This window comes from Macaca nemestrina, chromosome 2, assembly GCF_043159975.1.
Source record: "Macaca nemestrina isolate mMacNem1 chromosome 2, mMacNem.hap1, whole genome shotgun sequence".
Taxonomy (NCBI): Eukaryota; Metazoa; Chordata; class Mammalia; order Primates; family Cercopithecidae; genus Macaca; species Macaca nemestrina.
The window spans coordinates 104,234,602-104,378,780 of NC_092126.1; positions in this window are offsets into that span (position 1 = coordinate 104,234,602).

Below are 144,179 nucleotides of genomic sequence, written 5' to 3' on the forward strand. Positions count from 1 at the left end.
TGGCTATGGGTGACAGCTCTTCTCTGGGCCTTACTCTCCACAAGCTTTCTCATCCTCCAGCCAGCTGGACTGGGTTTCTTCACACAGTGTTCTCAGGGTCTCAAGAGAGCAAGAGCAGAAGCTGCCAGGCCGCTTGAGGTCCAGACTTGGCACTCTAACACCATCACTTCTACTGCAATTCATTGTTCAAAGCAGGACATTAAGCACCCCTATTCAAGGGGGTAGAGAAATAGACTCTACCACTTAATGGGGGAAGCAAAGGCACATGAAAAGAGAAGTGGGAGAAATCTGTGACCATTTTTTGCAGTCTTTCACAAGGAGAAAATAATCTTACCTGGACAAAGAAGAGGCTTCACCCCAGTGGTCTTTCAACTTTAACATGTATATGAATCACCTTAGGAACTTGTAACAATGCAGGTTCTGATTCATTCAGTCTGGTGTGGGACTGAAGGTATTTCTAACAACCTCTCAGGTGATGCTGATGCAACTGGTTCACAGACTACAGTTGAACCAAGGTTCTAATCACCGACATGGGGTAAGTCCATTCCATTTTCTCTACTTAGTGGGGCGAGTGCTGGCCTGCCCAATAATGTATTGGTTCTTCCAAGGGTAGAGAGCCCCCCAACCTATGCTATAATTTAAGATATGCAGCCAGTGAACTCAGTTAATGGAGTATGTATATTACAGGTCTACTTTAAGAACCACAGTGGCCTGACACGGATCACATACCTGCTGGAATTACTTGATTCTCTGTTAGCTCTGTGTCTGTCTTTTCCGGTGTGGTTTTGTGACCACACTAGGAAAGATCCACAAATGTCAATATTAAAATGTTCACTTTGACTTTAAAAAATGCCATCATTGCCTTCTATAGGATTTTAAAATTAGATTTTAAATAGTTTCACATTTCAAGCATTATTATAACAGATTGCTTAGGCCAGATGGATGGTTCTCTGAGTTCTTTACCAGGCCTGGTAAAGCTTGTCTAATTACATTCAATCACAACTTTCTCACATTTTAATTCCTCTTTCATCAGAGGCTGTGCATACTATCATGTCAGGAAGGGGCCCCAAGCTTGGGGACAGATACCCAGATAACAGAAACATGGGTTAAAGTCGTTAAAGCCTGGGGCTCTGGTCACCAGGAGCCCAGAGTATCTTTCTTTTTCTGATATGAACTGATGATGCAGTTTGTAATACAGCTAAGGTGAATGTCCTGAGTGTGTATCTGTTTCTGGCTGATGTGGGAGTGATAAGGCATTTATACACAAGAGTGGCCAATAATTATATTTGTTCACTTGTTTTATTTTTTGATGTCACCAAGCCATTTTATTTTTGTCCTCCCAAATGCTGATCACCTGGGGGAAACTGAGGCAATGCTTGTAGTTCTTCTTCTGATAGTATGGTGCTGCAAATTTGAAAAAAAAATTATAAGAAACACAGACATAGATGACGGGCCACAAACATAGTTATCTTTCTCTCTGAATGAAAACAAATAAAAATCAGGGATCGGGTCAACACCAAGAGACAGTTGTTTGTTTTTAACGGTTGCCCAGTTTCCTTTCAAAATGGAGGGCTGAAGTATGATACAGTTAGATAAGGAGGAAAAAAAGGTCTAGTTATAAATTGATAGAATGATAGCATTCCAAAGAACCACAGAAATCAATGAATACAAGCCTCTCACTTTACAAATAGGAAAACTGGGGCCCAGACTGGTGACATGACTTCCATGAAGCCATGGAGCTTCCCCCTGGTCGTCCACATTCACTCTACAGACTCCAGCAAATCATGAAGGAGATTTTACACTCTGAAGTTGATGTCGTGCTATTGGTCCTTCTTCTACGATTTCTTGCACCTTTACTAGAAACTTCTGGTCTTGTATTTGAGATTTTCCAAATTATTTGTTCAAAATCATGAGTGTGATAAAAACCCTGTTTTCCCCTTATGGCCTGTTCCATTCTTCCCTGGAAGTTTCTCGTTTCACACCATCACATTTTTATTAAAGTCACACTGACAAATGGGGAAATAAAATCCTTCTGAGGGTTGCTTTCCACCAAACTTTCTTTCTCTTCTGTGCTTTATTAAAGATAGAAAAGACAAGAAAAATCTCATATTATACTACTCCGCAGGCTTTCTGGAATTACACATTAAATAGGCTGCTTCGGTGAGGGTCCATCAGGGTTCGTGGGGGAGGAAGGGGAAGAAATTTTGTGTACAATGCTGGACACTTTTTATATACAAGACCATTTAATCCTCATAACAACTTTCCTCTATTTTACTGGGAAAAAGAACTGAAGCTCAGAGTAGTTAAACAGCTTGCCCAAGATTACACTATTAGTAAGGAGAAGAAGTTGGTTTGGAACCTAGATCTCCAAACTCTTTGGTCTTTGTTCTATACCAATGGTTCTCAAATGTTTGTCCAGGTTGTATTAGAATCACTGTGGAAATTTTCAAACAATAAATTCTCAGGATTTACTCTCTGGCATGATCTTACAAATCTGAGTTGGGATCCAAAAATTCTGTTATACATCTTTGTTTCTATTTTATTTTCTACTTCCATATCTGCATGTATCTCTATCAATTAGTACTTGATACATAATCAGTTGTCCTCAAAAGTTTAATATACACCTTTTTTAGCTCACAATTCTGTGACTAGGGAGTTGGAGCTATCCTCAGCTGGTTGGCTCTTGTGCTGGTCTTGCCAGGCTCATGCATCCATGGTTGGCTGCCAGGTTGACTGGGGACCAGCTGGTTTATGAGGGCCTCAGTTGAAACATTGACATTTGCTCCATTTGGTCTCTCACCTTCTAGCAGTTTAGCCCAGGTTTTTTACATGGTAGCGGTAATTAGGGGTCCCAGCAGCAAAGAGGGCAAGTTCCAATACATAAGCAATTTTCAAGTATCTACATGTATCACATTTGCTATTGTCCCACTGACCATAGCAAGTCAAGTGACCGAGCCTGGAGACAACGTAAGGGTACCACACAAGGGCAGGTATACAGGGAAGACAATTATTATGACCATTTTTGTAACCAATATACATCTCTAAGTAAATATAGATACTTGCTTAACATGCATGGAGATAAAAGCTCGAACAGTATTTAAGGGTATGGAAATACGTGTGCACTTCATCTAGCCCCCTTCCTCATAATCCTACTCTCCAAAGGATCCTGCTTTTACCTATGTTTTTAGCTAGTGGTGTATAACTTTTTTACTGTTATTTAATAATTTGAAAAAATATTACAGTTATATGAGTAAACTTACAGAGTCAAATTCTTCAATAAAGTTTGTTACAAACAACAGAAGCTTCCTTCTCATTTTGTTCCCCTCAGAGGCAAACACTTTCAATTCTTCTGGCTGATTCTTTTGGTAGTTACCTCCATATTACTAAGAATTCTTTTTTCTGTTTTCACTTCTTAACTTTTCAGTATCTATTGTTTTTCTTCAGAAAATGAGACCCCAGACCTCTTTTACCTCATGTCTGCCCTCATTAAACCACACACCCTTTGCACCCCATTCCTGTCAGTGAAGCTGTCTTAGAACTTTCTCTACTACCAGCCTGGGATTCAGCTGTCCCAGGTTAGTTGAGAGTTAGTCCCAATCCATTTGCTTCCCAGCTTCCAACATTTTTCTGATGGTACATTTTACTCTTTCCTTTTGTTCCTATGGGTTTTTTTTCTTTTTTTGGCTTGTAAAAAGCCCCTTTACTGTTGTTTTGTTGGGATTTCAAGACAGAGTAAAAATATATCCATGTGCTCAATCTATCATCTTGATCTGGAAGTCCTACAGTATTTTTTCTTGTTTTGTCAATGTCAAGAAATATTGGTACTCTACTTTGGAAAGCAAGCATTTTAGGTTATTTATACTACCCCTTTCATCCTCTTTTATTCCTTTTGATTTGGATTAGTTATATTTTTATTTTTATTTTATTTATTTGTGTCAGATCCTAGGCAGTAGGAACACAGCAACTAAAAAAAGTAGTCCCTGCACTCTCAGAGCTTACATTCTAGTAGGGCAAACAGAGTCTAAATTATATATGTACATGTATACATGTTGTTATTACAAACATAAAAGTATAATGTATAAAATTATAAAAATAAAAAAATATATATATATAATTTCTGGACCTTCTATATCTGAAGTCTTGTGTCTTTCTCTAGCTCTGGAAAATGTCTTCTATTGTTTTTAAAATATTTTCTCCCCTATACTTTCTGTTTTCTCTTTGTAGACTTTTACTTGATGGATGTTCCCCCTCCTGGTTAGACCTTTCTGCCATTTCCAGCCCTGCCAACAATTGCTTTCTCATCCGCCTTCTCTCTCCTCTGCTCCATCCCTCTCTTGCTTTACATCCTAGGACATTTTAAATTACAGCCCCTGCATTCAATGTTTAATGTAGTGATCATATTTTTAATTTTCATAATTGTATTTATGAACTTTTGTACACTATTTCTTATTCTCTTATTGCTCCTTTATATAGCTGTGTGCCCTTGTGTAAATGGATGCAGTAGCCACTCAACTTTTTCTGGGAGGTAATGAGATTTCTTTGAGGTTTTCTTCTCCAAAAGTTAATTCTGCTTTCCTGGGGTCACTTGTTCTATTTGATCATATTGGCCCATCTCCTTCGTTTCACTTGTTTGTTTCAACAGGTGGTGAATCTTGGTAGTCCTGTCATATTTATGAAGGAATAACTATAGCAATTACCATGGGTAAGTGGCTGGAGTTTTCTCTACTATTTTATTTTATTTTGTTTTATTTTATTTTATGAGACAGGGTCTCACTCTGTAGCCCAGGCTGTGGTGCAGTGGCTTGATCACAGCTCATTGTAGCCTCAACCTCCCAGCCTCAAGCAATCCTCTTGCATCAGCCTCCCAGGCAGCTGGGAACTACAGGCACATGCTACCATGCCTATCTAATTTTTGTATTTTTTTGTAGATATGGGGTCTCTCCATGTAGTCCAGGATGGTCTTGAACTCCTGGGCTCAAGTGATCCACCTGCCTCAGCCTCCCAAACTGCTGGGATTATAGGCATGAGCCACCACACCTGGCCTTTCTGTACCTTTTTAAATGTTCATTTTTATCACAGGCTGCCTATGAGTGGACCAGATGGATAAACCGGAGACCTTCACCTTAAGGGGCCCAGCAGATCAGATGAGCACTTAATGTCCCCTGAAATGTCAAGACGAAAAAGAGTCCAGCCCAAAGGTTCAGCCTCTCCATCAGATGTACAGGTAGGCATGTTGTTCATTGATTTTGAATCCTTCTCCTAGGACTGAATTTCGACATAACATATGCTCAGAGCAAGGGTCATCTGAGGGAGGGATCCCTTATAGCTGGCTTGACTATGGAAGCCATGGAGAAGGTAGTGTTTAAGCCAAGAATTCCTAGGCCAGGGTGTATCAATTAGGAATCTTAGGTTACATACAACAGAAAATATCACACAAAAATTTATTGACTCAAGTAACAGAAGCCCTGAGTTAAGACGGCCTTCGGGGTTGGTAGATTCAGTGACTTAGCTGTCTCATTGAGGAATTTCCTCTCTTCTATTCTCACTCCCTTGCACAGTGCTGACTTTGTTCTAAGGCTGGTTGGTTGATGGTTGACAGAAGCAGGTGGTGCCTTTGTTTCCCCTTTTGTGTCCAGTGGGTGAGAGGCAATGCTTTCGCCCCAGTGTTCCAAGCAAGAGACCTTAATTCCCAATGGGATGATGGCTTACATCACATGTCCACTCCTGGACCAATGACTGGGGTCAAAGGGTATAACATTCCGATTGTTCTGAGTCAACCAGGGTCTGCCCCTGGTGCTGAATGGAGTGGAATCAGCTTCCTAGAGTGGGAGGGTGGATAACTAAACAAGACTGTGGACACTGATAGGGTGGAGAGTGGGTGCAGGAGAGGCAACCAGCAATATTTACTGCAGCAGAAAATCGCAGATTAGACAAGGCATCAGTAGAAAGAGATGGCTGAGACTGAGCAGTGTAGTCTGAGTTTGGGGGCTGCTGAATATCCCAATGTGACTACATAAAAAGTAGAGTAGCATCTTTGTGCCTATCTTTACCTGGAGTATGGCTTTCCTCTCTAGGTCTTTAATTTGCTTCCCACAACTCTTCAGATTAGAGATCTTCGTGTTTGAGTCAGTATCCCAATAACTCCACTGGACAGACTCAGGAGATCTGCCAATCTCATGCAATTACATACAAAGCTGGATGTATTTGTACATTTTTCTGGGACATGACAGAAAGCTGGCACCCTATCGCCTTCTTGCTGATCAGCCTACCCTGATCCCTGTGATTCCTGCCCACCTGTATCCTGGACACAAACACATACCTCTTTCTTTCTGCTTCTACCAGTTTCCATGGACTTGACCTAGTATGTACTTGATCCTTTCACGTTCGTTGACTTTTAAACCAATGAGCAAAGGCCAGATGGTTGATAAATGGAGTTGGGATATCTAGCTAAATATTTAGAAAAGATAAGCCTTGCAATTTCTACACAAAAATAGATTCCATATGGTGTAAGATAATAAATGTAAAAAGTTTTACCAAGAACATACTAGAAAACGTTATACTTGAATAACAATATAATTTTTAAAGTATGAAAGGAATTTCTTAACATAAGCTCAAGGGCAGTTATCTTAAAAGAAAATTATGTAGGGATTAAAAACCTCTGAACATCAAAAAGAAACATAAAAGATTAGAAAGCAAATAAACTAAAAAATATATGAAACATGTGTGGCCAAGGATTAATATAATTAATCTATAAAAACATCCTTATAAATCAATAACAAAAGATGAATTCTCCAAAAGAAACATGGGCTACAGACATGAACAGTTAGTTTACAAAAGATGAGTTACAAAGTACTAATAAAAACTAATAAAAATATAAAAACCTTCCAACTTACTTACAACAGAAGAAAATGAAAACAATGAGATTTTTCTTTAAAATTACAACAGTCAATAAAAGAAAGCTGTAAGGAAATGAACCAGGGTATAGTCTACTGATGGAGTTTAAATTAGCACCATATTTTTTAGACTGCCATGGTAGTTTTTAGCTTATAAAACTATAAAGTATCAAAAACCTTAAAAATGTGTGTTTTTTGATTTAGCAGTTCCATGTTTGGAAATTTAGTATAATAAAATAGTCACACAGACAAAAATGTAGGTTCAAGGATATTTATTATAATGCACTTTGTTTAGTGAAAAATGGGAACATTCCACTGTTTACTAAAAGCATGTTGATTGAAGAAATTATGGCCCACTTTTACAATGAAATGCTGTGGCTATTACAAAATAATTTTAAAGAAATATGTCCAAAGGCATGGAAATATGTTGAAATACATTACTAAGTGAAGAATGGGGGTCATGAAATAGAAGTACCATGATCCTTCCCTTACAATATGTATTTATGTGCAGAGATACACAGAAAATTACCTTCTGAGCAACACTGTCCAACAGAAATATAATGCAAACCACCAATATAGTTTTGTTTTCTAGTGGCCACATTAAAAAAGGTAAAAATAAACTAATATAACAAATAATATGTTTTATTTAACCTAATATATTAACAATATTTTACTTTCAACATGTAATGAATCCTAAAATTATTAATGAGATATTTCACACCATTTTTCCATATTAAGTCTTCTGATGTGTATTTTCCTCTTACAACACATCTCAATTCAGACTAGCCACATTTCAAGTGCTTAATAGCCATGTGGGACTAGTGGTAATTAATTTGGAGAGTGCAGATCTAGAATTATATTCACCAAGCTGTTAAAATCAGTTGGAATAATTAGTGTCCTTTTTTGTTTTTTTCTGTTATTTTGTATTTTCTGGAATAATCGTGAACTACATTTTTAACAGGAAAAAATGAGCAAAGGAACTTTTCTATTTGCTGAAAAGAGGGAGTAAAAATAACAATTTCAATATCAGACCAAGCAGAAGCAGAAAAGAGAACCCACTGCATTGATTGCATACTCCCAAAAAGTGGAACAGAGCTCCTGAGATCTCCACAGGTAAACTCCCAGTATAGTACACCCCATGAGGGTGCTTAGTTATTTCAGGGAAACTGGAATTTTGTTCAAGTAAAATTGCTGATTTTAAAAATGGCTATCACCTAAACTTTGGAAATCAAAGTAATTCTACAGACGTGTGATGAGAAAAATATTTGAAACCTTTCTACGTATGGATGGTAATCTTAAATGAAGAATTATAAGAATCCTGAAATATACTTGTCCAGTAAGCCAGATCCGTGGGTGGAATTATTCCAGAAGAGATAACATAAAAATGGAATCATTATTCAATTACAAATCAATTATTCAAATCTCTTCACATCATGTATACTTTAATTGAAGAGCTAGGAACAGCTTATTCTGGTCGTTAGGTAACACAGGTGGTGATTCCCCTCCAGCTGTAAGCCTGTGAAATCCAGCAAGGGTCCCACATGAAGCAAAGTAGGTAAGCTGAGGAACTAACAGCATTCTTGCAAGTAAGCTTGTTTTGCCAATTTTGGGCCTGCCAATTAATTTTCTTTAACTATCCCAAGGGTTAAAGATAAATAAGCTGTAAATTCCGTATTTTATTTGCTGGTGCCTCCACAAGGTCTAGCAGAGGACCTAGTATATGATAAAAGTTGGTTACTAATTTACTTAATAGCACTATTTAGTGACTATCTATTGCATGTCATCATGCTTAGAATGCTTGGAATACATCAGGAAACAAACAAGACAAAAATCCCTCATGGAGCTTCCATTTTTGTGAGGTGAAATAGATACTAAACAATATACGTGATAAATAAAGTAAATTATATAATGTTATAAAGTGATAAATGCCATGAAAAAAATAGAGGTGAGTACACACTCATGTTCATTGTAACATTATTCACAATAACTAAGAGATGAAAGCAACCTAAGTGTTCACTGATGGATAAATGGATAAACAAAATGTGAGTAGATAGATAGATAGACACATATATATATGTACAATGTGTCTTAGTCTGTTCCTGCTGCTATAACAAAATACCTTAGACTGGGTTATTTATAAACAACAAATTTATTGCTCTTAGGTCTGGAGGCTGAGAATTCCAAGATCAAGGTGCCAACACATTCAGTGCCTAGTGAAGGTTTGCTCTCTGCTTCAAAGATGGTGCCTTTCAGCTATGTCCTCACATGGCAGAAGGGGCAAACACTGTGTTCTCATATGGTGGAAGGGCAGACAGCTCCCTGCAATCTCTTTTATAAGGGTATTAATCTTATCTATGAGGGCAGGGCCCTCATGAGAATCATTTTCCAAAAGCCTCCACTTCTTAATACTATCATATTGGATATTACATTTCAACATATAAATTTTGGGGGAAATACCAACAAGCAGATCAAAGCATTCCAGCTCCCTGAGTTTAGTCCTTTTCACATGCAAAATACATTTATTCCATTCCAATAACCCCAAAAGTCTTTGTTTCAACATCAGTGCAAAAGTCTAAAGTACAGTCTCATCCAAATATCACCTAAATCACATTTGAGTAAGACTCAAAGGTGTGATTTATCCTGAAGCAAATTCCACTCCAACTATCAGTCCATGAAATCTAACAAGTTCTGTGCTTCCAAACTACAATGGTGGGATAGACATATGGCAGGCATTTGCATCCTAAAAAGGGGAAACAGGAAAGAATGGAGGGATAACAGGTCCCAACCAAATTTAAAACCCAACAGGGCAAACATTAAATCTCAATGTTCCATAATAATCTTATTTGACTCCATGTCCCACTTTCTGGACACATGGGTAGGGTTTGGTCTCCCAAGGCTCTGGGTGACCCTGCCACTATGGGTTCCTGAGTGTGGCAGCTCTCACAGATTGGAGTTTTGTACCTGCAGTTCTTCCAGGCTGGAGTTGCACAATACGGGCTCTATATTTCTGGGGTATTGGGAATAGCCCTGACTCCCATGGCTTCACCAGGCATTGCCTTAGTGGGGACTTTCTGAGGTGGTCCCACCCTCAGGGTTCCACTGGGTATTGCCCTAGTTGGAGCTCATTATAGTGGTTCCACCCTTGCCGTGGTTCTCTTCCTGGGCCTTGAGGCTCTTTGGGGCATCCTTCCAAATCGAGGTGAAGGTAGCCATCCCTTCACAGTTCATCCACCCCTGCACCCTGGTGGAGATGGCACCTCATAGATGCTGCCAAGATTTACCACCTGTGCTTTCTGGAAGGGGTGGACAAGCTGCACCTGCTTGAGTCACAAGTGGAGTGGCCAAGGAGTGCTGCACTGTAGTCAGGGGAGTGGAGCCGTGAACTCATTCTGCTCTCAAAGCCCTGACATTCTGGGCCTGTGATGGGTAGGGCACCCCTCAAAGATCTCCAAAACATTCATGCATTGTCGTAAAGAATAGCACTAGGCTTCTGCCTACCCACATTAATCTCTTTATCAAATGGTCACTTGGCCATGCCCTTGGCATTATCTCCCAAACATGCCTTTCAATTCTTTACAGTATGGCCAGGCTGAGAATTTTCCAAATCTTTAAGTTTTGCTTTTGATTATAAATTCCATCTTTACTTTTTTTTGTTTCTTCCTCCATTTTACTATAAGTAGTCAAGAGCAGCCATGCCACACCCCCAACACTTTACTTGGAGATTTCTTCCACCAACTATTCTATTTCAGCACTCAAGCTTTGCCTTCCACAAAACACTAGGACATGAATACAATTTAGCCAAGTGATCACTGATCCTTTATAACAAGGATCACTGTTCCTCCAGTTTTTAATAACATGTTTCAATTTCTGTCTGAGACTTCATGAGAACAGTTTTTATCATCCATATTTCTACCAATATTCTAATCATGACCTCTTAGGTAATCTCTAAGAAGATTGAGGCATTCCCTACAGTTCTTTTCTTTTTTTGAGCCCTCACACTAATCACCCTTAATGCTCTGTTCACAGCAATGTAAGCTTTTTTCAGCATGCACCCCCAGACTCTCAGTCTCTACCCATTACCCAGTTCCAAAGCCATTTCTACATTTTTACATTTTTAGCTGTCTGTTATAATAGCACCCCACTTCTCAGTACCAATTTCTGTCTTTCTTCAGGCTACTATAACAAAATACTTTAGATTGAGTAATTTACAAACAACGTGAACTTATTGCTCACAATTCTAGAGGCTGGAAATTCCACGATCAAGGTGCCAGAAGATTCAGTGTCCGGTAAGGCTTCACTCTGCTTAATGGATCTGGCCTTCTGACTGTGTCCTCTCATGGCCTAAGGGCAAGGCAGCTCCCTTCAACCTCTCTTATAAGGACACAAATCCCATTCGTGAGGGTGGAGCCTTCATGATTTAATCACTTCTCCAAAGGACCCATCTCTTAATACTCTCACACTGGATATTAGGTTTAAACATATGAATTTCAGGGGGACATCAACATTCAGACCATAGTACGATGGGATATTATTGAACCTTGAAAAGGAAGGAAATTCTGACACACACTACAACATGGATAAACTTTGAGAAAAATATACTAAGTGGAAGAAGCCAGACACAAAAGAATGGTACTATATGATTCCACTCATAAAATACCTGGAGTAGTCAAATTCATAGAAAGAGAAAGTAGAATGATAGTTGTCAGGGGCTGGAGGGGGAGGAAAAGGGAAGTTGTTGTTTAATAGGCACAGAGTTTCAGTTTTGCAAAATGAAAAAGTTCTGAATATTAGTAAAAACAATGTGAGCTACTTAACACTACTGAACTATACACTTAGAAATGGTTTAAGATGGTACATTTTATATTAAGCACTTTTTACCACAATTTAAAAATATTTGAAAAATAGAGAGTAGGACCGGTGTGCTGAGGGCAGGGGGCTCAGAGAGGTCTCAATTTTAATGGAGTGGTTAGGATAGGTCTCATTGTGAAAGTAACGTTTCAGTGAAGATTTGAAGGAAGGAGGGGATGGCCACATGGCTATCTGGAGGATATTTACATTCCAGGCAGAGAGAACAGACAATGCAAAGGAGAGGCCTTGGCTTCGTATGTGTGAAGAATGGTCAGGAAGCTGATACGATTGGAGAGGAGTGAGAGGAGGGCAGAGGGAGATGAGGGTAGTCAGGTGATGGGAGCCAGGTCATGAAGGGCCCTGTACACCATTGTAAGGACTCTGGCTTTTTGTCTGAGATGGGAGCCATTGGAGTCCTTAGCCGAGGGGTGACATCATCTGACTTAGGTTTACAGGGGATGGCTCTAAACAAGGGAAAGGGTGGAAGCTGGAAGACCATTTAGGAGACTGTTAGAATGGTAAAAATGTTGCTTTAATACAGAAACGAATGAAGAAACAGGTAAATAAATGGAAACCATAAAATTAGGGAATTTTGAAGCTGTTATATATTATTGTGTAGTGAAGAATTAACTTTACCCAAAGCAAGTTCTGTCCTTTGTCCTCAGCTGCTAGAAGCTGATCTCTAGGTCCCTTGAATGTCTTGTTTGGTAGAAGTATTCTTGTTTTCCAAGGGTTTTTAGCCACTGGACAGCCTAAAAATGCAATATGATGGGGACTTATGGCACATGCCATATCAGTTCTGATCTTTTCCCAGTTTCAGTTTAAGAACTGGAAACTAAAACTTTTAGCCCCAATCTCCAGGAGAGGCAGAGGAACTAAAGATCAGCTAACATGGGCAGTATGAGATCAAGCCCTGATAAAAACACTGGACAGTGGAACTCAGTTCAGCTTCCCTAGTTGGCAGTACTCTTGAGTATTATTACTAATTGTAGTTGGGAGGAGGTAACATGATCAAGGACTCCACAGGAGATGACTGACAGTTTTCTGTTTGGCACCCTACCAGATCTTGGCCCTATGTATCTCTTTCTTTGGCTTGTTCTGACTTGTATCCTTTTGCTATAATAAAACCATAATTAGAAACATAGCTCTTTCCTAAGTTCTGTGGGTAGTTCTAGCAAATGGTCATGCCTGAGAAAGTCTGTGGGTGGGGACCCTTGAATTTGTAGCCAGTTGGTCAGAAGTGAGGGTGGCCCTGAAGATCTCTAGACTTTCAGCTGGTATCTGAATTTTGAGCAGATGCGATAGTTGTGTTGGAAGACTGTGCCCTTAACTGTGAGTTTGGCAAACTCATTGCAGCTGTGTATTTCATTACAGTGGCTACTGAACTATATCATATGCATTCTATCACAAATTGTCACTTCCTGGATCAGAAGTTTGCAAATTACAGCCCATAGGCAAAATATGGCCCACTGTCTATTTTTACAAATAAAGTTTTATTAGAATGAGCTATGCTCATTCCTTTATGTATTGTCTGTGGCTGCTTTCATGCTACAACAGCAGAGCTGAGCAATTGTGGCAGAGGTGGTACTGTCTGCAAAGCCTAAAATATTTACTGTCTGGCTCTTTATAAAAAAAAATTTGCCAGTTCCTACTCCTGACCTGGACCTGACCTTGACCTGGGAATTGGGAGTATGAACTCAGAGGGTCACTAAATATGGGCATTGTCTTTCATGGGACAACATTATCAGGATGGTTCATACAGGACAAGGAGAATGAGGCACAGTAATGGATTCAGCAAAAGAAGGGCAAATTGCTAGTTAAGTGTGGCACTATTGCTCTATTAATGTAAAATGACAGCCCTTAAAACTAGCTTCCACCTTGACCTCTGTCATCAAAATATATTCTATAGGCCAGATTCTGTGGCTCATGCCTATGATCCCAGCAATTTGGAAGGCCGAGGCAGGTGGATTACTTGAGGTCAAGAGTTCGAGACCAGCCTGGCCAACATGGTGAAACCTTGTCTCTACCAAAAATACAAAAACTAGCCGGGCATGATTGTGCATGGCTGTAACCCCAGCTACTCAGGAGGCAGAGTCAGGAGGACTGCTTGAATCCAGGAGGTGAAGGTTGCAGTGAGCTGAGATTATGCCACTGCACTCCAGCCTGGGTAACAAGAGCGAGACTCCATCTCAAAATACATATATATATACATACTATATAAGGATTCTTTTTTTGGTCCCCATGACACACATCTCTAATTTTAGGCTTAGCAATGATGGTAATTTACATTCAATATTCTACAAACCTTGCCAACAACCAAGATAATAGGTGTTCAGTTCTTTTAAACAATGCCAACTGGAGTCATTGCGTCTGAAGATTGGCTCAAATTCCATTCTGAATCCTGTAGAAAGTGAAATGCCGCCCTGATATTCTACCAGGACTCTGGAAGTTATGTCCAGAGGGTCACTCACACCGAGCTCCTGTCTCTGCTGAACTAGTTATGTTCTGGGCTTCTCTTCCCACCCGTGTGTGTTGTGCCCAGCCTGCCTCCTTGAACCATCTCTGACACTCATCCACTCTTAGACTCACAGAAGGCTGTCTCAGGTTTATGAGAATATGCTGAAAGTTAGGAAAGACAGAAGAACTCGACACGGCAGCCAACATCGGCAACTTACAAGTAAACACTACAGTACCATGGTTCCCAAACTGTGTGCGGAGACACCTTGTGATGCTGTAGCCAACTTACGGAAATGCTACGAGGGAGCCGGGCGTGGTGGCTCACGCCTTTTTAAATCCCAGCACTTTGGATTTTTTTCGCCATGTTGCCCAGGCTGGTCTCGAACTCCTGAGCTCAAGCAATCTGCCGAGGAGCTTGAGATGAGCCTGGGCAACATGGCGAAGCCCCATCTCCAAAAGATACAAAAATTAGCTGGGTGCGGTAATATGCACCTGTAGCCCTAGCTACTCGGGAGCCTGAAGTAGGAGGATGGCTTGAGCCCAGGAGGTGGAAGTTACAGTGAACTGAGATCGCACCACTGCACTCTAGCCTGGGCAACAGAGCCAGACTTTGTCTCAAAAAAAAAAAAAAAAAAAAAAAAGAAAAAGAAAAAAGAAAAAAAATGCTATGAGGTATTTTACATTTTCAAGGTAAACAAAGCGATATTCAGTATCCGTGCAGCAGAAGTTATTGGCTCAAAGTAGTTCACTGTTTCAACAGTAGATTGCGCCACATCCTTTCAATGATATCTTTGTGAATCAGGATGTTCTGGGTTACTGAGACAAAAAGCAAGCACTGAGTGAAAATCAACATGGAACAGGAAATGAGGGTGGAGGTGTCCAACCTTAGGCCAAGGTTTGAGAGGTGTGCACATCCAAGGTACACACACCTGATTAATAAATCATTTTAGCTATTTAATAATAAAATAACACTCTTTTTATTTAAATTTACATTATTATTTCAAACTACAATTAAGTTGTTAGGACATATGAAGCTGGTTGGGTTTGCTACTTAATAAAGGAACTGTTCTTTCTTGTGGCCCAGGGGAGACTATGAAAAAATGCCGGAGGCATCAAGGGACCTGTGAACCAAGAAAGTTTGGGAACCGCTGTTACAGTAATTAATACTGTTGAAAAAAAGTCACTGGGTCATTTCTACCATCTTAGGTGTCAGCTCCTGGCTAAGGGGCTAGGCGTTTATTGTCTTTCTTGGCTGTGTTTCTATTTCCCAGCTGCTATTTGCTTCCCATGCAGAACCCTTTAGTCATCTTCTCGGTTTCTCTGCCTCCTTTCAGATCATGCCCTCAGGGCGCTGCTCCCTTCTACCCTCCAGTAATTTATCAAGGTATTCCCCTAAACAAAGAGAATCTCCTCTCTAAAAGAAATTCTTTTACCAGTATTAAATAAAGAATACACTTATTCTTCTAGTATAAATTGCTGCACTATGGGTCTTGAATCACCTGAGCACTGGCACTCAAGGACAGGGTGAAAGGAAGGCCAAATCAAAGGTAAAATTGTGGAATAAAGGTAGAGAACAGGCCTAAGAAAAAGTTGATTGCTTCACAATTTTACTGTGACCACAAGCTGTGTGCCCAAAACACATTTAAATTTGTCCAGAGTCCAAATACAGAGCATGTAACAGATAAAATCTTTTTCTTTAACTCTGTAAACTGAATATTTTGTAACCTCAAAAGGCAGGATTTTATATCATTGGGATGCTTTATTTCCTCCTGCAATGAAATATACTGGTATAAGCTGTGAAAGGAAAAGCTGGAAATTTAGTCCAGCAGATATGTGTATTTTCTCAAACATTTTAATGAAATTTTTCTTGATCATCATCTTTGGGCTTTGAGCATACACACCAACCACTCCTTGCCTTGCTTTATCCTTTATTCCATTCTTATTTCAGAAGAACATTATACAACTTTGCCAATCTGGGAGCGTGATGGAAAAACAACTGATTCTTTTATGAGAGCAGATTGGTCCTGGCATTTTATGAAGCCCTGACTGCACTGAGGCCCAATGAATGAAAATATCCGTGTTCTCTCCACCTCCGGCTAGCTGCAGCAATATCCTCTTCCACATCCATCACTGTCTCATGCCTGACAGAATGATAGACACACAAAATCATTCCTTATTGTAGTAGAAATCTCTCACCCAAACGGTTTTCTGCTAGTTACTCTGACTCAACTCTGGCCAACAGGCTCCTGTAAAATGGGTTCCACATTCTGCTCTGCATTGCAAGAACCACATGTTTCCAGGTTTCTTTGGATTTATTTGCATTAACTTCCATGGAAAGCAGGACCTCTGCACTGCTTACAAAACTCCAAGAGGCCATTTACATAAGCCTTTACGTTTACATGAGGCATAGATTTAATGGATGTGGATAAATGTGGCATTCTTGGTGCTTCTATTGGGAATGCTTGCTAGGAATTATTTCTGGTTCATCAGTCTGAAGGACCCAAGATCTCCTGAAATTTTGGGTGAAAATTCCATGTTTTATTTCCTATCCTAAAGTGTCTAGAGCTCTCAATCTGATCTCGACCATGCATTTTTTGTAAATGACTCCTATTTAGTCCTACTTAGTCCTTAGTCAGGCACCAGACTAAGTGCTTACAGTAACACTTCTCCAAACATGGCCACCGTCAATTCCTTCCCCTCCTGGATGCACATGGTTCCTCATTTGAAAAGATGACGCTTATTTCTCCTTCCCTTGAATCTAGGCTGGCCCTTTGAGTTTCTTTGACCAATAAATATTGGTGGAAATGGCACTGTGCTGGTTCTAGGTCTAACCTTTAGGAAGACTGGTAGTTTCTGCTTCCTCTCTCTTGGGAGCCAGCTGCCAAGTAGTGTGACCAAATACTCTGATACTACCATGCTGTATGAAAGCACAATTAAGGCTGGGTGTGGTGACTTGTGCCTGTAATCCCAGCACTTTGGGAGGCCAAGACAGGAGGATTGCTTGAGCCCAGGAATTCAAGACCAGCCCAGGCAACACAGTGAGACCCTATCTCCATAAAAAATAAAAATAAAAAAATCAGCCAGATGTGGTGTGCACTTGTAGTTCCAGCTACTTATGGGACTGAGGTGGGAGGATTGCTTGATCCCAGGAGCTTGAGGCTGCAGTGAGCCATGATCATACCACTGTACTCCAGCCTAGGTGACAGAGCAAAACTCTGTCTCAGTAAACATGAAGAAGAAAAAAAAGAAAGCCCAATTGCCAGATGGAGAGGTCACACACACACACACACACACACACACACACACACAGAGAGAGAGAGAGAGAGAGTGCACTATCTTAGATGTTTCAGCCCCAACAGCCACCGCACAGAGGAGAAGAACCACCCAGTTGAGCCCAGCCTAGATGGCAGAATTATGAGAAATCATAACTATTGTTTTAAGTCACTAAGTTTCAGAATGATTTGTTGTATAGTAGCAGATAACTGAAACAGTGCTTAATAAGTATTATTTAAATTAATAAATATAACAATCAACCCTGTTAGGTATGAGCTACTCCCCACATTTCAGAAATGAGGAAACTGAGGTTTTACGAATTACATGATCTGCCGGATGTCACACTGCTAATAAATGGCTGAGCTGACACATGATCCCAGGCTGCCTGATTTCAGTCTTCTCACTTAATCAAAATACTTCTCCACAGGGACTCAGGACTCCCATGTACATGGAATATAATAGTGGTGCCCTTTGTTCAAAGGAAATATGTTAGAATGCTTGGATTAATAGATGCTAATGGCTCCTGACTACCCCTTTCCTTCATGGTTCCCTATGTCAGACTTTTTACAAAGATAGATGGTGGCCGTGTGAACCATGTCTGGGAATGACAGCTGCTGACAGGAACAAGAGGACAAGAGGACAGCTGGGAAAAGAAGTGGCATTTGTTGAATAGCTGCCATGTGCTGCTATCTGTACATGACTGACTGATTAATCCTTAGGCAACCTAATAAGGGCAGCATAATTATCTCTGCTTAGTAGATGAAAAAAATGAGACACAGAGAAGTTAAGGAACTTGCCCAAAGTAACCTAGAAGTAAATAGCAAAAATGGGATTTGACTTCAAGTCTATCCCTCTCCAAAGTCTGCAGTCTTTCTGAGTTAACCAAACCAAAAGCCTGGGCTTATACCAGTTGTATAAGATTGAGATTTGAGATTTTTACTGTTGGAGATAAGGAAGTTTTCAGGTTTTAAGCTTTATTTCTCAATGCACTAATTTTGCCATAACAAAAAGCCAACCTGGGGGTAAAAACAGAGGAAAAACAGCAACAATGGGAATGAATTAAAATACAAACCTGTGTGGGAAAGCAAAGTAAAACAGAAAGAACTCTTGACTGCAGCCTTCCGAGAAAACCAAGCATTGGGAGGGTTGCTGCTCCGTGGAAGGTCTTGATATCAGATAGTGGGGCTAATCCTCACAACGGGGTCCTCATGCTCACACAGAATGATACCCAGTTCATTCCTCTGCATCAAATACCTGTAGCAGAGACTGCTAGTTGTTATAGTGAGTCTCTAAGGAATTTTAAAATGTCTTGAGAAGTTAAATCAATCTCTAAAAATTGCCCTGCGTGTTTTATGTCTCCAAGGTACATTAGCAAAGATTCTAGAGTCCACCAGAACTTCTGCAGCCTTGTAGTTTCTATCTACTTAGAGGAAGCCTAGCTCAGTAGCTGAATCCTGGGACAGTTTGTCTATCTTTGTGAAAACACACACACACACACACACACACATACACACACACACACACACACAAACACACCTGATAAGCCTCACAGTGTAGACCTTTATCAGCAAGCCAAGCACTGTTCTAGCTTCCTTTGGATTTCCTAGTTACTTAGGAGTGAGTCTGGATAGCTCTCTCTCTCTAGCTCACTCACTTGCTCTGTCTGTCTTCTCTATCAGAATAGAGGCCGCAGGACCAGCTGAGCATTGTCTGTGTTCCCTGTAGGCTGCACTAGAGGCACGTGCAGTCTGCCCAGTCTGTTCCTGCATTCTGTTTCCTTCTGCCTTCATCCCTAGCACACAAGGGATGCAGGCATCTTTGGAATGCTCCCCCTTACCCAGGCCCACAGCAGGTGCTGAGGCTCTGGAAGTCGGTGGCTACTGACTATCACTGTTCCCTCTGGGATTGCCTTGGGAGAGGAAGCGTGACCAGCCACCCACAGGCTGTGGGGGTCCCCTACTCCTCCTTGTAGCTAGATCCAACTAGAAGGCTGCAGCAGGGAGTCTGGAGGGGCCTTCCCACCTCTGACATTGTAAGACCAGACAGTCTTTCCCCATTAGCAGCTGCCATGCTCAGAAGGGCAAGCCTTTCCTTCCCACTCTCAAAGGCTCAGCCCTGCCATGCCCATGTGGGGAGCCCTTCTAGGGTCATTCTTGGAGGGGCAATGCATGGATGAATCTCTGCGCTTATGTGGGTTTTGCTCTCCACACATAGGACTATCTGCCTATTTACATAATAAGAGGGAAGCAGACACACATGTGGGGTTGCCTTAGTAATTAGACACATGGCTGTTTCCTTCTTTTGTTGCCAAGTAATTGCAGCATCTGGTTTACCCCAAGAACGACTCTCCTATTAAAAAGCAGAGGGGAGGAAAGAAAGACCTCATAAACCCACGCATATCTGCTGGTAGAGCTGCTGGAGAAGCAGGCAAATTAAGAGCCTCATTTTGTAATTTTGTTTAAAGCAAAGCAGCAATAAGCACCACTCCTGCCACCCCTCTCCCCATCTCATTCATAAATGCTTCCAAAAGCTTTAGACAACTGGAGCTTATGAGAAACTGACTAACAATATTTTTGGAGCTTGAAGTCATCTGTCACACCACCAGAAGGATTGGATCTGGGGCTCCGGGCTCCATGACCATATATAATATTAAATCTTGCTTGCTCCTCTGCACACTGAGCTATAAGATCATGTTTATTGTCCTCTCCACAGCTACATTAAAATGATCTGTGAATCTGTCTGAAGAGGTTCTTTGCTCATCACTGCAGAGCAAGGCTCAGGCTCATGGCTGAACAGGGAGGCACACACTCTCAGATAAAAATGGTAAAGTATGGAAGAGAAAAGTCTCAGATATGGGATTCTGGGTTGGAAAATGACTTTGGCAAGTCATGCAATCTTCCTGAGACTCAGTTTTCTCATCTAAAAAATGGGAATAAGAATAGCTATCTCACCAGGTACACAGCTAGATATTTGCCTTGCGTGTCTCACAGGGTTATTTGGGGGCTCAAATAAGGTAGCAAAAATAATGTGGGTTTTTAATCACTATAGAAATATGAGGTGCTATTATTTGGTCCAGCCATATTGCAAGGAGAATTCTCAGGGCAAACATGGAGAAGAGCCTGCCTTGATTGCATCAGCTCGGAGTTACTCTTTTAAGGACCCTTGTTGTTATGATCCTTCCCAAGGTATAGGTCGATTTCATTTTCTTCCTCTGTAAGAAGAGGAAATGCAGCCAGGTGTGGTGGCTCACGCCTGTAATCCCAGCACCTTGGGAGGCCAAGGCAGGCAGATCATTTGAGGTTAGGAGTTTGAAACCAGCCTGGCCAACATGGTGAAACCTCATCTCTACTGAAAATCCCAAAACTTAGCCAGGTATGGTGGTGGATGGCTGTAATCCCGCTGCTCGGGAGGCTGAGGCAAGAGAATCACTTGAACCTGAGAGGTGGAGGTTGCAGTGAACCAAGATCACACCACTGCACTCCAGCCTGGGTGACAGAGTGAGACTCCATCTCAAAAAAAAAAAAAAAAAAAAAAAAGAACAAGAAGAGGAAATGCAAATCTAGGAAAGCTTATAGAATTCCCAGTTGCAGGTCTATGAAAGGCAGAGCAGGGTAGGAGCATCTGGGAGCTTTAACCACTTTGGGGTGGTTCCCAGATGACAGTTTTGGTGGTTTCATCTCCATAAGGAGGGAGGCACTCATGTGCCAGTTTCTCAACTCATTCTCAAAGTCATTCTACCTTGACATCAATACAAAATAGATACATGTTGAATTGGTTTAATGAGATGCTAATTAAAGCAATATAAAGTAAAATGTCATTGGGGAAGGATTATCCTAGTTAAGTGACAAAGTTTGTAGACAAAGACCAAGTAGAGAATGATCAGCTCTGTCCACCTAAACTGAGGAGTTTCACAAGGTCTTCCTGCATCTTTGAAAGCAGAACTACCTCAGATCAAAGTGGATAGAAGTCAAGGCACTTTGGAGTTGGAAGCATGTTTCAGGATGCTTCCAACTCCAACGCTCATTTCACAAATAAGCAAAATGAGTCCCACCAAGAGAAAGGATTTGGCCAGAGTGACAAAGTAGATAAAAGGTAGGGCTAAGACGAAAACCCAGGTCCTCTATAACCTTTATATTTCTAATAAATGCAGGGCTATAACTTCAGTAAAAAGTAGTCAAAGTTCTAGGCCCACATTTTCAGTTCTCCATGCAGGGCACCAAGCTATGCACCAAGCTATGGCTAATTCCTTGATGCTTAATCATAGCCTCTTATATAGCCAGATACCACGGTCTGGCAGGGCAGACTATTGAGGCCTCTCAGGCACTGAAAATACATCACAAGGCTGCAAGTGACCCAGAAAGGTCTGGAAGGATGTAAGATGTCATCTGGACAGTAGGTAGAAGGACAGAGTGTCCTGGTAGAGGTGAATTAATAGCAAGATGTCTTGGCAGGAGGCAGAATGGGAGAGAGAGGGAAAGACAGGGAGTGTCAGGGAGGTGACACAGAATGGGTAAGAGCGAAAAAGTTCCTGTAGGAACTAAGGCAGGTGGAGAAAGAAAACCAAAACCAACCTTCCAGAAGTAGAGTGTAAAACAGCAGCTCGCTTCCAAAAAATGAAAATAAATCAAGCAAAAAACCCCAACGGGATGATGCCCCTGGTACAAAGCATGCAACACAAGACCAACACAAGTCTTGTGTGGGTAGAACAGAATGCCTGGCCTAGAACCCCATTAACTACCTTAGGATCCAGAAAGATTCGAAGAGACTAGTGAGAGTGTCTCCAGTCATAGAGGCTAGAGGACTGCAGCAGATGAGAAAGCAGATGGATCCTATTCTTCTATGCACTGCACCCAGAACCTATTTCATCTAGAGATAAAGGGAAGGAGACAAAAGGCAGCTGAGTTGATACATAAATATTTCTAAAACATTTGCTTCCATAACACAGTCTTTTTTTAAATTGAGAAATAGTGACAGAAAGATCTAAGGGGTAGAGCCCTTTTTTATTGAGGTGGCATTGCTCAGATAGTCCTACAGTAGATAACCAGGATGGGAGAGCAGAGCTCTCTAGACGTGGCCCTGGATGGCATCCGGAGGAAAGCCAAAGCCACTGGGTCTCCTCCCACTTCCGGTCCTCAGTATATTTTTGGAAATATATGGTGTAGGTAAATGTCCCATTCTCATAAAAATTTTAGCCTTGAAATCTTTGGCTTTATTCTCAGCTGGACGTAGGCCCAGGGTGACCATCACTTAAGTAATTCCATGCCTTGGGGAGCCTAAGTTAGGGCTTTCATGTTCAAAGGACACGGTCCATTGAAGACTTGGAATATGGACTTGCTCTGATCTTCATAGTCTTCAGTTCTCAGAGCCAAAGCAGGCTGACTTTAAAAAGGTGGCTTGTATTCTCTTCCTCTCTTCCCCACCCCCAATATTATCAACTGTTCAAGGGCAGAGGAAAATAATGGAATACAGGATTGGAGGAGCTGTGGCCACACCGGCAGAATTTAACTCTTGGACTTTTCAGAGCTTTTCTCCCCAATAGGCAAACCTTTCCTAAGACACCCTTTTGTTATGAAAAGCAAACCATGTCAGCCAGACTTTTCAACCAGACTTTGAGGGCTGGATCTAAAATAAAAGGAAAATGGTTTTGAAATCTGTATTCAGCCAGCATAGTTTGATATTCCAAATTTGCACAAATTCAGAGGAGGGTGCAAATTCTTTCCTTGGGAGAATAACGGGGGGTGGGGGTGGTATTAATGCTTGTTCCAGGTCAAGACATCAATTTGAGCTGGTTTAGTTCAGATCAAGAATAGGTTCTAACACTTGAGACAGTCACGCCAGGCAAGGAGGGACCTGCACCAATGATGAATGGCATAACACTGCAGGGTGGGTAGAAGGCACACACGTAGTGATAGTTAGAACATACGTTAAAGCGGCATTGCTTGCTAGTTCGTTAGAGGCCTTGTGTGTCAGATGGGGGATAAGAAAATAGAATTGGTGCTGGAGCAGTTCAGGAAGTTCTGCAGAGGCATAACTAGCACAGACACTTAAAGTTCACTCCAAGGGGAGAGAGCAGTGCTTCCTGTGGGAGAAAATGTGATGAGAGATATGAGAAGACTAAAGACTAATTGAACATCCCATGTGAAAAATTCTGTGCTAGGCACAGAATTACATGACAAATACAGTTTTTCACTTAGATATCCACCCACAAGCTAAAAAATGTTTCCTACTTTACAGAAGTGGAAACCGGCTAAAAGACCTGTTAGAACTGTATGTCCAGGCCCCAAAGGCCTGGGCTAATGATGGTGCAAAGACACCAATGGACATGAGCAGGAACCACTGTAGAGAACAGCAATGGAGGAGAGGATGGAAGGGGTTGGAAGGTGGTGGGAAACGGTGAAGGCACAGTGGGCCAAACCATAGACAATGTTAAGTGGCAGACAGATTTTCAACTGGAGAATTTTAGAAGAGGTGTGATGACACTAGTGTTTTGATCAGGCTAGGAGCTACAGAGGTTCTAGCCTCTTGAACAGAGGCTAGATGGAAGCAGGAGAAATTGGAAGTGGGAAATGATGAAGAAACTGACATGGCAATCCAATAATGTAGATCCAGACTAAGGTTTCTTAATAGGAGTGGAGAGGAATAGATGCAAATAAATATCCCAGGAATAACCCATAGAACTTGTTTTTTCACTGTGTGATAAGGAAAAAAGATTTCTCTTAGTAATAGATCGTATTTAACTGTTTCAAATCTTCAAGGAGAGACCACGCAATGTAAAGCCACCTCCACCTTTAGGCAAGGCTGCACACAAGTCATCCCAGCCATATGTTTTATTCTGAATGTTTTCCCCATCTCTCCGGAGAGAGCTTCAATGACCACTAGGATTTGGGGGTTGTTATACAATAACACTACAATTTTAAAAACCTGCCTAATAAGGTAACTGCTCCAAACTTTGGTTGTTTTCCATTTGCAGTACACACTTCTTGCAGCTCCTGGTTCCATGAGTTTCAAAGGAAATACCATACGTAAGATACTAAATATAGCATGCAGCATATATAATAAGTGCTTCAAAATAGTGGCCTTGTCATCATCATCAATGTTAATAGCACTACAAGATTCACGTATTGGGTCCTTTTCAATAACTGTGGTATACACACTCTGCAGTAGGTTCCAGATTAATCTATGGCCTAGTTTATAAAGCCAGATCTCACATGACACCTAAATCAGCTGGGCTCAGATCATACTTGCTCGCTGAGGTGACAACATTTAAACTTGAATTTCCTTTCATATACCAAGTGAATACTGTATGAATTACAGGTGCTAAAATTTATTACCAGATCACTTGATTTGAGATCTGTGGGCCAAGGGAATACACCATCACAATCTCTACACATCATTAAAGAGCTCGTTTTCTCAAGAACATCAGGTGAGGGAAGTAATTTAATGAGAGCAATAACAGACTTCCAAATAAAAATTCAGGTTCTGAGAATTAGGTCATCCTAAGTGGAACTCAGAAACCTGGGCCTAAAAATAGACTAATTCCATGCAGGGCAAGAGATGAAGCATTTGTACCTATATGAGGCAGAAAGTTAGAACTGGAATCTTTGTATAAATCCAGAATCGTCAAATGTCCCACAGTCTCTGACACAATGTGATGATTAATCTTGCCCATCAACTTGACTGGGCTATGGTGTCCAGATATTTGGTCAAACATTACTCTGTATGTTTCTGTGGAGAGTTTTTAAATGAGATTAATATTTAAACCAGTGGACTCTGAGTAAAGCAGATTACCCTCCATAAGGTGAATGGGCCTCATCTAATCAGTTGAAGGTCTTAATTAGGAAAAGACTGACCTGACAGGGAGAAGAGGAAATTTTGCCAGCAGACCACCTTTGGACTCCAGCTTCAACTCTTCCTTGAGTCTCAGCCTGCTGCCTATCCTGCTGACTTTGGACTTGCCAATCCTCCACTATCACATAAGCCAATTCCTTAAAATAAATCTCTCTCTTTCTCTCTCCCTTCCCACACACACAGACACATAAACACATACCCTATTGATTGTGTTTCCCTGGAGGATGCTGACTAACATACACAGGGAACTAGAGAAAGTCTACTTGCCCTCAAAAGAAGATGGCCAACAAGCTTGAATCTCTCTTAAACACTCTTTTTAATGAAAATGAGTCTACCCACAAAATCTGCAAATGTATCGCAAGAGACCCCAAACCTAGAAATTAATAAAAAGTGATTCTCAGCAAGCGACATCTCTGGAGCATCTGGAAGGAAGCAAAACTAAAACCGTTTGGGAAGAATGTAGGATGCTTCCTCCCTACGCTACACAGGAAGGACATTCACAAATAAAGCCTATGAAATATGAGCTCACAATTTCAAATTATGAAACATATCCTGGAATAAAATGCCATGAGCCATAGGAGAATCAATTAACAGCAAATTTAGACTTTTAAGAACTTCAGACAATAAGAGTATCAAATTCAGAATATAAAAATAAATCATAATATAGAATTTACTTCACTGTAAAATTTTGGGCAAGTTACTTAATCTCTATGCCTCAGTTTCCATATCTGTCAGTGGATCTCCGAAATCTGCATTTTCACAGGATCGCTAAGGGAATATGATACACACTCTATCTTGGAATCTACTGCCCTGGCCATACTACATCAGGAGGATTGTAGGACATTACATGTTCGCCTGCCTTCTGGATGGAGGTCATTCTTTGCATTGCCTGCTCACTTTCCTCTCACCCTGCACACAGGTAGGATCACTGCCCCCTGAGTGAAAGGGACATAGAGACTCTGTGTGGTGCTTTTACTATTTAATACATGCCTACTACTACCGAGAAAAATGCCATTAGGTTTGGTTGGGAACCTTGGTTGCCAACCATCTCTGCTGAAGATAAGCAAAGAAAGTGAGCCACAGGATCAAGAGCACAGGTGGCCTCAGAGCCAAAACATGGTAAGAGTACCAGTTAGCCACCACTATTGTTTGCCACAGCAAGGACCTGATTATATTATGTTGCTACCCTAAGATATCAGGGGCTTCAAGAAGGGGACCAACTGAGGAACAAAACTAAGGATAGCATAGGAGGAACAAAATGATCAATACTAAAGCTTCCCAGTGTAAGATTTGATTCTTCAACAAAATATGTAGGAGAGTGGAGGAGAGCACACTAAGGTTGTTCAGGTTAGAAACAACTGGTTATTTCTCCTAAGCAGGATAATAAGAAAATTGTCCTCATGTGTGCAAATGTCAAGTGTAGGTGGGGTCACTTGACAAGGGACAGGAAAGGGAGCTTTCTGGAAAGGTGGGTCTGATGGTGGATGCCCTTGGGTTGTGGCAAGAAAGTAGAGCCTTAATTGAGGAAAACACAGGCAGCCACAAGAGAGGGTGGTCCCGGCGGGCCAGGGAGGCAAACACATTTCCATAGCTTCAGTGAACACTTGCATGATGATGTTGGAGCCTAACTACACACACAGGGATGGCCCAGAGGTGGACAAGAGATAGAATCATTAGGAAATCACACCCTGGGAGAAAAAGCACAAAGGAGGTGAGCAATTCACCCAGGGGCCCTGCTAACACACACACTCAAGGAAGCCAGGAGTGAGAGTCACTCCCTTAGTGGTGGGTGGTGTGTCCACCCAATGAGAGGAAGTTGCTCCCCTGAGGACACAGGGATGCGCAAAGGATCGCTGGCAGGAGAAAGTGCAGCGGGAATGGACTATTCAACCTGGTTGTACATGCTGACAGCTGTTTTTCCTCCTTTTTTTTTTTTTTTTTTTTTTTTTTTCTGTCTCATTAGCCGGGCACTATCGACTTTGGGAGTGGAGGGCACTTACCACCCACCAGGGTGGTACGTACCTATGTCTCACCACTTGCTCGCAGAATTTAAAGAGTAAGCTCATCTTGCCCTCAAGGAAAGGGGAGCCAGTTTTCATGATTGCTAAATATGGGAGCTCTGGGTTTTAATGAGCCAAAGTTAATTGTGAAAGAGTAAAATAGAGCTTTTGTGTGTCAGAACCGGAAGGAAGACTGTGGGAATAGAAGCAAGCAAATAGGATCTGGGGTAGGGCCTGGAAGCTCGAGACATGCCATCTGAACACCTAGAGGGGAGGTTGGTGGGGGGCCCAAGACCCCTAGTATGTGATAGGATTAGTGATGCCTTCTTTACTTTGGTAACATTACAGAATTAGTGTGGAAATCCCCAGATACTACCTTTTACACCAGAAGAAGACAACTTATTAGCCCTTCTGGGGATATGAGTGGCATAACCAGGACAACAGGGGAGACAATCTGTTATTTCATAGCAAGTTGCTGACACCATCTGCTACTGACCTATCATGCACAGGCCTGTCTGGAGGGTGTATCCAGACAAACAATAGGCACTAAACCCACTTGTGGCTTTACCGCTTTAAAGGAGATAGCACAGCAAAAACATTCCATCCTGTAAAACAACAATAACTCAAGTAGAGCCCAGGGATACACAGGCCCACCTCAGGCCTCTTGCACTTGCTGTTCCCTCTGCTTAGGACTCTTTCTGCAGATATGTGTGTGGTCCCCTCCCTCACTTCATTCCATTGTCTTCTGAAATACTAATCCCTCAGAGAGGCCTTATATGGCCATCCCAACTGAAATAGCACCACCCGCAACCCTAACTCTGCCTGAATTTTCTTCAGAACACATGTTACTCTTCGTATCATTCTGCATATTTATTTACTTATTTTCTGTATCTCTAAGATATAAGCTTAAGAGGGCAGAGAATTTGTTTATTTTGTTCACTGCTGTATCCCGATTATCTAGAGCAATGTCTGGTATATGATAGGCATTCAGATAATATTAGTGAGTAAATGGACCATCAAAATAGAAAAATTAGCCCCTGCATAAATACTTTAGTTAAAACATAGGTATATTCATAGGGGTTTTATTTCAAGTCAGTGGGGTGTCATCTTAGCCCAATCTTTAGCCCCTACAAGCTAAAGAAAACCAGATTGTCTTACTAAACCACTCTGCTATTAAAAAAGAAAAAGTTGTCTAGAGCCTGAATTACCTGTTGGGCTGCTCCATCAATTGATTTCTCAGCCATTGATTTATCTTTGTGGAGTTGTCAGAGCTTGAGAACATCAATCAGCTAATGGCTGTCACTAATCCACAAGCAAGGAGATAGGGCCTGTCCAGTCACTTCTGTTCTTAGCTTCATTGTTTTCCTTCTTTAATGTACATGTAATTCAATTTTCTTCTTTAAATGTAAAGCAATACAAGGATGACGTAAAATAAATTCAACGCAAAACAGTAAATGATAAAAAGTAAATTTCCTTTTAACATCAGTGACCCTTGGATTCCCTCATCAGGAACAGCTATTGGTATCTCAATGTGGTGGTTACAATTTATACTGCCCTCATTACAAAGAAATTAATCAGCTTTTCATGTTTTGTTTTGGGTTTTTTTTTTGGCCATTTGTGTATCCTCTTCTCTAAGTGATTTGTTCTAAACCCCTTGCCTATTTTTTCACTGGGTTTTATGCCTTTTTCTTATGAATTTGTAGAACTTTACATTCCAGATACAGGTCCTCTGTCAATTTTGTGTTCCAAATATTTTTCTCCCAGTCAACGGCTTGCATTTTTATGCTCTTAAATGTTATTTTTGTGAACAGAAGTTACTGATTTTGAGCCTGATTTTGAGTAATCATTTCCTTATGATAGTCAGTGGTTTTATTTCTTATTTAATCCAAGATAATGAAGATGTTTTCCTACATTGTCTTCTAGACAATTTGTTGTTTTGCCTTTCACATTTATGTTTAAAATTCACCTGGAATTTAGTTTTGTGTAGTGTGAAGTAGGGATTCAGTTAAATTTTTTCATGTTGATACCCCATTGATATGCCATTGTTTCAGCACTATTTATTGGAAAGTCTTTTTTCTAATCCTCTCTAGTACTGCCTTGATTTAAATTAAGTTTCTATACCTGTGTAGGTTTGTTTCTTGGCTCTGTGTTCTCTATCACTGTGTATTTGTCTAGATTTTCACCTTAGTTATCTATACGTTTTTGTGTGTGTATGAGACAGAGCCTCACTCTATTGCCCAGGCTGGAGTGGAGTGGCACAATCTCAGCTAACTACAACTTCTACCTCCTGGGTTCAAGTGATTCTCGTGCCTCAGCCTCCCAAGTAGCTGGGACTATAGGACTGTGCCACCACTGTCTGCTAATTTTTGTGTTTTTAGTAGAGATGGGGGTCCCATCATGTTAGCCAGGCTGGTCTTGAACTCCTGGCCTCAGGTGATCCGCCCACCTTGGCCTCCCAAAGTGCTGAGAGCATGAGCCACTGTGCCCAGCCTAGACCTTAATTATTAGACCTTTATAATAGTTCTTGTTTGTTAGAGCAAATCATCCTGCTTTATGTTTCTTCTTCAACAATGTCTTCGTTATTCTGGGCCCTTTGCACTTCCATATAAATTCTAGAAAGAACTTACTAATTTTCAGAAAACAGAAAGCTATTCATATTTCATTTGAGATATCAATTTGATAAGAATCTTTTATGATATTGAGTTTTCTAATCTCTGAACGTGGTGTGCCTTTCACATACACATACACAGATGTGTAATTTTGATGGGAGAGGCTTTCTAGTTTACAAAGGATTTTATACTATTATCTAGACAATGTATTTTGTTTATAATTTATTTATTGCTAATACACATAGAAATGAAATGGATACAAATGTAAATTGATTTTGCATTCTACAATATTGCTATTAAGTCTGATTTATTTTTTAATACTCTTGAATGTTCTGTGTAATGATCATAGCATATCTCAATAAAGGCAATTTTATTTCTTCCGTTCTAATCACTGTGTATTTTATTTATTATTCTCGACTTACTGAACTTTTTAGGACCTCCAGGAAAATGTCACCTAGAAGACGTGACAACTGTACCAGTTATTTCTTGTTACTGGTCCCAAAGAAAAAGCCTTTAATATTTCATCACTAACTATAATGTTTCTGCAGGTTTTTAAAATTAGATACTCTTTAATTGAGTAAGGAATTCTCCTTCTCCTCCTAGCTCATTGTTATTTTTAAGATTATGAATGAATATTGAATTTTGCCAAATACGTCTGCATGTTTTGAAAAACATGATTTTTCCATTCTTATTTCTTAATGTGGCAAATCACATTAATGGGTTTACTAATGTTCCACTAACCTTGCATTTGCATGTCTGGACTAAATCTAAGTTGGTTATGATATATTTTTTATATACATATATATGGATATGTGTGTGTGTGTGTGTATGTGTATGACTGGATTGTGTTTGCTAACTTTTTAAAGGAATTTTTAATGTATGATTGTGAATAAAATTAACTTACTTTTGTCTCTAATTCTGGTCTTGGTGTCAAGTTATACTAGCATAACTTTATGTGTACACACGCAGGCTTGGTATCAAGTTATACTAGCATCATAAAATGAATTGAGGCATGTCTTTTTTTATTATTTTCCATTCTCCAAAAGAGTTTGTTTAAGATTGGCATTATTTCTCCCTTAAATTTTTATGGAATTTAACAATGATGGCTTTGGGGCCTATAGTTTTATACAGGGGAAGTATTTTTTTAATTATGGATTTAATTTATTCAATAATAATAGGATTATCCAGGTGTTTAAAATTCTCACTTCGTGTCTTTTTTGTAAATTGTATCTTTCTAGGATTTTGTCCATGCATTTAAATTTTCAAACTATTTGGCATAATGTTTAAAACATTCTTTCATTGTCATTTTAATGTCTGTATAATATTATTACACTGGTCACTTGTGGGCCTTTTTCTCCTTTCTTGGATCAATCTTACCAAAAGTTTATCCATTTCTTTCTTTTCTTTTCTTTTCTTTTCTTTTTGTTTTTTTTTTTAGACGGAGTCTTGCTCTGTCACCCATGCTGGAGTACAGGAGTACAGTGGTGCAATCTGCAACCTCTGCCTCCTGGGTTCAAGCAATTCCCCTGTCTCAGCCTCCTGAGTAACTGGGACTACAGACCCATGCAATCACGCCCGGCTAAGTTTTGTATTTTTAGTAGTGACAAGGTTTCACCATATCGGTCAGGCTGCTCTCGAACTCCTGACCTCAGGTGATCCCCCTGCCTTGGCCTCCCAAAGTGCTGGGATGACAGGCAGGAGCCACCTCACCTGGCCAGTTTATCAATTTCATTAAGCTTTCCAAATAATCAAATGTGTTGGTCCTGTTGATTTTTCTCTTTAATATATTTGCTTTCTATTTTATTAATATCTATGTTTTTCTGTATTATTTCTTTCCGTTTATTTACTTTCTTTTTGTAATTACCTGAGATGAATGAATCTTGGCTTGGTAATTACATATAGAATTACTAAGCTGAGATTCAGAGAGGAGGGATGAACCTGGAACTCGGAGCCACTTTTGCCCAGGAGACAATTTATATATACATGTATATATATTCAGTGTGTGTACACATAAATGAGGGGGTTTGGCTGTAAGCAACAAACACTCAGCTCTGCACAACTTAAGCACAAAATAACCACTCACAGAATGGAAGGAAGAGCTGAAGAACCAGGTTTCAAAGAGAATAGGTGCGAGGGCAGGCCAGGGATCTGAGGAGCAGAAACTAATATCATTTTTTTATTACTCTGTTCAAAAGTCAAATTCCAAGAAGCAGGCATCTGATCTGTGTCAAGCGCCCACCTCTTGGCGAGGAGCAGGTAGGGCAGACTGCATGCGGTGAGAAAGACTGGCTCCTCTGAAGCAAATTCAGAGGCTATTTATTAGATGATTTGGGAATGAATAATGGGCAGACAAAAATAACAAATGTTCACTGTAGATAGAAAAAAAAGAAATACAGCAGGAGAGACACAGGAGCAAGGAAGCAGAAGGGAAAGAAAGAAAAGTGGAAAGAAATTGGTAAAGTGAGGTGGGGTGGTTGGGATCTGTGTGAGCCATCCTAAATGAGAGAATGTGCCAACAATCAAGAAAAATAATTGAAGCTCTTCCTCTATCCAGGGACACATATGACTTTTGTCAGTCTTCATGGGCCCTTTCCTCCATTAAAAATATTAAAAATTATATTTTATGATGGTATTGGTATAAAGACAAATACAATTCAGACTGGATTTATTATTATGTATCGTGAGTATTATATTCATGTTTTTCTGCTGATCTTAAAAGGAATCAAAATTAAGACATTTTCATGAACCCCTAAAAGTATCGTGGGTCCTAGATGCTCTGCCTACTCCTTCTTCTCTTCTGTAAGATGCAGCTTGCACTGGCATTTACTACCATCTCCATGCGCCTCAGTCCATCTTCCAGCTGCCAGCACCCACAGCACTTCGCCTGAGAGCTCTCTCTGGCTGTTGGAGGCAGCTGAGATTTGCCATCTTTATCCCACAACTCTTAAACAATAGGTAATGGGAGATGGTATTTAAATACCCCAAATCCTTCCCCTCAGAGGCACATGTTCTTCATTGACTCCCAGAGGACCTAAGCAAGATTAACCTCTAGTCCCCCAATGTGGTAACTTGGTTGGTATGAACTTCTGTTGGCTAGTTTCCCTTTCCTGCTTCACTCCTTCACTCCCCCACTGCCAGTGTTTTCCGGGATCTCCTCCCAAAAAAAAAAAAAAACATTCACACTCAAATCCTTGTCTCAGTCTGCTGCTGGGAGAACTCAAACTGAGACACTCCAGAGATAGTTAAGATCTGAGTCCCTGTCCAAATCTCATGCTGAATTGTAATCCCCAGTATTGGAAGTAGGGCCTAGTGCAGGTGATTGTGTCACAGGGGTGGATTTCTCATGAATGGTTTAGCATCATCCCCTTGGTGTCATCACTACTCATGATACTGGGTGACTTCTCGCAAGATCTGGCTATTTAAAAGTGTGTGGCACCTCGCTCTCTCACTCTTGCTCCTGCTTTCACCATGTGACATGCTTGCTCTCCCTTAGCCTTCTGCCATGATTGTAAGCTTCCTGAAACTTCTCTAGAAGCCTAGCAGACATTGGCACCATGCTTCCTACAAAGCCCACAGAACCAATTAAACCTAAAGTTACCCAGTCTCCGATATTTCTTTATAGCAATGCAAGAACAGCCTAACACAACTACACTTCAGGTTAGCTTGCATTGGGGCATGAGGAAACAAAGCTCTCTAAAAGATGAGCCTTGCAACCAAATACAAAGGGCCGGTGCCTTCACTCTGCAGAGAGGGAAGAACAAAGAGTCTTCTACTAATTATTTTCTTACAGAGTTATGACCTTGTTGGGAGGGGTAATCTGGCCTTGAATATTTTCTTGGTTCACTGTTGTGAAAATATTATTCCAGAAGTTTTTCTGGTCATTGGACTCTCTTGGCCTGGCATTTGTTCTTGTTTCAATTTCATATGAAAACTTTAGTGTTGGCCAAAGAATGCTGGACTATTTAATTCTATCAAAGCCTGGTGAAATCTTTCTTCCTGGTGTTTTGGCTGGCGGAGTCACTTAATTTGTATAAACCAACAGCAACAGGGCAAAGCACTTTGACAACATAAAGGGTTATGGAAGGAATAATTCATATTAATCATCTGAGTTATGCTTTCATTTGCTTTAATGTGGTGGATTTGGCCATGGGGGCAGTAGGTCTTATGACCGCCCCTCAGAATAGAAGTTTAAAGGAATGTGTATTTCTGGAAAATCACTTTTCTGTAACACACCCAGAGTTCTTTTAAAGACACTTTAGTTTGCAAAACTTCAAATGAAGAGCCATTATTTACTTTATAATCCAAGGCAGAACACGTGGGAACCCTGGGAGAGAAGAAGCTGGAGGAATCATACATGTTTTCACGGTGGAACTTTGCAACAAATGTAATTTATTTTTTCTTTAAAACAGTTCTTATGGTTTTCCCCACATTGATACATGGGCAATTTTCACCTCTGGTGTTCCCAAGGAGTGAGATCACAAAACAGCATAATGCTTTACAACATGAGCTTCAAACTCAGAAAGATCGGGGTTTGAACCCTACTACCCATGTGTGACTTTGGGCTGGTTACCTAACCTCTCTATACCCCTGTAGATTGAAGATAATTATTTTACCCTCCTCATATACACACGAGGTTAGTGAGGGGGTAAAAAATAATGCACAACAGTACTTAGCATGCACTGAATGTATTATGTACTAAATATTACCATTTTTTGTTTCTTGATCTTAGCCAATGTTCCCTTAACCTGAATCCCTCTAATAACTTTTCTAGACACTCATAACATCCTCAGCAGCTACCAAGCAGCTTCCATTCAAGGCCAGCATGTCCTCTGCATGGCTGAACATGTGGTGTAAGATCTAGAGATACAAAATCCTGCCCACACCTGTGAGTCTCCTGGGAGCCTGATCCCAAGCTTCTGTCCCCTTGTCCACCATGTCAGACACTCTTTAGGATTAGGTGACTAGGGTGGGACTTGGCCAGGTCTGGTGTTATGATCTCTAAAGACCATTAAAAAGCTAACTGGCCACCTACAAGGGATTTGAGGGCTTGCCTCAACCTTCTCACCTTAGTGAAGGCAAGGTAATTAGGTGACAGAATGAGCAGAGGCCTGGAGCACTGAGAGGCAGGAAAAGTAAACTTCAGTAGGGGATATTGAGGGTACATCAGAACCCCAAGATGCCCAAGGCAACCAGGGCACACAGGGAAAAGACGAGGGTAGGCCGTGGTCAGGGCTGTCTGGATGAAGTCCAGAAGCGAGATGGCCACCAGAGGTGAGTATGAATTTCTACATCCTAAACAGTCAACCCAGATGACCCAGGAACTAAAAGTAACAACCACAAAAATAGTAACACATTCTGCTGGTCTTTTGCTTTATCTCTGATATGGTTTGGCTGTGTCCCCACTCAAATCTTATCTTGAACTGTAGCTCCCATAATTCCCACCTGCCATGGGAGGGACCTGGTGGGAGGTAATTGAGTCATGTGGCAGATCTTTCCTGTGCTGTTCTCATGATAATGAATAAGTCTCATGAGGTCTGATGGTTTTAAAAGGGCAGTGCCCCTGCACATGTTCTTGCCTGCCATCATGTAAGACATTGACTTTGCTCCTCATTTGCCTTCTACCATGACTGTGAGGCCTCCCCAGCCATGTGGAACTGTGAGTCAATCAAACTTCTTTTTTTTTGAGACGGAGTTTCGCTCTTGTTGCCCAGGCTGGAGTGCAATGGCAAGATCTAGGCTCACTGCAACCTCCGCCTTCCAGATTCAAATGATTCTCCTGCCTCAGTCTCCTGAGTATCTGGGATTACAGGCATGTGCCACCACGCCCAGCTAATTTTGTATTTTTAGTAGAGATGGGGTTTCTCCATGTTGGTCAGGCTCATCTCGAACTCCCGACTTCAGGTGATCTGTCTGCCTCAGCCTCCCAAAGTGCTGGGATTACAGGCATGAGCCACCGCAACTGGCCAAACTTCTTTCCTTTGTAAGTTACCCAGTCTCAGGTATGTCTTTATTGGCAGAGTGAGAGCAAACTAATATAATCTCCATATCTGGTAGAGTGCTAACCAGTGGCTGCTTCATGTAATAGTCACCAACATCCCTGTGTGTTTCTTGGGCAGAAGTGCCAAGGCAAAGCCCACAGTCAGCAGTGGGAGACCTGGGAAGAAGTCTCCACCTCAGCCCTTCCATTCACAAGCTGAGTGACAAGAGCAAACCACACAGCCTCCCGAATCTCAATAGATTCACTCTGCTGGGCAGTGGGGACAGCCAAATGAGGCAGGGCACGTGAGCTGCTTTGTAAACTTTACAGAGTTGTGTGAATAATATATGACCCAACTTACGGTGCTTAACCCAGGGCCTGGCACCTGTACTAAGGTGTTAATATTGAAGTTTCCACAGACACAATGAAACACAGTAGTGTGAAATTCCAAAGCCAGATCTCTCATGCAAAAATTATAAGGAAAATTGTGAGGAACTGGTTTCACAACTTCTAAGTCCCCTCTTACCTACTATGAGAATAAAAAACAGAAGAGACAGAGAGAATGAGAGAATTTTGAACGTGTGTGTGAGTATGTGTGGTGTATTCATTTTTCAGAGAAAGCTGTGGTCATGTCATAAGCTTCCCACTCCACCCATGGGAAGGAGGTAGGGAGTGCCGTCTTTGCCTCAGATCTAGCAAGGAGGCCTCCATGGGATCACTCAGAAAACTGTGAAACGCATTGCCTGCATTTGGAAGTGTGGAAGGAAAGATCAGTGTCTTACTGTGGCAACTGCTATAGATGAAATGGGCCATGGTTTCAAGGTTGAGGGGGTGGGGCGGGGTGGAGGTGGACCCTGCAGGAGAGAGGAACGGAGTGGGATTTGCTTGGGTTTATCTCGACAGGGGCCCCAGGAGCTGAGGGGAGATGCTGGCTTTCTAGGGACTGTGGAAGAGGCCTCAACTGACTCCAGGAAGAGAGAAGCATCTGTCAGGATGAAGGGAACACCCGTGAAGGGCCAGCAGGAGACCTTCAAGGAGCCCCCAGACGCTCCCTAAGAAAAATGATCAGCTCCAAACATCTGCCAGACCAAGAAAAGACAGATCTAGTTCTGTTGACAATCAAGCAGATTTTTCCTGCTCTTACGTCTCCATTCTTCCTCTGCAGCTACCCTGACAGTCAGCAACTGGCCACCATGTTGGGCTCTGTACAGTCTGATGGTTCTGTACTGTGAATATACTCTCCCCAGAGACACTTTTTTACTGCAGAAATCGGCCCCTGTGCCTTTAGAATTCACCAGCATCCTGGGGTGAAAGAGATCTCAGGGAGGTTTTACATTTCTCTCTGCCTCTTGGCAGGCAACCTGGAACAACACTTGATGCATGATCCCAAACCAGACTAGCTACATAAACTGTGGGGCCTAAGGTAAGATGAAAAGGTAGGGACCCTTGTTTAGAAATTATTAAGAATTTCAAGACAGCAACAGCAGAACATTAAACCAAGAGTAGGGCCCTTCTAAGTGTGCAGTCCTGTGTAATTGCACAGGTCAGAGGCCCACGAAGCTGGCCCTGACCCCAAATTATCTCTTCCATTAGTAAGCACTTATAGAGGAGGCTGGAATGTGGCTGCCTTTGAGGGAGATCTTCCTTAAACTGCACCCTTGGCAGTGAGTTAAACAAGCATCAGCCAGCAGTTCTCTTCTACCTCTTTCAAGCAGGAAACAAAGGCAATGGGAGCTGACTAGTGGCCATTGGAACAGGGGAACTCTATGAATGTAAGAAAGTCTCAGCCCAGCAATGTGGTCATGGGTCCTGGGTGGAGAAATTCCTTGGCAGGTAGTGACCATGTGAGAGCTCAGGATGGCTGGAACATTTATTTACCTGCAATCATGAGAACTGAAGAGTGACTCTCAGCTCACAATAGCATGGGCTGGTCCCGAGTTGTTCAGGATTTTGTGGGCTGGGTGGTATAAATCCCGGCCAGATTCTCCTGGGAGGCAGCCATATCCCCTGTGGGCAGGAAGGCCTCCTGACAGACTAAACAGGGCAAGCTTTTCAAAAAACAAAATAATTAGTAAAAGGAGGAGTGAGCACTTTCAAGGGGTCTCCTTCGGGGTCCTCATGCCTTTAACCGCCCCTCCCTTCTTGGCTCACTGGTGAGTGTCAGCCCAGCAGAGACACAAAGAGATCCCAGCTACATGTCAGCAGCTCCCAAAGCAGAAGAAAGGCCCTGGTGTCCAGGCTTACTCCTGTTCCTTCATCGTCTTAGAAACAGGGACTTGGAGGCAAACAGTCCCTGTTAAATGAGGAAGACTACTCTCAACATGATGCATGCAAATGAATGCATTTACCGGTTTGATGCCTGCCTTTTCTCCTGGATTGTAAGCTCTATGAGAGAATGGGCTGTGCCCACCTGATTTCTTGTGTGCCAGAGTGTGCAAAACATGTTTCAATGTGTTTGTTGAATAAATGAATGAATTTAAAAGGGATAAGTGAATGGAAATTTTGCAGAGATTTGTCAGGGCTCCTTAAAAGGTCTGGCTCTATCTCCACTTGTCTTAGGTTGCATTCCCTAGAAGCAGATCCTGAAAAGGTGATGAAGTGCACATGTCTGTTGAGAAAATGCTCTCAGGAGAAGAGGGGAAGGTAAGCCAGGTGCAGCAGAGGACAGAGCAAGGCTGGGGTCTCAGCTGGACACTTCTTGGACCTGTTCCCACGGGAGCTCCGGAGCTTGAACTGTACCACAGAATTGTCTCACTAGTGGTAAGGGGCCTGCCTTTTGTACCCTATGCCAGTCATGGATTGCATGCAGCCCCTGCTGGGAAGGTGGGAAACCTCCTGAGGGTGATTCTCTGAGGGCAGCTGTGATTTCCTTAGCAGACAACATTCTCAGCAGCTGGGAGATGGAGGTAGCAACCACTCTCCATGAGACCACCCATTCTCACCCCCTCCAACAACAAACATGCCTGAGCAGGTGGGTCCAAAGATCTAAATTCTCAGAAAAATTGGGAAACTAAGCTTTAGTCTGCTAGCCTAAGCCACATTCAGCCTGAAGGGTATCTTGTCCTTTCCCAGCGCTCACAAAAAGGATGCTTTATTTTCTGTTTGGCTGCTAGTTCTTTTGAACACAGAAAACTCTGTCCAGGACCCTGGAGGGGAGAAGCAAAGGGAGTTGGAGGGTTACCAAAACCTTTCTCTCTTTCCCCATTAGACACTGCCTGTGTAGAGAGAGGTGTGTGATACAGAGAAGAGTCGAAGTGACTCAAAGTCTCAGCTGAGAGGTGCTTCTAATGGACATCAGCTCCCATAAGCCGCTGCTGGAAACCCTGCCAGGCTTTGGACAGCACTTGGCTTAGATTCCAAGCTCTGTAACCCATTGCCAAAGCCTCACCTCATCTAATCACTGGCCACCTCGCTAACCTCATCTCCTCCCACTCTCCTGTTATCATGCTGCAGCAGCTCAGCATCTTTTCTGTTTGGGGCCTTGACTGTCTCAGGGCTTTGGTGCTTGCTGTTCCCTGTACCTGGAATAGTGTCCTCCCTGATCGCCTCCCTGGAGAAGCCAATGTTGGTCATTCAGTCCAAACAGGTCCATACCCCTAATCCATAACCACCTAAACTATCATTTCCTGCTGTTTCTCTTCTTCATTTACTGCTTGTTTATTGGATTCTCTCACCCCTCTCTAAAATGCAAGCTCCACAAGAACACAGATATTGGCTAAATTACTGGTAGCTGTAACATCAGTGACTACAAGTAGGAAAGTCAGGGAAGGGAGCTATTTGAGAGTGAAGGAGGAGGAAGAATCATATATTATATTTGGTAGAAGTTGCAACTGATGTTCCAGTGAAATATGTGGATGGAAATGCCCAGGAGACAGCTAGCGATGCCTGGCTAGACCCAAGAGAGAGTTTGAGCCTGGGATACATATTTCAGAGTCCTTCCCATAAAGCTAATAGCTAAAGTCTGGATATGGAAGAGAAGATAGTAAAGAGCAGAGCCTTAGGCAACACCCACATTCTGGAGATTTATTTTATCACGTTACCTAGAATGTTCCTCCACCTCCTATTAAGCACCCCTCTCTCAAAACTGAAGTTGCAGCTTAAGAATTACTTGCTTCTTTCCCCACGTTTATAATCCCTGCCCCCGGTTGCAGATGCAGAACAGCAACCCGAGTCCCTTCTGGAAGCAGCCCTCTCCCTCCTGGCAGCTGGCAGAAGGCTCTCTGGCCAGACCAGCCTTTTGGCTGCTCTGCATATGGAAGTTCAATTACTGTCAATGGGAGGCCCATCTGCAGGGTGAGGGCAGAATACACAATGGAGATCGGTGTACCAGATAGGCGCCTAGATCAAAGAAGAACCCAGAGTTTGTGAAGTCCTTTCATCCTCCCTGATGAAAGGTGATACATGAAGGCAAAATTATTATGATTATTTCATTGGGTTCCAATTGGAGATGGGCTATAGCTCACTAGTGCGGACAATAGCAAGCAGCCTGCATGGATGTCTCTATAATATATACAGACAGGTTGGACACAAATTCTAATTGTGTGTGTGTGCGTGTGTGTGTGTGTGTGTGTGTGTATTCATCAATAACAGCACCTAAGCACTCCTTATTGTCAGGGAAGCCCTAAAGAGAATCACAGATGTGAACTCCCTGAGTCCTATAGACACAGACATGCCATGAAATATATATACTTTATAAATGTGTACAGAAAAAGCCATAAAGTAAGGGGCAAAGAAAACAGTAAGGACATTTGAATTTGTCAGCGTCTCTCCAGAGAGAGCCCTGAGGATATACCATTCTTAGAATAAAGCTTTCATTTCACAGTGCATGAGGAGGAAAATTAACAAGCTCCCCTCATCCTGTTCCATAATTCATTCTCTTTGTTTTAGGTATTGAGCTGAGCTGGTGACTTAAAACCATGAGAAATAGCTTTTAAATACAGATCTGGCCCTGCTTGCCAATGACAGAAGACTAACTTGTCCCATCATTAGGGAGATGGACATAATGTCACTTTGTCATTCAAATTCCTTTTCAATTTAACTCCATGTCCTTCACTGGTGCCGGCTGCTGCGCTGCAGAGGTTGTGGGTTCCAGGCTGAACGTTTTCCTGCCATCCCAGGATCGCTACTGTGGCTGGATTGAGAGGTCCTTCACTTGGGGCGAGGATAAGATGTGTCTGTGGGAAGGGGGAAGGGAGGGCTTTCTCTGGCCCTGTGTTACCTGACCTTACACACAGCTTTTTCTTTCTCAGGGAGAAGCTTACTGCTGTTTTCATGGCTCTGCATGCCTGGGGAAAGAGGAAGGCCACAGGAAGGTGACAGCCGAGGCAGGGAGTAACAGCAGGTCCCCAGGGTGGGTCATTCACTGGGCTGACAATCCAGTTGATGTTTGCTTGGGTTGGGGCCCTGTGCTAATTTGGATGCTGACAGCCTGGTGACAGCAGCAGAGGGAAAGTAAGCTGAGAAGCAGAGAAGGGGAACCTTGAAATGATGCCCCTAAATGATGGTTGACTTGTTTGTGACATCACACCCCTAAGGCACAGCTCCTTCCCCTGGGAGGGATGCTGAGGTGTCATGTAGGCAGGCTGGGTACATTTCCTTTTGGGATGTGGTAGTGACGGTGTCCTTCAGAGTCAGACTGGTGGCTTTAACATCACAGGGCTTTGTCCAGCTGGGTCCAGATATCCGTTTGTCTACATTCCATTTTCTCTGCTTCTTTTTTTATTCCAGTAGATACAGCAGGCTTTCTCCCTGTAGTCGTGCAGAAGAGATACAACTCAGAGATGATTCCTCTCAAAGGACATGTCAGATTCTTGAAGAGAGTCTAACAGGTTTAAGTGGGTCAGATGCCATGACTCAACAGCTTCCCCTTGATCCTTTAATCTCACATCTGAAGCATAAGACCTATCCAGGTTACCTGGGGCAGCACCACCATGGTACCATTAAGGCTTCTCTTTCAGAAGGTTGAATAATCCATCTGCTGCACTGTTTTACACTCTAGTTCAATTCAAGACTCTGAATGTGATTTATAAGTGTGAGCTATTATTTTAAGATCAACCAGGGTTAAGCCAGGGAAATTCTGTCATCTGGTAGGGAGCCTCAATGACCAGACCACTGTAAAGCCCCATGAATGCCAAGAACTCTCAAGAAGAAACATTCACCTCTAAGTGAGTTGGAAGCAAAGACAAAAAACAAAAAACAAACAGTACATGCCTTAGACTAAAGAGTGTGGGAATGAGTTTCACCTCCATTTCCAGCAACTGCTACACATAGAGTCTCTTCCAAAAATGCCAGTGGCCTCAAAGAAGAGACAGCTGCCTCCCCAGCCCCACATTCATCACCTGCTTGCTGGCCTAGGACTGATAAGACAGATCCAGATCAAATTACCTGGCAGCTGGGAGAGCAAGGAGATAAGGAAAGGCAAGCTCAGGAGAAGTTCAGTAGAGTAGCAAAGATAAAATTGTGTTTTAAATTTTCCAGGAATTAAAACCTTGCTCCCTCTGCAAATCTAGGGGAGGCACCTCCAATCAGTCAGCACCAAACAGGGTTCCCAAGAGAAAAGCAATGCCTTCAGCTTCTACTAGGAATTAAGAAAACAGAGTACTGAGACCAATTTATTCTCACACAGTTGGATGATAGGAAAACGAAAACAAAGATCAGAATGGCCAGAGAAACTCCAGGCAACAGAAAGAACACTGGGCTGAGCAAAACACTTGTGTTCTTGTTCTAGCTCCATCTCTTACCCTTTGAAAATGTACTTGAACCCCTCTGGGCTTTATATTTATTTATTTATTTATTTATTTATTTATTTATTTATTTATTTGTAAAATGGTGGGGTGAGGATTTCTGCAAGCTAAGATCTCCCTGGCTTGAAGCTTTTAAAATGTATTACTGCAGCCTTCCTAAGACACTCCATCTCATGGCTTACTCTTTTGACTCTGCCATTTTACTCAGCTAAACCTCAAAATTCTTGACTATGGAAGCCTCTAGAGGTGTTGTCAAAGCTTTTACTCTTTCATTAAAAGCCATGTGACTTGCTTTATCCAATGGGAGGTTAGTAGATGTGACACAAACAAATACTCCAAAGAGTACTTGCGTGTTTCCATTTACATTTCTGTTCTTGCCTTCTGCCATCACCATGACAACATGCCCAGCCTGGCTCCTGGAGGATGGGACACACAACGTGGGAACAGGCGAGTCACCAGAGTCATCTCAGCCAAGATCGACCAATAGTCAGTTACCAGGAATGTGAGAGAATTCTGAGACCAGGACTGCTCAGCCACCTCTGCCCAAATTACCAACACACAGACCAGTAAAGTGAATGGATGTTTATTATTCTAAGCCACTATATTTTGAGATTGTACCTCATGCAGCACTATTGTGACCATAGGTGACTGATATAAAAAGTAAGGAATTATGAATCATAAGAAAAAGATAGATGAACCAAGGAAAGAATCAGCTTTGAAGAGGTGGTAAACTATGGGAGTTGGGTATGCTTTTCTGCAATGATCTTGTCTTATTTTCTTTTTTTTAAAGGAAGGCCTGCCTGAATAATGCTGTGCAGGAGGATAAAAGCAAGATTAGAGTGGGACCAATTCAGGGAGGTATCATCTTGTGATCAGTTCATGATTATACCCAGTAATGAGGGTCTCCCTATATATCTGAATTTTAATCCTTACATATATGGCCTCAGATGAATTAAAATAATTATAAGAAGTAGTGTCATTGTAGACTTCTATGAATAAACATATACCTACACGTATACATGTTTATGCACAAGAATCAGCCTGTATAGGCACATTTACCTAGGCGTGTTCATTGCATAGTGTTCTCACGGTTGTGACTTGGGTGGGTGTGGCAAAGTGACAGGCCAGGATCTCACTACATAGGAATAACTTTGGTCTGGCCAAGACAGGGCCAGATAGTGGCCTCCCTGCCATTAGCTCTGTCTGCCACTCGAGACAGAAGAAGCCAACAGTCCAAAGGGACATAGCAGCTTCATTTTGATTCTAGTTGGTGGTGCCATAGAAGAGGAACAGGCAGATAGGATCTCATCTAGGCCATGAAACAAGCAAGAGTTCCCAAGAAGGGTAGAATCTTAGAAACAGGAGGCCAGTGAGACATGGATCTAAGAGGCATATCCAGGTAGGAGCAGGTCTAGTCAGTGGCTCGAAGTATAATGTCCCAATAAAAGAGGCATTCTTAGAAAGCTGGGCAGCTTCTCAGGACCACACATGACTGGGGAAAAGGGGTTGGTGAGGGGCAGACCCAGCCAGTTAGGCCTGTAGGTGCTGGGACAGGATGGGGGATGCATTGTACCCGCAGAATAAAGCCATAAGGGTGAATAGCAAGAACCACATTGTGGATCACCCTGTAGCAGGTGTCAGAGTGAAGCCTGACATATGGAAGCTCTAGGAACACAATGGTAACCAGGGGAATAGAGGAAAAAAAGAGAGGTTTCAAGGCCTCAATAAAGCTGAGACTCAGGAACAGCAGGTGTGCACAAGTGCTAAGTGGTCTGGATTAATTCAGGAGCTGGGTGGCAACGCCTGACTCAGCTTCTATGGGCTTCTGAAGGATCCTAAAGAGGTGATAAAGTTCAGGTAAAGACAGTGGACTGGGACCAGGCAGAGCCTGGGATCCTGGGGTCATATCCAACCCATTACCAAATCCTGCCAATGAAACTTCCAAAATGTCTCTGAGATCTGCCTGGGGCTCTCAGCATCTTTTCCGCCACTGTCTCTTGTCTTGATTTAGGCAGTGGTCCTTACTTGTCTTCCTACGTGGCTGCCAGAGTGGACTTTTAAAGATGTAGTTTGGATAGCATCATTCTCCCTGTTTAAAACCCTCCAAGGCTTTCTGGATTCTTTCCCAATAGTTTCAAACACTACTCTGAGCGTCCTTGTCTCATTCATGCCATTCTCCCCCTTTCTTGCAGCCACAGACACAGTGACCAGGCCTTGGTTGTATGATGCCTGCAGCTCGTTTCTAAGTCAGGACCTTCACTTTTGCTCTTCCCTTTACCTGTAGGCTCTTTCTCCCACTCCTCATGGGGCCTCCTCTTTCTCTTCATTCAGGCCTCAGCCTCAGTGCTACTTCTTTAATGATGTTTTCCTGGGTTACCCAATCTGAATGAGTTTTTTACAGTTCCTGTTTTACACATTTATATAGAAATAGAAGTGGCTGGCCGGGCGCGGTGGCTCAAGCCTGTAATCCCAGCACTTTGGGAGGCCAAGACGGGCGGATCACGAGGTCAGGAGATCGAGACCATCCTGGCTAACACGGTGAAACCCCGTCTCTACTAAAAAATATAAAAAACTAGCCGGGTGAGGTGGCGGGCGCCTGTAGTCCCACTACTCGGGAGGCTGAGGCAGGATAATGGCGTAAACCCGGGAGGCGGAGCTTGCAGTGAGCCGAGATCGCGCCACTGCACTCCAGCCTGGGCGACAGAGCGAGACTCGGTCTCAAAAAAAAAAAAAAAAAAGAAATAGAAGTGGCTTAGAATCCCAGGCCTTCCTCCCTGCACTGATCCAACGTCCTAGGTCTCCATTACTCTTCAGGTTAGGTTTGAGAAAACTGGGAGACAACAAGACAATATGTGTGACCTAAACTTCATGGAATTAAATAAACGTCGAACATTTGCAAAGCCACAATTTGTGGTCAGAGAAAAATTGCTAGAACCAGAGGGCCATTCAATAGTGGAAGACCTAAAGTGACCACAGGGGTAAGGGCCTTGAGTGATCAGAATCCTGTTGGCAATTGGCAGCCTGGATGATATTCCTTGTCCTGCTTATCATCAAGGAGGCTCAAGCCCCTCCGCCCTGCCACCACCTCTGCAGGGCTGAACACAGGCACTTTGTATAGGAAACCTTCAAAGACATTTTTCAAAAAGCAAAACCAGAGTGCACTTATATTTCAGGAAAAATGAGCTCCTCCTGAATTTCCAACATTTCACAGATTTATGCAATCACACTTAGGTACCAAAATAACAGAGCAACAGAAATAGAATTGCTGAATTGTAATCAAGACAGAAAGACTCCATATTTTAAATACTGGACATCGAACAACTTCTGTATTTAGCAACCTAGCTCAGACACAAGAAAATGATCAATCCAATGTGAGTTTGTTTATACTGATTTGGGAAAAGCCCCTTCATGAACTGTTGAAGGAAGTAAGATAAAGATGGAATCAGGGCAATGTGAGAAGAGATTCCAGAGCAGACATTTATCGTCAACCTCTTCTGTCAAAAAGATGCAACCGTTCCTTAGGAAGGCAGGATGGGGAGTAATCACTGGACCATAAGGGTTAAGCCTACATATATTTTGTAATTTGCTTGCATGGTACTTATGCATCTTAATGTGGGCATAATTATGAATTTAATACATGCATTTAAATAGAACTTTCTGAAGACACTGCCTTTAGTGACTTTTAAATACTGGTTCCAACAGTAGGAAGTGCAAGCGCAATGGAAGGGCAGTAAAGGGAGACACTTTGGAAGTGGACAGTATCTTGCACTGTTATTGATACCATCTCAAGGAAGCAGCCTTCTAGACTGCTGCTGGATAGGGCCAGTTCTGCTCAGAATACTGTACACTATATTGCAAATGGGATTAGTCTGCTGAAAAGTTAACCCCATGTTCCAGGAAATTTGACTTTCCATCACAAACGATGCTAAGATCAGGGCCTATGCCAGAGGGAGAATGGCCTGAGTGCCAGGCATTCACCCGAAGGGCAAGGTCTCTGGAGGCTGCTGCACATTCCACAGGGTGGAGTCGGAGCCCTTGCTTGGAAAGGGGACTCCTGAGCCCTGGCCTTGGGTGTGCCCCACCCCATCCCCATTCAGCTTGCACCGTCCCGCCCCCATCTCTTAGTCCCAAGGCCAGGCATCTAGAAAAGCTCTCTCCTTGTTTTATCTGGCAGAACTTTGGGACAATAATTGGACTGAGTTCAACTGGCCAGGAAACCAAAGCCCAACAGAAAAATGCCTCATGAGTCCTGCCAACCTCCTGCTCCTTGCCAGGCCCAGTGCCGGACAAACAGCCCTGCTAGCGTTTGGGTTTGTGAGGGGAAGTACATTCCGTATGTGGAAGCTACATAATGGAAGTTATGTACTTTTCGGGAACTGTATAAGCAAGCACAACTGCTGCTCCCATTATGTGGCTCATGAAAGGGTTTTCACCTCCTGGGCTGGAAGGGAGTTGGTCTGTCTGCAACAAAGGCGTTTGCCTCTGTGGCTTTCTGAAAAAGAATGTGTGCACTTGTCAAAACAGAACTTTCCTGCGTACTTGGAAGAGTGGGCCTGTCTGCCTGCCAGAAAGGAGCAAGGCTCAGTTTGGTTAAAAAGGGAAAAAAAATTCCACTAAGCAGCCCCATTAGCCACTGCTCAGAGCAGCCTTCTTCTCTCACAAAGACATTTGTTCACTGTTGCAAAGCTGGCTTCCCTAGCAATTTCCCCCTACTGCAGTTTGACTCGGCTGGAAGGTGGAGAGCTGGCATTAGGGATGAGTGTTTTCCCATCATGGAAAGGTTAAACAAAACTTTTCTCTGCGGTGGTCCAGAGCCCCAGGGCTCAGAGAAATATGAATACAGTCTTGGTAAATGCTCTCACTATGCTTTTCCAATCATTTTTTTTTTCCTCCAAAGTAGGCTGCTGTTACTCCTCTAATGGTAGTAGAAAAACAGATGCAAAGATAACCTGAGCCGGAGCGAGGCTTTGAAAACCCACCTAAGTTTTAATCAGCTGATTGTGGCAATGTGGCCCTCCTTCAGAAGTTTGCTCTTGGTTGACCCCTGCCCATGCAAAACCCGTGGTTCATATCAAGTATGACTCTATGAGTAAAGTAAATCGCACCAATTTCTTCTACAAAGATGTTCTAACTTCAGTGTGCCTTGCAAACATTCGCTTCCAGGACCTGATAGCTCCACTTCCTTAGTGGCTCCAGGTTCCCAAGGGAATCTTCATGAAATTCAAAATTAGACCTAGAAGAGGCCGTCCCATCCTCCTCTGTGAATGGATCATGTTTTCTCAAGACGGGTCTCCACAATAGAACAATTGAGACTACATGTTTATTTTAAGTCCTTGATTGTGAGAACTGCATCCATTTAATTTGAGTAGTTGGGTTAACTTTCCTTAGCCAATGAAAATTACCTCCCTGGCTCCTGGGTAGAAAGGAAGAAAGGAGGCAAGCAGAACCTGGGACTAATCTCACAATTACCTGGTTCTTGGTAGTTGCTTTGAGATGCCACAGCCCTCAAGCAAATGCCTAAATTTCACCAATGAAATTCCCGGTAGCATGGAGGACATTTCAGATTGAATTCCTAGAACCATCATTGTGAGCTCCAGGACAATGATTAATATTATTGCAGCTGAGAATTATGGTTTAATCAATTTATGCAAACTTGCTTAGATGCACCTGGGAGTTTCTGTTAAATAATACCTGCAAACTTACAAATGGTTTGTCAGTATCAATAACTCAGACCTGTGAAAATGATTGCTTTGCTTTGTAAGAACATGCCTGACTCCTCGGAGCTCTGAGGACTAGCATGGAACACAGTACCTGGCCGATGCCATGGACTGTTTTATCCCAGGCATAACTTGATCTCCACTTGAGAGGTTAAAAAGCAACAACTGGGTATAATGATAATTAGGGACAATAAATGGAACTTCAGGAATAACCTCCTGTGTTGTACCTGCTGATCTCCAAGAGGGGTCAGCTGCTTGGAGTACCCTTTGGTTCATGACAGTTTTGGGATAAAACATAAAGTCAATAGTAAGAAGCTGCAAGTGTGGCCAGATTATAATTCAAGAAAAGTGTGTTAAATTTAAGAAAAACGATAGCATGCATTTAGTAAGTATGCATTTACCGTGAGCTAAGAAGATGTGAGTATTAGGTGTCTCCTCAAATTAGTAAGAACACAACATTCCCTAAGCAGTGTTCTTTCCAGAAATAATTAAGCCTGGATTTAATCATACATCTAGATCTAACTACCAGTTTACAGGAAATTCAAGAGATTGAGGAACATGCTAAAAATCATTATAAGGAAGAAAGAAGCCAGAACCAGACTATGAGGAATTCTATGGGACAGAGAACTTGACTCCTTCAATACAGGCATACCTCAGAGATGCTGTGGGGTCAGTCCCACACCCTTGCAATAAAGCCAGTCACACAAAATGTTTTGTTTCAAAGGGTATATAAAAATTATGTTTCCACTATATTACAGTCTATTAGGTATGCAAAAGCATTGTCTAAAAAGTACATATAGGCTGGGCGTGGTGGCTCATGCCTGTAATCCCCACACTTTGGGAGGTCAAGGCAGGTGGATCAACTGAGGTCAGCAGTTTGAGATAAGCCTGGCCAACATGGTGAAACCCTGTCTCTACTAAAAATACAAATATTAGCAGAGCATGGTGGTGCACACCTGTAGTCCCAGCTACTCTGGAGGCTGAGGCAGAAGAATCACTTGAACCCGGGAGGCGGAGGTTGCAGTGAGCCGAGATCGTGCCACTGTACTCCAGACTGGGTGACAGAGCAAGACTCCATCTCAAATAAATAAATAAATAAATAAAATAAAAATAAAAAGTACATACATTAATTTTAAAATGCTTTATTGCTTAAAAAAAAAAAAAGTGCTCATGATCATCTGGGCCTTCAGTGAGTCATCATCTTTTTGCTGGTGGAGGGTCTTGCCTCAGTGTTGATGGCTACTAACTGATCAGGGTGGTGGTTGCTGAAAGCTGGGGTAGCTATGGCTATTTCTTAAAATCAGACAGCAAGGGAGTTTGCTGCATCAGTTGACTCTTCCTTTCACAAAAGATTTATCTGTAGCATGTGATGCTGCTTGATAGCATTTTACCACAGTAGAACTTCTTTCAAAATTGGAATAAATCCTATCAACCCCTGCCAGTTCCTCATCAACTAAGTTTATGGAATATTCTCAATTCTAAACATTCAAAATCACTGTTGTCATTGCAACAATGTTCGCAGCATCGTCACCATAAGCAGATTCTTTTCTTTTTTTGAAATGGGGTCTCGCTCTGTTGCCCAGGCTGGAGTGTTGGCCAGGCCAGGTCTTGAACTCCTGACCTCGTGGTCCATCCACCTAGGCCTCCCAAAGTGCTGGGACTACTGGTGTGAGTCACTGTACCCAGCTACCATAAGCAGATTTTATCCCAAGAAACCACTTTCTTGGCTCATGCATAAGCAGCAACTCCTCATTCATTCAACTTTAATCATGAGATTGCAGCAATTCAGTCATATCTTCAGGCCTCACTTCTAGTTCTCTTGCTATTTCTTCTTCTTTTTCTTTTTCTTTTTTTTTTTTTTTTTAATAGAGACAGGGTCTCATTATATTGCCCAGGAACTCCTGGGCTTAAGCAATCCTCCCACCTCAGCCTCCCAAAGTACTAGGATTACAGTTGTGAGCCACCGTGCTCAGTCTAGTTCTTTTTTGCTATTTCGACCACCTCTGCAATTACTTCCTCCACTGAAGGTTTGAAATCCTCACAAGCCTGTAATCCCAGCACTTTGGGAGGCCGAGACGGGCGGATCACGAGGTCAGGAGATCGAGACCATCCTGGCTAACACGGTGAAACCCCGTCTCTATTAAGAAATACAAAAAAAAAACTAGCCGGGCGAGGTGGCGGGCGCCTGTAGTCCCAGCTACTCGGGAGGCTGAGGCCGGAGAATGGCATGAACCCGGGAGGCGGAGCTTGCAGTGAGCTGAGATCCGGCCACTGCACTCCAGCCTGGGCGACAGAGCGAGACTCCGTCTCAAAATAAAAAAAAAAAAAAAAAGAAAGAAATCCTCAAGTCATTCATAAAGGTTGGAATCGACTTCCTCCAAACTCCTGTTAATGTTCATATTTTGACCTCCTCCTATAAATTACAAATGGTCTTAATGCCATCTAGGATGGTGAATGCTTTCCAGAAGACTCAATTTACTTTGTCCAGATTCATCAGAGGAATCACTATCTATGGCAGCTATAACCTTATGAAATGTATTTCTTAAGTAATAAGACTTGAAAGTTAAAATTCTTGATCCATGGGCTGCAAAATGGATGCTGTGTTAGCAGGCATGAAAACAACTTTCATGTCCCTGTACATCTCCATCAGAGTTCTTGGGTGACCAGATGCATTGACAATGAGTGGTAATATTTTGGAAGAAATCTTTTTTTCTGATTCATAGGTCTCAACAGGGAGCTTCAAATATTCAGTAAACTGTGCAATAAATAGATGTGCTGTCATGCAGGTTTTGCTGTTCCATTTATAAAGCATAGGCAGAGTAGATTTAGCATAACTCTTAAGGGCCCTGGGATTTTCAGAATGGTAAATGAGTACTGGCTTCAACTTCATGTCACCAGCTGCATTAGCTCTTAACAAGAGCATCAGTCTGTCCTTTGAAACTTTAAAACCAGGCACTAACTTCTCCTCTCTAGCTATGAAAGCCCTAGATGACATCTTCTTCCAATAGAACATTGGTTTGTTTACTCTGAAAATCTGTTGTTCAGTGGAGCCACCTTCATCAACGATCTTAGCTAGATCGTGTGGATAACTTGCTGCAGCTTTGCATTAACCCTTGCTTTTTCCCTTTACACTTTATGATGTGGTGATGACTTATTTTCTTAAACCTCATGAACCAACCTCTGCTAGCATCAAGTTTTTCTTCCACAGCTTCCTCACCCGCTTCGTAGAATGGAAGAGAGTTAGGCTTGCTCTGGATTAGGTTTCGACTTATGGGAACGTTGTGGTTGTTTTGATCTTTCTTCCAGACCACTAAAACTTGCTTCATATCAGCAAAAACGCTGCTTCACTTTCTTATCATTCATGTTCACTGAAGTAGCACTTTTAATTTCCTTCAAGAACTTTTCCTTTATATTCACAACTTGGCTAACTGGCACCAGAAGCCTAGTTTTTGCCCTATTTTGGCTTTTGGCCTATCTTGATGCGCCTTCCTCACTAAGTTTAATTATTTCTAGGTTTTGATTTAAAGTGGAACACCTATGACTCTTCCTTTCAAATGAACGTTTAGTGGCTACTATAAGGTTATTAATTGGTCTAATTTCAATATTGTGTCTTAGGGAATAGAGATGCCCAAAGAAGGAAGAAGAGATGGAGGAACAGCTGGTCAGTGGAGCTGACAGAACACACACAAGAGTTACACATTGAGATTACCCTATTCTACGGGTGTGGTTCATGGCACCCCAAAATAGTATCAACAGTAACATCAAAGATCACTGATCACAGATCACCATGACAGATATAATAATGAAAAAGTTTGAAATATTATAAGAAGTACCAAAATATGACACAGAGACACCAAATATGCTGTTGAAAAATGACACAAATAGACTTGTTCATCTCAGGGTTACTACAAACCTTCAATTTGTAGCAAGTGCAATAATCTTGAAAATACAGTAAAGCAAAGAACAATAAAGTGAGGTATGCGTGTACATAAACGGCAATGAAAATGTGAGAAAAGACATGGGCTAAAAGAAACTTGAGATATATTTTAAAAAACAGTGCATGGAATTCATTTGGATCATGATTCAATCAAACCAACTATAAAAATTTTTTTGAGATAATCTGGGAAATTTGAACAAAGATAGTTTATTATATAATCTTAGTGATAATATATTATGGATATGTTAAACATGAAAGTTTATCTATCTATTTAATATACAGAAATGAAGTAGCTGAGATTTTCTTTTAAATATTTCAGTGACGAAAGTGGGATATAGATAAAACAATATTAGCAAAATGTTGATATTTGAGTAATGTGTACATGAGATTTAATTATACTATTCTGTCTACCTTTGTGCACGTTGGAAATTTCCAGAATACAGTTCCAAATTAATGGAAAGAAAGTGCCGTGAGAGTTGCAGCTTTCTGGCAAGGGAATCTTGAACACTTGCTGCTGCCTTGCTTTGGTAGGGGTGAGGTTGTGCAAGGCAGCAGGTGATCACAAAGCCTGGGGCTGATGGGGATGGCTGGCCTGTGGGAAACATGGAGCATGCTGGTTCTCAAGTCAGCCCACGAGGCTAGCCATTGCTTAAGGACTAGAATCACAGAGCTTGACGCCTCCCCCTGCCCTCTTGGCTTACTTCTCACCCTCTCTTCCATTCATCCTCAAACATACATCTAACGCCTAACACAATGTTTCCTGGGGAAACAGAAGGAGTAGGCCATGTGTCCCACTCTTAAGGGGAGGATACACAAATACTCAGAATGAGAGAGTTAGCTCAACAGTGCAAACTCTTAAGCATCTTTGACCACTTGGGCCAGCAGTGTCCCAGAATATATCAGAGGCCAATCATGGTGGTCACAGGAAGACTCGAGGGTCAGCAGCCCTCAGAGGGCCTGGCAACTTTGGCCACAGTCAGGTGCTTCAGAATGCTGGTCAGGCTTCCCCTCACAGTGGCCTTTATGATCCTTAAACCAAGATCAGAGCAACCAGACCCTTTCTCTGTTGCCTGGCATTCCAGCTTGGGTGGCTGATCCAAGCATAGGTTTGCATAAGCCATAGCTCCTTGGCTGAAGGCACTTCTGTAGCCACCCAGTGGCCTCATCTTGCCTGCTGCCTAGGCAAAGCCTATTTATCAAGACAGGGGAATTGCAATGGAGAAACAGTAATTCACACAGAGCCAGCTGTGCGGGAGACTGAAGTTTTATTACTCAAATCCGTCTCTCCAAGGCCAGGTCCTGTGGCTCACCCCTGTAATCCCAACAATTTGGGAGTCCGAGGCCGGCAGATCACTTGAGATCAGGAGTTCGAGACCAGCCTGGCCAACATGGTAAAATCCCGTCTCTACTAAAAATATAAAAATTAGACAGGCTTAGTAGCACACGCCTACAATCTCAGCCATTTGGGAGACTGAGGCAGGAGAATTGATTGAACCTGGGAGGTAGAGGTTGCAGTGAGCTGAGGATCATGCCACTGTACTCCAGCCTGGGCAATAGAGCAAGACTCCGTCTCTAAATAAATAAATAAATAAATAAATAAATAAATAAATATGTCTTCCCGAGCATTCAGTGATCAGAGTTTTTAAAGATAATTTGGTGGGTAGGGGCTTGGGAAGTGGGGGTGCTGATTGGTCAGGTTGGAGATGGAATCATAGGGAATAGAAGTGAGGTTTTCTTGCTGTCTTTTGTTCCTGGGTGGGCTGGCAGAACTGGTTGAGCCAGATTACTGATCTGGGTGGTGTCAGCTGATCCATCCAGTGCAGGGTCTGCAAAATATCTCAAGCACTGATTTTAGATTTTATGATGGTGATGTTATCCCCAGGAGCAATTTGAGGAGGTTCAGACTCTTGCAGCCAAAGGCTGCATGACCCCTAAATGATAATTTCTAATCTTGTAGCTAATTTGTTAGTCCTACAAAGGCAGACTTGTCCCCAGGCAAGAAGGGGGTCTTTTGGGGAAAGGGCTATTATCAATTTTGTTTCAGAATCAAATCACAAACTGAATTCCTTCTCAAGGTTAGATCGGCCTACGCCCAGGAATAAACAAGGACAACTTAAAAGTTAGAAGCAAGTTGGAATCGGTTAGGTCTGATCTCTTTCAATGTCAGAATTTCCTCAGTTATAATTTTTGCAAAGGCAGTTTTACTTCCTTGCTGATTCAATTGCCAGTCCTGAGACCATGTCATCTAGATCAACCTCCAGGAGGCACATGGCACAGGCCTGCTGGCAGCTGCCATTCCTGGTAACATTGCTCCATACCCCTGGCTGACTGAGCACATTTGAGAGTGTATCACATAAGCTCCTAAGAATAACCATTTCACACCTCCTAACTCTGTGTTCCCCTATTCCCTTCCCGCCTCCTTTCCTGACACAGACACAGCCCCAGGTAACCTCTGCCCTTCATTCCACTGCTCTTCTTCAAAAGTGTGTGATCACCTGCAGCCCAGTTAGTATGTTTTGCTCACTTCTCCTCCATACCTATTCTATTTGAAGAGCCCCAAACAACTGTTTGGGCTAATTGAAAGAACTATTTTAATGAGAACCAAGTTTGTGGTGAATGAACAGCCATGATTAGAGAATGTTTTGTTCAGAAGCAATCTTATTTCTACAAAGCATGCACAGTACCTCTACCTGCTTATCAAACAGCTACAAATAAAGCCCCTTCCTGTCACAATGGTGGCTTTTAAACTGGCCTCCCTGATATCACAGGTCCCTGTGGAGGTTCTTAAGGGGCTAACACTGGCAGTGCAAGAAGAATGAGATGGTTAGGAGAATCTAAGCCTGCCAGGTCCCACCTAACCACCTCAAAGAGTTCCTCTTTCTTTGGCTACAACTGTTAGAGTTGTGCATAAGATAGATAGAATGATAAAGAGAGAGAGAGAGCGAGAGCGCAAAAGAAAGATTCCTTATCTATAAAAACAAAGTTAAACACCAATCACTTCAATAAATATTCTAACTCACTGTGGATTTATGTAAGCCTTGTGAAAGGGCTTGAAAAATGACCCCTTAAGATATCGGAATATGCCATTTGCATTTTTGTTTAATCTATTTGTTTTGTTAGCAAACCTTTCCTTCATAGCTATCATGAAAGCAAATCAGCCCAGTCCTATGTGATCTTACACAAATTTGCAGAACTGGTGGATTCAAAGGTAATGACATTTTCTGTAGTCGATCTTTTCTCCAAGTGGAAGTTTATTGTCGCCAATAAGCCCACATTCCATTACGGCATGCCCTTGTGGCTCAGTGGGCCTGGTCAGATCCCATATCAGGGCTTAGGGAGCCACTGAGTGCAGCAGGGGTAGTGGGGGTGGAGCTGTGTGGTAATTGTGTGGAGGAAATCATCTCCCTTGATCATGAGACTGACCAGCTTCCTGCTGGCAATCCAGGTTGATAAATCCAAGTGACCTCAGACATGGTCCTCCTAGCCCCTCCTACTCCAATAATTCCTGCAGCAAAAGGCCAAGCAACACTTGACAGCGACAGGAAAAGTGGCCACACCATCAATCACAAAGGAAATCCCACAGCTCCAGAGCAGCATTGCGAGTTCCTCACTGCTTTCTTGTCACCATTTCCAATAACAATGATGGCAAGGTACCATCTTACAACTACAGAACTCCTTCATTTTGCAAAGCCGATAAACAAGTGTGGATGCCACTATCTCTTTCTGTGGATTCTCTAATACTTGAGGGGACTACATCAAATGGAGAAGCGGGCAGAGAGTGATATTCAGGCAATGGTTGTGTTCCCATTCAGGAATCAGACAACCATAGTCCCTGGCCAACAGCTGGGGACAGGGCATTCTATTTGTGTCAACAAATCTTTATGGAGCACACGTTCCAGGCAAAGTCCTGTGGTCTCACTACCGGAGCCACAGCGATGGAAGGAACGTGGTCCTTTCCCGGGAGCTTGCAGTCTAGTCAGAAAGTGAGGTTGTTGTCAGCTAGCTGTCACATTGAACGCAGAGGGTGTTAATGCCATGAGAGAAAGTGAGCAGACACTAAGGAGGTGCTGGGAATGGTACACAGCCCTGAAGGCGTGGACAGGAGGATGGGGGGTGTGAACCACTCCCCAGACCCTGAGTTTGACTTGGGCTATGCTGTTGAGATGCTCCCAGTAGTACTGCAGCCCTTTCCATGTAAACAGTGCTCATGAAGAACAGAGGATACCATGTTCCCAGGGACACGATGGGAACCCATAGAGACTCCCTAGATGATGGTTTTGGTGTCAGGAAGTGCCAGCCAGATGAATGGCACCTATACAAAGGAATAATGGTCAGTAGTCTGCTTGGTTTGATTTTGAGACCAGAGAAATTATTTATTCCAAAATATATCTCTGGTTTGCCTCTTTTGAAATAAAATGTTTGTCTTGTAAAAAAAATAGTAATACCTTTGTAAGGGACAAGGGCTAGCACATTGGGTTGATAGTAGGTCACTGGCACACTAACATGCACAGATGCACAGAGCTGACAGGTTCAATAAAGAAAGAGCACGTGTCACTCAGAGGCTCCTACTCTTCCTGGTTCTTCAGCCTCATCAGGAGCTTCAGGCCCTGGATTTCTCCATTTCCTTCTGTAAATTATCATTTTTCTTCCCATACTCCCCTACCCAGCTGAACAGTAGATACTCACTCTAGGGAAAGTTACTGTCAGGTTACAGAGAGGTCCTTTGACTTTCTGCCGCTGAGGTTATAAACAGGCGTGCATCATTTCCATCCTCTACTCCTTCCACCTTGGTAAAATACAGGAGCCCAGTGATTACTGGGCTGAAACCAGGCCCACCCCGCTGTGCTCTGGATCTCTTCTCTCTCAGCTTCCAGGGATCTCCTCCACTCCATTATCCCCTACTCCACCCCATTGGTTCTTTCCCATCAGTATTTATAGCATAATCAGATCGCTTCCATCTGAAAAAATAAATCCTGCCACAACCCATGTTAATCCTCTCCAGCTGCTCCTCAGAGCCAAACATTAAGAAAGTCTTAAACCATAAATGCTTTCCACATCCTCACCTCCCATCTTTCCTCAACACAATCAAGGTGGCTTCTGTTCCCATCGCTTTGCTGAATGTGCACCACTTTCCCTTGCCACCCCCTACCACATTTCTTAGTTGAAAAACTATGGCTGTCCAGGCTTCAGCTCAAAGATCACTTCTTTTTTAAAGGATTTTTAAAATTGTATGTATGTATGTATGTATTTTGAGATAGGGTTTCACTCTGTCACCCAGCCTGGAGTGCAGTGGCACAATCACGGCTCACTGTAGCCTCAACCTCCAGGGTGCAAGAGAGATCCTCCCACCTCAGCCTCCCAAGTAGCTGGGACTACAGGCATGTATCACCATACCTGTCTAATTTTCTTTCTTTTTAATTCTTTGTAGAGACGAGGTCTCACTATGTTGCCCAGACTTGTCTCAAACTCCTGGGCTCAAGTAATTTGCCCACCTCGGTCTTCCAACATGCTGGGATTACAGACATGAGCCACTGCTTTCAGCCTTAAATATCACTTTTGGGAAGCTATTTCTGCCCTTAAGACTGGGTTGCATACCTCTTATCTTTGTTCCCATAGCATTTGACTTTTGCTCTTATCAGGAAACTTATTGAACTGATTTGCAATGACCCATTTGCTTCTCTGATTATAACCTCCTTGAGGGAAAGGGCTGGTTTTTGCTTGCTAAGGTACCCCACTGCCTGGCACAATGTCTGGACTAAAGAAAGGTGTTCAAGGCTATGGAGCTAATGATGAGCAATATTAAGCATCAACCCCTACCTGAAATGGGCTCTATCTCTAAGGACTCCAATAAACTGATTTCTCAAGACCAGAGTTTCTCAAACTTCAATGTGCCGCTCATCACTAGAGCGTCTTGTTAAAAGGCAGATTCTGATTCAGGAAGTGTGAGGGGAGGTCCAGGATCTGCATTTCTATCCAGCTTCCATGTGATGCTGATGCTGCTTGTCTGTGGGTCACACTTAAAAGCAAAGGTCGAGCTGACATAAGTATAGACTATATTAGAGAAAGAGGATCACCTAATCTATGTTCAGATCCCAAAGACAATGTAAGAGGGACTGCAAAGGGGGTTCCTCTGCCCTTTATCCTCTTTCTCAGAGCTGTCTGCTTCCTAACGGTCAGTGAGAAATGAGAAATTCCTGCCAATGCAGCTATATACTTTAACTCGCACTGCAATCCTTGACTGCATTTCTCACTCAAGGAAAGATTCCAATTTGACAGTGGAAGGTGAGATAAACCCTGAGTTATCAAATTGTATTTCCTGGATCTGTCTAAACAAATTCCCTTAAAACCTGCTGAGGAAATAGTTCTGCTGTTTCCCCAGTAATCTGGGTAGAGTTGATGTCATTCAAAACTTAGAGATCTGTCAGGGCTGTTCTCTTCTGACAGTTTAAGGTGCCTCACTCAAAGAATTCCATGCTTTAGAGATGTTTTCTCTGTAAGAAATTAAAGAGATAGTGCCCATGAGCCAGCCAAGCAGGGGACTGCCTTTCCATGGCTGGATAAGGACACCGGAGGGTCCTGAGGGCTGTGATGTACCCGCGTTACAGATACTGACTGTTGAACATTTTTCATGTCAAGTATACACAGCTTACTATTTCTTATGGAATTAAACCACACCCTTCCTTCTAAGTTTGCAGCCACTATTATCTTACTCTGCCATAACTACTCATCTTTATTAATATTGCTCTAATGTATTTATCTTATCATGTATATTGGTACGATGGGGCACCAATGAACCGCAAATATAACAATGCAACAACAGCAACCAAAAAGTCATTAAAACAAGAGAAAATAAACAAAACCTAAGTCTCTAGGACCTTAGCAGACTTTAATTCTAAATATATAAATTTCTTTCTCCCTGTGCCAAAGTTGTCTAGGAAAGTCCACATCATAGCCAGCTGTCTTGCAAAATCCAAATTTGGATCAATGCTCAAAAAGGAGACAGAAATAAATGGAAGTTGGAATCAACTTAAGCCCTCTCTTCCATTAAGAAAATCTTTCATGTATGCTTTCCTGATGAGGGTAGGGTCAATGGCAATGTCTTTATTTGCCATATATACTAACTTTTCTTCTCACCTCAATTTTACATTTCTGCACAACGGTATCTTTTCCTCCTCTGATTGTGTGTTTCTGATTAAAAACTCAAATGTTACTCCAGATCACCCTATAACCCCATTAGAATGATCATTGAGCTTCGTGTGTAGATTGCCAAAAATGTCCATTATTATTTCTCTTTCTCTCTTTGTATCCACACCTCTTTGCAACATGATTTTGCTGCCTTTCCAATCAAGAGACAGAATTAGGCTGGGTGCAGTGGCTCACATTTATAATCCCAACACTTTGAGAAGCCGAGGGGGGTGGATCATTTGAGGTCAGAAATTTGAGACCAGCCTGGCCAACATGGTGAAACCTCGTCTCTACTAAAAATATAAAAATTAGCTGGGCGGTAGTGGCATGCACCTGTAATCCCAGCTACTCTGGAGGCTGAAGCAGGAGAATCATTTGAACCCTGGAGGTGGAGGTTGCGACGAGCCGAGATCATGCCATTGTATTCCTGGGCAACAGAGTGAGGCCCTATCTCAAAAAAAAAAAAAGAAAAAAAAAGAATTAAATTCCCATTACTAAAATCTGAGCTGGTCACATGACTTTCGTTGACTGATAAAATGTGGCAGAAGTAACACGTTAAAGTTTCAAGCCGAGGCCCCCAGAAACCTTGCATGCCTCACTCGCTGTGAGTCCCCTGGCATCTGCCATGTGAACAAGCGTAGGATAGCCTCCTGGACCATGAGAAACAAGGTAGGGCAAGGTCAGCCCGGTTACCCCAGCATAGGCCCCAGATGTGTAAGAGAGTCTGATGAAGATGATCAAAGCCAGCTCTAGTCCACCGTCCACCTACTGGCAGACCACAGGTGCATGAGTGAGCCTAGTGAAGCGAGCTGAGTCAGGCCAAGATCAAAGAAATGCCCAGTCACGGTTCACAAATATTTAGTTGTAATTTCAATGTTTATATTTACCAAATTATGCAAACACAAAAACAAAGTGAAATAAATCTGTGCCATTCCCAAGAGCATTCCTGGAATGATAAGTAAGATGAATTTATACCACATTTCAAGCATAAGATAAATACACATACATGTATATAAACCCAGTCATGAATGTGCGACTAGGGACAGATGACTCACCTCCCTACCTCCCCACCCCTTCCATGACAGGTCCCATGCCTAGCACAGAACTGAGCACACAGCAGGCCTTCCACATACATAGGGTAAATAGATATGACTTCCCCACTTGTCTTACAGAAAATTGAAATGGGTCTTTAACAATATACCAGAACAAGATCAATTCGAAATAAGATTATGCCTTCTTGACCTTTTTTTTTTTTCTTTTTTTCCTGGCCTGGGCATAATGGCTCACTTCTATAATTCCAGCACTTTGGGAAGCCAAGGTCAGAGGAACACTGGAGCCTAGGAGTTCAAGACCAGCCTGGGCAACATAGTAAGACCTTGTCTCTAAAAATAAATTAAAAAAAAAAGAAAATTTCCATTTTTCTGCTCACTCATTCAGGAGTTCTCAAGTTCTTTTGCTGTCCCCAGACTTCTGAGGGACAAACACTGTCTTAGATGACGGTGACTCACTGCAGAATTGGGCAGGACTCCTCCTCCCATGGTAGGAGGAGGTGCTTATCAGAAAAAGAACATGGGTGTTGTTGAAAGGCGTCTCCTCCTGACAATGTAATTCTGATATACCCACTCCACCTTCGTGGAGAATTACCAGGCCTAATATCCCAGGGTGAATGGTCTGTCTCTAAGCTTTCCCCAACCAATAAGCTTCTAGACCTGTGCTGTCTTATACGGCCTCTAGCCTCAAATGGCTGTTTACATTTAAATTACTTACAATTAAATAACATCAAAAATTCAGTTTCTTATAGCACATTTTAACTGCTCAATAACCACTTGTGAACAGCACAGAGAGGATTTTCTTCCCGGGAAGTTCAACTGGACAACACTCTTCTAGTATGAACACCTTTCCATAGGTCTCCGCAGCCAACCCACCCTACCTGAAATCATCTTGTTTTCTAATCCTCAGCTTATCTATTCTCTTTTCACTTTCATTTGACTTATCTTTTTCATGGCTGTCCCTTGTGTACCTTTGCAGCATTAGTGCACGCAAGCCAACCTGCGCACCTTCCCCCAGGCCCTGGATGTCGGCTTGGGTATTTTTCTTTCTCTAAGAGCACTCTCAAAATCCACATTTACATTTAAATGAAGGACCTACTTCAACCAGACAGAGGTATACCTAGAAATAAATCCATATATTTCAGGCAGGGGAATTATCTTCATTCTTAGGCTATAACCTGTCTGGACTCCATTAGAAATGACTACAAATCCACGGTTCCCTGTGCCTTCAGGGACAAAGTGCTGATGTAGTCTCTCACCTAGGAATCCAGGTTGCAAACCCCTGCTGAGGTTTGACTTCTATTCTTTCCCGGGCTGTGCTGCATCTAAAACAACCAATAGAAGTTTAAAGCTGAGCGATAAGTCTTATTGCCGTGATTGGACATTGAGCAGAAAACCCAGACCTTGAATTATAATGGGAGCATGTGAGCCCCATTACAACTCAAAGGTAAGCCATCTTTCTCTCTTTTAGGATTAGGCTATTGCTGGGGATTTCCAAATCTAAGAGGGGTCATCTTGAGCTCCTCCTACCTTTAGGAGACCTTGTTCATCTCTAAGCAAACAACACAAATCTGCCAACCCAGAGAGCAGACTTTATAATTTTGGAAACTTGAAGGTGGGGGAGTATAATTAATGTTTCTGGAAATGAGAGAATAAATAAGACCATTCATAGGTTGGATTCCTCTGGAAGTGGACGAAACAAGAATTTAAGTGCAAGTAATTTACATGGAAGATGATCCCAGGAAGCCCCAGCACAGGGTGAGAATGTGAGTGAAAGAAAGGAAGCCAGGGCAGAAGGTATTAATGGGCAGGTTACCCCCGTAGTCAACTGTGGCTCAATCTACCAGGGTACCCTGGAAGACAGCACAGACCATGCTTCAGTGTTGTTGGGGTGAGGAAGCTGGGGTATGTATCCTCCAATTCCCAACTGTCATTTGTTAGGGACATTAGCTACCCATACTTCTGCCCCATCCCATGAGTACATCAAACTCAATCCTGTGGAAAGAGAAAACCCTCAGGATAGTTTCAAGTGCTGTCAGCATATGTGAGTGGTGACACAAAGGTGCTATAGGTGGGGCACCAATAGCTCTGCCATACGCCTTCCCTTATGACAGTGGATTTCATCCATTTCCTTAAGCAAATAGGGGTTTGTTTCATATCATTTGGATAATTTCAAAAATCGTCTTAAATTATTGTGCATGGTGAGAACCATATTATGTCATTCCCAACCTCCGAGTATTGAAGTCAACCTGGACCCTGGAAGGTTACAGTGGGTACAGGGGACATCTGCTGCATTGTCCTGCTCAGCTTTCCTCTTTCCATCCTATGTCATTCTGGTGGAAGAGCGTGTGGATCACAGAAACTTGCCTGTGACTGTCTGCAGAGATGTGACCTGTCCGTTAATACCTTCTGTATCTGGATAGACTGAGACTGAATCCTGGTGAGAACATGTGAACCCCTGGCCCCTGCTTTGCCTGAGTCAGTTCACTCCTGCCTGTCAAAGCACACAAGCCAACAAATGTCCCTACCTGCTAAGGCTGAGTTGAATTAGGCTCCTGTTACTTATTTGAAAGAGTCCTGTCCAAACAATGAGTTTGAGAATATTATGCTGTTTGTTGTTTTGAGGACTAATTCTTCCACCATCAGACTGTGATGACATCAGACAGAGAGAAGAGCGGTCACTGCATTCACCATTGGAATGTCAATGTCAGCACAGTGACACTGTGCCTTTGCTCTGAGGACCATGGGGAAGGTCATGTTTGCCTGAGCAACAGTTTGCTTTTGTTTTGTGGACACTAATACAACTAATCTGTTTCTCTCCTTGCATTGGCTGCTAAGAAGTCCTGAGGGAATTTTTGTTCTATCATTTTCTCCCTTCGTTGCCCAATTTCTTCACATATTTTATCTCCTGTACCATAGGCATTTGTGTACACCACTGCAAACCTGGGTGTTTTTTCCTTTTTCTTCTTTCTTTTTCTTTCGAATGAGGAATATTGTAGCAGATGCATTTCTACCCTTTGACTTCAGCTCGTAACTGCGGTGAACTAATCCTGCAATGAACTAAGCAAAGCAATGTTGAGCTTCTCTCCATTTTCCTGCCTCAGGGCTTTCTGCAAAGCCACCAGGACAATCAACACAAGTATAGCCCAGAAGAGTGGGGGAGTTGACATCCCCCAGAGAAACCCTCAGTCAAAGCGGGATGGGAATTGGCATGGAAATGCCCCAGCCTCCTATTCACCGGGACAGTTTTGAGAGCATTCTACACAGTTCCTTAGAGAGCCCCCAGAGAGATTGAGCTTCCGGGGACCATGGCAATAACTAGCTTTGACTTGCTTCCATAACTCGCCCTTTATTGACTTTTCTTCCTTCTCTCGTCTCAGTCCCCCACTTGCTCGCTTCTACTCCCTGGAATCACCTTTCAAAAATTTGCCTGCACCTACGCCGGTGTTTCAGGCTGTATTGGAGAGGACCCAAACCAAGACAGAAACAAATAAAATAAATGAATAGATAAATGAAAGAATAAATAAAATTAACAACCTTTTTTTTTTCTTAACCCATCCTAGAAAATGTGAAATGAAACAGCATTTTGTTAAAAATAGTGCAAATTTCATGTATTGGGTTATAAAAATGGCACAGAGAGGATCCAAGAAGGTCCCCATGTGAGGTACAAGAATCATATCCCCTCGGCAGTGAGGGACGCGATGAAATTATGGGGTGAAGCCAATTACAAGGGACAGTTGGATATATCGCTGCCTCTTGATTGCAGAATAAAAGAGAAACCGCTAAGGGGAGGAGCTCCTAAACTGCAGGCTTTCAGACACATTTATATATACATACCATGCCATTATACTAAAGAGGGTTACATCAGAATAAAAGAAAAACAAACCGAGACTCAAAACTTAAACAAAATTAGCTAATTATTTCCACATCTAACCATTTGGTACAAATATCTAGCAGGATATACCATTCTCTCTATGCATTTTGTGAAGAAAATTTCCATAGCATTTGTTCTCAACAGTGTAATTCATTTCCTGTTGTGATTTGTGAGCTGTTCACACCAACCTGATGGTTTGCTTCAATTAAAACTTCTTATACTCACAGAAACAATTACACCCTCAGGGATGGGATGGGTCCCCTCCTACCCCAAGACTGGGAGCAATGCCTCCCTGCTCTGAGACTATCACAAGTCCCCGGCCTGGTTCAGGCAAATGATCCCTGGGAGCCTCAGAGAAGTCACCCAGAGGCCTAATCACCAGGGCAGAAGCACAGAAGTGTCTGCTTACAGGAATGGGACCTGAGCAGGACCAAGCCCAGAATTCTCTATTTCCACAGGAAGAGAACACAAGTTAAATGTAGCCCACGGAGTTTGGCTTCACCTCAATCTCTTTACAAAATAAAACTTTTTTTTTTTTTCCTTTGAGACAGAGTCTCACTTTGTTTCCACTTGTGGACAGCCAGGCAGCCACCCAGGCTGGAGTGCAGTGGCGCAAACGCAGCTCATTGAAACCTCAACCTTCCAGGCGCAAGCAATCCTCCTACCTCAGGCCTCCGAGCAGCTGGGACTACAGGTGTGAGCCACCACGCCTGGCTAATTTTTTTGTGTTTTTGTAGAGATGGGGTTTTGCCATGTTGCCCAGGCTGGTCTTGACCTCCTGGACTCAAGAAATCTGCTTGCCTCAGCCTCCCAAAGTGCTGGGATTACAGGCATAAGCCACCATGCCCAGCCAAATATATCCATAAATAAATAAATAAATAAATGACCAGGCATATATATATTATTTATTATTGTATATATTATATATGTATTTATTATTATTTTTAAATGAGAATTTAGAATTGAGAGAAAGAAAATGGAGAACGGAGGAGATGGTTCTCCTGGTGTAGGCCTCCTCCAAGGGGAGCTATGAGGCAGGGAGGGATGCTCTGGCCAGAAGAGAACTGGGCTTTGCCTCGGCCTCAGTGTCTTCACCTATCATTGCAGGAGTTTGCACCAGCATGCCGCAGTCCTGGGCCACAGAACACGTCCTGGCCCACAGAAGGCCCTCCAGAATTACGGGCTTGTATGTTGGTAAGTGAATGAGGCCCTGCAGGCTCTGACAGATGGATTTAGCCAAATCCACGGTCACTGAAGGGTCAGGGCTCAGAGACTGGCCTTGGCAGGTCCCAGAGCTGTCCTCTCTATGTCTTCCCAAAACATGGGGGAGGAGCAGGTGACCACATGGTTCCTGAGGAAGGGCCCCCACTGGGGCACGTGGCAGTCCCAGGCCAACTTTCCCCTGGGTTCCCTCGAGGAGTATCTGACTCAGCGAACTCCTGGGAAAGCCTTGCCTTAAAGAAATCTGAAACAAGAATTGTAAAAATAGAGCCAAGAAACTGTTCGCTGCAGTGATGACAGAGGGTATTGCTTCAACCTGCAAAAGACCCTGGCTTTGAATGCCTGCCTGACGCTGAGTGGGGCTTGTGTCAAATGAGAGTGGACCTTGGGCCTTTGTTTCCACCTGTGGTTGAAGCCAGGCAGGTACCAAATGACCCCCTGAACCACCTTTGCCACAGCCATTTACCTGTGAAAGTAGAGGTGGGGACTCAACTCCAGGGGTTCGAGGGGCAGCTGGCTCAGGGGCTGAGAAAGTCCTTTTGCTTCCAATGGAAGATTCCCTGGGCCTTCCTAACCTGAGGGCAGCTTGAAGCAAGGAGGATACCAGGGAGGCTGTCTGTGTGTGGGATTGGGAGCTCTGGGTCTGGGTAACAAAGCGTCATCAAGCTTGAGGCCAGTGGTGAGCCATGGAAGGAAGAGACACAACACTCCTTGTTCATGTGGAAACAAGAGAGGGAGGTGTCAAAATCCCAGACTGCTACAGCCTGCTGTGTGACCTTGGGAAAGCTTGTCACCTCTCTAGGCCCCTGAGATTTCTCACCTTTGGCAGAGTTCAGTGAATGCTCCAGAAGAAAAGGGAGTGGTAATGGGCCATACAACTGCCAGTATACGAAGGCTCAAGGGGCACGCTGGTACTCAAGACAGAAGGGGCAGCTGGCATGAGGGACAAGTGACAAGGTAGCATGGGGACTACACACACACACACACACAAACATACACACACATGCCTTCACTCTGCAGAAGCTCCCTGACAGTAGAGGTCAATGCTGACCACATAGCTCAGAAAAGGAGGAGCTGGGCAGGATTGCGTGGAGGCCCAGAGGCTGCCACCGAGATATAATACGGGGACCTAACTCCCTTCGTTTCCCTCCAAACACTCAGCACCACTGTTCCTGAGCACTGCTCAGGGTCTGCTGTCTCCTGGAAGAGCCAAGAAGGGAATCAGAGGAGGGACCACCCTGCCCAAGAAAGAACAGCACAATTCTGTTTTACCCTGGGGGACAGCAGAGCTCAGTGCTCTCTGAGTAATCTTGAGCATGTTAGGGATGAGATGAGTTTCATGCCTGGTTTGTGACACAAGGAGATTAAAGGCAGCAACTTCAGAGGGTTAAGTGCCATGATGCAGGTATCCTGGGTATTCCAGTCTGACAAATAGAAACTGCTCAGTAAATACTGGTTATTATTATTATTGACCTCTGAGGCACCCCCCTGCACATAGAAGAGTCTCCCTAAGTAAATCCAGCATAAAGAGGACAAAGGTGTCACGCCCCGGGAGGCTGGTTCCATGTGGTCTTGGGAAGGGAGGGGCCTATTCATGAAAATGTTCTAGCTCTGCCCTATGTCCCTCTGGCCCTCACTGTGTCCCCACCCAACCAAACGAATTGAATCAAGAGGATAACAAGGTGGCTCTCCTGGACTCAGGGTCTCAGGCTGAAGGTAAAAGGGGAAGGAAGGAGATTCTAAGTCCTTCCGGGGCCCGCCCTTGAGAAAGCGTGAAACTGACAACACAGAGGCTCTAGAGTTCGAGGCCTGCGTTTGATTCTCAGCTCTCTCAATTTCTACCTTATGTGACCTTGAGACTTAATATCTGTGAAATGGAGATAATTACTCCTAACTTTGGAATTACCATGAGAATTATATGAGATCATATATGGATGGTTCCTGGGAGATGTTCAATAAACTTTAGTTTCCTTTCATTTCAAGAATAGCTCCATGAAATCTCTATGTCTCTTTCTCTGTCTTATCTTTGATCATATTTGGTTTTACCTCTGTACAGTCAATTGCCCAGCTTCCAAAGCAAATATCCTGTTTTCATCTGTGTCAAGCCCTATTCTACCCAAATCTCTCTCTCTCTCTTTCTGTCTGTCTCTCTTTCTCTCTCTCTCTCTCTCTTTCTCTACACACCCTTTTAAAAGAAAACGTATTAATACTTCTCACTCCTAGCCAAACACACTCCAGCAGGAATGAAGGTTCCAGCAACTGATGAAAACTGCAAACCAAACCCCAGTGTTCCCTTCCTTGTCCCTTGCTTCCGTCGCGTACCTAGCTGTCTAATTGAATTCAGAGGCTGTCTGCCCAACATTTGGATTGCAAAGGAATGAGTCCGGCTCTAGGAGGCTGCTTCTCTGCAGACCTCCCAGGTGCTGTCCTAGACATGTCCCTATGGGAAGACTGCCAGAGTCGCAGGTAACATCTTCTAGGTGGAAGATGGGTTCAATTATTTGAACCTCTTGGATTGCAGTCTATATGACAATGCAAAAGTCAGTGGACTATTCCCTAAATCCTGTTTCAGGGATTAGTCAGCTACAGTCATTCAAACTAACACACAGACAGCCCTGCTTGACTCAGCCTACACACGTCCATCCATCACTCACTCAACAAACACACAGTGGAGCCTCTGCAATTGCCAGACAACAGACAAACAAGCCCTGTCAGCTCCATCCTGTCACCTTTCCATCCTTACAGCCATGCCCAAGTCAGAACATCATCATCTCTTATTGGTCCAGGACAACAGCCACCGAATAGATTACCACCTTGAACAGCATTCCAGTGAAGCCAAACTTCCTGTAGCTCCCACATATTAGTTTTGTGGAATGTATTAGTTATCTGATGCTGCATAACAAATGACTCCAAAATTTATGGGCCTAACACAACAATTGATAATCCCTCACTGTTTACATGACTGGGATCAGCTGGGAAGTTCTCACTTGGGCTTTATCATGCAGTTGCAGTCAGATGGTAGATGGAGCTGAAGTCATCTGAAGGCTCAACTGGACCATATGTCTAGGATGGCTTATTCACTTACATGCTCAGAGACTCAGCCAAGATAACCAGAACAGATAACCAGATAGGATAGCCAGCTAAGATAACCAGAAACAGAGCTAATCATTTCTCCATATGGCTAGCTTAGGTTTCTTCACAGCATACAGTCTTAGAATAGTTGGACTTCTTACACAGCAGCTGGCTTCCCCCAGTATGTGCATTTCAAGAGCTATATATTACTTTTTAAAGAGGTATTCCTTGAACCATTGCAATTCCACTGGATTTCTAAGACTATTACTTGTTCACTTCACAAGGCATTGGCCATGAGTGAAGTGAGGGAGTTGCACTTGCCTAAAACAGAAGAGCCAGTCCATCCACTGGTAAGCAGCAGTTACAAGGTAAACACTAAGGCGCCTGAGAGAGTTGGGATTATTTAAGAATTGATTGTGTCTTCATTGCTTGATGAATATGTAGTCCTGAAGTTGGGGCCTCGTATTTTCAGAATTTCTGGAACATATTTGACCTGACATTCTCACCTGACATCAGAACATTTGAAGGCTTGCTTCTTCATCTGATACCAGAACCAAATCCACTTGCTTTCCATCTCACTCAAAATGGCATAATATTGAAACTGCACCTAAGATAGAGCTAATGACTAGGGAGCATCTAGTTTATTTGGGAGGTGACCACAGGAAGCAGAAGTGATAGCATGAGGAGAGTGAGGTGGGGAGGAGGAGAAGCCAATAAGGGAGATGTTAAGAAGTGAGGTGCCACTGTGTGCAAGAGGGGCTCCTAAGTGTCATCAAAAATAACCTCTACAAGCTAGAGAGCAGAAGGATGGTTACCAGAGGCTGGGGAGGTAGTGGGTGAGGTTGGGGGCAAGTGGGATGATTAATGGGTACAAAAGATAGAAAGAATGAATAAAAGTTAGTGTTTGATAGCACAATAGGGTGACTCTCATAATTTTATAATAATCAACAATAATTTAATTGCAAACTAAAAGTATAAGTGGAATGTTTGTAACACAAAGGATAAATGCTGGAGGTGATAGATACCCCATTTATCCTGATGTGATTATTACACATTGCATGCCCATATCAAAATATCTCATGTACCCACATAAATATATTCACCTACTGTGTACCAACAAAAATTAAAAATAAAAAATTTTTAAATAAAAAATAAATATCTCCTACATCTGTCCATCCAAAGGATGGGAGTCAGGCATTTAGCCACCGGCTTCCCACTAGTTGGGGGTTGCCCCTGAGAGTTTATCCATACACTCAAGCTCAGGGAGAGAGAGAGTCTGGCCTTGGAGAGGATTGGGGCAGAAAGCTAAAGAACTTAGCCGTGACTAGATGCTGTCAGGTCAGGTGGACCTGAGTTTGCCTACAATCTTTCTCTGTAGGTGTCGCTGAAGAGGTGGCCTGGAAATGTGATGTAGGTCACTGGAGGCATCCGGTACAGTTTTCATAACTACTTCTTTCTATCCAGAGGCAAAGTTTTCAACTCAATCCTTGTTCTTATAGCTTACATGAGGCCATTTAGCCAGCTCATTGCTAAATGACAAAGAGCCAGGATTTGTCTTCTAGAGTCCCCTGATTCACACTCCTTGCATTTCTAAGAGGAACAAGTGTAAAGGTTTACCTTTCCTTTACCTTGAGGCCCTATATGAGAAGGGTTTTTATTGCAGAATGACGTTCTTCTCAGAAAAGGGGTCCATGACAAGCAAAGACGCCAAAGGAACATCCCCACATATTACAGGGAATGAAACTGAAATGTGTTCGCTCAGGGATGTCATTTTCACACATCCCTGTAAATGGGGGGAACTGGGGTCCCCCTTTTTCCTTCATGTTTAGGGGAAATTGCTTTGGAACTGCCTTCCCACCTCCTCCAGTCCAATTCTATGGCCAGGGGAAATCTAAAACCCCCTTTCAGGCTCCTGCCAAGTCTTGGGAGTTTCTGTGCTCCTGGGTCCACTGCCTCATAGGCTCCAGCTTCCTTGAATGTTTTATAACACATCAATTCCAATGAGAAACTCAAGCATATGTTTTGTTCCAACAACAAACAATTGTTCACATGTAGCATATGTACATTTGGTGAATTTTTCTCAAGGTTGAGAGAGGGCAGATAGCAAGAGGCAGGTCTTGCCCCACTTAAAACACCTCCCTGGTTCCTTCTTGAATGCCCTGAGAATTCCAAAAACTCCTTCTGTTACCATAGCTCTCCCTCTCAGGAAATTCATCTACTGGACACCTTTAGAAAGTTTTTTTGAATAATTTTGTATTTAAAAAAATTTTTTAGACAAGGACAGTTCACTTTACTAAGAAGAGTTTGGTGCCAGCTACTAAGTAATTCTATCTAACCCCTTTCATTATTGATGTTCAGCCAGTGTGTTATCTGAGATTCTGTGCCAGCTACTGAGATAATCCCCACCTACCCACTGCATTACTGATGCTCAGCCGCTGTGTTGCTTGGCTTATTTACCAGTACTCCTTGCGGCACACCCTTTGCCTGGCCAGGGAGGCCGTCCATACAACTTACACCCTGGGTGCGACCCAGAGGACACGGCTATGGTACTAGTACAAGCAATGGAAGCCATTAATTAATACATTATGGGAATTTACTAAAAACTGCTAAGGTAGCTCATGGAATCCAAGAAACAGGGAAATCCCAGCCCCAGGAAGGCTGGGATCAGAGCTGTGTGAAGTCCACAGCCCTGCGAGTTTGCAGTTTCTTTCTTGTTTTTGTTTGTTTTGCTGTTGTTGTTGTTTTGAGACAGTGTCTCACTCTGTCACCCAGGCTGGAATGCAGTGGCACTATCTGCACTCACTGCAACCTCTGCCTACCAAGTTCCAGCAATTCTTGTGCCTCAGCCTCCCACGTAGCTGAGATGATAGGCACTCACCACCACGCCTGGCTAATTTTTGTATTTTGACTAGAGACAGGATTTCACCATATTGGCCAGGCTGGTTTCAAACTCCCGACCTCAGGTCATCCACCTGCCTCTGCCTCTCAAAGTGCTGGGATTACAGGCACGAGCCACAATGCCCAGCCAAGTCTGCAGTTTCACACTACCTCTTTGTCTACAATTAATGTGACTCTGTTGGAAAGACTGCCAGTCATATTTGTATATGTTCTAAACTTCAGATTCCCAAAACAGAGTCTGATTGGGTCTGCTTGGGTAAGGCATCTGCCTGTGGACCTATGAATGATATTTACGGGCCAAGGGAAGTGATAGAGATATGGCCATTTCCACAGGTGGGGTCGTGGGAGGTGACCAGGGAAGTGGGCAGGCATTCTGGACTGGGAAGCCTGCTTGGGAAGGTGTGCTTCAGCTGTGCATTCATAGTCTGTCTCACACCCACAGGAGGCGGACCCTCCCTTCTGAGATCACCATCCCGAGTGGCCCAACCCTTAACCCTATGTGACGTTGGTGGTGTTGGTTTTTAAAGAGTATAAGCTGTAGGCTCTAGTGAAATTCTAAGCCTTGTTTTGAGGTTTGAAACTGAAGAAGCATTTCAACCTTTCTACCACTGCCATGGTGGGCCAGGGCACAGCATCTTGGGTTGTATTTCATGGCACTTGTCCTCTTTGTCCTGTTTGCTGGCTCCCCTCTGGAAACACTCCCTCCTCCTTGTCAAACAGAATTTTTCCACTTGCCCCGAGTCGTCTTTTTTCTTTTTTTTTTGAGACGGAGTCTCACTCTGTAGCCCAGGCTGGAGTGCAGTGGCGCAATCTCGGCTCACTGCAACCTCCATCTCCCAGGTTCAAGTGATTCTCTTGCCTCAGCCTCATGAGTAGCTGGGATACAGGTGCATGTCACCTTGCCCAGCTAATTTTTTTTTTTTTTTTTGTATTTTTAGTGGAGATAGGGTTTCACCATGTTAGCCAGGATGGTCTTGATCTCCTGACCTCGTAATCCACCTGCCTCGGCTTCCCAAAGTGCTGGGATTACAGGTGTGAGCCACCACGCCCGGCCCCTGAGTCCTTTTTCTTTTGTAACCATTTGATGTAGGCAGCCACCCCACTTGTATTCTCCATTGTCTTTTTTTTCCCCTCAGGGCTAGCACAATATTTTATAAGGAAATTTGGGAATTAATGGCACAGTTAGATTAAGCTATATAGATAATTAGAGTTTATAGTTTGAAAAATTTTCCAAACTGAACCTAGATACCTATTTCTTATGAATTTTTTTATTGCTGTGGATTCTTTTAAAATTTAGTGTCAAGATGTATAGTTAAAGTTAGTTGTTTAAATAAAGTTTGTTTTTGTTTTTAGTAGTAGGGTTTGGGATTTGGGTGGGAAAAAAATAGAAAAAGATGCAGATCCTCAATTAATAAAGCCTGTTATTCTAACCTTGGCTTGTGGCAGGTAAGTCCCATCTCTGCCTCCATCTGCATATGGTCTTCTCTGTACCTCTCTGTGTCCTCTCCTTTTCTTATAAGGACATCAGCCTTTCTGACTTTGCAATTGCCATACTTCTGCCATCCACTACAGAATACTCTGATTGATGCTTGAACATTATGAGGTGTAAATAATAATTATTGGAGGCATTTATCAATTACTTTCTATGTGATAAGCACCCTGTTGAGCCCTTTGCAGACTGCATTAATTTCTGTGGGCTGCCATAACAAATTACCAGAAACTTGGTGGTTTAAAACAACACAATCTTTTTTCTCTCCCAGTTACAAAGGCCAGAAGTCTAAAATAAAGGTGTTGGCAAGACCATGTCCTCTCCGCAGCCTCTTGGGAAGAATCTTTCCTTGCCTCCTCCTCTTCTGGTGGTTCTCATTATTCCTTGGCTTGTGGCAGGTAAGTCCCATCTCTGCCTCCATCTGCATATGGTCTTCTCTGTACCTCTCTGTGTCCTCTCCTTTTCTTATAAGGACATCAGCCATTGAATTTAGGGTCCTCCTTAATCCAGTGAGATCTCATCTTTATAGTTAACTAATTACATTTACAAAGACCTTCTTTCCAAATAAGATCACATTCTGAGGTTCTGGGTGAACATGAATCTTGTTGAGGGGACGGGTATTCAATCCACTCTCACATTGGGATTAGTAGATATAGTTATTTCCATTTCATCAGTGGGAAACGTGAGACCCAGGAGGAGATGAACTTGCCCTGCCACTCAACTAAACACTGAAAGAGTTTGGTTGAGGACTTAGCTCAGTCTGATGCCAGCTTTGTTCTCTTTCTGCTATGTCATGCTGCTTCTAGAAAACCAAACTGCAAACTCAAGTCTAGAAAGCAATGGCATCAACATTTATCCATCCATTGACTTCCAGACCATACCACTTGGAGGCAGAAGATCAGGAGTAAGTAGGTAAATTCTCATAGACTATGAGAATTTTGAACTCCTACTAGGTGCCAAATTTTTATATATCCCTTAAATAGCCACAATACCTTATGAAGTGACTATTTGAGGTGCATTCAGGGATGAGATTGAGACTCAAAGATCATGACTTGCCCAAGGTCACATAGCTAGTGGTTACCAAACTCAAATTTTGGTTCAGATATTGCATTGCATTTAAGTTCATGATGAGCTCATCATTGTTTGTAAATGGCAGTGATCATGCCATGTATTGCAATATTATGTATTCCACCAGGACCTAACTATCCAACCATCACACAACGGTGAGAGGACCAGGATCATTCTCCTCTAGGGTCTTAGTTCTAACTAGTGAGGTGACCTTCGGCAAGTCAATTTTCTGGGCCTTTGTAACAGGAGGAGCTAGCACTGGACAGTGCCTTCATTGCTGATGTTTTGTAAGCATATGCAACACTTGTATACTTACAGGAAAGTGCCCTTGCCCATATATGTTAATATTTGCTGGAGTGTGGTCAAGGTAATACAAAGAATGTTCTCACTATTGACTTTTCACCCCCGAGTTAATAGTTAACTTTGTCTCCTTGTTTGACTATGCTGTCTGTTGGCTTCGGTCAGAAAGAAAAATTCTGAAACACCTAGTGGAATGGTGCTAACATTTGTCTTTCTTCACCTTTACTTCATGTGGTTTATTTCTACTAAGGTAGGTCAGGATAGCTTTTCAAAAACATGATATTTCAAAAATATAGTTTAGTATAAAACAATGTACCATGTAAATCTCTGAACAGATAAGTGTTCAAAATAGAAGTATTTTCTTTATATGTTCATGGTATTTGTAAATGTTAGAGTCATCTATTGCAGCAATTTGGAAAATCCTTTTTTGCAGGCTGTTCAGTAAAGGAAAGGTGGAAAGGTCTGTGGCTGCACTGTGAGGTGGGAACAGTGGGAACTTTTTTTTTTTTTTTCCAAACAGGGTCTTACTCTGTCACCCAGGCTGGAATGCAGGGGCCACATGTCGGCTCACTGCAACCTCTGCCTACCAGGTTCAAGCGATTCTCCTGCTTCGGCCTCTCAAAGTGCTGGGATCACGGGCGTGAGCCACTGCATCCAGCCAACAGTGTAAACTTTGGGGTCACGCAAACCTTTGATCAATTCGGGTTCTGTAACCCACTAGCCATGTGACCTTGGGCAAGTCACAGTCTCTGAGTCTCAATCTCATCCCTGAATGCACCTCAAAAAGTCACCTCATAAATTACTGCGGCTATTAAAGGGACATATAAAAATTTGGCACCTAGTAGGAGCTCAATTAATCCACTCCTCCTCCTCCCTCCTTTAGTCAGTTGTTTTGTTGAGTAAAAACCCACCATTTTGGAACTGTGGTTAGGATCATACGATTTAATTCCCTTCTCTTCCAAGTCTACTGGTGAAGTGGAAAAGGTGAATCTCTTTGTCTCATTTTGATTAGGCCTCAGGGCAATATTCTGGAAGAAACTCAAGCAGCATGGAATGTTATCTCCCCATTCAGAAACAGTGCCTACGTTCATACACGTAAGTTGAATCTCCCATTCTGTCTGACCACTGGATTTTACCTCTTGTGCCCTGAAATGAAAGGAAGGTTTGAAGCAGCACTGTGAAACTGTCAGCGAGCTCACTTGATAAATCATTGTTGGAACTAGAGGGATTTTTGCTGTGGAGGTAACAAGGGATCACAGCCTTCTTTGGTGCTCAGCCCAGAAAAGTATAGCTGAGACTTGGGCCTGCTTCTGGTTGCAAATTGTTTAATGTTCAGCACTGTGGGCACATTTCCTGTTGGCCCTGCACAGAAACGACAGATGCCTATGGTCATGCACCAGGACCTGGCCTGTCAGAGAAGCTTGTTTAGAAGAGATTTAGACTATGGAGGGAAAACCATCATGAGGGTGAAAAGGGTTGGGTAAGGTTGCTGTGCACAGAACCCTGGACAATGAAGGCAGGGGCAAGAGAATGGGCCTGGTCACCTTGGCAGGCCTCTCCAGTCCCAGCAGCAAACAGGTAATGAGCCTTCGTACGCTGCTTTTGTGTGCTAGCCCCTGTGCTCCCAGCTGGAGGAATGAGGGTAAATGAGAAACAGCTCCTGCCTCCAAGGTCAGAATTTAGTGCAGAAGACAGCCTATTAGCCATCCAGTGCAACAAGGCAGAACAGAGGCCTCTGCTCCACACAGAAGGAGGAGGGCACAGTTAAGGACAGGGCCTCTGCGGCCCAACAGCCTGGATTCAAACCCTACCTGAGCTGCTGCCTAGCTGTGTGACCTTGGGCAAGGTGCCTGACCTCACTGAACCTCAGAGGCCTCACCTGTGAAATGGGGAGTCTAATAATACTAAACTCCTGGGGCTGTCAGAGGATGGAAAGAGCCTTTTCAGAGTGCCTGGCACGTTGGAGACACTTTGCAGTTAAAATATAACCCTCAGGAAATCTGTTTTCAGTATGAGCTGAGACAGAGACCACGTTTTGCAAACTAAAAATCAAGGCACCTGAATATGGCAGCAGAGCTTTGCTGATTTACACGCATATATTTGTGAAAAGTCTTACAGAGGGTGGAAACCTTAAAGCACATTTGAGTTTAACAGGAGAATCCAAGTGTTTGACACTAGCACCTTGTGTGCCTTTTGCCCCTGATTCTTGCCAGCAGAGGCTTATGGGGTTCTTTCAACGCTGGGGAGGCCTGGAAGCATCCCCAGGTCTTCAGCAAACTTCCTTAGGTAAAATCAGAGCAATGTAGCAAAGACTGGCTCTGTGATAAATCCTGAAGACCAAACCGAAAGACCCAGTGATGCAGAGAGAGCCAGTATGGGGAGAAACAGGTGCTTTCTGGGATAGCTCTTCCATCTTCCCCATGGATCTGCTTTCTAATAGTCCTGTTTCCATTCTATCCATCCTGACCCCACACTGCCATGGAACACATCCTGAGCACAGATATGTGTACATATGTTTGTAAGCATTCGCATGTGCCCATGGGTGTGCACACACACACGTGTGTCAGGGCTCTCTCTAAGCTCTCCTGGCTCTGAGGAAATAGTCTTGCTTCTAACTGGATCTAGGCAGGCCCCTAATAGTACATTCACTCAGGCCCTAAGGCCTGTGAGCCAGGCCGCGTCTCCCACATACCATAGGTCTATTGCCTGCCCTCATTCTGACCTTCTCAGCATGTCCTCATTTCCAGCCCAACGCCCTCCTCACTGACTTGGAGACAGAATTTGGCCCTCAGGGCTCCATGGGACACAGCCTGCAGTCACCCTATGGCTCTACACTGAAACCCAATCAAACTAGTTCCAGCCACTGGGACCCACCCAATGTAGATGGCCAGGCAGGCCTGAGCACCTCTGCAGGTGAGGAGGTGACCCTCTGCCCCTTTGTAGCTGCAGCCTCTCCGTGATCCCCAGAGCCAACCATTTTTCCTCAACTCAGTTATGAACAGCACGTTCCCTCTCCAGGGAAGCATCATGGTGGCATACAATGAGAAAAGAATGGCCCTTGCAGCGGAAGACTGTTCTAGTTGCGACACCTTGGGGAGATGCTGTAAAGATTCTGGGCCTTGATGTCTCCCTCCCACATTTTAAGTATCCCATAGAGTTTTATAGATGGAAACACTTTGTACATTTTTAAGGGAAACTATTCTTTTTCGCCCTTTCTGTTCCTACCTGCTCCCTTTCCGCACTTGCCCCTCACACCCTTCCCCCTCATATTTCATACCAGGAGCAATATTTTTATTAATTGTCAATTCCTCCAACCACCTATTTCTGGATAATGATTCTGTTATAATAGATTTATAAAAGCTATTAAAGACTGGGAGTGTGAGGACTGAGTTTTTCAAGAACAGAACTGTGTGCTAACTTCCCAGCCCCTAGCCCAGTGCCTGGTTGAGTGAATGAATGAACACAGGAATGCATGCCATGACGAGTTTGCTACTTAGCATGAAAGGCTGCTTTATGCTAGCCAGACCAAAGACGCCATCCGATAATGCGGAGCTCACGGCAGCATCCCATGAAGATTAGCTGCACCGCAAAGACTGACAGAGACAAGAGATGGTGCCCACAGAAATGTCCCCACTTCTGCACTGCCCTACTCCTACTTGGGACTCTTCCCAGAGTCCTCGTTTTGGCACCTGGCACGCCAGTCACAACACAGGAGTTATCTTCAATATCTTTCTGCCTTACTCACATTGTTTAGCCCTAGGGATCCCACATACCAAAACTTCTCTCTCTCTCTCTCTCTCCCTCTCTCTCTCTTTCTCTCTCCTGCTACCACCGTATTTTTAGCCATTATTACCTCTTGCGTTTATTACTGTACAATTCTAGGTCCCTAATCCCTCCCCTAATTTGTTTAGCTAGAGTAATCATTTTCTAGCAAAAATCAGGTCATGTCATTTCCCTGCTTAAAACCCTTCCATGGCTTCAGTCTACATTTAGAATAAAATAGGACTCCAAATAAAATTTTTGTATAATAGTTGTACAATGTGTAACTCTAACTTACACATTGCACAAAATAACTTAGCACAATGTATAAGTAGGAGTAATGCTAGCTGCTGTAACAAATGGAACACAAAACACATAATGCTTGAAACCCAGTAGAAGGTTGTTTCTCAGGACATAATGTCCAAGGTGAGTGGTCCTAGTTAGCAATGGTTTTAAACTGTGGTTTAGGAACCATCTTCTGTCTAGCAACTTTACTATTGTTGAGAGCCTCGAAGACATCTGCTTCTAGCTGGGAGAATGGAAAAGAGAGCTCTGGGGAGGTAAACCTATCTCTTAAATGTCCCAGGCTAAAAATGACATGTATCATTTTGATTTGCTGGCAAGAAGTGGCCACATCAAAATGTGAGGATGACAGGAATGTAGTTCCTGATTGACCAGCCACTTCCCAGGAGCAAGTGTGTATTCTGAAAGGGATAGCATAATTTTCAGTGGGAAGGGGTCATCTCTATAACACATGGCACACAAGGCCATATGTGACATGTCCGACATTTTCTACTTCACTTGAGTCCGCCAGCATACCTTTCACTCTCAGTGGGCCACTGTCTTTCTCATTTGGCCCACTCTCCAGCTGCCTTTCAGTGCCATAAGTATTTGTTGAATGAGTGGATCTATGAATGAATGAATATCTTAATTTTAATATTTATGAAATTAAATTAAGGTTAGGAGACAGAGTAATCTTGTATTTATTGAGCATTTATTACATGTCACCACTTGGCTAAAATCTTCACATTATCTAATTTAATCCTCAGACTAACTTTTCAAGATAAGTATCTTTACTTCCACTGTTCTCTGTGAGGGATCTGAAGCTCATGATTCCTAAGCATTTTGCCACAAATCAAATAGCCAGAATTTGGTGAAGTTGGAATTCATGCTCCCAAAGGTCAAGGCTCACTGGGATTTTACAGTGTCATTAAAGGAAATTCCACCAGTAGGAAGGACAGATCAAGCAAACTATATTAGGACAAGAGTTCTTCACCCACTCTTGCCCTCTCATTTATATTTTCTTTTTTTCTGTGCAGGCAGGTGCTGTGGAATGAGTGTTTTCTGTTTTCTTCTCTTTATTTAAATATGTTTTGGTAACAGTTAAGTACTTCTATAAACCCACCCACTTCACCCACAAAAATTCTCTCATCCATACCTTCTATGTTTCTGGAAAGTTAAATTCTAATAGTGCCTTTTCCTATGAAGTGAGTCCATTCAGAAGAGCAACTGATAAACAAGCACAGACTGAGCCATTGGTACCTGAGGGCTGCAAGGCCATTCTCCATCAGGATTTCCTGGGGCTCAGAGGTCAGAGCACAAAGAAGCTCCAGCTGAGGGGCAGGAAAATAGTACTGAACCCCAAAAGGGAGAAAGAAGGACCTGCCCCATAAAAGCAATGTAAAATGAGGCTCCACTTTGGAAACCTCTGTAAGCCCTTTACCATCCTGCCCCCCAGCTTATTCTTGTCTCCCTTTAGCCCCAACACCAATACTTTGGTGTCAATTACAGAATTCATTTTGAGGCTACAAGTGAAGGGAAGAGGAGGGGGATGAGGAGGTGATTCAACACATACATTCAATCAATGGTCAGACCAGGTCACAGCCCTGTCCCTGCTAGAGTAGCCAAATATTCAAGTTTGAGACTGAAGAGCTACCCTGGTTGCAGGACTTTCAGTGCTAAAATCTGCAAAGTCCTGGGAGAATGGTGAATTGGTCACCCTAGTCCTTGCTGACCTACTCTTTAGAAAAATATACAGGAATAATTTATAACCCGGAAGTCATTTAAAATTAAATATTAAAATAAATACTAAGGTTCAGGTGATCTGTTTACAGATAATTATACAATGTAAACAGATAGAGGGAAGTTTGTCATTAAAAATGATGGCATTTGATAATAACAATTGAACACTTTAAATTTTGATGTTGTGTGTTGCAACATTGTCTTATAAATAAATAAAAACTATAATAATCTATTCAAATTAGAGTTATCACATAAATATCTATTATCTGCTTTTCTTAACATTGTTGAGTCAAGTCCTTAATTCTATTGAAAAGTAAATATAAATCTGTAAAATATTAATATGAATTACATTTTAGAAAATAGCCTTGATTGAAGCATCCAGAAATAGGAAAACAAAATCATGAAAATGAACCTCAGATTTAATGTATGTGGATATTATGAGTCAGCCCATAGGACAGGACTTTATTGAAAGCCTCACTTTCAATGAATTGAAAGCCTCACTTATTTAAAATGTCAGAAATGGTAGTGTTCATTTGTTCAGATCCCAGGTGAATACAGCAGGCCATCCGAAATGGCTTTGCATATGTTGCTTTTAAGTAGAAAAGCTAAGGATAACCCGGGAAAGAAAACTTGCAACTTATTTACCATCATGAGCTATATATGCAGAGAGGTAGGCCCCTGCTCTCTCTCACGGATAGCAGAGAAGGGAGAATGCCTATGCTCTGGATCTTTAACTCACAGTGACCGCACCTCTTAGAGAACACAGCCCAACTGCTGTCCTGTTTGTGCCTGAGGCAAGAGCGAGGAGATGAGAGGAACACAATGAAGGAGGGGACTCTAGTGCTTCAAGGGGTACTGCCAATCACGGCACACGAGAAAACACATGCAATTCGTAGTGCCAGTCAGCACTTATTTCGACTGAAAGTAAAATGAGGCAATAACACCCAGATCTTGCTAAAATGTACAATGTTTCCCTTTCTTACTCTCTTCGTGTATCTCCATATATCTCTCTTTGGGATGACTATTTTCTCCAAAGGAGACAGTGTCTGTTGGAATGTGTATGTATTTGAGGTGATCTGTATCAGCATCTGTGATGGTTCATGTTCTGTGTCAGCTTCACTAGGCTATGGCTCCCAGTTGTTTGGTCAAACACCAGCCTAGATGCCGCTGTGAGGGTATTTTTTAGCTGTGATTAATATTAACAATCAGCTGACTTTGAGTGAAGATTAACATGAAATCAATAGACTTTAAGTAAGAAGAGTGCCCTCCAAATGACAGTGGGCTTTATATAATCCATTGCAAGCCTGAAGAGCGAGATGGAGATTTCCTGAAGAAGGAGAAATTCCCCTCAAGATTACAACATCAACTCTTGCCTGAATTTTCACGAATTTCAGGTTTGCTAGGCCACAGAATTGTGTAAGACAATTCCTTAAAGTCTCCCTATTTTATGTAATATAAAGTTCATAAAGCTATAGAGAGCGAGCTTTCAGAAGTGCTCTCGTACATGTATATATACACACACATAGAATATGTATATGTATACATATATACCTATAATCGAGTATGTGTATGTATTCATATATATATGTACGCATATATTATATTATTTCTATTTCTCTTATTTCTCTGGAGAACCCTAAGTAAGACAACATCCTTTTGAAAAGAAGATCTAGAACATTACAACCAACCACTGTCACAAAAGGACTCCAGTACCAATCAAGCTGGCTAGAATGAGGCTGTCACACCTGACTAGGAAGGTCCTTCTGCTGATTCTAGCAAGCTGAGGAAAATGGTAGACAATAGGTAGAGGGTAGCTTTCCCAAGGCTCCTGGTTGACCACAGTTTGCTCTGCTTAAAATATAGTACCTATGTTCTTAAGAAGTCTTGTCACAAAAGTACCCATAAAGACAAGCTTCAGCTGGAGAAGGAAGGGGAGTCAGGCCTAGAGACTTTCAAATGCTCCATAGTAAAGTCCTGTTTATCCTGCGGGAATTTTGATCATGATAATTTTTAACAGCTGCAGTATTTATCTGCAAAATCCAAACATCACTGAGCAGGGTTGGACCACTTCTGTTTTTCTCTCCTGGGTTCAGGCCTTTCTTCCCCTTTCTCTGCCAGCAATTTCATTAGTTTGGGGAGCCAAACCACAGGAACAAAGCAACCTCTTACATCCAGGGTTGGTCCTGAGAACGGCTCGTTCATCACTACCAGGCCAGACCAACCAGAGACTTCACCTGAAAAGCTAACCTTGTCCTTAAGTAGTTCCCTCATATTCAATTAGCGTTACAAAAACACATGGTTCAGGGAAAAGGCTCTCATTTCAGTGTGAGTCATCCTGTGGGCAACTTCCGATCAAGGTTTTTCAGCTGTGAGCTAGCAGAGTTAGGTGCAGAGATTTAAAGTCCCCTCATTCTTTTTTTCTTTTAGTCAGTTCAAAAGCTAGAATTGGGGGTTTGCAATGAAATGGTAACCTCAAGAATCCATGGCATATTCCCTTAGAAAAGACTATTTAAAATCAGAAACCCAACTGGATGCTTCTGCCAGTACCTACCAAAGATTGATACTTTGATTTTACAGATGATTCCTGCACACGTAGACATGGAGACATGAGCCACAGTTTGCACTGAGGAAGCTCGAGGTCTCTGACTCCGCCCCACATACCAACCATAGTGGTTGTAGATATATCCCAGAATGTAGTCATTAACCTACAAATAACTATTGAGTGCCTGTGATATGCCCAGTACTTTTCTAGGTGCTGAAATCTGTGTACTCAGTTTCCCAGAGAAGCTCTGGGTACGGCGCCTCTCTTAAGAATCTTTCATTACAGGGAGAGGGGTATAGAACTTGTGAGCTTGGCACTGGTACATGAGAATACCTGTGGCTACAGTGAGACAGAATATTCTTGATGGGAATATTACATGTTCCGTAAATCTGTATTCATAGGCCATAAATCAATTGCCTGATCACCTTACTTGGTACAAATTCCTCCAATTTCCTCTCCCACAACCCTACTGATGGGGAGTTTAAAAAGATGAAATGGCAAAGACACAGTGGTGCCCAGGCCACAGCTGGCCAAAGGTCCTGAGAGTTTTCAAACTGTATTTTGGTTTGGGGTTTTTGAGTGTTGCTGTTTTGGGTTTTTGTTGTTGCTTTTTAAACTGTGAAATATAGCTTACTCAATTATCAGGCAGAAAGGAGGAGGGCACCCTCAAATGTAGAATGTAACAAAGTGAAGGCTAAACTCTGCTCTTTTTCCTCTCTTGCCCAAATTCCTATCTAAGGGGACTGGAGAGTCACGCCCTACAAACTGTAAAAATCTCACCAGAGATTTAACCCTATATAATGTGGTCTTCTTTCTGACATTGACTCTGGCACCATACCACATGCCAGACAGAAAAAAGAAGGAAATCAAAATATTTTATCCCTAAATATGTTTCTTTGTCATATTTTTAAATGGCCTGCAAAGCTGTTCGGTGGCGGTGGAGGGGGCAAGGGGATTGCATCTGTAAAGGGTATCTATTACTATAACTAGATCTTTTCCCCTTCCAGTCTCTCCCAGTCCTGAAGAGATTAACTGAGAGTCTAACACCTTTTAGAGATCTGAATTGCAAACATTTGTCAACCATAGTCTCTAAGGGCAGCCATGCATGAGGCTTCATGTACATAACAAGAACTGCAGTCTCCACAATCCCTTATCTTGAACCTGACACTCCTTTCTGTTGATTCCAGGACTTTAGATCATAATAACAATTCTTTCAACCAGAAACTCTTTGAATCCACCTGCAAGCTCTCCCCACCCAAATTAGAGTTGTCCCACCTTTCAAACCAAACCAATATATACCCCATATGTATTGATCATGTCTCCCTAAAACGTATAAAACCAAGCTGTGGCCCAACAGCTTGGGCACCTTCCCGAGGGCACAGGGCCTCTTGGGACTGTGGCTCAGGCCTTGGTCACTAATATTTGACGCACAATAAACCTCTTTAAAATATATTACAGAGTTTGACTCTTTTCACTTGACAAAAGGATAATTTTTGAGGATAAGGGCAGGGTTAGGAAGACAACAGGAAGCAGGGAAGCACCCGGGGCCAGTGGCTGTGGGGAGCACTTAGCTCCCTCACTCCTGAGGTGGCAAAGGGAGGGTGTGACTACCTGCACAAGAGCTGTGGTCTCTGGGGAAGAACCACAGCATTTATCTGTGGTTTGGCAGAGAGAAAGAGCAGTGGGGTCACCTCCCAACTTAATTCTCCCCTAATCCTGCAGTTTCCTGCCAGCGCCTCCTATAGCCACACCAAAAACAGGGATGGGCCGGGCATGGTGGCTCACGCCTATAATCCTAGCACTTTGGGAGGCTGAGGAGGGCAGATTACCTGAGGTCAGGAGTTCAAGACCAGCCTGGCCAACATGGTGAAACCCCGTCTCTACTAAAAAATGCAAAAAATTAGCCGGGTAGGGTGGCGTGCGCCTGTAATTCCAGCTACTCAGGAGGCTGAGGCAGGACAATCGCTTGAACCCAGGAGGCAGAGGTTGCAGTGAGCCCAGATCGTGCCGCTGCACTCTAACCTGGGCTACAGAGCAAGACTTTGTCTCAACAACAACCACAATGACAACAAAAACAGGGATGAAAGAGACGCTTGCTACAGTCCATAAAGGTCAGCAGGATTGGAAGGGCAAATGGAAACTCACCAGCACAACTGCCAATCAAACAACACATCAACAGCAAAAGCGCTAAAGCAGTTTGTATTGCTTGAACTCCTGCTCCGAGGTAAGGTGAGAGGCACCAGGAACTGCATTCTCTCATTTGATCCTCCCAACAGTTGAGTTAAGAGAGCTCCCGGATAAGGATCAAATCTGAAACTCTTAGAGCCCCAGAAACAGAAACAGTGTTATATCCATGGGAGGCAGGAATGACCAGTCCCTGTCAAACCGTTTGAAAAGAAAAAGGGGACTCTGAACAGAATACGGGGGGAGGGGGTCACTAACAACACAATAGCTCTCCCCACCTCGCCACATGCACAACCCGCAGCCTGGACTCCTGAGTTCTGGTCTCCAGTTTGGCCACTAGCAAACCCACCTAAAGGAGTGTTTGGTTCCTAATAATTCAGTTTTGTTGACACGGAGTGAATGGAAATGAATTACTTCTCACTTCCTGTTTGGAGTCTGTAAAATTATCACACTGTCACAGAAACAAAATTAGTCAAAGCCCCGAGTGAGCCATTAAATTAACATCCCGTGAACTTGACTCTCCTTACTTGATTCATAAGACAGTTTACGATTTTAAACACCATTCTTGCGGAGGAAAATTTAAAAAGGGCTTGTCTGGAACTTTCTAGATTGCCTCCTGCGGTCGCCCAACTGATGGACATACTCCATTTTTAATACATTGCCCTGTTGCTGACCCTGTTGTCAGGTTTGGTCATTTGTGAAGGCGTGCAGGTGACTTTCTGTAACTAGAATTCCACACCCTCATAGTATTAGAATCTGGTTTACCAGTTAGGATTGGATTGACCCTTGCAGTGAGCCTCTGATGCGGGCTGGAACTCACACTCAGAGAGGGAGTGTTCATAGGCTCCCTAAGGGTTGGCTGCATTGGCACTTTTACAACCTGTGTTAATGGCCAGAAGCATATTCCTTGACCAGTAGGCTTGTTCTTATGGGCAGTGGATGAGACCAGCCTACCTTGCCAGGTGATGGGTCATTAGGTAGCTGGGAGGTGGGAGGCCAGAGGTCACAACCTGCTCTTTGTCTAGCGTGTGAAATGAGGAAAGTGACTCCCGGGTTACACACCCATCTGTGCTTCCCATGATTCTTGGTGAGAGTCTAGCATCCCATATAACTGAGCCAACCTTGTTCGGCCCCACCCACCCTACTCCCACCTCAAGTGCTGAGCACCTGCCTATCGGCCCTCAAGCCCTCCCCTGCCCTGTTCTGTGCTGCAGATGCCAGCCATGCAAACCGCAATTCCTAGGCTTCCTTATCTATCGGCTTCTGCTTAGGTTTGGCTGATGGAAGGAAGACAGACAGGACATTGGAGGGTGGGAGGTAGGAGGGCAGAAGCCAGGGTTTTTCCCCTTATCTCTCTGCTTTGGGTCTCGTGTCTCAGGCAGTGGCAGGATCTTCTTTATGGATCTAGCTCACATCTTCAGGGCTCAGGTGACAGCACCTCCACCTTCGTTCCTCCTACTTAACTGTTGCTGATCTCTAGGTCACCTCACGGTCTCCTTCTATGTGCCCTATCAGCTTTTCTACTAACTCCAGTCCCCTGCACCAAATTCCTAGCTTGGGTTCTGTCTTTGTGTCTGGAACCATCTGATCCTCTGCCCCTCTTCTTATGACTTAAATAGGCTCTGCTACTTGCTCTTTCTAGTGTCTTCTGCAAAGATCCAAAATGCCTCTACACTTTCCACTAAGAGATCCCTCCATTTATTGGTCCTCGCCAGCCCAGAGGAGTCTGGACTTCAGATTCCTGGAGAGGGGTCTCTTTGCAAAACAAGTAAGGCCTAGAACCTTGAGCCCAAGGTGGCAAGGAGCCAACTCACTTCTACCTCCCTGAATTCTGAAAAAGCCCAGAGATCCCAGCACTTGCACAAAAGGTCGCTGCTCATTTTAATCAAACCACATTGCTCTGCACGGCTGGGCTGTGGCCTTCAGTCAAGATTTCCTGCATGGCAGATTTTCTCTCCTCTTGGATAACAGTGATACTTGCTGCAAGCGTCTAATAGAGCTTGAAATTACCCTGGCAAGTTGTTTACTCTTCTTGAGAGTGGCACTAGGCTCTGAGCAGTGTTTGTCTAGCACCGTCATTATTTTTATTAACTACACCTTTGCACTTCCAAAGTGTGCTGTAAGCTCTGTAAATATTTTATTAGCTTTTGTAATTAGTCATTGCATCTCACAGCCCCACTGAGAAGTGGGTCAGTGTGACAATCCCCATTTTACCACTAATGTGGAAGACAGCCACCCAGAGATGGGAAAGAGGCCTTGGATTTGAGGGCAGAGGTACAGTTCTTTCTTTCAAGGGAAGGCAGGGACTTTGCTAGAGTTTATAGGGGTCTGATGGTGTGCAAATACTGAATAAGAAGAACAACTATCCGTCCCCTGCAAATGGATGAAATTTCCCTACACAGGAAGATGTTGAGAACAGGGTTTAAAAAAATAGGAAAAGTGGCTAATGCATGGAAGCTGCTATCTCATAGTAGCCACCCAAGAACCCCAGTTCCCCTTGCTCTCCCTTTCTTGCCTTCTCATTACTACCTAAAGCTTGATTTATTTGCCTTTGGAGGGGGATGGGGAGCAGGAAGAAACAAAGACAGCTACAGTCTTCAAGGAGTGTGGTCCAAGAATGTGACCTGTAAAATCCTTTATTGGAGATAGTTTGTTTTCTTTTGTGGTCAAGTATATGTTGATTTCTAAACATGTTTTCCAGGGTAACAAAATCATAGAGAGCTATTAAGTTAGCTTGTTGGTTATAATATTTAAATCCTTTCTACATTGCTTGTTTTTAATGCCTTAATATACCAAATAATGAAAGATGTAATAAAACCTTCTACTATCATTGTGATTGTATAAAATTCTCCTTATATTTCTAGGAGTTTTTGCTCTATAGTTTACTATTATATTTTTGAATGCACAAAGGTCTGTAGCTCTTTTATTATCCTCAAGGATTATTTCTTTTATCATAAACAATCTAGTTCTTTTCTTCAATTCATGGTGTAAGCCTCAAATTAAGTTTTATAGTAACTTGTCATCTTTCTTGTTTTTTAATTGTTTGCATTTGCCTGGTATATCTTTGATCATTAAAATCAAGATTAAAATAAACATTTCTTTTTTTTTTATTTTTAAGTATGTCTCATATACTTTATATAGATGCAAATTTTGTGGGGTTTTATTGTAGCCTGAGAGTCCTTTTCTTTTTTTTTTTAAAAAAGGAGAAGTCAACTTATTTATGATTATTAGTTTAAATGGTATATATTTTTTCCTTTTGTTCATGTTTTCTATTTATTATACTTGTTGCTACTGATTTATATATATACATTTTTAGTATGGTGCTTGACTGAGTTTTTTTTCTATACTACCACCCCCGCCCCCACTACCACCATTAATTTCCAACTGTTATTATGCTTCTCCATTTTGCTTGTGGGTTTCTCCCTATCTTCATTACCATATTTAAGCCTATATTTCCCATTGATATATGAGATGAAACTATGGCCATTCTCTCCCCAACAAGACATTTTGCCAGCCCAATCCCCTTTACCACTCCTTGTGACGGAAACTTTGGAGCATTTCTTACTTATTATAGCATTTCTTTCCTCCTTCAACTTTCAATTTTGCTAAGAAATTATCAATTCTAAACCATTAGTTTTCCTTTTCAAGTATTTATCTACTGTTGCAAAAAGTCTGCATTTACACTTTGCATTTCCTTGTTGCAGTATCATCTTCCATTTAGATCTTTTTTAGAAAGATCTAAAAAGATCTTTCTTATAAATTTCATCTTTTTTAGAAAGTATCTTTCCATTTTGCATTTGTTTAAAAGTTTTTAATCATTTTAGACTTTTCTTGGGTTTGCCAAGAAAGCAAAGGCTGACTGAGACAATGATCCAGAGGATGGCGTGAGTGTCCAGACGGTGACAGTGGGAAGGAGGAAGATAGGACAAAGATGCACTATTGCTCAGCCATGACTATAGGTGACTTGTTTGCTCTATCCAGGGAGATTGCCATGAATCCTCTCTCAAAACTGTCTGTCCAGAGGAAGAAAGAGGATGTGTTTATCCACCAGCTCAGGACTCTCCACTGGTCAAAAGTTTGCCTTCTGGAGTGTTAACTCCCTTGCATTTCCAGGTTGCACAGATGTGAGAAGTGAGTGGGTTCCCACAGTGGCTCCTGCATGGGATTTCACAGAGAAGCCCAAGGGCATGAAGTCAGAAGTGCAGAGCATGGATCTGAGGCAAGACACTGTCAGGTTACACCTGCAGGAAGCTGGTCAGATCCTGTGTAGAATTGGTTACCACAGCTAAGGTCTGAATAACACAGGTGAGGTAGAGACAATCTGAAGCAGTACACAGAGGGTTTACAGTGCAAGTGTAGTGCCTACAAATAGTTACACAGTCAAATCATATCAAAAGATTTAGAATAAAGAATTACAATTCTCCTGCAACCCATCCAGTCCCCAAGTCCACTTCCTAGAAGCAATTTATTTTTGCCTCCTTGAACTGTTTTCTCCTGATATTAACCTGCATATTTCTAAGTAATTTTATATTGCCAGTGTTTAGAATCTACTGATTCCCTGTAAAAATGATTCAAAATTTCATAGTAATATCACCAAAGGCCACTTCTCTGCTCCCATCCTTCTAAATGCTAACTAGTTTTTTTAAATAAAGTCAATGTTTACATTATTGTGCCTATGTAAATGACATTCACAGTGGAAAGTAGAGTATTATATTTTTTTCCTGTACTCTTTTTCATTTTCCTGAAGTTAATGGTCACCTGGTTTTATTCATTGACCTGGGTTTTTTTATGTACCTATATTTTTTCCCACACGCTGCATCTGATCTATCACACCAGTGTTTTCTTTTGGAATGCTCCATCATATCAGATGACCTTTAAGTAAATAGTTCCCTTTTATTCCCTTTAGATCCCTCTTTTGGAGCCTTGGCTCTTCTGCGATCTGAGAGGGTTGGTTCCCTAGACTCGCTACAAAATCCTTAGCAAGAGACTTCCCTTTGTGGTATTTTCTGTTGGAGACCATTTCTTGGACTCTATGTCTTCCTGTTTCTTGGTTTACTCCCTTAATTTACTACAATACATCCAGCAGTTATCTCCCACAAAAGAATGCCTTATGGGTTCTGTTTTTCAATCCATGCCTTTATTTCTCCTTCACACTCAAATACTTTGACTGCCTCTAGAATTATAGGTGAATTTGGAAGATGTTTTTTCTGTCTTCTAACATCCAGAATTGCCCTTAGGAAGACCCATCCCTGACATTCTGACTTTTAGTTTTCTATCTTTCTCTCTCTCTCTCTCTCTCTCTCTCTCTCTCTCTCTCTCTCTCTCTCTCTCTCTCTGGAAGAGTTTTGGAGTTCTGATATACCTGTGATATTCTGTAATCTCACAGTTTCATATTGGAGAGGATACTTTTTCACTCATTGTATTGAGCCCAATCTAGGCCCTTTCAATGTAAAAGAAATGTGTCTCTGTTTTTTAGCTATTTTCTTTTAACTATATGCTCTTTTTCTGGAACTCATCAATTTGATGCTGAATGCCTTAAATTTATTCTCTGTGTATTTTATCATTTTTCTATTTTTTCCATCATCTTTTTCCCAATTTCCTATGCATGTTTTATACATGTGACATTTTCTTTCATTTCTTCTCTTATTCAGCTTTTATAATAAGCACTTAAGAGGCACTCTATAACTGGTTAAGTAAATGTACTTCTCTGGGGATAATATAATTATTTTTATTATTTTGGAGTTTTCTTCTGTTTTGGGTATTGTCTTTTATATACAGACTCTTTTTAATTTCTTACTTTTATTTGATATCTTTCTTCATATACGAGGTTAAGCCAGTTAAAATTGGGCTTGGCGCAGAGCAATTAGGCAAGAAAAAGAAATGAAGGGCATCCAAATAAACAGTTAAAAATAAGTAAGTCAAATTAGCCTTGTGCACAGATGACATGATCTTATGCCTACAAAAACCTAAAGACTCCACCAAAAAACTATTAGAACTGATAAACAAATTCAGTAAAGCTGCAGGATACAAAATCAACATACGAAAATTAGTAGCAATTACATATACCAACAGCAAACAATCTGAAAAAGAAATCAAGAACACAATCCCATTTAGAATAGCTACAAAAATATAAAATACCTAGGAATCAATGTAACCAAATAAGTGAAAGATCTCTACAAGAAAAACTATAGAACTCTCGTGAAAGAAAAAGAAGAGGGCACAAAAGAATGAAAAGATATTCCATGCTCATGGATTGAAAGAATTAATATTGACAATACTACTAAAATGACAATACTAGCCAAAGTAATCTAAAGATTGAATGCAATTCCTATTTAAATGTCAATGACATTCTTTACAAAAATAGAAAACAATATTCCTGAAATTTGTGTGGAACTAAAAAAGAGCCAAAGCAATCCTGAGCAAAAAGGATAAAGCTAACGGTTCATACTACCTAACTTCAAATTTTACCACAAAGTTATAGTAACCAAAACAGCATGGCATTTGGCATAAAAACAGACACACAGAGCAATGGAATAGAATAAAGAACACTGACATAAATCCACACATTTACAGCCTACTCATCTTTGACAAAGGTGCGAAAAACAGTCTTTCCAATCAATGATGCTGGGAAACTGGATAACTATACGCCAAGAATGAACTAGATTCATATCTCTCACCATACACACAGACACAAATCAAAATGGAACCAAAATGGATTAAAACCTTGAATCTAAGACCTCAAAGTATGAAGCTACTAGAAGGAAACATTGGGGAAATGCTCCAGGACATTGGTGTAGGCAAAAATTTTTGTGTAAGACCTCAAAAGCAGAGGCAACCAAAGCAAAAATAGCCAATTGAGATTATATCAAGCTAAAAAGCTTCTGCACAGCAAAGGAAATAATCAACAAAATGAAGCGATAACCCACAGGATGGAAGAAATGTTTGCAAACTATCCATCTGACAAAGGATTCATACCCAGAATTCACAAGGAGTTCAAACAACTCAACAGCAAAAAACAAAACAAAACAAAACTCCACAAATCATCCAATTTTAAAATGAGCAAAAGGAGGAGGCAGAGCAAGATGGCCAAACAGAAGCCTACACCATTTGTCACCCCTGTAGGAGCACCAAATTTTAACAACTAGCTACACACAAAAAGCATCATCACAAGAATTAAAAATCAGGTGAAAAATCACAGTACCTGGTTTAGCTTCATATCACTGAAAGAATTATTGAAGAGAGCAGGAAAGACAGTCTTGAAGTGCTGATGCCACCTGTTCCCCATTCCTCAGAAGTGGCTGCATGGTGTGGAGAATCTGTGTGCTTTGAAGAGGGAGAGTGTGGTGATTATGAGGCTTTGCATTGAACTCAGTGCTGCCTCATCACAGTGGAAAGCACAACTGGGCTGTACTCAGCTGACATCTGCCCACAGAGGGAGCATTTGGACTTGCCCTAACCAGAGGGGAATTACCTATCCCAGCATCAGAACTTGAGTTCCTAAAAGCCCTGCCACTGTGTGCTGGAGTGCTCTGGGGTCCTAAGTGAACTTGAGGGGCAGTCTAGGCCACAGGTATTGCAATTCCTATGCAAGTCCCAGCGCTGAGCTGGGCTCAGAGCCAGTAGACTTGGTGGGCAGGGCACACAAGCTACTGAGACACCAGCCAGCGTGGCTAAGAGAGGGCTTGTTCCACCCCTCCCTCACCCTCTGGTAGCAGCCATGCAGTGCAAAGAAATCTGTGCACTTGGAGAAGGAGAGCACAGTGACTAGGGAACTTTACATTGAACTCAGTGCTGCCCTGTCACAGCAGAGACCTGGTAGGATTCACCAACTGCTGACCAAAGAGCCCCTGGGCCCTGAATAGCCAACAGTACACTGGCAATACGCTGTGGACCTTGGGATCTGAGACTTACTGGCTTCAGGTGTGATCCAGAACATTCACACCTGTGGTGGCTATGGCGAAAGACTCCTTTTGTTTGAGAAAATCAGGTGAAAAGTAAAGAGCACTGTCTTGCACCCTGGGTAACAACTTGGCCACAGGTGGGTAGAGCACCAAGTAGGTTCTTAGGGTCCCAAGTCCAGGCCTAGGCTCTTGGTCAGCATTTCCGTACCTGCCCTGGGCCAGAGGGGAGCTTGCTGCCCTAAAGGTTGAGTCCTAGGCAGCATTCATCATAAGCTGACTGAAGAGTCCTTGGGCTTTAGGTAAACATTGGCAGTGCCCTAGCAGACTGCCCTATGGGTCAGTGCTCATGGTGGCCACTGGAGAGGAGGCTCCTCTGCTTTTGGAAAGGGGAAGGAAGAGTGGAAAGGACTTTGTTTTGTGGTTTGAGTGCCAGTTTAGCTACAGTAAAATAGAACACCAGGTAAATTTCTAGGATTCCTAAAGAGCATTTCTGGAATTCTGAGGCCTGTGGGCACTCGCCACCCTGAAGGGAGGGACACAAACCTGGCTGGCTTTGCCACCTACTCATTGTAGAGCCCTAGGGCCCTGAGTGAACCAGGTGGTTACAGTGAGCTTGGGGCAAAACCCAGTGCTGTGCTGGCTTCAGGTCTGAACCAGCACTAACCCTGTCATGGCAGTGATAGGAGTGCTTGTGTTCCTCCCACCCCCAGTTCCAGGAGGCTCAGATCAAAGACAGAGACTCTGTTTGTTTGGGAGAGAGTAAGGAAAAAGAAAAAGAGTCTCTGCCTGGTAATCCAGATAATTCTTCTGGAAATATCCCACACCACCAAGGTGATACCTGTATAAGTCTGCAAGGTGATACCTGTATAAGTCTGCAAGGTGATACCTGTATAAGTCTGCAAGAACCAAGAACTTGGGTTGGGGCCCAAGTTCCTTCAAATACCTGGAAAGCCTGGAAGGACAGGCACAAGTAGTCCCAGACTGTGAAGACTACAATAAATGCCTAACTCTTCAATACCCAGACACTGATGAACAAGTATAAGCATCAAGGCCATGGAGGAAAACATGATCTCACCAAATGAACTAAGTAAGGCACCAGGGACCAATCCTCAAGGAACAGAGATATGTGACCTTTCAGACAGATATTTTAAAGTTAGTATTTTAAGGAAACTCAAAGAAATTCAAGAAAACACAGAGAAAGAATTCAGATTTCTATCAGATAAATTTAACGAAGAGATTGAAATAATTAAAAAGAATCAAGCAGAAATTCTAGAGTTGAAAATGCAATGGACATACCAAAGAATGCATTAGAGTCCCTTAATAGCAGAATTGATCAAGCAGAAGAAAGAATTAGTAAGCTTGAAGACAGACTATTTGAAAATACACAGTCAGAGGAGACAAAAGAAAAAGGAATAAAAAAGAATAAAGCATGCCTACAAGAATTAGCAAATAGGCTCAATAGGGCAAATTGAAGAGTTATTGGCCTTAAAGAGGAGGTAGAGAATGATAGAGGTAGAAAGTTTATTCAACAGATATTAGATAATTTTCCAAACCTACAGAAAGATATCAATATTGAAGTACAAGAAGGTTATAGAACACCAAGCCGATTTAACCCAAAGAAGTCTACCTCAATGTATTTATCAAGCTCCCAAAGGTAAAGGATAAAGAAAGGATCCTAAAAGCACCAGGAGAAAATAAACAAATAACATAAAATGGGGCTCCAATATGTCTGGCAGCAGACTTTTCAGTGGAAACCTTACAGACCAGGAGAGAGTGGCATGACACATATACAGTGCTGAAGGAAAAAAAAATCTTTTACCCTATAATAGTATATCCAGTGAAAACATCCTTTAAACTTAAAGGAGAAATACAGACTTTCCCAGATAAACAAAAGCTGAGGAATTTTATTAACATCAGACCTGTCCTACAAAAAAATGCTAAAGGGAGTTCTTCAACCTGAAAAAAAAGGATGCTAATGAGCAATAAAAATCATCTGAAGGTACAAAACTCGCTGGTAATAACATACAGGAAAACACAGATTATTATAACACTGTAATTGTGGCGTGTAAAATACTCAAGTAGAAAGGCTAAATGATGAACCAATAAAAAATAATAACTAAAACAACTTTTCAATACATAGTATAGTAAGACATAAAGAGAAACAACAAGAAGTTAAAAAGTGGGGGAACAAAGTTAAAGTGTATAGTTTTTAATAGTTTTCCTGGTGCTTATTTGTTTATGCAAACTGTGGTAAGTTGACATCAGTTTAAAATAATGGTTTATAAGATCGTATTTGGAAGCCTCTTGGCAACCTCAAGTGAAAAAATCATACAATGAATAGACAAAATACAAAAAGCTAGAAATAAAATCATTTAGAGAAAAATCACCTTCACTAAAAGGAAGACAGAAAGGAAGGAAGAAGGAAAGAGAAGATGACAAAGCCACCAGAAAACAAATAACAAAATGGCAGGAGTAAGTCCTTACTTGTCAATAACAACATTGAATGTAAATGGACTACACTCTGTAATCAAAAGACAGAGTGGCTGAGTGGATTAAACATGCACACGTGTACACACACACACATATGCACATACACACATGACCCAATGATCTGTTGCCTACAAGAAACACACTTCACCCATAAATATACACATAGACTGAAAATAAAGGGATGGAAAAAGATTTTCCATGCCAGTGGAAAACAAAAAATAGCAGGACTAGCTAAACTTACACAAAATGGATTAGATTTCAAGACAAAGACTGTAAGAAGATACAAAGGTCATTATATAATGATAAAAGAGTCAATTCAGAATGTAAATATAATAATTGTAAATAAAAATGCACCCAGCACTGGAGCACCCAGATATATAAAGCAATATTATTAGACCTAAAGAGAGAGAGAAGCCTCAATACAATAATAGTTGGAAATTTCAACACCCCACTTTCAGCATTGGACAGATCTTCCAGACAGAAAATCAATGAAGAAACATCAGACTTAATCTGCACTACAGAACAAATGGATCTAATGGATATTTACAGAACATTTCATCCAACAGCTACAGAATTCACATTCTTCTCCTCAGCACATAGATAATTCTCAAAGATAGCCCATATGTTGGGTCACATAACAAGTTTTGAAACAGTCAAAAAATGGAAATAATATCAAGCATCTTCTCTAACCACAATGGAATAAAACTAGAAAACAATAACAAGAGGAATTTTGGAAACTATACAAATACATGGAAATTAAACAATATGCTCCTGAATGAAGAAATTAAGAAGGAAATTGAAAAATTTCTTGAAACAAATGTTAATGAAAACATAGCAAAACCAATGGAATACAGTGAAAATAGTATTAGAAAGGAAATTTATAGCTGTAGGTGCTTACATCAAAAAAGAAGAAAAACTTCAAATGAGTAACATAACAATGCATCTTAACTAAAAAAGCAAGAGCAAACCAAATCCAAAATCAGCAGAAGAAAAGAAATAATAAAGATCAATGGATTTGAAATGAAGAAAACAATATAAAACATCAGTGAAATGAAAAATTATTTTTTTGAAAAGAAAAATAAAATTGACAAACCTTGAGCCAGACTAAGAAAAAAAGAGAGAAGACCCTACTAAATAAAATCAGAGATGAAAAAAGAGACATTACAACTGATACTGCAGAAATTTCAAGGATCATTAGTGGCTACTATAAGCAACTGTAGGCCAACAAATTGGTAAATCTAGATAAAATGGATAGATTCCTAGACACATACAACCTACCAAGATTGAACCATGAAGAAATCTAAAACCTGAACAAACCAATAATAAGTAAAAAGATCAAAGCCGTAATAAAAAGTCTCCCAGTAAAGAAAAGCCCAGGACTTGATGGCTTCACTGCTGAATTCTGTCCAAACATTTAAAAAAGAACTAATACCAGTTCTCTATTCTAAAAAAATAAGGGAGAGGGGAATACTTCCAAACTTATTCTATGAGTCCAATATTACCCTCATACTAAAACCAGACAAAGACACATCAAAAAACAAAAACTACAGGCCCATATCCAGCCTCTGGTAACCAACCACTAGTCTACTCTGCTTCTATGAGTTTGACTTTTTTAGATTCCACATGTAAGTGAGATCATGTGATATCTGTTCTTTCTATGCCTGTTGGTCAAAGGATACAAAATTTCCATTAGACGACAGGAATAAGCTCAAGAAATCTATTGTACAACATACTGACCGCAGTTAACGCCAATATGTTATAAACTTGAAAATTACTGAGAGTAGATTTTGCGTGCTAACCACAAAAATGTGATACATACATGAGGTAATGCATCTGTTAATTAGTTTGATTTTGCCATCCCACAATGTATACACAAATCAAAACATCATGTTGTAAACCATACATTCATTTATTTGTCAACAAAAAAGAAAATAAATTAAAAATGCAAATTTTCAATAAATAAAAGTAAGACACTAAAAGTCTGATTCCTCATGGGTGGGGTTGTCAACTGGAGGATTTCTCTGAAAGATGATCAGTTGGAGAACTGACAATTCTAACAAAGTCTGCAAAATGTCAGCAAATTACTGTCAGTTTTGTGGTGTCCTCAAGGACGGCTTTTACTCACAGAAAATATCATTTAAAGGTTTGTTTCATTTTGTTTAAGATTTAACGTTCAATTTATTAAAGTTATAATTTTTAAGTCCTGTTTCTTTTGTAAATTTTGACTTGTACTTACAAATGTTATGATCGAATTTATAAGCAGATCTTAGAAATCATTCCCGAGAGGTATTTGAGTATTTGGTCCTGTTTACAAACATAATTTATTATATACAGTTAAATATTTAAAAATGCATGCATAAACTGAAAATATTCAGTTTTCAAGTATTTTATTTTTTTCTGAATTAACAAACTTTTGTGAGCACATAATTCTTGCATTTAAAATATTAAATTTACATATATGTTAAATCTAAAGTTAAATATTGTAATTCAACCTAGAATTACAAATCTAAAACAAATATTGAGTACACATTTTAAACTTGAGTTCAAGGTTTTCATTTATAATTAGCCAAATTCTAGCATTATAAATACCTAAAATGTCAAATATGAAAAGATTCCCTTTTAATAAAAAATATCAATGCAATGATTTCTATTCTCTTAAGCCTTCCTATTCTTAATTCTAAATCTTGCTGGCGTTTAAAGATGCCTGCCCACTAAAGAAATAAAATTCTGCTCAGGCAGCCAGGGTTACTTCCTATGAGATTTTGTCAGACCTGGAGCTGCAGAAACTCAGAACCATCCTTCTCTCCACCCTTACTGTTGTACTGAGCCCCTCTTAAATAGGTCGAAAAATATGAAATCAGCACTTTTATAGTGTTAATAAAGACATTTATATCATAGGCTTCAAAGCACAAAAAGGCAATATTCTCATATCTCTCATTACTTAATTCTCTAGGCCACATAGTTCTTACACGTATCTAAAATGACATTTGAGTGAACTTGATCTATTTTCATGAAAATCATTTTCAGGAGCTCTTCTACTTTCTTCGCCCCTTGACCAAGGGTCAAATAATACCTTCTAAAACTGGTTTACACTCACTTCTGTATTCTTTATTGGAACAACGAATAAGTTGATAATGCCCACAGATAGCAAGGTAAGAAATGAGATTGGGCCCAGCGCAGTGGCTGATACCTGTAATCCCAGCACTTTGGGAGGCCGTTGGCTTGAGCCCGAGAACCCCAGAACAGCCTGGGTAACATGGCAAAACCTCATTTCTACAAAGAAATACAAAAATTAGTCAAGCATGGTGGTGTACACCTGTCATCCCAGCTACATAGGAGGCTAAGGTGTGAGGTTCCTCTGATCCTGCGGAGGCTGAGGCTGCAGTGAGCCAATATCACGTCACTGCACTCCAGCCTGGGTGGCAGAATGAGACCCCAAATCAAAAAGGAAAGGAAAAGGAAGAAAGAAATGAGATCAGACAGCAATGCATTGCTCTCCCACTTATCTTCATGTTAACTATTCAGCCTGGGGATATTTATCTTCTTCCCGGGTTATTGCTTCAGTCTCTTTTCTGAGGAGTGCATGCCTCACCACAAGCCTTCTGGGGAGGGTTGAAAAGGAAAGCTGTAGGGGAGATCCTCTGGTCAGGATGCAGACTTTGATTTAATTCCCCTAGGTTAGTTAAGCTTGAGTCATTGTCTTCCACCCTTGACTGTGTCTGGTGTCTTCTGTCTTCTAAGTCTTTCCAAGTCAATCTACCCAGGCCTCTTCCTGTGAAGAGGCAGTAATGAGTCTCTCACTTGCCTTGCTGTCCTTGCCACACCCCACTTTAGAATTCAAGTTGCTATCTACCTCCTTGACAGACAGTCTCTCCCAAGGGCAAGAACCACCCCCAATCCAATACACAAGCCACCTAGGTAGTGCCTGACAAAATAATGTTTGCTTCATAGTTTGGCTTTTATCTCACTTTACTTTCCCTGCAGGTTTCTAGAAAAGTCTTTATCTTGTTCTCCAGAAAGCAATGTATATTTGGTTAGTTATCAGTGAAAGCTGCTCAGCAATCACTGCCTGGGCAGCCACATGGAAGGGCTGCCCCATCTGGTAGGCAGCTCCAGCCTCTGACAGAGCCAGTAGTCTGGGTGCCCAGATCTGAGCCACCAGCTCAGACATCTGGGGTCCTGCAGAACAATCTCGTGGGTCTGTAAAAGCCAGGTTGGCTGGATCTCCCCTTCCTGCATGGTGGGCCCACAGTGCAGAGTTCACTTCCTGCCTGCCATCTTGCAAAATGAGAGAAACACAACTGCTGCAATTACGCAGCAAAAAACGAAAGGCCATATGCACACCTTTGATGAATAATCAGCTAAATAGACGATCAACTCCAAAACAATCATATTAATGGCCCTGTCCCCCTAGGCATCTCCCAAGAATATTTCTATCAATCTTTACAAAGTGTTTAAAAAGTCTTCTCGGCTTCTGGGAAAATGTCCTAAGTATAATTTATTTTGACACTGTGAGGACGGTTTCTGCAAATTTTTCAAAACTTCTTGTCTTGGGGAGGGACTCTCTCACTGGAACTCTGTTGAGTCTGATGACTGGGATTGTCGGAGCTCTCACCCTCATGATTCAGACGCCATAACCAATGGTGGAGGCAGGTTATTGTCATGAGTTTACCAACAGGAAAACTGAGATTCAAAGAGGGAAGTGTTCCCCACCCCCTGAGTCACACTGTCCTGCAGTGACGGCGTTGGCAATGAGAACCTGGTTTTCAACGTCTGGGCTTTTGCTATCATCCAGAGCTGCTTCCATGATTGGTGAAAGGAGAAGCCAGAGACTCTATTTGACTGTTTCCAGTACTTCTCTGTGGCTGTTCTCTGTTCCTGAGACATGTGGATTGTGATCTGTACCTCTTGGATGCTTTACTACTCCACTAGGTTCTCATGCACAGAACGTTGAATTAGAGACACTGTTAGACCTTGGAGTAGCCTACTCAAGGAAAAAAATGTAAAGCGACTGCTCATAGTGTGACATGGCTCTAGAGAACGTGTTTCAATCCATAGCTTCAGAAACTAAAATATTCTAATCTAAGACTTAGTTTTGACCTCTAACAAGGAGAGTAAATAAGCAAACCCAGACAATACAAGCCTGGGCAAGGGTCACAGAAGCCCAGCCTAGCATTTTAGCAATTAGGCCTACTTGTCCATAAAGCACTTAAAAATCCATTTCGACCATCCAAGTCGGTTCAAGCTCTTTAATCTTGGATAAAGTAAACAAGATTGTTTTTAAGGTTTTTTTTTTTTTTTTTCTAGTTTAAAGTAAGAATATTGGAAGAGAAAAAAATAAGACACTCAAGGCCAGACCTTTGGACCCCAGTAATGTGTAACAGCTGCAGATGCTGGTCAGGCGTCTTGGTGATATTTTCAGTCTGCTAATGCCAGCTCACCCTTTCACAGATTGAAAACAACTCATCTCTTTCAAGTACCCTTTTCAATTGCACCTCGAAAATTCCTTAACGGCAGCGCCCAGACATTTTTCTGAACCCCACAAAGTGTAGCTCAGCCCATGGGGTCTCAGCAAATGCTTGTTAACAGATGGCTCATTGGAAACAGCAGGCTTTGCGCTCCTCAACAATGGACAAATCTCACCACAGCCCCCAGGCACTACACTCTGCAGCCAAACCAGCTCCCTTTCCATTCTGAATCTCTGCCTCCCTGTTTTGCACATACTGGTTACACACCCGAAGCACAGTGCTACCTTTCTTTCTTCACTCCATCTCCCTCAGCTGAAGGGACACCTCAGAGGAGCTTTCCCTGACCTCTTTGGCACTTCCCTCGTTTATTTTTCTGCTACCAGTCTCTTGGCAGTGAGTTCTGGAAGGCATGGACTACTGCATGTTGCTCTGTGTTTATTTGTTCAATGTCTGTTTTCCCACCAAACTCCATGAAGGCAGGGACAACGAGTGCTTTATTCACCTCCGTATCCCCAGTGCCCAGCACAAGGCCTGCCAGCATGTGTACTGAGTTGAGCTGAATAACTGAGACATCAAGAAAACCAGGCTAAACAAATCTCAATTTATTCTCCCTTCCAGTTCAAGTTGTAAAGGATAACGTGTCCTTTAACCAACATGGCTCAGACAGCTGATTAGTCATCGAAGGCCACAAAACTCCAAGTTTACTGGGTGTGACACTCCAAAGTATGGATTTCAAGAGCCAGAGGAGAAACATCGTGGGGTTCTTGTCTGAACAATGTGTACCTACAAGAGAATTTCCAAGAATAGGAGGTGGAATGTGACCAGACCGGGGACAGCAGTGTCTATTTCTACTTGAGAAAATTGTTCAATGGAGCTACAGTCACACCTCCACTTTTTAAAGTTCTTTCTCAACTGGAAAATGTTGCCCTACATGGGGGATTTCCTGAAGTCCTGGTCACATTCCCTAAGTAGGAGGGTTCCGGAGAGGCCAGCAGGCTGCCCCTGTGTGTGTGCTGACAGGTGTGGCACTGTTAGGCAGCAATGTGCTGAACTTCGGACCCCCCTGGAGACCAAATACTTCAAAGCTGCTTGGAGACCTAGAAACACAAACAAAGCATTTAATCTTGAGGCCCTGACACTTATGCAAGGTAGAAAAATGTTACCAAAGGACCACACTCCATTCCTCAGCTTAGGAGAAAAGACATTGCAAACACACAGCTTTGAGGCTCATCATACAGCCCCTTTGGATTTTGTTTTGTTTTCATCTCCTATTCAGTTAGGATAGTCTTTGTTTAAACTTTTTATTTTGAAATAATTACACAGGAAGTTGCAAAGAGCAGAGAGGCATTGTGTACCCTACACCCATTTTCCCCAAGGGTTACATCTAACATAATTATAGTAAAATACCAAAACCAGGAAAGTGACATTGGTACAATGTGTGTGTATATTTCTAAGTCATATTTTCTCACAGGTGCAGATTCCTGCAACCATCATCACAATCAAAATGCAGAACTTCCATCACTGCAAAGATCTCCCACATGCTATCCCTATACAGTCACAGTCACCACCTCACTACCTCACCTATAACCCTGGGAAACCATTATTGTTTTCCATCTTTATGATTTGTCATTTAAAGAATATTATATAAATGAAATTATACAGTATGTGATGTCTTGAGATTGGCTTTCTTCATTCAGTATGATGCCTTTGAGATTTCGTTAGATCATCGTATGAATGAATGTTTTATTCCTTTTTATTGCGGGTGGATTTATCATGATGGATTACCACAGTTTGTTCAACTATGCACTTGTTTGAGGAGCATTTTGATTGTTTCCAGTTCTTAGATATTATGAATAAAGCTGTATGAACAATCATATAGAGGTTTTGTGTGGACATAAGCTTTCGTTTCTCTGGGAGTGCAATTTCTGGGTCATATGGTAAGTGTACTTTCAGTTTTTTAAGATATCACCAAACTATTTTTCACAATGACAATACCATTTTACATTCCCATGAGCAATGTATGAGATCCAGTTTGTCCACATCTTTGTTAGCATTTGATATTGTTAGCATTTTATAATGACTATTTCATCGTGTAGTGATAATTCATCATGTTCTTAATAGGCATTTCTCTAATGATTAGTGATATAAACATTTTTCCATGTGCTTTTTGCCACCATATATTCTCTTTGATAAAATATCTCATGTCTTGTGCCCACTTTCTAATTGGATTGTTATTTACTATTGATATGTGAGAGTTCCTCATATATTCTAGATAGGAGTCTTTGTCAGATATGTGGTTTGCAAATATGTTCTCACAGTCAATAGCTTGTCTTTTTATCATCTTAACAGATATTGAAAAGAGAAAGATTTTAAATTTTGAGATAGTCCAATTTATCATCTTTTTATTTTATGGATCGTGTTTTTGATGTCATGTCTAAGAACTCTTCACCCACGACTTAGGTCCTAAATATATTTTTCCTATTTTATCATCTAAAAGTTTTATAGTTTTACATTTTGCATTTAAATATATGATTGATTTTGAGTTAATTTTCTCATAGGGTGTAAGGTTTAAGTCAAAGTTCATTTATGTCTATGGATACCCAACTGCCATGGTGCTATTTGTTGAAAAAACTATCTTTCCTCCATTGAATTGTTTTTGACCTTTGTCCAAAATCAGTTGCCCATACTTGTTCAGGGATACGTCTGGGTTTCTATTTTGTTCTATTGATCAATGCATCTGTCCCTTCACCAATACTGCACACTCGTAAGTGCAGTACCTATATAATAAGTCTTGAAATTGGGTAGAGTGATTCATCCCACCTTACTCTTTTTCAAAATTCTAGTTTCTTTGTCTTTCCATATAAACTTTAGAATAATCTTGTCCATAGTTAGAAAAAATTTTATCTAGTTAATTGGTAGTTTTGGTTGTTAAGCTATCAATCAATTTGGGGACATTTTATACCTTTATGCCTATTCTAGACATTTCATACAAAAAGAATTATACAATATCTTGTCCTTTGTGACTGACTTTTTTCACTTAGCATAATGTTCTCATGGTTAATCTATGTTGTAGCACATATCCATATGTCATTCCTTTTTATTATCAAATAACGTCCTACCATATGACTACACCATATTTTCTTTATTTAGTAATCAGTTGATGAGCATTGGGTTCTTTATACCTTTTGGCTATTACGAATAACACTACTGTGAGCATTGATGTACACATTTTTATGTGGACATATGTTTTCATTTTTCTTGAGTATATATCTAAGAGTAGAATTACTGGATCAGATGGTAATTCTAAATTTAACTATTTTGGGAATTACCAGACTGTTTTCCAAAATGATTGCATCATTTTACATTCCTATCAGTAGTGTATAATTTTCTCTACATCCCTGCCAACTTTTGTTATTATCTCTTTTATTCTAGACATCCTACTTTTTTGTTCTAGACAACCTAGTGGGTGTGAAATAGCATCTAATTGTAGTTTTGATTTGCATTTCCTTGGTGACTAATGATACCAAACATCTTTACATCTTTTCATTTGCTTTCTGGCTATTTGTATATCTTCTTTGGAAAAATGTCTATTCAGAACTGTTACTTGTTTTTAATTCTATTATTTATCATTTTACTGACTTTCAATAGTTTTTTATATGTTCTAGATACAAATCTGTTATCAGATATATGATTTATAAAAATGTTCGCCAGGAGTGCTGGTTCATGCCCATAATCACAACACTTTGGGAGGCCAAGGCAGGCAAATTGCTTGAGATCAGGAGTTCAAGACCAGCCTGGTCAACATGGCGAAACCCCATGTCTACTAAATCACAGAAAATTATCCTGGTGTGGTAGTGCATGCCTATAGTCCCAACTACTCGGGAGGCTGAGGCATAAGAATTGCTTGAACCTGGGAGGCAGAGGTTGCAGCGAGCTAAGATCTCATGATTGCACTCCTGCCTGGGCCATAGAGAGAGACTCTGTCTCAAAAAATAAAAACAAAAATAAAAATGAAAATAAAAAATAAATTAAAAAAATAAAAAGTTTCTTCCAATATGTGGGTTTTCATTTTATTTTCCTAAGGATATCCTTCAAAGGAAAAATTTGTAATTTTGGTGATAACAAGTTTATTTGTGTTTCTTTTTTTGTTTTGTTTGTTTGTCTGTTTTTTTGTTTTTTTGTTTTTTTTTGCTCGTGCTTTGTTGTCATAGCTAAGAAATCATTAGAATCAGTTTATCAATTTCTGCAAAGAAGTTAGATGGAATTTTGATAGGGATTGTGTTATCAATTTGGAGAATATTGCCATCTTAAAATATGAAGTCTTTTACTTTATGAGTATGAAATTTTTCAAAATTGATTTGGGTCTTCTTTCATTTCTTTCAATAATGGTTTGTAATTTTCAGAATATATAAGTTTTATACTTTTTGGTTAAATTCATTTCTATGTACTTTGTTTTCTATGCTGTTATAAATGGAATTGTTTATTTTACTTTCAGTTTGCTGATTGCTACTGTATGTAAACACTATGATTTATAAAGATTTATCTTGTATCCTACAACCTTGCTGAGCTCTTTTACTATTTCTTTTTCTTTTCTTTTTTCTTTTCCTTTCTTGTCTTTTTTTTCTTTTTTTTCTTTTTTCTTTTTTACTGGATTCCATGGGGTTATCTATATACAAGACCATGTCATCTGCAAATAAAATAGTTTCACTCTTTCCTTTCAATATGAATGCCTATTTCTCCACATCCTCTCCAGCACCTGTTGTTTCCTGACTTTTTAATGATTGCCATTCTAACTGGTGTGAGATGGTATCTCATTGTGGTTGGTGGGATTGTAAACTAGTTCAACCATTGTGGAAAACAGTATGGCAATTCCTCAAGGATCTAGAACGAGAAATACCGTTTGACCCAGCCATCCCATTACTGGGTATATACCCAAAGGATTATAAATCATGCTGCTATAAAGACACATGCACACGTATGTTTATTGTGGCACTATTCACAATAGCAAAAACTTGGAATCAACCCAAATGTCCATCAGTGACAGACTGGATTAAGAAAATGTGGCACATATACACCATGGAATACTATGCAGCCGTAAAAAAGGACAAGTTTGTGTCCTTTGTAGGGACATGGATGCAGCTGGAAACCATCATTCTCAGCAAACTATTGCAAGAACAGAAAACCAAACACTGCATGTTCTCACTCATAGGTGGGAATTGAACAATGAGATCACTTGGATTCGGGAAGCGGAACATCACACACCGGGGCCCATTATGGGGAGGGGGGAGGGAGGAGGGATGGCATTGGGAGTTATACCTGATGTAAGTGACGAGTTGATGGGTGCTGACGAGTTGATGGGTGCAGCACACCAACATGGCACAAGTATACATATGTAACAAACCTGCACGTTATGCACATGTACCCTAGAACTTAAAGTATAATAATAAAAAAATATATGAATGCCTTTTATTTCATTTTCTTGCCTCATTGGCCTAGCTAGAACTTTCAGTACCGTTGAATAGAGGTGGTAAGAACAAAAATGTTTTGTTTCCGATCTTAAGAGGAAAGCATTCAGTCTTTCACCATTAAGTATAATGTTAGTTGTGGGTCTTTTACAGTTATCCTTTATCAGGTTGAAGAAGTTTTTATTTCTAGTTTGTCAAGCATTTTTCATGAAGGGTGTTAAATTTTGTCTAGTGATTTTCCTGCATCTATAGAGATGGTCCTTTGATTTTTGTGCTTTATCTTATCAGCCTATTTTCTCTCTGTTTTTAAATTGGCCAATTTCTATTGTTTTATCTTTAAGTTCATTAATACTTTTCTCTGTCTTATCCATTCTGCTATTGAACCAATTCAGAGTTTTTTCTTTTTGTTATTGTATATTCAGCTCAAAAATTTCCAATTTAAAAAGTATTTTCTATTTCTTTTCTGAGACTTTCTATTCTTTCATTGGTTCAAGTATGTTCATAATTTCACATTTAGACATCATTATGATGGCTGTTTTAAAATTCTTGTCAGATCAGATAATTCTAACATCTGTATCAACTTGGTTTTAGGGTCTATTGATTTCCTTTGTCATTCAAGTTAAGATCTTCCTGCTCTTGGTATGACAGTTGATGTTCCAATGAAACCTAGATGTTTGGGGTAACATAAGACACTAGATCTTACTTAAATCTTGTATTTTAAAAGGCCTCTTCTTACACTGTTCTCATGGGAGAAGGGAGACACAGTCTCATTATTGCCAGTGGAGGTGAAAGTGAAGCCAGGGGTAGGGAGGAAGCTCTTTTCACCCCTGGGCAGGGTTAGAAGTTCAGTTCCCCACTAGGTCCCGACTGAGAGGCAGAGTACATTTTATCACTCTTCCCCACCTTCTCCCACTGAGAGAGGGTGAACTCATTACTGTTGAGCAGTGATAAAAGTCTTCACTTTCTAGTAGGCATTTCTAACACCACCTCAGTGAGGAGGGAGAGGGGGACCTCATTATCTTCCTCAATGGGTGCAGGTGGAATTCCAGGATTACCCCATAGTCTCCAATTGTCATTGGATGTATGTGTGTTCAGGCTGGGGAGACAGTCTTTACTCAGAAATGAAATTCTCTGCTACTTGCCTTCTCTGACGTCACCCCACCCCACCAGGGGTCGAAGTGCCTTGTCCCAGGTTGGCAAGGGTAGTAAACTAGACTCTAATTGGTCTTTGCTAGATGGGTTGGAGTGGAGTTGAAGGTGTTTGACTGGAGTAGAGCAATGGTTACTTAAAGGTTTTCTGTCTTGCTAGACTGCCCCTTTCCTGGTCCTTTGGCAAAAAAAAGAGCAGAATTTGTGGGGAGCTTATTTTTGCCCGAAACCATTGGTATTTCTGAAACCATTGGTTTCCTTTGGACTCAGTCTAGGATCTATGAGGCCAAAAGAAACCCCAGGTGACTCATATCCCTTGTTATTCCTAGTGTTGCAAAGTCCCTAGTTGGTCTACTTTCTTTTCTCCATTTTTCAGTGTCTTCTTATGTTTGTTTTGTATATAATGTCCAGGGTTTTCAGCTGTACTTAGCTGGAGGAACAACAAAATGTATGTCTGCTCCATCTTCCTAAAAGTGGAACCTTTGGATTTTAAAGACTGGCTTCTCCTGGAACCCCCACATAAATTGCTTCATAAGGCACTGTTGCATGCATGGAGAACTAAGTGCCTTGGAACGGGATTCCCAAAGAGGGATTTATTTTTTTCCTATTTTTTTATTATACTTTAAGCTCTAGGGTACATGTGCACAATGTGCAGGTTTGTTACACAGGTATACATGTGCCATCTTGGTTTGCTGCACCGATCAACTTGACATTTACATCAGATATTTCTCCTAATGCTATCTTTCCCCCAGCTCCCCACTCCCCAACAGGCCCCAGGGTGTGATGTTCTCCGCCCTGTGTCCATGTGTTCTCATTGTTCAACTTCCACCTATGAGTGAGAACATGCGGTGTTTGGCTTTCTGTCCTTGTGATAGTTTGCTAAGAATGATGGTTTCTAGCTTCATCCATGTCCCTGCAAAGGACATGAACTCATCCTTTTTTATGCTGCATAGTATCCCATGGTGTATATGTGCCACATTTTCTTAATCCAGTCTGTCACTGATGGACATTTGGGTTGATTCCAAGTCTTTGCTATTGTGAATAGTGCCACAATAAACATACGTGTGCATGTGTCTTTATAGCAGCATGATTTATAATCCTTTGGGTATATACCCAGTAATGGGATCGCTGGGTCAAATGATATTTCTAGTTCTAGATCCTGAGGAATTGCCACACTGTCTTCCACAATGGTTGAACTAATTTGCACTCCCACCAACAGTGGAAAAGTGTTCCTATTTCTCCACATCCTCTCTAGCATCTGTTATTTCCTGACTTCATAATGATTGCCATTTAACTGGCATGAGATGGTATGTCATTGTGGTTTTGATTTGCATTTCTCTGATGACCAGTGATGATGAGCATTTTCGCATATGTCTGTCGGTCGCATAATTGTCTTCTTTTGAGAAATGTCTGTTCATATCCTTTGCCCACTTTTTGATGAAGTTGTTTGTTTTTTTTCTTATAAATTTGTTTAAGTTCTTTGTAGATTTTGGATATTAGGCCTTTGTCAGATGGGTAGATTGCAAAAATTTTCTCCCATTCTGTAGGTTGCCTGTTCATTCTGATGATAGTTTCTTTTGCTGTGCAGAAGCTCTTTAGTTTAATTAGATCCCATTTTTCTATTTTGGCTTTTGTTGCCATTGCTTTTGGTATTTCAGTCATGAAGTCTTTGCCCATGCCTATGTCCTGAATGGTATTGCCTAGGTTTTCTTCTAGGGTTTTTATGGTTTTAGGTCTTACATTTAAGTCTTTAATCCATTTTGAATTAATTGTTGTATAAGGTGTAAGGAAGGGATCCAGTTTCAGCTTTCTACATATGGCTAGCCAGTTTTCCCAGCACCATTTATTAAATAGGGAATCCTTTAACCATTGCTTGTTTTTGTCAGGTTTGTCAAAGGTCAGATGGTTGTAGAAGTGTGGTGTTATTTCTGAGGCCTCTGTTCTGTTCCAGTGGTCTACCTGTTTTGGTAATATCTATTTTGGTAGTAGTACCATGCTGTTTTGGTTACTGTAGCCTTGTAGTATAGTTTGAAGTCAGGTAGCATGATGCCTCCAGTTTTGTTCTTTTGGCTTAGGATTGTCTTGGCTATGCAGGCTCTTTTTTGGTTCCATATGAACCTTAAAGTAGCTTTTTCCAATTCTGTGAAGAAAGTCATTGGTAGCTTGATGGGGATGGCATTGAATCTATAAATTACCTTGGGCAGTATAGCCATTTTCACGATATTGATTCTTCCTATCCATGAGCATGGAATGTTCTTCTGTTTGTTTGTGTCCTCTTTTATTTCGTTGAGCAATGGTTTGTAGTTCTCCTTGAAGAGGTCCTTCATGTCCCTTGTAAGGTGGATTCCTAGGTATTTTATTCTCTTTGTAGCAATTGTGAATGGGAGTTCACTCATGATTTGCCTCTCTGTTTGTCTGTTATTGGTGTATAGGAATGCTTGTGATTTTTGCACATTGATTTTGTATCCTGAGACTTTGCTGAAGTTGCTTATCAGCTTAAGGAGATTTTGGGCTGAGATGATGGGGTTTTCAAACTATACAATCATGTCATCAGCAAACAGACACAATTTGACTTCCTCTTTTCACCCTTTATTTCTTTCTGTTGCCTGATTGCCCTGGCCAGAACTTCCAACACTATGTTGAATAGGAGTGGTGAGAGAGGGCATCCTTGTCTTTTGCCAGTTTTCAAAGGGAATGCTTCCAGTTTTTGCCCATTCTGTATGATATTGGCTGTGGGTTTGTCATAAACAGCTCTTATTATTTTGAGATATGTTCCATCAGTAACTAGTTTATTGAGAGTTTTTAGCATGAAAGGCTGTTGAATTTTGTTGAAGGCCTTTTCTGCCTCTATTGAGATAATCATGTGGTTTTGGTCACTGGTACTGTTTACGTGATGGATTACATTTATTGATTTGCGTATGTTGAAACAGCCTTGCATCCCAGGGATGAAACTGACTTGATCATGGTGGATAAGCTTTTTTATGTGCCGCTGGATTCGGTTTGCCAGTATTTTACTGAGGATTTTTACATCAATGTTCATCAGGGATATTGTTCTAAAATTCTCTTTTTTTGTTGCCAGGCTTTGGTATCAGGATGATGCTGGCCTCATAAAATGAGTTAGGGAGGATTCCCTCTTTTTCTATTGATTGGAATAATTCCAGAAGGCATGGTATCAACTCCTCTTTGTACCTCTGGTAGAATTCAGCTGTGAATCCACCTGATCCTGGACTTTTTTTGGTTGGTAGGCTATTAATTATTGCCTTAATTTCAGAACCTGTTATTGGTCTACTCAGAGAATCAACTTCTTCCTGGTTTAGTCTTGTGGGGGTGTATGTGTTCAGGAATTTATCCATTTCTTCTGAATTTTCTAGTTTGTTTGTGTAGAGGTGTTTATAGTATTCTCTGATGGTAGTTTGTATTTATATGGGATCAGTGGTGATATCCCCTTTAGCATTTTTTATTGTATCTATTTGATTCTTCTCTCTTTTCTTCTTCATTAGTTTTGCTAATGGTCTATTTTGTTGATCTTTTCAGAAAACCAACTCTTGGATTCATTGATTTTTTGAAGGATTTTTTTGTGTCTCCATCTCCTTCATTTCTGCTCTGATCGTAGTTATTTCTTGCCTTCTGCTAGCTTTTGAATGTGTTTCCTCTTGCTTCTCTAGTTCTTTTAATTGTGATGTTAGGGTGTCAATTTTAGATCTTTTCTTCTCTCTCTTGTGGGCATTTAGTGCTATAAATTTCCCTCTACACACTACTTTAAATGTGTCCCTGAGATTCTGGTATGTTTTGTGTTTGTTCCCATTGGTTTCAAAGAACATCTTTATTTCTGCCTTCATTTAGTTATTTATCCAGTAGTCGTTCAGGAGCAGGTTGTTCAGTTTCCACATAGTTGTGCAGTTTTTAGTGAGTTTCTTAATCCTGAGTTCTAATTTGATGGCACTGTGGTCTGAGAGACAGTTTGTTGTGATTTCTTTTCTTTTACATATGCTGAGGAGTGTTTAACTTCCAATTATGTGGTCAATTTTAGAATAAGTGTGATGTGGTGCTGAGAAGAATGTATATTCTGTTGATTTGGGGTGGAAAGTTCTGTAGATGTCTATTAGGTCCACTTGGTAAAGAGCTAAGTTCAAGTCCTGGATATCCTTGTTAACCTTCTGTCTCATTGATCTGTCTAATATTGACAGTGAGGTGTTAAATGTCTCCCATTATTGTTGTGTGGGAGTCTAAATCTCTTTGTAGGTCTCTAAGGACTTGCTTTATGAAGGTGGGTGCTCCTGTATTGGGTGCATATACATTTAGGATAGTTAGCTCTTCTTGTTGCATTGATCCTTTTACCATTATGCAATGCCTTTCTTTGTCTCTTGATCTTTATTGGTTTAAAGTCTGTTTTATCAGAGACCAGGATTGCAATCCTAGCTTTTTTTGCTCTCCATTTGCTTGGTAGATCTTCCTCCATCCCTTTATTTTAAGCCTATGTGTGTCTGCACGTGAGATGGGTCTCCTCAATACAGGACACTGATATGTCTTGACTCTTTATCCAATTTGCCAGTCTGTGTCTCTAATTGGGGCATTTAGCCCATTTACATTTAAGGTTAATATTGTTATATGTGAATTTGATCCTGTCACTATGATGTTAGCTGGTTATTTTTCCTGTTAATTCATAGCATCGATGGTCTTTACAATTTGGGATGTTTTTGCAGTGATGGGTACTGGTTGTTCCTTTCCATATTTAGTGCTTCCTTCAGGAACTCTTGTAAGGCAGGCCTGGTGGTGACAACATCCTCAGCATTTGCTTGTCTCTAAAGGATTTTATTTCTCCCTCACTTATGAAGCTTAGTTTGGCTGGATATGAAATTCTGGGTTGAAAATTCTTTTCTTTAAGAATGTTGAATATTGGCCCCCACTCTCTTCTGGCTTGTAGGGTTTCTGCCAAGAGATCTGCTGTTAGTCTGATGAGTTTCCCTTTGTGGGTAATCTGACCTTTCTTTCTGGCTGTTCTTAACATTTCCTTCATTTCAATCTTGGTGAATCTGACACTTATGTGTCTTGTGGTTGCTCTTCTACAGGAGTATCTTTGTGGTGTTCTCTGTATTTCCTGAATTTGAATGTTGGCCTGCCTTGCTAGGTTGGGGAAGTTCTCCTGGATAGTACCCTGAAGAGTGCTTTCCAGCTTGGTTCCATTCTCCCTGTCACTTTCAGGTACACAAATCAAACGTAGATTTTGGTCTTTTCACGTAATCCCATATTTCTTGGAAGCTTTGTTCATTTCTTTTCACTCTTTTTTCTCTAATCTTGTCTTCTCACTTCATTTCATTAATTTCATCTTCAATCACTGATACCATTTTTTCCACTTGATCAAATTGGCTATTGAAGCTTGTGCATGCATCATGAAGTTCTCATGCCATGGTTTTCAGCTCCATCAGTTCATTTAAGGTCTTCTCTACACTATTCATTCTAGTTAGTCATTTGTCTAACCTTTTTTCAAAGTTTTTAGCTTCCTTGTGATGGGTTAGAACATGCTCCTTTAGCTGGGAGAAGTTTGTTATTACCGACCTTCTGAAGCCTACTTCTGTGAACTCGTCAAACTCATTCTCTGTCCAGTTTTGCTCTGTTGCTGGTGAGGAGCTGCAATCCTTTGGAAGAGAAGAGACGCTCTGGGTTTTGGAATTTTCAGTTTTTCTACCCTGGTTTCTCCCCATCTTTGTGGTTTTAGCTACCTTTGTTCTTTGATGTTGGTGACCTACAGATGGGGTCTTGTTGTGGATGTCCTTTGTGTTGATGTTGATGCTATTCCTTTCTGTTCATTAGTTTTCCTTCTTTCAGTTAGGCCCCTCAGCTGCAGGTCTGTTGGGGTTTGCTGGATCTCCACTCCAGACCCCGTTTGCCTGGGTATCACCAGTGGAGGCTGCAGAACAGCAAATATTGCTGCCTGATCCTTCCTCTGGAAGCTTTGTCCCAGAGGGGCACCCGCCTATATGACATGTCTGTTGGCCCCTACTGGGAGGTGTCTGCCAGTCAGGCTACATGGGGGTCAGGGACCCACTTGAGGAGGCAGTCTGCCCATTCTCAGAGCTCAAACACTGACCATGCTGGGAGAACCACTGCTGTCTTCGGACCTGTCAGAGAGGGACGTTTAAGTCTGCAGAAGTTGTCTGTTGCCTTTTGTTCGGCTATGCCCTGCCCACAGAGGTGGAGTCTAGAGAGGCAGTAGGCCTTACTGAGCTGCAGTGGGCCCTGCCCAGTTCCAGCTTCCCAGCCACTTTGTTTCCCTAGTCAAGCCTCAGCAATGGCGGATGCCCCTCCCCCTGCCAGGCTACAGCATTGCAGGTTGATCTCAAACTGCTGCATTAGCATTGAGCAAGGCTTCATGGGCATGGAACCTGCTGAGCCAGGCACAGAAGGGAATCTCCTGGTCTGCTGGTTGCTGAGACCATGGGAAAAGCATAGTATTTGGACAGAAGTGTACTGTTTCTCCAGGTACAGCCTGTCTACGAAAGGCTTCCCTTGGCTTCCCTTGGCTAGGAAAGGGAAATTCCCCAACCCCTTGTGCTTCCTGGGTGAGGCAACACCCCACCCTGCTTTGGCATGCCTTCCCACTCTCCAATCAGTCCCAGTGAGATGAACCAGGTACCTCAGTTGGAAATGCAGAAATCACCCGTCTTCTGCATAGATCTCACTGTGAGCTGCAGACCAGAGCTGTTCCTATCAGCCATCTTGGAAGCCACCCCAAATAAGGATTTAAAGTAACATCAAATAAGCAGCTTCAAGGACTGTTTACTTCACATTGCACACTTGCAAGTAATTTTAATAAATTGTGTAAACAGGCCTGAAAAATCTAGAATACAATTTACTAACAATTTAGGTTTAATTTATTGTGTATTTATTTATGTATAGCTTTACTGAGGTTTAACAAATGAAAATTGCACATGTTCATGATGTACAACTTGATGTTTTTATATACATATACATTGTGAAATAATCACCACAATTCAGCTAATTAACATGTCTATCACCTCACACAGTTGACGTTTGTGAGTATGGTAAGAACACTTAAGATCCACCTTAACAAATTTGAAGTATACAGTACAGCATTGCTAACCACAGTCACCATGCTATACATTAGTTATTCAGAACATATTTATCTTGCATAATTAGGACTACATACTCTGACCAACATCTCATTTCTCCCACCCTCCAACCCCTAGAAACCACTATTCTCTGTGCTTCTGTGGTTTGACTCTTTTTCATTCTTGTATAAGTGAGATAACACAGTATTTTTCTTTCTGTGTCTAGCTTATTTCATTAGCTTAATGTCCTCCAAGTTCATCCATGTTGTTACAAATGGCAGGATTTTCTTCTTTTTTTAAGGCTGAATAATATTTCATTATATATTTATGTATTTATATATGCTACATTATTATATAATACATTAATTATATTTTATATTATTAATATATTATTTATATTAATAATTAATTATATAATTGTGATTGTATATAATTATATAATAATTACATGTAATATATATTTACATTATATATTATATAATAGAATATTTTATATTTATAATAGAATTATATTCTATTGTGGTGTCTATTGTGGTCTTAAAATATATTTTTTTCTTTATTCATTCACCCTTTAACAGACATTTAGGTTGTTTCCATATCTTGGCTACTGGGAATAATGCTACAATGAACATAGGAGTACAGGTATCTCCTTTGACATACTGTTTTTATTTCCTTTTGATATATATACCCAGAAGTGGGATTACTGGATCCCATGAGAGTTCTGTTCTTAATTTTTTGAGGAACCTCCATACTCTTTTCCACAATGGCCATACCAATTTACCCTTCCAGAACAATGTACAAATGTTTCTTTTTCTCCACATCTTCACTAACACTTACCTTTTGTCTTTTTTATAACAGACATTCTAACAAGCGTGAAGTAATATCTCAATGTGGTTTTGATGTGCATTTCTCTGATGATTAGTGATGTTAATGACCTTTTCATATACATGTTACCTTTTGCATGTCTTCTTTTAAGAAATGTCTATTCAGTTTTTTTACCCATGTTTTGATCAGGTTATTTGGCTTTTTGTTACTGAGTTCTTTTAGTATATTTTGTATATTAACATAGTTTGCAAATATTTTCTCCCATTCTGTAGGTTACCTTTTCACTCTGCTAATTATTACTTTTGCTGTAAAGAAGCTTTTTAGTTTGACGTAATCTCATTTGTCTACTTTTGCTTTTGTAGCCTGTGCTTTCAGTGTCATATCCCAAAAAATCATTGCTCAGACAAATGCTATAAAGATTTTCCGTATGTTTTCTTCTAGTTGTTCTATGGTTTCAGATCTTAAGTTTTTACTCTATTTTGAGTTGATTTTTATATATGGTATGAGGAAAGGTTCTAATTTTATTCTTTTTGCTCTTTTGCACCATTTATTGAGAAGACTGTTCTTTCCCCATTGTATATTCTTGGCACCTTTGTTGAAGATCAGTTGACCATATTTGTGTGGTTTTATGTCTGGGCTTTCTAACTGTTCCATTGGTCTGTTTTTATGCCAATGCCATACTGTTTTGATTAACATAGCTTTGTACTGTATTTTGAAAACAGAAAGCATAATGTCTCCAGCTTTGTTCTCGCTCAAGATTGCTTTGACTATTCAAGCTCTTCTGTGGTTTCATACGAATTTTAGGATGACTTCTTTCTACTTCTGTAAAGAACACCATTGGAATTTTGGTAATGACTGCATTGAATCTTTAGATCACTTTGGGTAGTATTGATCACTTTGGGTATTGACATTTTAGCAATATTAATTCTTCCAACCATAAATATGAATGTCTTCCTAATTATTGGTGTCTTCCTTATTTTCCTTCATCAATGATTTAAAAATTCACTGTATGTCTTTCACCTCTTTTGTTAATTTTATTCCTAAGTACTTACTTTATTCTTTTTTTGCTATTGTCAGTGGGATTGTTTTCTTAATTTCCTTTCAGATAATTCATTGTTTATATATAGATAACTCACTGATTTTTGTATGTTGTTTTTGTTTTTGCAACTTTGAATTCAATTCATTTATTAGTTCTAACAGTATTCTGTTGTTGAGATGGGTTCTCAGGCTGGAGTGCAGTAGCATGATCATATTGAAGTGCAGTAGCATGATCATGGCTCACTGCAGCCTCATCCTCCCTGGGCTCAGGTGATCCTCCCACCTCAGCCTCCCAAGCAGTTAGGACTACAGGTGCACATCACCATGCCTGGCTAATTTTTGTATTTTTTGTGGAGATGGTGTTTTATCATGTTGCTCAGGCTGATCTTGAATGCCTGGGCTCAAGCAGTTCACCTGCTTTGGCCTCCCAAAGTGCTAAGATTACAGGCATAAGCCACTGTGCCTGGCCTACTCCTAGTTTCTTAAAATATAAAGGTGTGTTGTTTATTTGAGATATTTCCTTTTTTTTTTTCTTTTTTTTTCTTTTTTGACAGAGTCTCACTCTATTGCTCAGGCTGGAGTGCAAATGCAATCATGGCTCACTGCAGCCTTGATCTTCTGGGTCCAAGCCATTTTCCTGCCTCAATCCCACTAGTGGCTGGGATTATGGGCACATGCCACTACAACTGGCTAATTTTTTTTTTTTTTAATAGAGATAAGGTCTCACTATGTTTCCCAGGCTGATTTCAAACTCCTGAGCCCAAGTGATCCTCCCACTTTGACCTCCCAAAATGCTGAAATTATAGGTGTAAACCACTGCGTCTAGCTCTTTTTAATATAAACATTTATTACTATAAATTTCCTTCTTACTACTCTATGTCATAAATTCTGGTATGTTGTGTTTCCATTTTTGTTTGTCTTGAGGTATTTTTTAAATTCCCTTTTGATTTCTTCTTCAACCCAAAGGTTGTTCAAAAGTGCAGTGTTTATTTTTCATGTATTTGTGAATTTTTCTATTTTTTATGGTTGTTACCAGAGTTGCTGTTGGGTATGGCTCCTCTCAGGTCCCTTGCAGGATGGCGCTGGTGGCAAAATTGCAGCTAAGTGGGGCAGGAGCCAAGTCCATAAGAGGGCACGAAAGATTCCAGGACCCCAACCAGGACCATACCACAGCCACTGGGTCACAGGCCTGCTTTTTCAAAGTGGCCCTCCTGGGTTTTGATGTCCACCAGTGTTTTGCAACCTCCTACCTGGATCCTAAGGCTCCTACAAAGGCACTTTTGTCCATGGATGATGATCAGATTATTGTTTATGTAGGGGTATAAGAGCTGGGGACCTATTATTTCACTACTTTGCTGATGGTATAATTTATTGAGTCCTCATGTTTCACATTTACTAAACAAGGGTTATGAATAAGAAAAGAAACAAAATCAAATTTCAGTTGTCACTTACCTAATTAGTGGGTTTTCATTGATGTAAAAGAATAGTGAGTTTGGGAAGTTCCTACAAAATCATCATTTATTTTCCTTTCTGAGGACATTGGTTCAGTCCAATATCATATGTTAATACCTCATATTCCCTTTGTAACCTTTCTGAACTCGCTAAGTTTCCATTTCTTATAATATCTGGGCAGGGGGGTGGGGAATAAGCAAGCAAAACTGAAATCTCTTTCAGACTAGTTCTGCAAGACATTAAGCCCCTTTCTAAATATTTCTAAAGGTGAAGAATTAGAGATGCCTCCTCTCTCTCTAAGCTGCTTCTAGCTTTTGCTTAGTGACTTCTATCTCATCTCTGTTCCTACTGGCTGTTGTGTTCTCTTCGCATTTTTTTTTTTTTTTTTTTTTTTGCCCCAGACATCAATATAGCTGCTTCCGCCTTCCTCCCCCACAAATACCACTAATACAGGGCTTTATAGATAAGGAGATTCCCTAAATGTTTGCAGATAACAAAGGGGAAATACTGCACAAGACCAAAGAGTAACAAAGCTGACCATGACTGCCTTGGATATATTTTACAGACTGGCACCCCAATTCCTGACTACTGAGATCACTAGGGAGAATCCAAAAACTCCAATATTAAATTACTGAGGCTGAGTAATTTCTCTCCTTTTGTCTTGAAAAGGGCCAGGGAGCTCATTTATAACCAAAAGGGCTATTCAAGCATTTTCTTAAAGAAAATAATTGTTTTCTTTCTGAAAATAAATTCCCTTTTCCAAAGGCAAAATTGCTTGTTTTTAAACAGCATTTACCCAAATACTTTTTAAATGATCATGTTTTTTAACTAAAAATCAATTTATGTGGTCTGACAAGTTTTTTTTTTCAATGTATAAATATATCTATATGAAAAGCCTTCCAAGGTTTTAAAATTAAATTAGATCACAGTGCATGCTTAATGGAGCCTCAGTTTTCTCATCTATAAAACTGTGGATGCTGTGAACTACCTTACAACACTATTGTGCTATAAATGAGTCACAAAATATGCAAATACTATAGGCATCTAGCCTGGTTTCTGGCACACAGAGCACACTCACTGTGTTAGCTGATCTTATAATGATAAAAGTAAAATTAAAAGAAACTAAGAGCGTCTTGAAATATTTGGGTGGGAATTACCACACCTTACCAAATACATGATTTTCTCTCCATATGTGGTGTTTCAAAACTTACTTAGAGGAGAAGGGATCCTGAGAATGCTTCTTTCCAAAACAATCTTTCTTCTTCCCATATCACCCCTTCATTACTTTAAAACATTGTCTTGTGATAGAAGACATAAAAAATTGTCTATTAACTTTTTAATTGATACATATTTATGGGGTACATGTGATACTTTGTTATATGCATAGAATGTGTAATGATCTAGTTAAAATATTTGGGGTATCTGTCACATCGAGTGTTTATCATTTTTATGTGTTGAAAATATTTCAAGTCCTCTCTTCTAGTTATTTTGAAATACTTAATACATTGTTGTTAGCTACAGTCATCCTACTCTGCTATTGAACATTAAGACTTATTTCTTCAATCTTACTGTATGTTTCTATCCATTAATCAGACTCACCTCCCAAACCCCACCCACACATCCTTCCCAGACTCTAAGGTCTATCATTCTACTCTACCTCCGTAAGATCAACATTTTTGAGCTCCCACATATTAGTGAGAACATGCAATATTTATCTTTCTGTGCATGGCTTATTTCACTTAACATAGTGACCTCCAGTTCCATCCATGGTGTTGCAAATGACATAAAATCATTCTTTTTTATGGCCAACTAGTATTTCATCGTGTATATATACCACCTTTTCTTCATTCATTCATTCATTGATGGACACTTCGATTGATTTCACATCTTTGGCATTGTGAATAGTACTGCTTGTCACATGAACTTGTAGACACCGTTTTGATATACTGATTTTTTTCCTTTGAAGAAATTTCTAGTAGTAGTGATTACTGAATCATATGGTAGTTCTATTTTCTGTTTTCCATGGTGGCTGTATTAATTTACATTACCACCAGCAGTGTATGAGTTCCCTATTCTCTACATCTACACCAGCATCTGTTATTTTTTGTCTTGGGATAATAGCCATTCTGACTGAGCTTAAATGATATTTCATTGAGGTTTTGATTTGCAATTCACTGTTGATAGTGATATTGAGCACTTTTTCATAGACCTGTTGACCATTTGTATGTGCTGTTTTGAGAAATGTCTATCCATGTCTTTTGCCCACTTCTTAATGGGATTATTTGTTTTACCTGTTGTTAAGTTGTTTGCATTCCTTGAATATTATGGATATTAGTTCCTTGTCAGATGAAGAGTTTGCAGATATGTTCTCCCATTCAACAGGTTTTCTCTTCACTCTGTTGATTGTTTCTTTTCTTGTGCAGAAGTTTTTAGTTTAATTAAATCCCATTTGTCTATTTTTGTTTTTGTTGTCATGCTTTTGAGGTCTTAGCCATAAAATCTTTGCCTAGACCAACATCTTAGTGTTTTTTATGTTTTCTTCTAGTAGTTTCATACTTTCGAGTCTTACACTTATGTTTTAATCTATCTTGAGTTGACTTTTGTGTATGGCGAGAGATGAGGGCCCAGTTTCATTCTTCCGCATATGACTATCCAATTTTCCCAGCACCCTGTACTAAAGAGACTGTCCTTTCCCCCATGCACGTTCTTGGCATCTTTGTCTAAAATGAGTTGGCTGTAAATATGAGGATTTATTTCTACGTTCTCTATTCTATTCCATTCCATTGGTCTATGTGTCTGCTTTTATTACCAATACCATGCCATTTTGACTACTACAGCCTTGTAATATATTTTGAAGTCAGGTAGTGTGGTGCCTCCAGCTTTTTTCTTTTTGCTCAGAATTGCTTTGACTTTTTGGGCTTCTTTTGGTTCCATATAAATTTTAGGATTGTTTATTCTATTTCTGTGAAGAATGCTATTGGTATTTTCCTAGGGATTGCATTAAATCTGTAGATCGCTTTTGGAAGTATGGTTATTTTAATAATATTGATTCTTCCAATCCATGAGCGTGGAATATCTTGCCATTTGGCCATTTGTCTGTGTCATCTTTAATCTATTTCATCAGTGTTTTGTGGTTTTTCTTGTGGAATTCTTTCACCTCCTTGGCTAAATTTATTTTTGTTTTGTTTTATTTTGCTTTTTGGTTTTTTGTTTGTTTGTTTGTAGCTATTGTAAATGGGATTGCCTTCTTGATTTATTTGGGCTAGCTGAAAGTATGTTGATTTTGTATTCTGCAACTTTACTGAATTTATTGATCAGTTCTAAGAGTTTTTTGGTGGAATCATTAGGATTTTCTAGAAATGAGATTATGTCATCTGCAGAGAGGGATACTTTGACTCCCACTCTTCCAACATGGATGCCTGGTACTTCTTTCTCTTGCCCAGTTGCTCTGGCTAGGACTTCCAGTACTGTGTTGAATAGTAGCGGTAAAAATGAGCATCCTATTTTTTTCTAGTTCTTAGAGGAAAGACTCAGTTTTTCCCCAACCAGTATGATATTAGCTGTGGGTTTGTCATATATGGTCCTAATTGTGTTGAAGTAAGTTCCTTCTATGTCTTGTTTTTTGAGAGCTTTTTAAATCATGAAGTGATGTTGAATTTTATTAACTGCTTTTTCTGCATCTATTGAGATGACTATATGGTTTTTGTCCTTTATTCTGCTGATGTGATGTATCATGTTTATTGATTTGTGTATGTTGAATCTTTGCATCCCTGGAATAAATCCCATTTGATCATAGTGAATGCTTTTTTTGTTTGTTTTTTGAGATGGAGTCTTGTCCCCCAGCCCAGAGTGCAATGGCACAATCTCAGCCCACTGCAACCTCTGCCTCCCAGGTTCAAGCACTTCTCCTGCCTCAGCCTCCCAAGTAGCTGGGCTTACAGGCCTGTGCCATCATGCCTGGCTAAATTTTGTATTTTTTAGTAGAGATGGGAGTTTCACCATGTTGGTCAGGCTGGTCTCAAACTCCTGACTTCAGGCGATCCACCCGCCTCAGCCTCCCAAAGTGCTGAGATTACAGGCGTGAGCCACCACACCTGGCTGAATGATCTTTTTAATGTGCTATTAAACTTGGACTGCTGGTATTTTGTTGAGAATTCTTGCATATATGTTCATCAGGGATATTAACCTGTAGTTTTCTTTTTTTGTTGAGTCTTTGTCCAGTTTTGGTACCAGGGTGATGCTGGTCTTATAGAATGAATTAGGAAGAATTTCTTCCTCTTTAGTTTTTCTGGAATAGTTTGAGGAGAATTGTTGTTAGTTCTTCTTTTTAAAGCTAATAGAATTCAGCAATGAAGCCATTCTGTCCTGGACTTTTCTTTGTTGGGAGACTTTTTTTACTGTTTCAATCTCATTACTCATTACTGGTTTGTTCTGTTTTTCTATTTTTCCTGATTCAACCTTGGTTGGTTGTATGTGTCCAGAACTTTATTTGTTTACTCTAGATTTTCCAGTTTGTTAGTGTACAGTTGTTCATAAGAGTTTCTTTTGATCTTTTGTATTTCTGTGGTATCACTTCTCATGTTTTCTTTTTTATTTCTGATTTTGTTTATTTGGGTCTTCTCTCTTTTTTTTCTTGGTTAGTCTAGTTAGTGGTTTATAAAATTTATCTTTTCAAAAAGCCAACTTTTATTTTTTATTATTTATTTATTTATTTTGAGACAGGGTCTCACTCTGCCACCCAGGCTGGAGTGCAGTGGCACAATCTCGGTTCACTGCCACTCTGCCTCCTGGGCTCAAGTGATTCTCTCACCTCAGTCTCCCAAGTAGCTGGGACCACAGACAGGCACTAATTTTTTGTATTTTTGGTAGAGATGGGGTTTTGTCATGTCGCTCAGACTGGTCTTGAACTCCTGGGCTTAAGCAATCCTCTCGCCTTGCCCTCCCAAAGTGCTAGGATTACAGGTGTGAGCCACTGCACCCAGGCAAAACCAATTTTTCATTTCGTTGATTCTTTGCATTATTTTTTAGTCTCTAATTCTAATTCTGCTATGATCTTTATTATTTCTTCACTTCTACTACTTTGGGATTTCATTTGTCCTTGCCTTTTAGTTTCCCGAGGTCCATAATTAGATTATTTGAAATCTTTTTACTTTTCTGATGTAGTTGTTTATTGCTATAAACTTCCCTCTTAGCACTGTTTTTTCTGTATCCCATAGGTTTTGGTATACTACGTTTCAATTTTCATTTATTTCCAGAATTTTAAAAGTTTTCCTCCTTAATTTCTTCCCTGATCAAGTGATAATTTAGGAGTGTGTTGTTTAATTTGCGAGTATTTGTATTGTTTCAAAGTTCCTCATGCTGTTGATTTCTAGTTGCATTCCACTGTGGTCTGAGAAAATATTTATATGATTTTATCTTTTTATTTGTGGAGACCTGTTTTGTGGCCTAACATAGGGTCTATCCTAAAGAATGTTCCATGTGCTAATGAGAACATGTATTTTGTGGTTGTTAGAGGAAATGTTTTCTAAATGTCTGTTACATCCATTTAGTCTAATGTGCAGTCTCAATTCAATGTATATTTGTTAATTTTCTGTCTGGATGATCTATCTGATGCTGAGAGTAGGGTGTTGAAGTCCCTATTATTGTTATATCGGAGTCTGTCTGTCCCCTTAGATCTAATGATATTTGCTTTATATATCTGAGTGCTCCATTGCTGGGTGTGTCTGTATTTTAAATTGATCCCTTTATTATTATATAATAGACTTCTTTGTTTCTTTTCATTGCTTTTGACCTAAAGTCTGTTGTCTGATGTAAGAATAGCTATTCCTGCTTACTTTTGGTTTCTATTTGCATGGAATATCTTTGTTCCATTCCTTTACTTTCAGACTTGATGTGTCTTTACAGGTGAGGTGAGTTTTATATAGGCAGCATATAGTTGGGTCATTTTTTAATCCATTCAGTCAGCGTATATCTTTTAAGTGTATCATCTATTTATATTCAAGGCTATTTTTGATATGTGATGGGTTATTCCTATCATTTTATTAATTGATTTCTGATTGCTTTATATATCTTTATTCTTTTTACTTATTGTTTATACTTGTGATTTTGTGGTTTTCTGTAGTGGTAACAACTGAATTCTTTCTCTTTATTTGTGAATTTGTTCTACTAGTGGGTTTTATACTTTCATTATTTTCGTGATGGTAGATATTATCCTTTGACTTCCAGGTGTAGGACTCCCTTAAGCATTTCTTTTAGGGCTTGTCTAGTGATGATAAGTTCCCTCAGCTTTTGCTTGTCAGGAAAGACTTTATTTCTCCCTCATTTATGAAGAATAAGCTTCCCAGGTATAGTATCTTTGACTGCCAGGTTTTTTTTCTTTTGGTACTTTGAATATATCATTTTATTATTTCCTGTCCTATAAGATTTCTTCTGAGAATCTGCTGTTAGTCTGAAGCAAGTTCCCTTATAAGTGACTAGATGCTTTCCTCTTGCTGTTTTGAGAATATTCTCCTTGTCTTTGACCCTTGATAGTTTGACTATAATGTGCCATGAAGATCTTCTTGAATTGTATCTATTTGAGGATCTCTGAGTTTCCTGTATCTCAATATTTAAATCTCTTGCTATACTTGGGAAGTTTTCAGTTATTATTTTGTCAAATATGTCTTCCATTCCTTTCATTTCCTTTTTGCCTTCTGTTTATAGCCAAAGAAATCATATGAAGATTACACTATTGCATGTACCCAGAATCAAAGCCAAAGAGCCCTACCCAATCAATATCATAGATACATCTTCAGTAAAAAGTTCTCCCCTACAAAAGCAAATTCAAAAAATTGGAAGAAGTAACTGTTACACCACATGCACAGACAAAAATGTAGGAACACAAAAAACATGAAAAAGCAAGGCAATATGAAATTCTAAGAAATTCTAAACCAGAAATGTTTTTGGTTGCTTTATGGTGTTCCATATGTTACATAGGCTTTGTTCATTCTTTTTTCTTTATTGTTGTTTGACTGGGTTATTTCAAAAGTCCTATCTTTAAGTTCTGACTTTTTTTTTCCTGTTTGATCTGGTCTATTCTTGAAATTTTCAAATGTATTTTGCATTTTATTCAATGAATTTTTCAGTTCTAAAATTTCGTTCTTTTTGATGGTAGCTACCTATTTGATATATTTCTCATTCAAATTCTGAATCACTTTCCTGATTTTTTATATTATTTATCTGTGTTTTCTTATACCTCACTAAATTTCTTTAGTATTATTATTTTGAATTCTTTTTCCAGAATTTCATAAATTGTTTTCATTGAAATCTACTGCTGGAGAGTTTTTGTGTTCCTTTGGAGGTGTCATATTTCTTTGCTTTTTTCTGTCTCTTATGTTCTTACATTATCTGTGCATCTGCTGTAATAGTTACTTCTATCAACTTTTTGTATTTCCTTTTGTAGGGGAGGACTTTTTTCTGAAGATGTGTCTACGGTATTAGCTGGGTAGGGCACTTTGGCTTTGATTCTGAGTGCCTGCAATAGTGTGGTCTTCATATGATTCATTTGGCTATAAACAGCATTCAGTGGTATTTGTGGCTTAGGGTGCAGTTGTTAATGGAGGCTGTGGTGAAGTTTTGCTGAGGATGGAAACATCAGGTAAATCAGTCCTTGGGCTTCAGCAATGGCAATGGCAAGCTGAGCATTCCTGTCCTTGGGCCCCAGAGCAGCATACACTGGCATCAGTGTTCACAGGTTCAGGTGAGTCAATTCTTGGGCCTGTTGGGGACTTGCTCAGGTGCTGGTAGTTGCCGCGATGGACCTGGTGGATGGGTGAGTAGGCTTCAGACCATGGACAGCAAGCACGGCATGGGCAACAGCAGTATCAGTGGTGGAACAACTGTCTGGCTCCCAAGCAGTCTGCACTGGTGTTGCGGGTGGCTGCAACAGGATGGGTGAGCCAGTCCCCAGGCCCACATGTGGCATGTGTGGGTAGGTGCCAGCTGTCGTGGTAGTGACGCATTGGGTGGGCTCAACCTCAAGCCCTCTAGAGGAGTGCTTAGGCATCAATGATGGCGGATGGGGTTAGCTAATCCTCAGGCTCCCAGGAAGCATGCTTGGGCATTGGAGAGGGTGAGGCTGGGCCAGGAGGACCTGTCCTCAGGTCCCTGGTGGCACATGCACGTGCTGGCTATGGTAGGCAGGGGTTGGGTGATCCTCAGGCCCTGGAGGAATGCTTAGATGAATGCAGGTGGCGGCAGCTTCACTGCAGCCCTACTGGGGAGGGAAGGGTTGCTTTGAGTGGCAGAAGCAGTAGGCAGGTGACTGGGGAGGGTGCATTTCAACCCCAAGCAGCAGTGGCAGGTGGGAGTGTCTGTCCTCAGGGCCCGTGAAAATGTGCAGCAGCTTGCACTTCAGCCTTGGTGGTCAAGAGGTTCTTCCATGGCTAGGATTGCAGGAGTCTGTGTTGAGAAGTAGACCACTGGGAGTCTCTCACTTACCCTTTTCCTGCATTGGAGAGCCTCTCCATACCCCCAGACAATCTCAGCCAAGCAGGCTGCCTTGCTTTCCTCTCCTTCCTTGCTTTAGGTGTTTCCTATTGCTTTCCTATTACATTCCAGCTTACCCTCTTAGATGATCTATTCTAAGTGTGATTATCCACTCACCGTTTCAGTTCTTTGCAGAGGAATCAAGTCAGCCATCTAGAAGCCCTGTGTCTATTAACTTTTCTTTTCATTTTCAAACTGTAACATTCCTCTGTTATTTTTTAAATTCAGCATGCTTTTATGAAGGTAACAGTATTTATGAGCATTTTAGTTCATATAGAGTCTCATTTCCCCAATCTTTTCTTAACTATTAACTTTTCTAGTGATTTTTTTTTAATGTAACCATTATGACTAGGAAAAGAATATTATCCAGTAGCTTTCCCTTGAGTTAAACTAGAATTCCTTCTCACCTGCTAAATTGAGTCCCCCTGCTAAGGCCCCCATGAGGCCCTTTTCACTTTCTGTATTACTAAGCCCTTTGCCCAGCCTGACTAGATGGCAGTCATTTCCTGTGGGTCAGAGGGTTTTCAAAGCCTTTTTTGGAACTCTCCTTTCCTCTGGCTCAGGTATAAATGGTAATACCAAAAGGTAGTAGATGGTATTCTAAGGAGACTGCTAGTGGACCTCCAAATGCTTTTCATTTCAAAACTTTAATTTTAATAATATTGCTCTCTTATTTTGGGCTCCCTTAAAATCATAGCCTGAGACTAGACACAAGGACTTGGTACAGGTGGTTTATTTGGGAGGAAATCCCAAAAAGCAGAGGTGAAAGAAAAGGGAGAGAGTAAGACAGGGAAAAATGAAAAGCCACTGAGTGTGCACCATTAAGGTTGCTGCTATGGGCAATAGGGGCTCCATTCTTCTGTGACCTTTGGCAAGTGTGCAGAATGCCTTCTAGAATGTTCCCTCCAAAAGATGAGTGGCTAGACATGTCGACTAGCTCTCATTCTTCACTGGTTAGAGATGGCTCCTGAGTTGTTACCTCTCCATACTTGCAGGTTGCACTTGCTTGGGGGCTGACTGGGCTCCCAGCTTCAGAAATGGCTTTGAGGCCAAAAAAAAAAAAAAAAAAAAAAAAACAACCAGGGAAGCTTATTGCATGTTTCAGGAGGGCATTGTCATGGGAACCCACGTTGCACTTTCTACCAGATCTGTGACAAAAATCATAGGTGTGCTGAGGGGATTTCTTACAGGGTGCCAAAAGCATCAGCTACAAGCATATTGTCCCTTCTGAATCGACTGTTCCCCATTGCGCCTGTGGGGGCACTTCCCCACCAACGGATCACCTGGTCATTGCAGTCCATTCCACATGACATTGATGGGGAAGGTCACTGCTATTAGCCTCCCTTGACTGGTGTCAGGGCTCTAAGGATCACTCTCCTCCACCTTCCTTCCAGTCTAGTCCCTTGTCCATTTCCTCCCTCTGTAGAGCTCACCTGTGTCTGGAAGGAGCTGTGCAACCTCAAGTGGCCCCAGTGAAAGCTGCAGTTGAAGAGAGCAATTCAGTTGACCACAAAGGAATGTGGCAGAGAATCATCCAGTGCTGCCTGGAATGTCTCTCCTGCTCACCTCACCTGGCATGCTCACACGCAGCCATGTGGTCAGCGCAATTCCGAGGCTGAGTTCAGTGCCGCCTGTGCTGCCCCTTGCCAGCGAACTTGTCACGCTTGTTTACACATGTTTGCGGGCCTCTTTCTTATGGGCATCAGCAGCTTGTTGAGGACCATTCTATGTGTTCATTTTGTGCTCAGAACCTACTGTAGTGCCTGGACACAAAGGGTTCTCAGCAAACACTTGTGGATACAAAGGAGGGAGGGAGGGAGGGAGGAGGGCCGTTGGTTGCTAGGAGATAAAATGATTTGCTTATAGCACAGTTGCCAAAAATAAGTCACAAGTGGGGACTTCCCAGAACTAACCATTTAGTGCAATACTTAGCTGAAATCTATTGCAAAATGCAGTACTTACTTAGGCACTTACTTTTGTCTTTATTGTTTTTTAAGAAAGAGATGCTCCAAAGGTCAGTGACTCAGACCACTAGGTGACTTGGCTGTGGTTTCCTATGAGTCAAGCCTACCAGACAGCAGAGGACAGAGGTGAACAGGAAACTGGGCCAGAGAAAAACCAGAGAAACAGAGAGAGTCAACACAGACGTCAAGGAGGCTTCCGCCCAGCTCTCTCAGGCCAAAGGGGCAGACAAACCCATGAACTCCCAGACATTCATGTCCAAGTGAATGCAGCTATATGCAACTTCAGCTCAAAAACTCCTCTGAAATAGCAGGTGGGAAGAACAGGTAGTGAATGCCTGGGGTTATGGCCACGTTCTTCCCCGGCAGAGCTCCACCCCAGTGAGAATGCAGGAAGGCTAGAAAAGAGAGCAAAGTGGGCAGCTTTTCTTATTTATTCGTTTGGATAAAGAAAAACAAACAAGATGTGTGCATGCATACCTTCACTAACTGTAAAATTTATCTCTGTCCTCTATTCCCTGCATCTTTCTCCCTCCTCTGACATCTTAACAATCCTAATATTTGCCTATTGTTACACAAAATATGCACCAGTAGATATCAACATATGAATTTAAGGAAAAAAAAAAAAACAAGAGAAAAATGCTTTACTGCTTTTCCTTGAAAGCACAACACAAGGCATCTTTGGAGAGAAGAAGCTGCCACAATCCTCTGCCTCCTCGTACCCCCTACTGGCTATGTAGGCTTGTCTGATCTAGCCCTCTGGATGTGAAAAAACTAGAGCAACAGGGAGAAACAGAAATGTAAAAGAGTTAATTATACAAATTGCTGAGTGTGCCCAGGAAAAACATATTACATTTGTAACTGTGTTTACAGTGTACAAAGCACTTTCCCATATTCCTCCTAATCTAACAACAGTCCTGAAACCATCACTATTTACAACGCAGAAACTGAAGGAACAGTAAATAGCATGTCCTATGCCATACAGCTAATACCAGGCATATCTTGGCATTGAACTAGAGATATCTGGGCCTAGGCCAAATGTTGTTTCCAGGACTCTGCAGCAAACTCTACCAGCTAGGTACCTATAGCCTCCCCTAACCTGCCTTCTGTCTCCTGAGCAGAAGTGTTTATACCTCAGTTCCAGCATGCAATAACCATAACAGGTAATAAGCACCTTGGAGAAACACCAACTGCATCCAAAAGAGAGCCTGGTTCTGATAATTCTGCTTCACTAACTTCTAGAAGAAAGAGAATGAACAGCTTAGGTGAACATTTAGATGAAATTAGAAAAAAAAATGTTAAGGGAGTTGAGTATTTGTTAAAGGTCCTTGAACATGTAATTCTAAAAGAAAAGGAAGCTAGCGAAAGACACTGGGCTCTTCCAGAACTGGAAAGAGCTTAGGACCCGAGATACAAAGATCTAGAACCAGGGAAACCAGAAAACTTCACGTACAAAGTTCCATGTGCTGCACTGGGCTGTCAGCCCACACACATGCCTAATTCTACCTCTTGGCTCTCCAGCCTTCTTCACAGACTGTGCTCGGTGCCTGGGGCCTTTCCAAGAAGAAAGGTGTTATAGTGTGAGGCTCTGGTGCCAGTCATGTTGGACTGCCCCTGCTAACACAAGAGTGTTGCAGAGAAGAAGAGGATGTCTGGTGGGCCCCAGGGACCAACCCCTGGCATAGGCTACTGTAGATGCAGCGTGAACGTGCTGGGGTCAGCAGGGCAGCCAGGGCTTTGTTAAAATTCTAGGCCAGTTGGCACAAAAGAGAGAGAATAAGAATAGGGTGTCAGTTGGAGCCCTGCTCACTGAGGTGGCCTGTGGTTTTAAATATCATGCAAATGCTGACAAGTCTCAAAGGTATATTTTCAGCCCAAACCTCACTTCCTAGCTCTACACTCACTAGATGATATCACACATTTGGATATATCATATCATCTCAAACTTAATTTGTTTAAAATGAAACCCATAACCCATTCCTCTCACCAAGCATCCACCAGTTGCTCAGGTGAGAATCTGGGATTTGTCCCTGAGTTTCTCTCTCCTTCTCACTCCCACAGTTAGTCCATCACCATGTCCTATTTATGCTCCCAAATTCATTTACCTCTTTTCACCTCCAAGGCCATCTCCCTAGGCCTAGCCCCCACCTCCTCCTACCTGAATCCTTGAAATCACATCCTTACTGGTTTTCCGGCTTCTATTGTGCTCTGACAAGAAAGCCAGAATGGCCTTGCCAAAGCTCGAGGCAGACCGTCCTTCCTTGGCTCTAAATCCTCCAATGGCTTCAGAACAGAATAGAAACTCGAATGGGGCCAGCAAATCCCTGTGGGCTGCAGCTCCAGCTGTCACCAGCCTCACTTCAAACTCCTTTTTCCCTACTTACATTCCAGCCCCTTCTTCTCCTGTGACACCAAACCCTTTCTGACTTCAGGGTCTCTACACTGTTGTACCCTCTCCCCGGAATTCCTCCTTCTCTCCTACCATTTGTGGGGCTATTTCCTTCTTATCCATCCAGTCTCAGCAAAAGTGCCATCTCCTCAGACCTTCCCAGAGGCCTTTCCTCACCATCAAAGGATGATCCTTCCTGTTATCCTGTCTCATAGAATCCAGCTGTTTTCTTTCCTAGCAAATGTCATCATTTGCTAATATATGCTGATTTGGTTTTCTTCTTTAATGTTTGACTCTCTGTCTAGACTTCAAGCTTCATGAGGAGTGAGACCATGTCTGTGATGTTTATCCGTATATCCTGAGAGCCCAGCACAGTGTGTGGTATATAATAAAGGGTCAATAATAGTTATTGAATTAATAAATACATTTAAAATAAATACACAAAATAAAAATAATGAAAACTAATTTGCCACTCGTTCTCTCAAGAGAGCTTCTGCCCAGACCACATCCCACCCCTGCAATCCTTGATCCTTCTCAGTCCGCCATTGGCTCTGAGCAGTACATGCAGTTTAACGCTACATCAGGATGAGTATGCAAAGAGAAGCAAGAAAATCCCTCCCTTGATCGTGAGCCACAGCCCTTTGCATCAGTCCTTCCTTCCCTCCTTTCCTCCTTTATTAATTTAATAGATGAGCCCATATATAATAAACATAATCATAACATAATAGTAGCTACATTTATGGAGCTTCTACAATTTGTTGGGCACAGTCCTTTATCTGGATTTTCTTATTTGATAATCTGTGGAGCCCTATGATGCAGTCACTTGTATTTGTTCTACTTTACACAGAAGAAAATCAAGGCTTGGTGAATTAGGTTACCTTCTCTAGGTCAGATATTAGTAACTAGCAGAGCCAGGATATCTGTTTGGTGCAGTAAGTCTAATGCTTCAGCCAATAAACCACACCACTTTCCAAATGTTCACTGCTATTCAATGGACTTTAAGATTCAACCAACAACTATTGAGCCCCCACAGATAAACCAAGCATTGTGCAAAGTATTTGTGTGTATCTTCCTATCTTATCACCACAACAACCTTGTAAGATGGGTCTTCATTATTCTCATTTTTGCAGAAAGGAAACTGAGATCAGGATTGTTGAATCACCTTCATATGGTTCTTTATGGAATATCGGGATATGATGCAGGAAAGAAGCAGGCAGAACCAGGACTTGTGCATGCACACACTATAATCAGTGGAGTATAGCCGATTGGATTAAACCACTCCCAGAGAAGCCCTGTTGATCTTCTACCTCAAGAGTGGCTTGGGAAAGCCATGGGACAGGGGAGAGGGCTTGAGTTTTGGAGTGAGACAGATGTTCATTTAATTCTTTGTCCCTCACTAACTGGGTGGCCTTGTGCAATCTACCCAACTCTCTGAGCCTCTGGCACCACTGAGAAAAAGGGTCCTGGTACCAACATCACGGAGATTTTGTAGGAATTAACTAAGATCACAGAAAGAAAGCCCTTAATGCAGAGGTCAGCACATGGTAGGTTCTTGGTAACCTGCTTGGTATTTTTAACTTCCTGCCCACTGGGTTCTCAGGCCCAGGAGAGGAGACACTATAATTAGGCTATTCTGCTGTGGAATTCCTCAGAGCCTCATGCCTGTCTTTTTTCCTCCAATTGTCTCTCCCTTCCTTTCCCACCCACAATTTGAAACTGACTTTTCTGTCTGCAGGAAATGTGTTAAATGAGACAATGTTTGTGTTAGCGCCTTGTTTCATGAGCTTTGCTGGCATGTTCCTCTCTTCTGGTCCTTGGGGAATGTCTGAAATGTAGTCAGGTGCGCCTGCTGACAGTCTCACAGGCACGATGCACACAGTTAGAAGAAGAGAATTTCATTAGCAGAAAATAATATGAGAGGGATGTATTTATATGAGCACAGATTTTAGAGATACAGGTTTGGGTCCACGTCCCAGCATTGTTACTGGCTGTGAGCCTGAGGCTGTGTTATGTACTTCCTCCAAATGTCAGTCTCCTTGTCCACAAAACTTCAAGGATTCTTATTTTCATTAGAATAATGACAGACAATGTTTTGAAACATCTAGGACAATGTTAGACCGGTTGTAGGTGTTTAACATTGTACATGGATTATTTTAGAGTATCTAACTGTGCTTGGTATCTAAAACAGGGATTGATAAATAACAGCTGGCCCACCGGCCAAATCCAGCCTACCACTTGTTTTCATAAATAAAGTTTTATTGAGACACAGCCACGCCCACTTGGTTACATATTATGGCTGATCAGTGAAGGCTATGGTTGCTTTCTCATTTTGATAGAAGAATGAAGTAGCTGCAACAGAGACCACGTGTCCCACAAAGCCTAAAGTTTTTATTATCTAGCCCTTTGCAGAAAAGATTTGATCCCTCATCTAAAACATGCTCTGTGAATGCCTGGCACACAGCTGATGCTCAATAAATATTGGTTGAATGCAATATGCCTCTACTTCCTTATACCAGACAGGAAGTCAGTTGGATGTGGAAATTATCTTCAACAAACTCACCCCAAATCATAGATGCCCTCACTTACATGCTTCGTTGAAACTGTGGGTATTTCTTATTATCATCATTTTTGGGCAGGTGCTCACCGAGCTCACACTCAGTCACTTCCACATTTCCTGGACACCCTGTATAGACTTACCTTGATACCTCCTGGATCTCCAAGTGCCTGAGCCTCCTCGGCTCATGCTCACAGTTCAAATCTCAGAACCTTAAAGGAAGAGACAAGAGAGAAAACACTAGACTTTCTGTTTTTAGCATGCCACCTTTCCTTTTTCTTAATATCTTTCTTTTCTCTCTGACTTCTTCTCTCTAGCCTCTTCTCTCATCAGCCAAAAATTCTCTTCAGGCTTCTCTTTGAGTTTCTCTTCATCATCCAAGCTCGCCACCCTTCCTCCAGCATTGATTCCTGCTGCTGACAAGCTGTTGGTTTGGTTTAAAAAAAAAAAAAAATCACCTTTGGTAATTGGAGGAAAACTTTGAAAATCTGCTCACTTCCTTACTATCAACCTCTCCCTATTCTTCCTGAAGCATGAAGGCTGCTGTAGACCCCAGGGTACAATGACCACGACAGGCACAGAGACCTCTCAACAGCTGCCCAGTTAGTGTATCAATGGGATTAAGTTCATCTGCATTAACAGAGTACCAAAATAATCATGGCTTACCCATGATAGAAGCCTATTTTCCTATCATGGTAAAAGCCTGGAGATGGGCAATCTAGGGTTGCTCTGCCCTACAAAGACCTCAGGAATCCAAGTTTTCTCACCTTGCCACGTTTCCTCCCTAGAATGGAGACCTTTGTCTTCACCGTACAAGACGGTGGTTCAAGTTTCAGCCACTACAGTCTCATTCTAGATAGCAGAATAAAGAAAGAAACGGAGACAAGGTGAAAATTGCATGCATCAATTTTTTTAAGGATGGTTCCCAGCAGCTGCCCCCTGACACATCTGCTAATATCTCCTAGGTCACATGGGCACACTCAGTTGTAAGGAAATCTGGGAAATAGAGCATTTATTTAAGTGGTCATATGCCCAGATAAAAATGGCAGGGGGGGGGAGGTGGGGGTGTGTATTTAGAAAGATAGGGAGAACAAACAAGACAGTGGGGAAAAAAGAGTGAGTGTGCATCCCCTAGGATTGTTTTTAGCTACAAATAACCAAAACCTAGTCTTCAGTGGCTTAATCCTTTAGGATTTTTGTTCTTTAATTGTAGAGAAGTCCAGAGATAGGGAGCCCAAGGTTTGATTTAGCAGTTCACTGTGTCATGTAGGACCCAGACTTCCACCTTGACTCTTCCGTATGCTGGCTTTATTTCCATAGGCAGTGATCTTACAGGGCAAGATGGCTGCTGCAACTTCAGGAAACATATCCTCATGCTCTGCTCCAAAGGTAGGAGGGAAGAGGCAGTGGAAAAGGGTTTCTGCTTCTGATGCTCTTTTTTCTCCCTATCCTTCTCCCCCATCCCAGGAAGTCCCTAGAAGTTTCCCCTTCCATCTCCTTTGATAGTCTTTCTCTCATGCCCACCCCAGACCAATAAGTAGCAAAAGGGAATGAGATTGCCAAGACTTGCTTGCATGACGTGCTGCCTGAACAAAATAGGACTCGGTTAGCAAGGGAGAAAAAAGGAAACCACTTGTGAGTAGAAATACAATAGAATGATCCACTATTATCTGAGAGGGGGACAAACAGTAATTTTTTCCCTCCTCCCTTTAGGTGTATGATAATTAGATTCTTCCTGGATAAAAGGCAAGGAATTAATTGAATTTGGATCATATTCTCAACCTTCTTATAGCTACTATTTGTTATCAACATGTTTTGAATCATTTCAAAATCCAGAAGAAGTAAAATCTGCACCATAAATCTTTAGGCTTGAGCTTTCAGTTCAGTACTCTGCAACGTGCTGCCTCCACAATGCTCAGAGCTATTTTCAGGTGAATGTTCTGGACAGAAAAAGCAACTTCCTAAAAATAATTTTGCAGTGGCAATCTTGTATCTCCTAGAAATGATGCACCTTATCTTGTTGATAGGGTCTGCAATCCTATGGCAGGGCCATCAGCCCTAACCAGACTGCTGGTGATAATGAGATTAAATTCCTCTCCACTGAAAATAGTCCTCACCATTACATCAGAGCCCAAACAGCACTTTCTGATGTTACCAATCTGAATATGACATTTGAAAAGCTGCAATGGACAAACCACATCTGGATTTACAATGTAGAGATGGAGACTTAGCATGACACATGACTCGGCTTACTCAGATTTCATCCAGATTCTTCCCTTAGACTGAAGAAAAGGGAAAATGACATCCCTTGGGTCTCCGCCAGCTGGTAGGTGTTTTATAAGTATTGTTTATTAAGGTCCCATAATCATAAATAAAGTTGGTCTTGTTTCTGCCTGCAACTTGCCTGCAACTCCCCTCACAGGCTGGACAAGAAGAACTGGGTGGCTTAGAGCTTGGGGTCTGGGACTCTGAACTCCAGAATTGGAAAGAGCCAAAGGGTGTACACAAGACAAATTCCTCAACAACACAAAGAGTCCTGGCCTAAGAACCCAACAGTACTGCAGAGAAAGGGAAGAAATCATAGGAAAACTCAATAGATGAGTTTGCATAAACAAAGCTCAAGGGCACATATGGTGTAAGAGTAGCCTTAAAGATTTAGTTGGGGAAATAATTATTACCATTTCACAGGGGGCACCTGAGGGTCATGGAGGTCAGATACATTACCCCAGATAACACCATTAGCAGGTGGCAGAGCTGGTATCTGAACTCTGGCTTAGTACTGGTCCCAAATTACTACTCTTTCCACTGTACCACACAGCTTCTCTAAATGTGAGAGGAGCCACCTGGATGGGATACTGAAAGACCTTGCTCCTGATGCTGGACCCTTAAGGCTGCAGGTGTAGCCACTGCCTGAGCAGTGGAAATATAACTCTTTGTCCCCTCTTGGTCCTGGCTCATTTCCTTGCCTTCACTGTCCCTGGCGTCCCGTAGCTGAGTCCTCTGATTCTTCCACCTACAAGATCAAGGTTAGTCTCAACAGAGACAGGAAGCATAACTGTAAGACTGTAACTCTCTGGAATTGTATTAAAAGCTGTATTCTGAGGATTCTTTTAGTGACAAGTTACCAAAACTAAACTTGATCCAACATGGATTAAAATAGTGATTCATTGGAAAACCACTGGGGTAGTCAAAGCAAGGGAAGGGCAACAGGGCAGCTGAGCCTCAGGGACACCTGGACTCAGGGACACAATCGCCACAGCATTCTCCTTCCCTCTCCTGTCATACAACTTCTAAAATCATTGGAATCTATAGAGTGCTGTGTTTTTGTATGCTAATATTAACTGACAGCTTCAGGGAGGGGCTGGTCATCCAAGACAGAAGCAGGTTTAGAGGGTTGGGACTTTTAGCCCCACTTCCAACCTCCTGGGAGAGGAGAGAGGGTGAAGGTTAAGTTAATCGCCAATGGCCAATGGTTTCATCAATCATGCCTACATAATGAAGCCTCCCTAAAACCCCAAGAGGACAGGATTCAGAGGGCTTCTGGATAGGTGAATACTTGTAGGTTCCTAATGTGTGTGTGCCCAGGGAGGGTGTGGAAGCTCCATGCCCCTCCCCCCATACCTCAGCCTATGCATCTCTTCATCTGTATCCCTTGTTATGTCCTTTATATTAAACCAGTAAACCTAAGTAAGTATTTTCCCGAGTTCCATGACTTGCTCCAGCAAATTAATCGAATCCAAAGAAGGGGTCATCGGAACCTCAACTTGAAGTTGATTGTTCAGAAGTTCCAGAGGCGCAGACTTGCTACGAGTGTCTGAAGAAGGGATGGGTGCATCTGACACTGCAGGTAGATAGTGTGGGAATTGAATTGAACCCCCAGCTGGTATCCACTGCTTGGTGTGTGGGGATAAACCTCCACACATTTGGTCACAGAGGTTTTCTGTATTGATGATTGTTGTAGTGGTGTGAGAGCAGAGGAAAAATGTGGTTTTTCCTGAACAATTTAGACTCTGAAATGATGTCACCTCCCTGATTCTAAATACTGGTAATTTTAACAAATATCATTTGGTTTAATTGATGTTTTCTATTATTTTTCTCTTTTCTATTTCACAGATTTTCATTCTGATATTTATGATACTCTTTCTTCTGCTTACTTCGAGTTTAATTTGTTTTTATTTTTTTCTAGTTTCTTATGACAGAAGCTAAGCTCACCTTTTCAAATATACGCATTTAATGCTATGAATTTTTCTCCAATCACTGCTTTAATGGCCTCCTACAAATTTTGATATGTTAGTTTTTTAATTTTCACTCAACTCAAAATACATTCTAATTTCTCTTTTTGATCTCTTTGGGGTATTTAGGAGTGTGTTACTTAGTTTCCGAATATTTGCAGATTTTCCAGATGTCTGTCTGTCATTGATTTCTAATTTAATATTTTGTAATCAGAAAACACTTTGTATGCTTTGAAACTTTGTAAATTTAACAAAACTTGTCTTATGGCCCAGAATAATATTGTCCATCTTGGTAGTCTCTATAGGCACTTGAAAAAAAATGTGTGTATTCTGGTTGTTGAGTAGAATATTCTATAAATGTCAGTTAGGTTAAGTTGGTTGGTTGTGTTGTTCAGCTCTCCTATATTCTTACTAATTTTCTGTTTGTTTTTTCAATTACTGAGAAAGAATGTTACTGAGATTTCTATTATTGTAAATTGTGTCTGAAATTCTGTTTTTGCTTCTTGTGTTTGAAGCTCTGTTATAAGGTACATAAACATTTAGGTTTGTGAATGACTTTCATGAATGACTTCTTTATCATTATGATAGTTTTTGCTCTAAAATCTACTTTGTCTAACATTTAATACAGCCACTCACTCCAGGCTTTTTTTTTTTTTTTTTTTTTGCTAATGTCAGCACAATATTAACTAGCATTGTTTGGCTAGTGGTAGCACCACTTTTTTCCATCTTTTTACTTTTAGCCTATTCATATCTTTATATTTAAAATGCATTTATTTTAAATAGCATTTAGCTGTGACTTGCTCTTTTTATCCAATCTGACAACCTCTATTTTATTTTATTTAGTTAGTTAGTTATTTTTGAGACAGAGTCTTTCCCTGTTGCCCAGGCTGGAGTGCAGCGACGTGATCTCAGCTCACTGCAACCTCCACCTCTCGGGTTCAAGCAATTCTCGTGCCTTAGCCTCCCAAGTAGCTGGGATTACAGGCGCCCACCACCACGTCTGGCTAATTTTTGTATTTTTAGTAGAAATGGGGTTTCGCCATGTTGGGCAGGCTGGTCTTGAGCTCCTGACCTCAGGTGACTCACCCACCTTAGGCTCCCAAAGTGCTGGGATTATAAGCATGGGCCACCATGCCCAGCCTGACAATCTCTATTTTAATGGGAGTATTTAGATCATTTATATTTAATTGGTTATTGTTATTAATTGTAAGTCTGTCATCTTACTGTTAGTTTTTAAAATTTATTTATCCCATCTGTTTTTTGTTTCCTTTATATTCTGACATTTATTAGAGAAAGGATTCTTTTTTTATGATTTCACTTTATCTTCTTTTTTATTTATTAGTTATAAATGTTCTATTATTTTAGAGTTTATATTTTACATCTTTAAGCTATCATAGTCTACCTTCAAGTAATATGATGCTCACTTCAAGTATAGTGTAAGAACTGTACAATCGTTCACTTCAATTTATTCCTTGCTGGCCTTTATGCTAATGTTGTCATGCATTTTCCAGGGTAGCTGGTGGGAACAGGCACTACTTCCAGCCTGCGCTGGCACAAGGCACTTTTACCTCTAATCTGTTCAGGTAGTTCTTTCCTCAGTCTTGGGTAGTTTTGTTACACTTCTGCAGTGATCTATAGTTTGGTGAATATTCAAGAGGGACCCTCCACAGATCTCTGGGGCTTTCCTTTTGGGCAGATCCCCCCTGTTTTTAGTCCCCTATCCTGCAAACTCTAGCTATCTTGGTCTCCCTAAACTCTCAGCTCTATCTCCTCAACTCAAGGAGACTTTCAGGTTTCATCGTTGTTCTTCTTCCTGCTCTGTGGCTGGAAAACCTCTCAAGATGTAAACTGGGACTCACCTCATCTGCTTTCTGTCTCTCAGGTACCACCGCTTTGCACTGCCTAAGGTCCAGTATCTTGTAAACTATTATTTTTTAGACTTCGTCTAAGACTTTCTAAAACTTCATTTGTTTGTTTGCTTGTTTTGGTTTATTCTGTCAGGAGGGTAAATCTCATCTCTGTTATTTTATTTGATTGGAAGCAGAAGTCTAGTATCCAAATGGAAATTCTTTTGAAGTAAAAAGTACCATTATTAAAATTAAAACCTGAAGGATGTGTTAGAGATCAGACTATTCGTGGCTGAATAGAGAATTTGTTGTCTAGAGGATAAATTTAAGGAGAATACCCACAGGCAGCACAGAAACATAAAAATGTTCACAATATGAAGGAGAGGTAAAGGATTTTGAGGACAAAATGAGAAAGTGCAACATTTACCTAAAAGGAGTTCCAGAAGAAAAAATAAAGAGGAAATGAAATATTAGAAAAAGAGAAAAAGTTAAGATTGACAAAGAACATGAATTCTCAGACTAGAAAAGTTTACAAGCAGAATAAATAAATCTACATGTAACACATTGTTGTAAAACCACAGAGTACCAAAAACAAAGAAAACCACCCTAGCAACCAGAGAAGGAAGATGGAGGGTTTGCAGAAATGTTCATTCTGATGATAGCTTTTTCCACAACAATAGATTGGTATAATATGATAGAATAGCCAAGGGAAAATTCATTCTTAATCTAAAAGTCAGCTATAGAAGTAATCTATACTGAGCTAAGTATCAGTCAAGAGTAAGAGCAAAATAATGACATTTTTTAAGCAAAACACAGGAGAATCCGTCACTCAGGGATTTTTCCCTGAATTAACCAGAGAGATACTTTAGGAAGAAGAAAATTAAATCCAGAAGGAAAATATAAGATACAATAGAGTTGGAATTAATACGACAAAATGTAAACTTCTGTTTGATCTTGGTAGTGGTTGTGAGGGTGTCTAAAATACTTCCTATGCTTTTTGTATGTTTAAAATATTTTAATGCAAAAGGAAAAGAACTCTGGAGAAGGTGATATAATGAAAGCCAATCTAGGACAGTGTTACTGTGTAAAATATTTAAAGTAAAGTAAGATGAGGACAGAAAATTACTCACAGTTTTCCGAGATGAAACCCACTGGTAAGCTTGACAAGAGCAGATCTATGACTTTGGCCTATGACTGGAGTCAATGAGAAGTCAGGTAGAAGTGCTGTGACTGATCTTCCATGCATTGCTACCTGACCAGAATTACCAGAGCTTCTCTCTGTGATATACAAATGTAAGTTGACCCACCACTCATCGCCTCCCAAATTTAGCAACTTATCTACAGCCAGTCTGTGGCTCCTCTTTGCCTAAAAAGACAAAGCTTGAACTTCATAGTCTAACACACAAAGTGTGTTAGCTCCTGCCCACCCTGGGAGAGTTAATGTACACCCACACGTCTAAGAAAAAGTTAGTAGAGACCCATATATCTAAGAGTTAATGGAGACCCAGATGTCTACATTGATCTCCTGCGTTGGAAATGCAGTTGCTTGCTCAAACTTATCTAGTTTTTTTGCATTTCTGGACACTCACTTTAGCTCCCATCTTGTCTGTCTTAGCTCTTCCCTCTCTTCAGCCATCCTGGGTCTCCTGGTATTAGATTTGACTCAACCTATTATCCATTATATTCAATCCTGTTTTCTTTTCTAGATAGAACCTGCCTTCCTGCTTATGATACCTTTCCCACACAGACTGTATTCCACATGTATTTTGTGTTTTCCAGAGTCCCAAACCTGATGTTCTTGGCACATTTACATTCTGGTGCAACCAAAACCCCAACAAAAACAGAATTCTCCCTTCAGTATCTCTTCTGGCTGTTTGTTCTGCCTGTTCTTAAATATCTGCAATAACAAGGAGCTCCACAACTTTAAGGTACTAGGCTTCACTCAGGACAACTCAATTAATTTTAATTGATTAATCAATTAAATTTAATATTAAATTAATTCAATTAAATTAAAAATTAATCAATTAATTTTAATTGATAAAATTAATATTTTACCTCTTACCATGAATAAATTGTGTCTTAAGGAGGAGGAAGAAGTGGGTTTTCACTCCAGGGAGAAGGTGCGGTGGTAGCACCAGCCATAGTCCTGAGGACCAGTACAGATCATTGGTTCTCAACCAGGAGTGATTTTTCTCCCATGAGACATTTGGCAATGTCTGGAGACATGTTTGTTTATCACAACTTTATGGGAGAGGTGGAATGCGATTAGCATCCAGCATGATGCTGCTAAACATTATAAAATGCATGGGACAGTCCCCCACAACGAAGAATAATGTTTCCTACAGAGGAGAAGTGTTGTATAGCTGAGGAGGGACTCCGGTAGCTGAAAGCCTCAGTAGTGGCTTTACACTCTTCAGGCTGCTAGATGGGCACATTCTTTCACAGGCCCTCCATGAGCAAGGTGCTAACATGAGCGGACACCCTCATGCTAGTATTTGTAGGCAATTCACTCATTCTCTATGAGTGAGAGAGTCTACTTGAGGAACAAATCATAAGCTTGCTTTCTGGCGAGAAGCCAAAGCAAAGGGAGGCAATTTCATTAGAGTCAAAGCCAGAGCTGCATGAGGCCAGACATACCAGATTTTGGTTGGATTCTCCAGAAGCAGATCCTGAGATAAGAACCTGATAAGGGAGAGCAGGGAGGAAGCCAAACAAGGGAGCTGTCTCAGGCAAGATCCCACAGAAGATAGTTTCAGCTTGACCCCGCATGGGAACTCTGGCATGTATGTTTTACTCTGGAGCTCAAGTTGTTACACCTCAGAAAAGGGAATGGGCTCAAATTCTCCCACATTCATTAGCCATTGGTTAAGGGCCATAATGGAGAATAAACTCCTAGGAACTTCCAGCCTTCCCTACAGGTGGCCCAAGTGGGCTCCAGCAGCCTGGGGGCAATCCTCCGTAAAAACGTTGCAGGTTGCAGGTGCTGGCTGTTGGAAGTGAAGATATACCACAGATAGGGAGCACGTAGAAATGGTTAAAAGGGATCCTGAGGGGATCTGGGTGGATCACTGATGTTGTCTGCTGCACACTTATTTCAGTTGAGGCTGCAGGCCCAACCTCAATAGCAGTCATTTACAGAGTGCCTCATAGGTCCCAAGCACAGCTGCCAGGGACGCACACTTTTTAGCCATGGCTCTGTACTCCATCATCTCTAGGTATGAATGCCGTAATTACTAGCTTGGAGCCTGCGTTTGTTTCATTTCAGTCCCCAACTTATGCTTGTGTCTGGTTTGTGTGTTTCTTACATCTTCATTATAGTGCATTTACTGGTGTAATCCAGATGGCAGTAAATCAATGTCAAACTGCCCTGTGGAAAACTATGAAGAATTCCCTCTGCCTCCACCAATATTGCCACAATTGCTGGGGCTTCCTTATGATCCCTTCTGCATCTGGAATTTGCTTTAAATATTCCATCTTGAATCAACTCGGACATCAAATCAAGCTCCTGTACGTACTTCCACAAAGAGCCCACTGACGCCCAGAGTGGAACAGGGATTTTGGCTAAACGAACTGAAATTTCCAGGAGTGCAGAAAGAAGTTAGCATCATAGAGAGCACAGCCTATGAGGATTTTGCTGGCTCCTTCTCTTCTCTTTCTAATTGTCTCCTACGATCCAGATAAAGTCCTCTTCTGGGCTCTGCACAGCAGGTTAGTAAGCATCTTCTGAGGCTTAAGCTTGCCCTTGGGCTTCCAGCACCACCTCAGTGGTTCATCATTATATTTCTTCCATATAAATGCAATGCTCTTGCCAAGAGGAATTATGTGGAATAACAAGACTTCCTTCCACAAGCCTTCGTTTTAAACAGATTACTTTTTAATTTGTGTGCTTTATTCTGGTATATTCCTGCCCGTTCCTTCATTCATTTATTTCCTTACTTACTAACTTACTTATTTTCATGTCTCAGTTATTGTTTGAGACGTGTTTCTTATAAACAACCTGCATTGGATCTAATCTGGGAGTCTTTGCTTTTATTGTATTCATTATTATATTTATTGTGAAGATTGACATGTTTGCTCTCGCTTCTTTCATCTTAGTTTATGCCTTGTTTTTAGGCCTCTTTGCTTCTTTTCTTCCTATCTTTTGCCAAATGTCTTTTGTTTATTTGCTGTTTTTACCCTAGTGATTTCAAAGTCATGAATTCTATTTTTGTTAGTTTCATGGTTATCCTTACAGCTCAAAAAATATTTGATCTTATATTCTTTTATGCAAGACCTTTTGACACTCTCCATGAAAAATGAGATTTCTGTATAGTTCCATTTCTTTCCCACCTATGTACACCTCCAACTTCTCAAGATTTTTTAGTATAACCTTGGTTTTTAAATTCAAGTTATTCATACTGTTACATTTTAAATCTCTTTCTTTTTAAAATTATTTTTAAATTTGTATTTTTTCAAACACAATTAAATATCCTTATTTATACAGTAATTCTGACTTTAAGCTATATCATTGCTCACCACATTTCTTTCTTTCTTTCTTTCTTTTTTTTTTTTTAGACAGAGTCTCACTCTGTTGCCCAAGCTGGAGTATAGGGTGCAATCTCGGCTCACTGCTCTCTCCACTTCCCAGGTTCCAGCGATTCTCCTGCCTCAGCCTCCTGAGTATCTGGAATTAAGGCACGTGCCACCACGTCCAGCTAATTTTTGTATTTTTAGCAGAGATGGGGTTTCACCATGTTGGTCAGGCTGGTCTCGATCTCCTGGCTTCAGGTGACCCACCCGCCTCCGCCTCCCAAAGTGCACATTTCTTTTCCATCCTATTTTCCTAATCTTTGAGTTCTTTGTCATGT